General features: G+C 42.7%; 2 protein-coding genes across 3 annotated transcripts; both read left to right on the forward strand.

The window, feature by feature from the left end:
- Window positions 1-11,291: 11,291 nt before the first annotated feature.
- On the forward strand, window positions 11,292-91,851 carry LOC146632973 (voltage-gated potassium channel KCNC1-like). Of its 2 annotated transcripts, XM_085351250.1 has the most exons (6): window positions 11,292-11,834; window positions 45,665-45,796; window positions 57,005-57,866; window positions 60,918-61,130; window positions 76,620-76,640; window positions 91,700-91,851. In XM_085351250.1, the coding sequence occupies exons 1-6, from the start codon at window positions 11,292-11,294 to the stop codon at window positions 91,849-91,851; spliced, it is 1,923 nt and encodes a 640-aa protein (XP_085207376.1). The 2 variants fall into 2 exon arrangements, with proteins under 2 accessions (XP_085207376.1, XP_085207377.1); XM_085351251.1 differs by lacking the exon at window positions 76,620-76,640.
- LOC146632974 (uncharacterized) lies at window positions 25,114-31,960 on the forward strand. The gene is made up of 4 exons (XM_085351253.1): window positions 25,114-25,473; window positions 29,905-29,981; window positions 31,311-31,325; window positions 31,575-31,960. The coding sequence occupies exons 1-4, from the start codon at window positions 25,127-25,129 to the stop codon at window positions 31,958-31,960; spliced, it is 825 nt and encodes a 274-aa protein (XP_085207379.1). The 5' UTR covers window positions 25,114-25,126.
- Window positions 91,852-122,070: the final 30,219 nt, after the last annotated feature.

Genomic DNA, 122,070 nt, shown 5'->3' on the forward strand with positions numbered 1-122,070 from the left:
TTGCAGATGAGGGAACTGATGCCCAGGTCTGTCAGTTTCCTGATGAGTTGTGAGGGGTGGATTGTATTGAATGCTGAACTGAAGTCTATAAACAGCATTCTGGCGTAGGTGTTGTTGTTGTCCAGGTGTGAGAGGACAGAGTGCAGTGCGATGGAGACTGCATCCTCTGTGCTCCTGTTCTGGCGGTATGCGAATTGGTGGGGGTCCAGGGTGGGGGGGAGACAGGATTTGAAGTGTGCTAGGACCAGCTGCTCTAAGCACTTAGTGATGATGGGGGTGAGGGTTACTGGGCGGTAGTCATTGAGGCTAGATGGGTTGGAGTTTTTGGGTATCGGGACGATGGAGGTGGAGTTGAAGCAGGCCGGTACCACAGCGTGGGCCAAGGACAGGTTGAATATGTCTCTGAGCACTCCTGCAAGCTCCCCAGAACACGCTCTGAGAACACACCCGGGGATGCCATCGGGACCTGCAGCCTTGTGGACATTGATCCTGCTCGGCACCGCTCCTACATCGGTGGGGGAGAGAGTCAGAGGTTGGTGGTCTGGCGTCACGTCTGCTTTGGTTGTGGTTGTGGGGTTCCCTCGCTCAAAACGAGCATAAAAGTTGTTGAGCTCGTTGAGGAAGGAGACATCAGAGGATGCGGGGGAGGGTTTGGTGGTCCTGTAGTCTGTAATGGTCTGGAGTCCTTGCCACATGCGTCGGGGGTTGGAGTTGGAGAAGTGTTCTTCTACCTTCTTTTTGTAATGGCGTTTGGCTTTTTTGATGCCCTTCTTTAGATTAGCCCTGGCTGTACTGTAGGCGTGTGCATCTCCTGACCTAAAGGCGGTGTTGCGGGCCTTCAGGAGGAGACGAACATCCCGGTTCATCCAAGGCTTCTGGTTGGGGTACATGGTGATCCGTTTCTGGGTGGTGACACTGTCTGTGGTTTCGGAGATGTAATCCAGTACAGATGAGGCGTACTGGTCCAGGTCTGTGTGGGTGAACATATTCCAGTCTGTGTTTTTAAATCTGTCCTGGAGCACTGCGTCTGTCCCCTCTGGCCACACTTTAATTGTCCTCACAGCAGGTTTCACATGTTGGATGAGTGGTGAATACCGAGGTGTGAGGAACAGAGAGAGATGGTCCGATTGTCCAATGTGGGGGAGGGGTGTGGCTTTGTAGGCTCCAGCCAGGTTGGAATACACATGGTCTAAAGTCTTGTCCCCTGTGGTGTGGCAGGAGACATGTTGGTGGAATCTGGAGAGGACTGTCTTTAAGTTGGTGTGGTTGAAGTCGCCAGCAACAATAAAAGCAGCCTCGGGGTGTTTATTCTGGTGTTTGTTAATGGCTGCAGAAAGTTCTTTCATGGCCAACCTAGCATTAGCGTCGGGGGGATATACACGGCAGTGAGTATGATCGAAGTGAGTTCTCTGGGGAGATAATAAGGTCTGCATTTGACCATTAAAAACTCCGCATTAGGTGAGCAGTGACTCTCAGTAGTAGTGGAGTTCATGCACCAAGCATTGTTAATATAAATGCACAAACCTCCACCTCTGGTCTTGCCGGAGTCATCTGCTAGCCTGTCGGCTCGGTGTGTGTGGCGTCCTGCTAACTCGATAGCATTGTCCGGACAGCTTTTGTTCAGCCATGTTTCGGTGAAAACCATGACATTTGAGTCCATAATCCGTCTGTTGTTAGTGATGGAGAGCTGTATCTCATCCATTTTGTTTGCCAGAGAACGGACATTGGTGAGGAAAATACTGGGTAAAGGCAGCTGGTGTGGTGTTAGCTTTAGCTAAGCCCGTAGCCCTCCACGCCTACCTCGCCTTTGTTTACGATCTCGGTGCTGTCTGCGTGCACTTCCGCCTGGCCGGGGAGAGTGGGCAGCCTCCGGTGTTCTGGAGATCTCTGGGATGAGTCGGAGATCGGCGATAAAACTGTTGGAGTTATGAGTCCAGATGTCCAGAAGCTCTTGTTTGCTGTAGGTCAGCAACGCACAGCAATTCTGGACGAATAATCCGGTTAAAAGTAGATAAAAACCGCTAAATAGCAGATTTTGGAGAGACACTGAGCCTCGCGTTGTTCACGCGCCGCCATCTTGGAAAGGTTGAAGCCTTCTCACTTCGCGCTCATATAGCAACTCAATAGGTGAAAAGCCAGTGAACTCCTGTGGAATATACCTATATGCAAAGACAAAGTCAGCACTTTTTCTGCTTTAGGGTCTGACATGGAGTAGAGGGTTTGGTTGTGGTGTTGGAAGAAAGGTTGGTGTAGCTGGCAGCAATCATCTAATCCTCCTATTTCAGTAGGGCGCTGAGACCTGCAGGGGAAGAACGGACAGTGAAGCTGTGCTGCAGTAACGTGTGTGGAGACGACAGAGAGTGGCTGGAAAGATGCCCTGTCGGAGAAACTGCACTGTAAATAAAGAGAACACATCAAGCAAACCAAGAAAATCCACCAGTCCCAGCTACAAGGAGACCTCCTGACCCCCTCCGATAAGGCCTACTAACCCATTCTTTCCTGTCTTCTTTTCCTGTGACTTTCGTGTTTAAGGTGCAGGTGACCGGGGCAACTCATTTCGCCGGTCCCGTAACACTATCCTGGGAGGGATGTAAGGTGTTCCAGTAAGGTGCCAAGGGGGTATGCACCAGGCTTTGGTGGACTTGGGCTGCAACAAAAACCCTGGTTCAGCCAGGGTCAGTGGTGCAGGCAAAGTGGGTGGAGGTTAGATGTGTGCATGGGGATGTTCATAAATATCTTGTAGTGCCATTAGACATTAAGTAAATGGGCAAAACACGTTGATTAGCTTATGCCTGATACACCCCTTCATTTTGGGAACAGATTGGCCTGGGTTGCGGCCAGGATGCAATGGCCGTCGTTTTCTCTCCCTGTGGGCGCACCTGCCAAGGTAATCCAGATACTCTACCTCCCTCTGTTCAACTGCACACTTTTTTGGGTTGGCTGTGAGTCCTGACAGCCTCAGGGACTGCACGGACCGTGGCCACCTGCTTTGCCCAAGTGTCACCGTGGATGATGACATCATCCAGGTAAGTGGCAGCATGTGCAGCATGTGGCTGCAGCACCCGGTCCATGAGGCACTGGAAAGTGGTGGGGACCCCTGTGGAACCTTACCAATATGCTGTATGTCTCTCTAAGAACAGGAGAGAGCATCATAGGGCCAACCACACACAACAGCTGTTCCGCTTTCGGCGAAGGTGCCCTAGCCACTTGCACCTCCAGCACTCCTGCCCCAACACTCATGCAGCTCCTGGTGAGTGGGATGCAGGACCTGTAGCCGCCGGGACCTGCAGAGAGATCGCAGTGGAAAATGAAATCAATGCCAATATGCCCTGCTCCTCCGCCACTGACCAGGATGGAGACATGCCACAGAGCGTCCTCCTCTGGGCCATGACTGGTTGGCTCCCCACCGCCAGTTGCAAGCGTTCTCATGGAGTTCCTGGCCCCACTGCCAGCTGATCCTCTGCCAGGATCAACAAAACCCCTCCAGGACCACCATGTTCACCAACCATTCTGTGTGGCAGCAGACTGCAACATCCTGGCTGCCATGTCACTCCCATCCATCATGAAAGAACCACAAAGTGTTCATGCCACTTGGCGAGTGACTTTGAGCTTGAAGAAGGGAGTAATACAGGCACTTTGGCCCCTGGTGAAAATTGCCCGAGTCTAGTCCCTCTGTTGTATAGGCACTGTTGACGTTCCCGGGCCTAGAGTTAATTTTCCTGTGACAATCTGTGTGCAGCTTTGGGCTCAGGTCCAGGACATACCGAATCTTGTTTTTAGCTGGGCCTGGACGGTCCTCTCAGTGTTCTTTAATCAGGTCCAACAACCCCGCGACTTCCTGCCGAACAGCAAGTGAAAGGGGGAAAACTGTTGTAAGTGCGGAGTGCCTCCCGCACTGCAAACAACAGAGGGTCTAACCAGTGATCCCAATTGCATTTATCCCCGTGAATGAAATTATGAATCATGGAGTTTAAAGTCTTATTGAGCTGCTCCATCAACCCTTCAGTTTGGGGTGGTAGATGCTTGTCTGGTCCCCATCTGTGCTGGCGCTTGCTCTCTGCCATCTCTGCAAGCATTTGGGGGAGCAGTTGGAGCGGCTGTGTGTGTTGCAAGTCTGATATGGCGAGCCTGGGTTTCGGCACCAATGTAAACCTCAGTCACAGGTTCAGATGTTGCGCAAATGGAAGAAAGCAGTCTTACATATTTGTTTAATATGTGCGTTGAAGGACATGTCCTGGTAAAAAATGACTCCAACAGTGTTACTGGAGGCCAAGGTAATGCCATCCAGAGTAAGAATCTGCTTAGATACCATATTTCTAAGATTTTCAGGGCCGAGTACAATAACCTCAGTTTGATCTGAATTAAGAAGCAGAAAGTTAGCGGCCATCCATGTCATGAACTGGCTGTGTGGAGGCAGATGAGGACCCAAATGCAAAACTCACGGACACAAAAAGCTGAACTCAAAATCATTGCTTTATTGCAGGCTTCACACAGAAACAGAACTAAACTGGGAATGCTAACTGGGGACCGAGGGAACACAGAAAAGCACACAAGTTCGGGGAGGAGACATTGACAACGCGACACCGAACTGAGGGAGACATGCACATAAATACACAGAGGGTTAACGAGGGAAGTGGGAGCACACGGGAAACACAGTGTCACGGGCCACCGGGGCAGACCGTGTGGAGTGAGTGGAGGACCCAAGAGCAAACAGAGGTGAGGACACAAAAACCGGACTTAACAGAAGGCAAGCCTTTATTTAGGGCCGAAAACTTAAGGAACAAGGCAGCAAAGCAACTGAGGGAAAACCTGAACATAGACTGGGAAAACTATGGCTAAACAAAGTACAAACTAGGACTAGTTAAGGCTGGGGAACTATGACAAGGGGTAGGGGAGATAACACAGACGACGCGACACAGACTGTAAGAAACACAGAGACTAAATACACATGAGGGATGATCAGGGGAAGTGGCCACACATGGGAACGCAGCTGACACACATGAACTTAACGACAGGACAGGAGGAGTGAAACTGAATACACAGACAGTGAATGCAGGCCTTCAAAGTAAAACAAGAAACATGAGACATGAACCGGGGAGACGTAGTACAGGGGGAGGTGACATAACTGACAGCATGAACTTGACAGTACAAGACACACAGACATAAACACACGAAGGGCAAGGGAGACGTAATGCAAGGGTAACATAATTACAAAAAGGGCTGGACTACCTTAAAGAACCTAAGCAAACAATAAACATCAAAATAGGTTAAGCATAACACACTGGGTCACACGACCCAGGACCATGACACCCAGCTGACACAGATAATCATAACAACAGGGCAGGAGTAACACAACACTGACGGGAGACTGTCAAAGTAAAACAGGAAGTACACAGAGGTGCAGACAGGAGGAGAGAGAGAGACAGGAGAGCACAGGCATAGCGGGCTGGGGAAACATGGAATAAAACACAAGGAGGGGAGACGAGGGCTCACAGATACAGAGGGGCACACAGGGGGTAAAAGTCACAAGAGGAAATCAAATAAGAAACAACTTAACAGAGCAACCCAGGAACCATGGCCTAAATAAAGAACAAAATACAAAAATACATGAAAACTAAGAATACAGGGCCAACATGGCCCAGGATCATGACAATCCAGGTCTTTATGTCTTTAAGACATTCCTGCAGTTTAACTCATTGGTGTGTGTTATCTGGCTTCATGGACAGATAGAGCTGGGTGTCATCTGCATAGCAGTGTAAATGTATGCTATGTCTTCTAATGATGCTGCCTAAGGGAAGCATGTATAATGTAAACAGAATTGGTCCTAGCACTGAACCCTGTGGAACTCCATAATTAACCTCAGTGTGTGAAGAGGACTCTCCATTTACATGCACAAACTGGAGTCTATTAGATAGATATGATACAAACCACTGCAGCACAGTACCTGTAATACCTACAGCATGTTCTAATCGCTCTAATAGGATGTTATGGTCGACAGTATCGAACGCTGCACTGAGGTCTAGCAGGACAAGCACAGAGATGAGTCCACTGTCAGAGGCCATAAGAAGATCATTTGTAACCTTCACTAAAGCTGTTTCTGTGCTGTGATGAGCTCTGAAACCTGACTGAAACTCTTCAAATAAACCTCTGCAGATGATCTGTTAGCTGTTTGACAACTACTCTTTCAAGGATGTTTGATATGAAAGGAAGGTTGGAGATTGGCCTATAATTAGCTAAGACTGCTGGGTCTAGAGATGCTTTTTGAGTAAAGGTTTAACTACAGCCAGCTTGAAGGCCTGTGGTACATAGCTGATTATTAGAGATAGGTTGATCATATTTAAGATCGAAGAATTAATTAATGGCAGGACTTCTTTGAGCAGTTTTGTAGGAATGGGGTCTAAAAGACAGGTTGATGGTTTGGAGGAAGTAATTATTGAAGTTAACTCAGAAAGATCAATTAGAGAAAAAGAGTCTAACTTAACATCAATGGTACTAAGAGTAGCTGTAGATAATATTACATCTGTGGGATGATTATTGGTAATTTTTTCTCTAATGATTAAAATTTTATTTGTGAAGAAGTTCATGAAGTCATTACTAGTTAACGTTAAAGGGATGGTTGGCTCAACAGAGCTCTGACTGTTTGTCAGCCTGGCTACAGAGCTGAAGAGAAACCTGGGGTTGTTCTTATTTTCTTCAATCAGTGATGAATAGTAAGATGTTCTGGCTTTGCGGAGGGCTTTCTTATAAAGCAGCAAACTATTTCTCCAGGCTAAATGATGATCCTCTAAATTTGTGACACTCCAGATTACGAGTCATCTGCTTTAGGCTACGTGTTTGAGAATTATACCACGGAGTCAGGTACTTCTGATTAGAGACCTTAGTTTTCACAGGAGCTACAGTATCCAGAGTCGTACGTAGTGAGGAGGTGAAATTATTAACAAGATAATCGACCTCTGTTGGAGCAGCGTTCAGATAGCTGCTCTGCTCTGTGTTGGTACAGGGCATTGAAGATGATAACAGTGGGTGGATTATATTCTTAAACTTAGTTACAGCGCTTTCAGAAAGACATCTACTGTGATAAAGTCTACTCTCCACTGCTGTGTAATCAATTATTGTAAATTTAATGTTATCAGGAAATGATCAGACAGGAGACGTTAAATGTTCAGTTGCAGAATGCTTGCAGCATTTTTAGCATCTACATGAATGTTAAAATCACCCACAATAATTATTTAATCTGAGCTGAGCACTAAACCAGATAAAAAATCTAAGAAATTAGACAGAAACTCAGAGTAAGGCCTACGTGAATGATAGAGAACTACAAATAAAACTGTTTTTTGGTTTTCCAGCTGGGGTGAACAAGGCTAAGAATCAGGCTTTCAAATGAATTAAAAGTCTGTCTGGATCTTTGGTTGATTAATAAGCTGGATCGGAAGATTGCTCCTTCACCCCCTCCTCAGCCTGTGCTTAGAGGATTCTGACAGTTAGTCTGACTCAGGGATGGTGAACGTTTAAAACGAACACAATCATCCTGCTGTACCCAGGTTTCTGTAAGGCAAAGGAAACCCATTTGTTTAGTTTGCACGACCAATCAAATATCAGTCCATGTACTAAAACCTTAACACATCCTGTGTAGAGGTGGTCAGATTGTGATAAGAGCTTGAACCTTAGGTCTGGTGTATTTGGGTGGTTTACTGTATTTCATATTTTGAGGGCATAGCTCTGTAGACGCGTGTGTTTCCATGACGTATTAGTGGAAAATGAAGCACAGTGCTGCAGACTGTTCTCAACAGGCCAACGCAGCACATTAGCTCTGCACTGAGGGAGAGAGGAGGGAGGGCCGACAGGCAGTGGAGATGATAAGGAAAGGTGGAGAGAGGAATGGAAAGAATACTCGGTGTGAGAGAAAGAGAGAGAGAGAAAATGGGAGAGCACTAATGATCTGATGGTCTGCAGTCTTTTCCCTCCACATTCTGTGGATCTCAGCAAATACTTGTTCTGCTTCTGGCCTGTCTCTCTCCCTCTCCCTCTCGTTGGTGGTGGGGGGACAGTCTTGGAGAGTAACAGCGATAGAGAGAGAGAGGGAAGTGGGCGTGAGGCAGCACCATGTCCCTCCTGCTCTTCCTAATTGAGCCAAGTGTTTTAGTAGATTAAAAAAGTGTGGATGAAGCTGAGACAGAGAAAGACGATGAGAGCTTTATCACTTGCAACCTTAATAAAACTGCAACAAATAATTCAGAATTTTACATTGAACAGATTTAATGTTAATATGTTAGTTACAGCATCGCTAAAGTATTTAAAAACTATCGTGACCATAAAACTCCCTGGAACGTAAAAGCGCTAGAACGATCGTTCACAGAGTCTTCAGCAAACATACTCGGTGCCTCAAACGTCCACAGCATGGCCCCACCTATAGGACGCGATGTAACATCACACTGAGTTCTACAACCCAGTCAAAAACTATGGAATCACCACATTTGGAGAATGTTCATTCAACTTATTTATTTTGTATCAAACATTTTTGTAGCAACTATTTTTGTTTATTAATTGAACACGAAACATCCCTCAAAAATATTACTTTTATTAATTATACAGATTTTTTAGATCAAATAGAGGGAAACCAGTATGGAGTCACTCAATGCTGAGAAATAGTTATAGAATTACTGTAAAGATTTTCCAAATCTGCCATCAATATATTCAGACATGCACAGGCTTAGATTTTAAGAGGGACACGCCCATCGCAGTATGTAGAAAACACCATTTCAGGGTCGCTGGAGCCTTTCCCAACAGGTCGCCAGTCTGTCACAGGGCTAACACATAGAGACAAACAACCATTCACACTCAGAATTACCCCTATGGGCAATTTAGAATGACCAGTTAACCTAATTCCACTAACTGCATTTCTGTGGACTGTGGGAGGAAGCCAGAGAACCGAGGAAACCCACGCAAACACGAGGAGAACATGCAAACTCCACACAGAAAGGACCCAGCCGGGTGGTGGAATAAAACTCTGGACCTGCTTGCTGTGAGGCAACAGTGCTAATCGCTGCACCACTGCCCGTGTAGAAAACGTGCATTTCTCAAAGCCAGACGACATGAAAAAAGGCCAAAATATATACTGAAATAAACAACTGTTGCCTTCCTTCAGAAATATTTAATTTTATTCCCAAAATGTGAATTATGACTTAACTGGATATGGTCAGTTACAAGTTATTAGTAAAGTTTTTATGTGAAGAGGAATACCCATTTTACCCCCACAAAATCCTCAGCAAAGTGTTTACTAAGGTCGACCGTGGCTCAGGGGGTTGGGAAGCGTATCTGTAACCGGAAGGTCGCCGGTTCGATCCCTGGGCTCTCTGTCCTGGTCGTTGTGTCCTTGGGCAAGACACTTTACCTTACTTGCCTACTGGTGTTGGCCAGAGGGGCCGATGGCGCGATATGGCAGCCTCGCTTCTGTCAGTCTGCCCCAGGGCAGCTGTGGCTACAACCGTAGCTGCCTCCACCAGTGTGTGAATGTGAGAGTGAATGAATAGTGAGTGGCATTGTAAAGCGCTTTGGGTGCCTTGAAAAGCGCTATATAAATCCAATCCATTATTATTATTATAGATCAAGGGAACAAACGGATTTCTACTCAACCACACGTCTTTGACACCAGAATAGTCACCTCCTGCTGGCAGAAAGAACTCAGTGTTAGGGCACGTTAGCATTGGCTTTACTTTTCACAGTTGGAAGTTATGTCCATTGGAATGGTGAGCATGGTGGTGCAGTGGTCAGCACTGTTGCCTCACCCTGCTTGGGCCTTTCTGTGTGGCGCTTGCATGTTCTCTCCAGGTAATCCGGCTTCCTCCCACAGTCCAAAGACATGCAGTGGGGTTAGGGCAACCAGCGATTCCAAATTGCCCATAGCTGTAAATGTGAGAGTGAATGATTGTCTGTGTGTAAGCTCTGTGATGGATTGGTGATCTACCCCAATACTGAAACCTGAAACGAGGAACAGAAGGCTCCGTTTTATATGCAGTCTATGGATATTCATGCATCACACCAAAGAAAGAAACTGCTAACATGTGAATATTCAGAATGTGCAAAGTTCTAAACATTACAAACCTTTGCTGAAACCCACGTGGGTGATTAAACTGACATGAACAAGTGACTGGTACAAATTTAATTAGGTTACTTCACAAACAAAGGAGACAAAAGCAGCCTGAATTCATATCATCTTGTTCCACTCTTCATGTGTGACTTGGCAGGGACAATACTGAATTAAATCTACTGAGAATAATTATTTCAAAGTGGGAAAGAATGGCATCGATCCTAACTGGGTTATATTCCAACACATGTTTTCATTTACTGTACATGAATACATACTTTTACTGTAAATGGATGCAGAAAACATATAACCTACTGCATAGAAATGCAACAGAATTTCAGGTATGGAAGAGGCTGATGCTCAGATTTTCCTGGCTGAGAATTCCAAATAAGGAAAACCCCAAAACAAGAGAAACACACAAGTTTTTTTTAAAAAAATATATGGTTTGTGATCCATCAGCCAGAGTGAGGTTTACCACCTCCTCTCAAAGTCAGAACTGTAAATTAGAGAGAAAACAAGAGCCATGCAACAATAATTCAGTGCCACTAATGTTACTGAGTGCATTCTCCTGCAGCCAGTTTTAAGGATGTGGTAGAAAGTTGGACACCAGGAAAGCGAAACCTACTAAATAAATGAAATTCCTGAATAAGGTTTGTTTCAGCAGGCATAGAGATGCTAATGTCTAGATGCGCATCAGTATTTCAGCATTTCCAGAAGGAAAAAAAGAAGAAGCAAATGATCACGTGCATGCTCTCGCTCTCTACTGCTTAGTTCAACACATCTGATTTCTCTGCACAAGTACGGGCTGCAGAGACCCACGGGATGAGAATAAGAGCAAATGTATTCATGTTCAGGTATTCATGTGGAGGTCGCGAATTCAACATCGTCAAAGGATTTGAATCACACGAACTCAGTAAATCAATCGCGCGGGCAGGCAGTCAATCAGCGGGGAAACCTATTGATTCATAAAATCCGCATCCCACACATTCTCTCTTTCGTACATATACACGCGCCTGCAGATCCCCCCTCTCTCTCTTAGAGAGGCAGAGAGGCTGACTCCTCCTTCCTTTCCTTCTCTCACTTGTGTCTCCTTGTTGGCGGTACAGTATAACACAAGCATACAGATCGGGGACCGACGGTGGATGGGGAAAGGCAGTAGCCGCAGCAGCAGCAGTCGGACGTACCGACCGAAGGATGCTCCAGCACCATGACTTGCTCGGCGTCAGATAGCGAGAAGATCGTCATCAACTGCGGTGGAATTCGACACGAGACCTACCGGAGCACCCTAAAGACGTTGCCGGGGACGCGTTTGTCTTGGCTGACAGAGCCCGACGCCTACAGCAACTTCGACTACGATCCCAAGTCCGACGAGTTCTTCTTTGACCGCCACCCGGCCACCTTCGCCTTCATCCTCAACTACTACCGTACCGGCAAGCTCCACTGCCCCAACGATGTCTGCGGGCCGCTCTTCGAGGAAGAGCTTGCCTTCTGGGGCATCGATGAGACGGACGTGGAGGCGTGCTGCTGGATGAATTACCGACAGCACCGTGATGCAGAAGAAGCCCTGGACAGCTTTGAGACCCCCGAACCGGATCCACCCGAGGACGACCCTGCACTCACCGGCGGAGCGGATGGCGACCTGAAACGTCTGTGCATGCAGGAGGACGGCCGCAGGGCGACACGGTGGGAGGTGTGGCAGCCCTGGATGTGGGCACTGTTTGAGGATCCCTACTCCTCCAAATATGCCCGGGTGAGTGGCAAGTGTAACGTTCAATCTGTGTTCCCTTTTTCTCGTGCGCGCTCTGCAACTCATGCGTTTGGCACTGTTTTGGCCACTGCGCATTGTTGCGCGTAAATGTTCTCCGGATACTGTTGGAGGATGAAAGGACGTTCAGTTCTCTGCGGGTTAAAAAAAGCCACAGTGGTGTACGTTTGATCTTTCTCATGAATCATTTTGCAGGAGGATTGTGGCTCCTGCTGATGGCATTTTTTTCAGTGCGCATCAGCCCATCCATCTCACAAATGTTTCACAAGTGTGCATCCATCCTGAATGTCTATCGTACACCAGACATGTTTTTTCCATATCTATTTCTTGTCAATCCATACTTTGTGAAAATTATTCAACAGTCTAGAGGTCACCTCTATGAGTAAAGTGATCAAAATGTAATAAAGGAACGTCAGCTGTGCATCCTCACACTTCATCCTAGAGGTTTGTCTCAGTACATGTGTACATGTAGTTTACATAGACTTTAGTTAGGTACTGCTCTTGCTCCAATGTTGTTCACAACTGCTTTGTCTGTTTCTAAATGTTGTTGCCTCCCAGGAACTCACTTCAAAATGATTCAACTGTTCTGTCCTGACTATAATGAGTCAGAAGATCAGCTTTGTAGCTTATTTATACTATATAACACCAATGACCTACAACAGTAATCTCAGCATGCTGTGTATATGTAGGAGTTTTATCACAATCAGAAGTCAAAGGCCCTAGAAAATAGGAAAGTATGCCCTTACAATCAAGCAAGAACCGAGCTGTCTTTTAATAGAAAGATAAATATCAGAATGCAAAAATAGAATAGAATAGAATAGAATAGAATAGCCCTTTTTGGTCATTGTACATGTACAACAAAACCAGCGGTGCCAGAATAAAATGTACACAGCAGACAGCAGGAATAAATAACAAACATGAGAAGTATTTACAATGAAGAGGGACATACACAAAAAGACGAGAAAGGCACACATTTAGAACAACATAGCTGTAAAGTGCTTGAAGAAGTCCGGAGAAAGGACTTGGTCTAAATAGAGTCCATGTGTGAGTAGCCTGAGTGATGAAGGTTTCTGAGACCATGGCTCAGGTGAGGTGGGTGGGCAGGGGTGGGCTGTGGGGGGATAGTGCTTGTTAACAGTCTGAATGGTCCAGGGGAAGAGGCTGTTAGTGAGCTTGGTGGTGTGGGACCCGATTGGCCTGAGCTGCTGACCTGCTGGTCAAACAGGTGGTAGGGGGAGTGCAATGGGTCACCTGGGATGGCCCTGGGCCCTGAAGCAGCAGGATGTGGCGATGGCCTCGGGGGGTGGCAGAGGACAGCCAATGAGTCTTTTTGGGCAGTTCCTGTTCCAAGTTGCGGCTGGGAGTAAGTGGAAGGAGAAGAGAGGAAAGAGGAGCGCAAAGAGACCACTAACAACAAATGGCCTTCTAACCTGAACTTGCAGCTGGTGTTTGTGTGGACATAGAGTCCACGGGGCTCCACGAGAGAACAGGAGCTCACCTTCATTTTCAGTTTTCACTATTCTTGAATTAAATTCCATCTAAACTGCCTCCTGTTGAATCTGGTGCAGTTCTTAGATCCAGTGATTGAAAAAAGTGATTTGTTTGACAGTACAGCATCACAACATCATGGTGACAAGAACTGGCTTTGATATGTAACGAGCTTCTTGGTTGCATGAGAATATTTTGTGGAAGGTGAGACTATGTTAAACCTTTTCGCTGGCACCAAAGCAGTTTGAAGATGTTTATGTGCAGCTGGTCTGCAGTCTGCTTTTCAACACAGAGGAGAAACTGTACTAGCTCAGGACTAGATTAGGTCACATGCTAATTGGAAGGTTAAGCGTGTGATCCCTGGCTGCTCCAGTCGGCATGCCAAAGTATTCTTGGGCAAGATACTGAAGCCCAGTCTGCTCTGTGGTGTATTTATCAGAGGCAGAAAGCACTTACATGTAGACAGTGTTTGGGTAAATGATGCGTTTTGTACAGAGTGGTGACTAGAAGGATGCTGAATAAGAACCAGGCTATTTACCATAAAGTGGGCTTTACTATCTAGAGTATGGTATTTTAAATATGCTGCTTTTTTACCCACTTTAAGTTTACTGAAAGTTCTGCTGATTAGAGAAAACTATAAGATGTCAGCAAAGCTATCTGATGGAATTCTCTTGGTTTTTATAGTGTCAATGCAACAACAGTCATTTCGAGGAGAGCTGCGTTGTGATGATTGATACTCTGAACTTTTAGTAGAATTAAGGCAAATCAGCTTCTGACAAATGCTGCAATGCACCAGTGCACAAACCAAAGTGGGTGAGATTTAATTTGTAAAAACCACAGGTGTTGTTTTTGTGAAAAACTCAAGTAAACTTGTTAGATTACTACAGTAAATAAATAATTTTCAGACGTTATTTTCTCAAGCTGAAGACAAGGCTGCTGGATTAATTTAATCAAACTGTAACCAAGCTGTGGCCCAGCACCTCATCCACATGTGAAACAGCAATCAGACGTCAACAGTGATATAGGTGAACATTTCTATCAGCATGTCTGCTGTATCGGTCAAAGAGGATCTCACTCAGTTTATGCAAGTGTTGCAGTTCAGAGAGGCTTGTTCCAACCCAGTGTCCTCACAAAATACAGTCAAATAGAATGATGCTGCAACTTTCAGTGTAAGTGCAGGACACAGAATGCCCTTTATGCAGAAAAGCAGGCAGTCTGGCTGTAGATGGTCCTCGTGTCTATACAGGGGACCCCAGTTTGTGCAGACAAAAACCTCATACGAACCAAGATCTTTTCTTAACCATAGTGTTGCGTCCATATGTACATATCACAGGAATGAGGACCTGTGGAAGCATGAAGTACCATAAAAATGGACAGGTCTGCAATGTAAATGGCAGCAAACGAGTGACTGAATAATGAGGGGTGATAGTACAAAAAAAGACAAGCTGATGTCATGGTTGAGGGGGTTAGGACAGCATCAGTGTGACAGTGGAAGTGACTTTGAAAGTGTTGCAGTCAATAGTTTTGGTGCCAGCACTGGGACAAAAAGGTTGGGTTGAAAGGTAGATGGTCAGCGCAGCAGCAACACTCAGGTAAGCTAAAGTCCAGCTTCTGTTAGCCGATTAGCTTGTTTCAGGATGAAGGTTTAAATGTTTTTTCACAAAGATATTTGACAAAGAAAAGCAGGACGGCATGAGTTGTTGTCCTGTGGCGTCTGTCCTTAAGTATGTGTATTATATTTGCAAAGGTGCCAGGTTTGCCCATTTCTGTCTGTCTTCTGCTTCACAATCTACATGGTCCATCTCCGATCTCGTTCTCTCGTGTCATCGCACCGACAGCTCACTGTGGTTTATTACTGTGCTACATAATCAGAGATGAGTGCTATATTGCTTATTATTGCTATTCAGTCCCTTCTCACCAACCCTCCACCCAATATGCTCTCACTCCCCCACCTCGTTCAACCCCCCACCCCCAGCTCTCTGCTTGTGCTATAGCGTAAGACTGCAGTCCCCATAGTAGCTGACTGTGCTGTAGTCTGCTGCAGAGTAGGAGAGAGAGAGAGAGGCACAAACAGGGGGAGGGAATTACAGAATGTGAGGTGTTTTTGGTTGAGGGTGAATTCAGCAGCAGAATAAAAAGAAGCAAAAGAGAATGGAGCCACTGCAATCCCCCCCTATTTCTTTCATTCTTTACTTTTTTCTTCCCCCAATCTCTCAACAAGACAAGCAAATGCACACACGAGCTTCACTTTCACACACTTGCTAGGCTGCTACACACAGAGTTCATTGTAGCAGTGTGTCATTTTGGTCCTAGTACTTATAGCTCTTTCCTACTGTATTTAAGCCCCAAAGCACTTTCTATTATGAGGCTCATTCAGCTTATTCACACACATCACACAAGCACTTTTTTCTGTCCCTAAGTGCTTTTGTCTAACATTCACACTCGGATAAATGCTTCAGTGGTTCAGTATTCTGTTTCATGGATAGATCCAGACCGCAGGAGCCGGGGATCAAACCACCAACCTTCCGACAATCTCCTGAGCCACAGCTGCTCGTTTTGTTCTTCCATGTTATTGTTATGTCAGCGGAAAGGAAAAAATAGTCTCTTTATGATGTCGTTCCATTTACAGTTAACACTGAAGATCTTCAATAAAAAGTAATTAGTAATAGATTTTATTAACCTCCTATTTAAAAGTGAACAAACTTGACACTCTGATGTGTCCCTCCATACTCTGCCACCCACTGGTCATTTAATGTTACTACAGATGTATGACGTGTCATTTAACCCTGTCATGCATGAATTCTGATGACCTCAATCAGTATTTTTTTTTCATCTTTTCATGACTGAAGATGAATAAAAATTCTTTAGAAAAAAAGCTGAATGTTTTTGGAAGTAGTTTTTAGTTTGTTTTTAGTTTCAGCTATTTTAGGGGGATATCTGTGTGTGCAGGTGACTATTACTGTGCATAATTATTAGGCAACTTAACAAAAAACAAATATATACCCATTTCAATTATTTATTTTTACCAGTGACACCAATATAACATCTCCACATTCACAAATATACATTTCTGACATTCAAAAACAAAACAAAAACAAATCAGCGACCAATATAGCCACCTTTCTTTGCAAGGACACTCAAAAGCCTGCCATCCATGGATTCTGTCAGTGTTTTGATCTGTTCACCATCAACATTGCGTGCAGCAGCAACCACAGCCTCCCAGACACTGTTCAGAGAGGTGTACTGTTTTCCCTCCTTGTAAATCTCACATTTGATGATGGACCACAGGTTCTCAATGGGGTTCAGATCAGGTGAACAAGGAGGCCATGTCATTAGTTTTTCTTCTTTTATACCCTTTCTTGCAGCCACGCTGTGGAGTACTTGGACGCGTGTGATGGAGCATTGTCCTGCATGAAAATCATGTTTTTCTTGAAGGATGCAGACTTCTTCCTGTACCACTGCTTGAAGAAGGTGTCTTCCAGAAACTGGCAGTAGGACTGGGAGTTGAGCTTGACTCCATCCTCAACCCGAAAAGGCCCCACAAGCTCATCTTTGATGATACCAGCCCAAACCAGTACTCCACCTCCACCTTGCTGGCGTCTGAGTGGGACTGGAGCTCTCTGCCCTTTACCAATCCAGCCACGGGCCCATCCATCTGGCCCATCAAGACTCACTCTCATTTCATCAGTCCATAAAACCTTAGAAAAACCAGTCTTGAGATATTTCTTGGCCCAGTCTTGACGTTTCAGCTTGTGTGTCTTGTTCAGTGGTGGTCGTCTTTCAGCCTTTCTTACCTTGGCCATGTCTCTGAGTATTGCACACCTTGTGCTTTTGGGCACTCCAGTGATGTTGCAGCTCTGAAATATGGCCAAACTGGTGGCAAGTGGCATCTTGGCAGCTGCACGCTTGACTTTTCTCAGTTCATGGGCAGTTATTTTGCACCTTGGTTTTTCCACACGCTTCTTGCGACCCTGTTGACTATTTTGAATGAAACGCTTGATTGTTCGATGATCACGCTTCAGAAGCTTTGCAGTTTTGAGACTGCTGCATCCCTCTGCAAGATATCTCACTATTTTTGACTTTTCTGAGCCTGTCAAGTCCTTCTTTTGACCCATTTTGCCAAAGGAAAGGACGTTGCCTAATAATTATGCACACCTGATATAGGGTGTTGATGTCATTAGACCACACCCCTTCTCATTACAGAGATGCACATCACCTAATATGCTTAATTGGTAGTAGGCTTTCGAGCCTATACAGCTTGGAGTAAGACAACATGCATGAAGAGGATGATGTGGACAAAATACTCATTTGCCTAATAACTCTGCACTCCCTGTACATTTTGGTGTATTTCAGGGGACCTTGTTTGATAGTATTCATTTTCTAATTCCTTTATTTTTGTCTCTAACTCTTTTGCCTTTTGGAAAGTCAATCTTGCTTTAGAGCTAGTGATGCTAATTATTTGGCCCTCAATAAAAGCCTTAAAACCTTCCATCTTATGGTTGCAGAAGTTTCTGTTTTATTCATTTCAAAATAGAGGCTAATTTGTTCATCCAGAAGCGAGACCAAACCAGGGTCCGCCGACCATTTTTGTTTGCAACGCCTAATTCTAGCATCTTTCACAAGCTTTGCGTCCTGATATACCAATGAGTTGGGAGCATGATCTGAGATTAGGATCGCCTCAAAGGAGCATTCCTTGATTTTATGTCTCAACTCTGCAGATATCAAAAAGAAGTCAATTCTTGAATTCTTTTCTTCCCTCCAGATATCTATTAAGTTTAATTTCTTCATAAAGTGCCGTATAGTTACTCTACTACGGGTGTGAGACTCTTCGGTTCCCGAGCTCCTATCTTTCACCGGATCTAGTACACAGTTAAAATCACCTGCCACCACACATTTACCAGGAAAAGAGGACAACATGAGGAATAAGTTTTGAAAAAAGATAGGGTCGTCTGTATTAGGTGCATAGATGTTCGCCAAGATAATTTATTCATTTAGTAAGTTCCCTTGAATGACAAGGTAACGTCCAAATTTGTCTTTGGTGACTTTACCTGGAGTGGTATGGATTCGTGCACCAAAATGGTGACCCCTCTCGCTTGAGAGTTAAACGATGCAGACAAGACCTTGCCTCTCCACCTCCTCTTAATTTTCAAGTCCTCGTTATGCATCAGATGTGTTTCCTGAAGAAACACAATGTTAGACTGCAAAAATTTTATTTTGTTCATGACTTGTTTAACTTTCTTCAGACTTCGTAACCCTCTGCAGTTCCATGATGTGATTTAGATTTTTATCTCACTAGACATTTCTTGTAGATTGTGCAGTTATATTCCCCAAACAAGTGAAAATATATGTCAAAAAAATAACAAAAAGAAAAAGACGGAAAGCTAACATAAATACTATTAGTAACATCAGAAACTGCCCGAATACCCTCACCGTCACTCATATCCAGGCCTTCCCCAGATGTTTAAAGCTTTCAGGTAGCAATTAACAGTCCCACCCAAGGATGACACCGTATAGCTGAACTAGTAGAACCGAACTATCCAACTGTTAACTATAACACTAACCATACCCTCCTGTGCCACCAAGGTTAGATATTACATTCTTATCTATTCATAAACACCCCTCTTTGCCATAAGTGAAATCCAATTTCACATTTCAAATCAGATTTCTAAGCAAAACTAATCAGAAGTGGTCTGCTGGTTTGATTGAGCCCCACTTACTTGAAGTTGACCAATTTACATTTGTTGCAGAAATACGTTCGGCCTATTAATCTTTTTTTATTTGATTTATTTATTTATTTTAAATTAGAAGACAGATATCGGTATCTTAAGAGCGTTAATCCTGCACTGAGCCCCTGATAGAAAATGCATTGAAATATGCGCTATTAGACACAAGCATACATTTAACGTTATAGTTTGATCTGCCCGAGCCGGCTCGGCTCGATCCTGCTCCTCTTCTTCTCAGGTCAGATGTTACCTTCTGCTTTGTAAACTTAGACCGTATCCTAACCATCAGTCCGATCCCTCTTTTGACTTGATCCGTTTGATGAAGCCCTCCGCCTCAACATGGTTGTTAAAGATGAGGGACCGTTCCTTATATGTCACTATCAGCCGGGCCGGGGGAATGATGCCATAGCGGAGCCCCATTGTGCGGAGTTGGCGCCTCGCCTCGTCGAACTCCTTCTGTTTCTTGTGGACACCTGCCGCCACGTCCTGGTAAAACCTCACCGTCTTGTTCTTGTATCGTACTTCTGTTTTAGTCTTAGCTGCTCTCATCAACAATTCTTTATCTTTGAAGCTGAGAAATTTCATTATCAGCGTACGGGGTGCAGGATTGTTGTGGGTTCTCGGCCCAGCTCCAGCGTTAGTTATGTACGCCCCAGCATCAACTCCAGTGCATCCGGCAGCCAACTCTCCAGAAAGGCACAGGCGTCCTCGCCCTCCGCTCCCTCCGGTAGGTTGACCATCCTCAAATTGGAGCGCCTTGATCTTGTCTCCAGGTCCAGCAGTTTGTCCTCCAAATCTTTATTTTTATTTTCTAGGACTAGTACTTTTGTCTGGAGGGAGGCGACGTTATCCTCAATTGTCAAAATCCTAGTTTCTGCTTCTGTGACGCGCTCTACACAGTCAGTAATGTCTTTCCTCGCACTCTCAATAGCGGACCTATGCCGTCAAACCTGGAGGAAAACTCTGTTTTCATGTTGTTGATAGCGGTCAGGATGATGGCCAATGTGGGGCAGGACTCTCCTGCCGCCATATCCTTGCTTCTGTCCGGCGCATTAACCTTTGGAGTCCCGCTAGCGTTAGCCTCGCCGGAGTCCATGGCCTCACTGCTAGCTGATGAATCCTTGCTAGGCCTCGACTTCGTAAAGTCTGACAATTAAGCTTGGAGAGTTTTGTTCCGCCCTTGACTGACTTTCTTCTGTGACACCGGCATAACCCTAAGTTTATTTGTTGAAATAGCGGTGATTCACCTACTCAAGTACAATATATTAGCAGGATTTTGCCAACAGGGTAGCAGAGCAGGTTAACGCATGTCCGCTCAGCTCGCCGCCATACTGGAAGTCCCATTTGAAATCATTTGGTAAAAAAAGTATGGTAGCCAAAATACTTTCATGAATGTTTGACATATGACATGACACTTTTCTAAGTTAGTTTATAAATAAGCATAAATAAACAGAAAAGTTTACTAAAACCAAATACTTGAAATGCCAACGTAGAACAGTAAAAATATCACCTGAAGTGAAAAAGTACTGAAAAGGTGTAATGCTTTGATGAACGAAGAAGGATAAAGTAGAAGTTCTACCATTTAAATTGGCTTACATATAAGAAGAAAAAAGAATACTGATCATCATTAGTTTACATCATTCTCAGTGTTAAAAATGTTGACTTCTTCAAATGAACATGATCTGTGAGATGGGTGGTCAGTGGATGGAAACTGGCCCAGTCGATTCTCCTAGTAACAATAACTGAGCCAGTTTTATTCACAGGTGAGCTCCATGTGGAGTACAACAGTTAATGCCTACAGGGTCTCAGTACATCTGCAGAAAAACAGTGACAACCAGGTGATGATATTTAATCACAAGCACATGCTTCAGCATTTTTCCAGTTCTCATTTTTCCCTTTTCTGTCATTGCAGTGTCTTTCATCTTTTTATAAACCACCCATGTCTCTCTTTCTACATGTCTCCCTGGAGGTTTGCTGTGGTAAAGGCAATATATCCTGCAGGGTCCCTCTCCCCCCTCGGTGCTTTTCAGGATAATGCTGTGAAAGAGACTTTTTTTTTGTCTGTGCCACCTATCTGTGAGGGAGAGAGAGAGAGAGGGGGAGGGGGACCAAACTATATTTCATGTCACGTCAAGAAACAAAACATTTAACCACAGAGGGATCTCCGCTGTGATCTTGCCTCGTAGGGAGTTAATAAAACAGCCAACGAACAAACACACAGACACACACATGCAAAAATAGCTAACTGAGCATGGGAACGGTGAGCCCATAGGCTCATTTAATACAGTACATCCATACATGCAGCAGATTCCTGCAGAATGATCTGTTGTGACGTGTTGTGCATGGTGTGTGTGTGTGTGTGTGTGTGAACTGCAGTATCTAACATCTACTGTGGATGAGTTCCTTTCACCTTCAGTCCGAGACAGACAAACTAACACACACAAATCTACCTGTATACACACACAGCCTCACACATGCACACAGAACACAGCACACACACGAGACAAGCACAACTGCCAGCTTTGAGGTACACTTGTAAGCTTAACATATGGTTGTGATTTTCAGTAATGATATAGAATTCCTAAGGTACGCTCGTCACTGTGACACGTGAGCATACGTGACATACGAGTACTCTGTGACTTGAAATGTTTAAATGTACATGGGAGAGATAAATATCTTAAACCATATCTTCTTCATTGTGTCTTTCCTCAACTCAACCATCACCATGACAGTCATCCTTTCCTCACTGTTTAAATGGTTGTGTTTACATTCTTGAGAGAAGATGGAACTTCAGAAAAACCCAAAGGTTCTCAGACTGTATTCTCCATCTCTGTCTGAAGACAACAAAAAAGGCTTTTTGTGCAAACTGTGTGAGTAAGTATATGCAAACACATAGTGGGGAATACAGTTTTCCGGCAGGGCTTTATATTGTTGAAGCATTATCAAACCATCAATATAATTTTTCTGTTGGAGGACAAAGACATGTATGATTATATTTCTGTAGTTTTTGAACATCTAATTCTGTCTTGTTTACTGTTTGCTGCTTTATATGTAATTCAAAACAAATGTTGCTCTTGTGTGTACACAAGCTATGTTCTTACAGTCCTATTACCAATAACAGCACCCTATAATCTGCATACATGTACATAGTAAGGTACAGACACAGCTCATAGACACTTATATTTGTCATGTGTTCAATGCTCTGTAGAATAATGGACTTGCCAACATCAGCACCATTAGCTTGACCTCTTCCCAGCTTGACGCTGTCACCTGCTACTGCCCCTTTCTGTGATACTGTACACTGTCACCCATCTCTTCAGAGGAGCCAGTGGTCAGCTGACTCAATCCGACAATCAGCCACCCAGCAGTAGATGAGCTAGTGAACAGCTGCTCAATCAGTGACTGGACCAGTCTTGGGTTGTTAGCTTTTGTGGTGTATTCTGCTCGTGTTAACTAAGCTTGGTGTTTTCTTTGAGGAACTAGTGAATGTTACTCCCCTCAACCCCTTGCCCTTATTCTTGGGGACGTAACAAAATTATTGCAAATTTATTAAAACTAGAAAAATAAAAAATATAGCATTTACAAATGTATTCACAGCCTTTGCCATAACACTCAAAAGGTTTCCACTGATCTGTTCGATGTTTCTATATCATGTTTTGAGTTTACCTGTGATAAATGCAGTTGATTGGACATACCTGTCCAATATATAAGGTTCTATAGCTTACTCTCTATGTCAGAGCACAAACCAAGACATAAAGTTCAAGGAATTGTCTGTAGACCTCCAAGACAGGATTGTATCAAAGCACAGCTCTGAGGAAGGGTACAGAATAATTTCTACAGTTTTGAAAGTCCCAATGAGCACAATGTCCTCCATCATCTGTAAGTGGAAGAAGTTTGAAACCACCAGGACCTAAAGCTGGCTGCCAGGCCAATATGAGCAACCGCTTGTGACCAAGAACCTGACAGTCACTCTGACAGAGCTCCAGTGTTGTTCTATAATAATGATGGATTGGATTTATATAGCGCTTTTCAAGGCACCCAAAGCGCTTTACAATTCCACTATTCATTCACTCTTGCATTCACACACTGGTGGAGGCAGCTACGGTTGTAGCCACAGCTGCCCTGGGGCAGACTGACAGAAGCGAGGCTGCCATATCGCGCCATCGGCCCCTCTGGCCAACACCAGTAGGCGGTAGGGTAAAGTGTCTTGCCCAAGGACACAACGACCAGGACAGAGAGACCGGGGATCGAACCGGCGACCTTCCGGTTACAGATGCGCTTCTCAACCCCATGACTCACGGTCGCCTATGAAGGCAGGAGAACCTTTTCTGCAGCACTCCACCAGCCAGGCCTGCATGCACTGGCGTGCACAGATAGAGACGAGGTGGTGCTGAAGCACTTGCCCTTTTGCCCTCAGTCCAAAAAAGTGCCCTTTTGAAAGACGTGATTTTTATTTTTTTTTTTAAAGCTGCGCGATTTAAAAAGGTGTGAAAATAATGGCTTGATTTGTGCCCCTTCTTCAAAGACACCCGAACCCTGTCGCTTTTTCACTGTCACCGTGTCACGTGAACACGCTTGCAGTTCATTTGTTGTGAGGCGTGTAGCAGCGGCATGACATAGGACTACTTGGAGTAGGCATAGTAGGCTAACTATAGCGACTGGGAGCCACGGCGGACAACACGGCAGCTCTTTCCCTTCCCAACCAGTCAGGTAACCCATGAATCGAGTGAAATTATTCTGTTTGCCCTCTAAGACCAACCTGCAATTGTTTTGTTGTGAAGTAGCCTGTCAGAAACTGCACATGACAAACTTTGCCAGCTTGCCCCCTCCATCCATCCATATGGAAAAACAAAAAAACGACACATTTAAAATGTAACCTAAATCATTTAGGCAACCCCACTCTCCATCAATTCCGACCTTTTTGCATACACTATTGAAAATATCACGTTATGCTATAGGCTACATGCTGTTAGGCAGAGGGCTCTTTTGAGCCCATTTTTCGTTACAAATTTTAGGATGATCTCACGGAAATCTGTGAATAAATACAAAGTTTTCAAACTGAAGTCAGTGACGGGAAGACATCACACTTTTTAGAGATGGAACTGCAGAAAAACCTAAAACCTTGCCATGATTATGAATAATAGAATTATGGACGTTTCTCCGTTTTTGTGGATTAGCCTTTCCATAACTAACGTCAACTACTGTCCTACTTTGGTAAGATTGAAATTAATGTCTTTGACTGTCTTTAGTAGGTGTCTCCTGTGAGAAAGTTAGAACACCGTCCAACTGTCTAAAGATGCAGTCTTTAGCCTAACTGGTTGTTACTGACTCAGTGATGCTTGCAGACATCTACGCACTGTGTTGTGATCTGATTGTGACAGAACAGTGACGTTGTTATTGGTAGTTTGAAGGGTACGGTGTTGGGGGTGGTGCATGTTAAAAGTTTTGAGAAGCACTGGTTAGACATGTTAATTTTTTTTGGTGTAACATATTGGCAACATTAACACATTAATTTGCTAAAGGAAAAATAGGCAGTTCCCAATTGCCTGTGAAAACGACCATTCTGCCCTGTTCTTGTAATGACCACAGTCAGTCTTATTCGTTCTCATACATTTTGGTCTATTTATTTACTAATTTCAGCAAGCATAATGCCTAGGAAAGAGAGGCTGAGAAAGGGGAAAGAAAGGGATCTACAACAGGCAGCCCAGGGAAGCAGTTCTCTGCTCTCCTGGATGAAAGCAAAGGAAAATGAAGATGAAAGGTCAGAGTCAAGGGCAGAGTCAGGTTCTATTTTAATGTTTTAATGTAACCTGCTCCTTGCAGTTAATTCTATTGAAAAATCTTAAAAGCTGTTCACACTTAGTTTTTAATGAACTTAATCAGCAGGCATTGAGCTAACTATTATTTTGTACCTACGAAAGTTATTTCTATGTTACAAGACTTGCAGTATGGGTTATTATTAAAACTATCTGTTTAAGCTTATTATTATGATAAATAATAATACTATTATTATTATTATTATTATTATTGTTCCATTGTAGTCAGTCACAGCAGGGAAGCAGCTCTATGCCATCTACCAGCATAGCAGAAGAGGGAGATATAGAAACAGATGAAGCCGCGACCAATGCAGCAACAGGTTCAGTTAGGCCTACAGACACTGATGTAGTGCTCTCTGAAGACCACAATGAGGAAGAACAGATCGATCACATAATGTCAAAGTTAGCAGCTTTACAATACCCAACAGATCCAACACACATCCATACATTTAAAATAAAGCGCAATGACAGATACGTTTCAATGTGCTGCAATGTGGGCCCATGTCAGCCTGATATACCTTACCCAAAAACTGAGGGGAGATCATTCCAGAAACAGTGGTTTTCTGCTAATGTGTGGCTGGAATACTCACCCACTGTCACAGTACGGCTGTGTGCAGGCAAAAGTAGGACCCAAACGCAAACTCACAGAGACAAAAGGTAAACTCAAAAAACACAGCTTTATTGCTGGCGTGGAGTGGGACACGAAAAACAATACAAAATAAACTAAACTGGGAAAACTAAAGCACAAGGAGCCACAGGGAAAAAAAAAAAAAAAAAATCACACAGCTATGATGGAGACTACGACACTGACAAAGAGAAACACAGGGCTTAAATACACAGAGGGATAACGAGGGAATGAGACACAGAAGGAGGGCACAGCTGGGAGAAATCAGGACTGGACGAGACAGACGCAAAACTAGAAACACTCACATGAGGCATGGAGCTTCAAAGTAAAACAGGAAGTATCACACAGACGCGAACTAGACACAGTGGAGACAGCAACTAAGAAACAGAGACAAACCATAAGGCAGAGGTCTAAGAACCAAAATACACAGAGGGAAATACTCAGCTTTGAACACAAGAGACTAGACTAGAGGGAGTAACAAAAGACCAACCATGAGAACATAATGCACAATGCAGGGTGACAGAAAACAAGAAACTCAAACATGCAAAGACACACCATAAACAGAACAGAGGGGGCACAGAGAGACATGAAGGGCAGGGGAGACTTAACATGGGTTGAAACACAAGGGGGAACTAATAAGCAAATCAACATAGGAGGCCTAATGAGCTAAACATACTATAAACATCAAAATGAACTAAAACTCAAAACACTGGGTCCTAAGACCCAGGATCGTGACAGAGCCCCCCCTTCAAGGGCGGATTCCAGACGCCCAAAACCAGGAAAAACAAAACCAAAAACAACCCACCCAGGGCGGGCGGCGGGGGTCCAGGACGGAGGGCCAGAAACAAAGCCACAAAAACACAATGTCCATCAAAAACACAGGAGCGCAGGGAACAGTTCACAACTCCTCAGGGGGCCGACCCGGAGGGTGACGGTCCAGAAGTCCATAGTTCATTTGATCAGGGGGCTGTCCGTGCGGACGGCAACGGCGGCGACACGGAAACGGTTCAGGGGGCCGGCCGTGCGGAAGGCGACGGGGTGGAAACAGTTCAGGGGGCCGGCTGTGCGGAAGGCGACGGCGTGGAAACAGTTCAGGGGGCCGGCCGTGCGGAAGGCGACGGCGGCAACTCAGGCGATGGCGATCAGGGGGCTGGCCGCGCGGAAGGCAGCGGCGGCGCCCAAGTGTCAGGCGTACCGGCCGAGGCTTGGAGGGCACATGACCAGGCGACGCTGAAGCAGAGGCAGGACCAGGCGATGCAGAAGCAGAGGCAGAGGCTGGCCCAGGCGTAGCAGAGGCAGAGGCTGGCCCAGGCGTAGCAGAAGCACAGGCAGAGGCTGGACCAGGCGTAACAGAAGCACAGGCAGAGGCTGGACCAGGCGTAACAGAAGCACAGGCAGAGGCTGGACCAGGCGTAACAGAAGCACAGGCAGAGGCTGGACCAGGCGTAACAGAAGCACAGGCAGAGGCTGGACCAGGCGTAGCAGAAGCACAGGCGGATGCAGCCGGACCAGGCGATGACGAAGACTCGGATGCAGCCGGACCAGGCGATGACGAAGACTCGGATGCAGCCGGACCAGGCGACGACGAGGCGGTCGCAGGTGGCGGCTGGACAGGCTCCTCGGGCCCTCCAGCTGATGCGGCGTGAGGCTGAACGGGCCCCTCGGACCCTCCAGCGGAGACAGGAGGCTGAACGGGCTCCTCGGACCCTCCAGCGGAGACAGGAGGCTGAACGGGCTCCTCGGACCCTCCAGCGGAGACAGGAGGCTGAACGGGCCCCTCGGACCCTCCAGCTGACGAGGCGTGAGGCTGGACGGGCCCCTCGGACCCTCCAGCGGAGACAGGAGGCTGAACGGGCCCCTCGGACCCTCCAGCTGACGAGGCGTGAGGCTGGACGGGCTCCTCGGACCCTCCAGCGAAGACAGGAGGCTGAACGGGCCCCTCGGACCCTCCAGCTGACGAGGCGTGAGGCTGGACAGGCCCCTCGGACCCTCCAGCGGAGACAGGAGGCTGAACGGGCCCCTCGGACCCTCCAGCGGAGACAGGAGGCTGAACGGGCCCCTCGGACCCTCCAGCTGACGAGGCGTGAGGCTGAACGGGCTCCTCGGACCCTCCAGCGGAGACAGGTGGCTGAACGGGCCCCTCGGACCCTCCAGCGGACGAGGCATGAGGCTGGACGGGCTCCTCGGGCCCTCCAGCGGACGAGGCATGAGGCTGGTGTGGTTCTCCGGAACCACCAGCTGACGTGGCATGACCAGTAGGTGCAGAGACCACCGGCTGAACAGAAGGCTGAGTGGGTGACGGAACAGATGACTGAGCTGAACAATGGGGAGCTGGCTGAGCTGCACAGTGGGCTAAGGGCTGAGCTAACGGAAGCACGGGAAAGTGTACTATGGACTGGGTGGCTAACAGCGCTAATGACTGAGCTAAAGACTGAAAGGCATGCAGTAGTGATGGCGGTGTGGATTGCAGACCGAATTCTCCTGAGCCCTTAGTAGAAACAGGGACGGGCGCAGGCACATGCCGGACACTAGCCACTCCCACCCGAGGAGTAGGTACGGGTGCGGAGACGGGCTGTATCCTGGCTGACCTCACCCTGGGGACCGGAACAGGCACCGGCAACGGCTGGGCAACTGCCCTTCCCACCCGAGGAGCTGGTACGGGTGCAGAAAGGGACAGAGCCTCAGCCGGCCTGGAAACCAGAGCGGGGACCAACTGGGCCTCAGCCTCCCCCACCCGAGGAACTGGTACGGGTGCAGAGGTACGCTGGGCCCGAGCTGCCCCGGGAGGAGAAACACGAGCAGGAAAAGGAGCAGGCTCAGAAAAAACAGTCTTAGAAACAGCAGGCTCAGGGTCGACAAAAACAGATCTATCAAAAATGAACCCGCCGTCCACTTCATGTTTTGCAGTCTTAGTATTAGCAGTCCTTGTTTTAATAGTTTTTGAAATCCTTGGGTTGACAGTTGTAGAGTGAGCTGACTTGGGGATGACTGAACCGGACCTGACAAAACCCGAACAGACGGAACCGGAACTGAGTGTGTTTGACCTGGTAGAATGGTTCACAGTTTTCCCTTTAACAGCATTTACAGCCTTTGGCGAGTGCTTATTGTCTGTGATTTCTCCCTGTTCAGAGGGAGCAAAATGAAAAAACTTCTCCCAGTCTATGTCATCGTCCATCAGGGACACATCGACAGGATCAGGAGTGTGTCTATTGTTCTTAATGTCCAGAGAAGCGGAAGAAGGATAATCAGTGTTACTCACCACCGGGAGTTGCTTAACATGGTCCATCTTATTGCGGCGTGTGCGCCGCTTCCTACGGGGAGGGGAAGCGGGCGGAGAGAATAGCCGAGCCTCCGGCGTGCAGAACGGCGACACGGAGGCTGGAGCGTGGGCAATTGAAGGGACGCGGAGAATTCCCACCTGAAGCGGCCGCGGCTTGGGTGCAGGTGAAGCGGCAGGTGGGGGCTTTCGGCAGCTCCGGGGACCACCGAGAGCCAGCCGCGTTCCTCGGAAAATCCGCCCGTAGTCAGGAGTGCGCCACGGCCTCAAGCGGAGCTCCTCCTCTAGCTCAGCAAAGGCAGCATCCTGACGCTCACGCAGCTGAGAGCGGTTTGCTGGGTCCATGTAATGGTCGTAGTCTTCTGTCACAGTACGGCTGTGTGCAGGCAAAAGTAGGACCCAAACGCAAACCCACAGAGACAAAAGGTAAACTCAAAAAACACAGCTTTATTGCTGGCGTGGAGTGGGACACGAAAAACAATACAAAATAAACTAAACTGGGAAAACTAAAGCACAAGAAGCCACAGGGAAAAATCACACAGCTATGATGGAGACTACGACACTGACAAAGAGAAACACAGGGCTTAAATACACAGAGGGATAACGAGGGAATGAGACACAGAAGGAGGGCACAGCTGGGAGAAATCAGGACTGGACGAGACAGACGCAAAACTAGAAACACTCACATGAGGCATGGAGCTTCAAAGTAAAACAGGAAGTATCACACAGAGACGCGAACTAGACACAGTGGAGACAGCAACTAAGAAACAGAGACAAACCATAAGGCAGAGGTCTAAGAACCAAAATACACAGAGGGAAATACTCAGCTTTGAACACAAGAGACTAGACTAGAGGGAGTAACAAAAGACCAACCATGAGAACATAATGCACAATGCAGGGTGACAGAAAACAAGAAACTCAAACATGCAAAGACACACCATAAACAGAACAGAGGGGGCACAGAGAGACATGAAGGGCAGGGGAGACTTAACATGGGTTGAAACACAAGGGGGAACTAATAAGCAAATCAACATAGGAGGCCTAATGAGCTAAACATACTATAAACATCAAAATGAACTAAAACTCAAAACTGGGTCCTAAGACCCAGGATCGTGACACCCACTGCTAATTCAATGCATTGTTTTAGTTGTCGGCTTTTCCTCTCGGATGAAAAATATAAAAGCAGAACAGCCTGGACAACTGATGGCATCAGAAAGTGGAGTACTGCTCTTGAAAAAATCAAACAACACTCCAGCGCAGAGATGCACATGACAAGCATGGTTAGATGGATCAATTTCCAGAAAAAGGCCCTTCAGTCTGCATTTGATGTTTCAGACGTAAAAGGGGTGGAAGTTAGAGAGCGAGAGAGGCAGACAAACAAAGAAATCCTGACAAGATTAATTGACCTAACAGTGTATCTTGCACGTCAGGGACAAGCATTCCGAGGTCATGATGAGAGTGAGTCCAGTGATAACCGTGGCAATTTTCGTGAATTAGTCAATGTATTTTCCCGCTACGATAGTGTGCTAAAAATGCATTTGGAAAAAATTGCCACAGTTAAAGCCACCAAGACAAGGCCCCAGGTGTCACTGCTTTCCATCAGAAGTCAAAATGACATCATTGCAGCACTAGGAACTTACATCAGGAAGGAGATACAACGTGAAATAAAAGAGGCTGAAATGTATTCCATTCTACTTGATGAAACCTCTGATGTTTCACACAAAGAGCAAGTGTCATTTGTTGTGCGATATTTTTATCATATGCAAATAAAGGAGAGATTCATCGAAGTGTGCAATGTTGATACAACTACAGGCCAGGAGCTGGAGAATACAGTGTTCTTGCTTCTGCAAAAGAATGGCCTAGAGATGAAGAACATGTATGGTCAAGGCTATGATGGAGCAGCCAACATGAGTGGCACGTATAAAGGTCTCCAAGCTAGAATCCGTGCACACAATGAGAAGGCCCTCTATGTGCACTGCAAAGCCCATTGCCTCAATTTGGTACTAGTGGAGGCATCAAAGTCCAGCAAGCATTTTGTGACATTTTTCAACTTGGTGGAGAAATTGTATGCCTTTTGCTCAGGCTCCCCAAAGCGTCATGCTGCCTTGGTCAAATTTCAGGAGTCTCTCTTTCCTGGACAACGTGTTATGGAGCTCCAGCAGCTGTCAGATACTCGATGGGCTTGCAGGGAAAAAGCACTGAAGGCACTTCAGAGAAATTTGAAAGCCATTTTGATGCTCCTTGATGACATCAGTGACAGTGACCCACCTGACCTGGCCCAAGGTGATGCTCAGATGTACAGAAATGCCATTAATTTTATGTTCATTCTCTGCATGGAAATCACCACACCAGTATTCGAAGTCACTGCTTTGGCATCAGATTCTCTGCAGGAAGAAGGGTTGGACCATTCCACTGCCTACAAGGTAATTGATGGTGTGCTTCACACATTGCAAACCATGAGGTCTGAGGAGAAATTTGGAGAGATATTTAGATGTGCATCAGAGAAGGCAGAGAGTTTCAACATTCCAGTACCTACCGTGGTGCCTGGTCAGGAGAGAAAGCGGAAAGTTCCAGTGCGTTTCCAACACAGCACCACAGTGTCTCAAGTAGGTGCTCAGTTTGAGTCAGTGGAGGCATATTTCAGGAGTGGTGTATATTTCACCTTTCTGGACATCATGACTGGGGAACTGAACAGGAGGTTCAAAGGGGACAATACTGGAAGCCCAACGGCCAGAATCATTCAGTCCTTCCAGCCCTTAACTGTGCATGCTAACTGGGTAGGCCCACCAAACCCAGAAGCCATTGAAGCTGTCCACATCCTCTGTGAATTCTATGGAGAAGATGAGGACCAGCTCAAAACAGAATTAAAGGTCTTCCACTCCAGCTTTAGTTCAAAAGACCTCAGAGAAATATTTCTGATACTGAGGGAAAACAATGGCCAGCTGATCTTTCCTGCCTTTGTCAAAATGATTCAGATCTACGCAACACTACCAGTGACAACTGCGACAGTTGAAAGATCCTTTTCAAAGCTAAAAATAATCAAAAATAAACTAAGAAGTTTGTGTGGAGAAGAAAGGTTGTCTGATCTCCTCTTGTTGGCCATTGAGAAAGATGTGGAGATCAATTACAACGAGGTCATCAACATCTACAAAGACATGGCACCAAGAAGGATGCTTCTTTAGAGCAGTACACTCCATTTAATGGACACTTGAGAATATGTATGTATATAGTTTAGAGTTGGATACAGATTTTATCTTTTTGTGGTGTGATTTTTGATTTTTAGAGAATGTTTTGAAATAAAAGTCAAATTGCATTTAACCTGTGCGATTTTTTTATTATAAAAAGAAAAGGTTTTCCACATATGCAAAAAGTGCCCTTTTTCCCCCCTGGAGCACTTGCCCCCCAAAATGTCTGTGCACGCCACTGCCTGCATGGTAAAGTAGCAAGATGGACACCACTCCTCAATAAGCTGATGTTTGCAAAAGATGCCTGAAGAACTCTCAGATTAGGGACAAAATTCTCTGGTCACCAAATGAACTCAAAGATTGAACTCTTTGGCCTGAATCCCAAGCATCATGGCTGGTGGAAACAGGCACTCCCCATCACCCGGCCAATACCATAACTTAAGTGAAGCATGGTGGTAGCAGAATAATGATGTGGTGATGTGTTTAAGCAGTAGGAACTAGGAGACTAGTCAGATGAATGCAGCAATGTACAGAGTATCCTGGATATCTCTGTACATTGCTGGAGCACTCTGTCCAGAGCACTCTGGATCTGGCAATAACCATCTCCGGAGTGATCTGGACTTCAGACTGGGGGTAAAGTTTGTCTTCCAACTAGACAACAATCCTAAGCACACAGCCAAAAATAAGAAAGAAATTTATTTGAAACCACTTTGTGAATGTTCTTCAGTAGAGCCCAGACTTGAACCATATTGAACATCTCTGGAGAGATCTGAAAATGGCTTTCCACCATAGCTCCTCATTCAACCTTGAGCTTGAGAGGTTCTGCAAAGAAGAATGTGCAAAAAGTTGTAATTGCTGTCAAAGGTGCTTCAACATTCGCCCTGAGTTCCTGAAGGCTCTTGATGTTGTAGGGCTGTCTTGGTTGACACGCCTCTACAATGTTGCGTGGAGATCCGGGGAGGTACTGGATTAGCAGACCAGAGTGGTGGTTCCCATCTTTAACAAGGGGGAACGAGAGGGTGTGTTTCACTCTTCAGTCTCCCTGTGAAAGTCTCTGCCAGGGTGCTGAAAAGGACAGCCCATCTGTTAGTTGAACCTCGGAGGACCAATGTGTTTTTTGTCCTGGTCGTGGAACACTGGACCAGCTCTTTATCCTCTCGAGGATACTTGAGGATGCATGGGAGTTTGCCCAACCAGTCTAGATGTGCTTTGTGGACTTTGAGAAGGTATCTGACCATGTCCCTTGGAGTGTCCTTTGGGAGGTGTTTTGGGAGTATGGGGTGTCTGGCCAATTGCTACAGGCTATTCGATCCCTAAACAAGCATTGCAAGAGCTTGGTCCACATAGCCAGCAGCATGTCGGACTCATTTCCAGTGGGTTATGGACACTGCCAAGGCTGCCCTTTGTCAACGATTCTGTTCGTAATTTTTATGGACATAATTTCTAGGTGTAGACAAGTGGCAAAAATCTTTCACTTCGGTGGCCTCAGAATCTCATCTCTGCTTTTTGCATATGATGTGGTTCCATTGGCTTCATTCTGTGATGGCCTCCAGCCCACACTGGAACACTTCACAGCCGAGTGTGAAGCGGTGGGAATGAGAATCAGCACCTGCAAATCTGAGGCCATGGTTCTCAGTCGGAAAAGGATGGAGTGCCCACCCTGGGTCAGGGACAAGTTCCTGCCCCAAGTGAAAGAGTTTATCTTATCTTGAGTGATAGGAGAAGGGAGATCGACAGACAGATTGGTACATTGATGCGGATAATGTACCGGTTCGTCTTTGTGAAGAGAGAGCTGAGTGTAAAAGCAAAGCTCTCAATTTACCGGTCGATCTACATCCCTACCCCAACCTAAGATCACGAGGTGTGAGTAGTGAGCAAAAGAATGACATCGCGGATACAAGTGGCAGAAATGAGCTTCCTCTGAAGGGTGGGTGGCTTCTCCCTTAGAGATTAGGTGAGGAGTTCGGCCATCCGGGAGGGGCTCAGAATAAAGCCTTTGCTTCTCCACATCAAAAGAAGCCAGTTGAGGAGGTTCTGGCATCTGACAAGGATCCCTCCTGGGCGTCTCCTGGGTGAGGTTGTCTGGGCATGTACTTAATGGGAGGAGGCCCCAGGGCAGACCATGGACATGTTGGAGGGATTATATCTCCCAGGTGGCCTGGGAACGCCTTGGTGTTCCCAGGTATAACAAAGTTTTTATCTGACGTAAAATGTATAGAAATTATACATATACCAACAAGACAGTGTACATATGGAAAAGATATATATATAAACCATATAAAGTTTGTATCTGTCTTGTGTGAAACTTGTATGAAAAGCATACAAGAGTAAAAACAGATATAAGATCCCTTGAAAGATTATATAATGAATCTTGTATGTTTTGGATACTTACTAAAACAATATATGAAAGTAATGAGAAAGTGGCCACTTTCATGAGTTAAGTCATATAAGTTTTTACTATTTCTTTTCCATATGGGCCCTGTCACAACAGCATTTGTTTTCATTCAAAGTCTTTATGGCTTTAATACCTGGGGGGCCGGTCTGTAGTCAAAATGCCCAATTTTCTGTCCCAGTCCAGCCCTGCAGGTTAATACTGGCAGTGTCACCATGCCAGCTGACTGGATTTCATCATCAGCCAGTGTTGCTCTCTGCCAGCCCGTGGGGATGAGGGAAAGGAGGACCCAAATGCAGGACTCTGGTAATGATGACAGTGCGTTTTATTTACAGTGCAGAAAATATAGACAACCAATAAATCCCTGTGTGTTCCTGACTCCTGTTCCGTGTCTCCACTCCCTGCGTACCATCCACCCGCTGCTTCCTCGTTCCTCCTTGGAAACACATACAAAAGCAGCCTTCAGAAAACTCCACAATCGCGGCAGACTAACACTTACTGGCTTGCTGAAAAACTAACAGGTAGTCACGCATAACGATCCCTTGTTGTGGAGCTCTCAGCCACACTGCTGTGTAGCTCCCCGACGATGTTAGATCAGCTCCAGGTGTGTGTGATGATCCAGATGGCAGGGCCACACCCCCACACATGCACACACACACACGCCTATATATAGAAACAAATGACAGCAGCACAATACAAGGACACGGTAACTATGGCGTTATTTTTGTGCCACTATTCTGAGTGCACATAAAAAAAAATGTGAGCGCAGGTAAAAAAAAGTTTGCAGGTGCAAGTGTTGCATTTTGAGGAGAAATTTATTTTGAGCGAAGAAAAGCTAAATTTGAGTGAACAAAATTCACTCCTGCGTGCAAAACATGTATTTCAGTGTTTGCTATTATCCACACACACACACACACACACACACACACACAACAGCAGCCCCTCTCGCTCGCTATGTGTTGCTCGCGCTCTCAACATTTCTGTCCGTGCGCGCTCAACTCTTTCTCTACACCGTTATATTTGTGCCACAAAACCAGCCAATCACAGACTTGGATGCAAAAAAATCTGATTGGCTGTTTTGGTCTCCAATCAGCTCGAAATGACGAAATGCAATATCCCCGAATGCATTTCGTCCAAAACTTTTAAGATATTTTCAAATATCTGCTCGATTTATAGGTGTGTCTTTAATGTCCTGTGGCAATCTGCTTTTCAAAGAAATCCAGCATGTCCTTAAAAGCAGCTCCCGACTCGTAGTTTCCCTGAAAACCACAGAACACAGTTTTCTGTTTATCTGTCAGCTGCTTTTTGGTGACTGAGAATAAACTGCTCTGAAAAATCTAAAACTGCCTCGGTAGGAGTCCTGGAAAGCCCAAGTGAATGCTTTTTCTGCCCAAAACTATCTCAAATTTTCTGTTATTTTAAGGAAATGTGTCCTGATCTTGTTTTCAGTCAGTCTACGAAACAAAGTTGAGATGTATGAACATTTTCAATGTACAGAAAGTTTTGTATATGGGCAGAAGAGTCTGTAAATGACTTAATGAATAGGTGACACATGAACATTTTAAGTTGTTTACAGTCATAACGTAATCTGACAATAGCCAGTCACATCTTAATAAAGGCAAACAAAAAAGACAGACCAAATCTCCAACATTAACGTTTAAGGTTAGGTTAAGCTAAAGTTACAGCTCAGCTACAGTTAATTGTGATTCACTTACATTTGCTCCTGTAGGCTTACACTGATGGACTGGGGGACTGACAAATTTCTTCTTGTTTTTCGCTGCATTCCCAAGCAAGTTGACACATAGCTGCTACTCCCTTATCCTGGTTCTGCCTGTTAAAAAGGGTCTTTTCCTCCCCACCATCCCCAAGAGTTTGCTCTGATTGTAAGGGTTTTGTCCTGTATTGTTGAGCCTTACCCCAACAATCAGACGAACCAAGCAACAGTGGGAAGAAAAATCTCCTTTTAAACAAGAATGAATCTAGTTTGATAATTACTAATGATTCAATGTAATAGTAGTATATAATTACATAAAAGGTGAAAGAGGTAAGTGGAACCCCCACCCCCCACCCCCTAGGAGCCCAAGGCTATTTCATCATGGCACTGTTGACCATTGCAGAAATCAGGATAAATAGGAAAACTAAGCAAAAATAGTGCATTGACTTCTGCTTACCTGCCTCACCTGAGTGAATGTGTGTGTGTGTGTGTGTGTGTGTGTGTGTGTGTGTGTGTGTGTGTGTGTGTGTGTGTAACAGAGACTATATGGAAATGTGAAGAAGTCCTATGTCAGACATCAGTTATATGAAGCGCTTCAGTAATGGCAGTGCACACTGTTGCAGTCATGCACATAATGCAATGACAATAAAGTGAACACAACATTGAGATGTGTTCCGTAATCATAGTGTAAAAGAATTATATCTGTATTTATATTTGACTCAGTAGTGTCTTCCCCCCCCCCCCCCCCCCCCCATAGTACTATATTCCATTATGATGATCTCATTTTGGTTGTCCCTAAGGTGCTGTTCCTAAATCAGTCAGTGGAGCTATAACTTATATCTCAGGCCCATAGCTCTGGACACACCCAGAGACATAAATGCATGTATTTTAAGAGTCCACCATTCTTTCTAGAATCTATGAACTTTTTGGTTACAATGAATAGAAGACCAAAATCACACTTAAATCCATGATCCCAATCAATGTCTTTCTTCAAGTCAAAACTTTGGAAAATTGTAGTCATGTTTTAGACCCCATCGCAGCACTGACACTGTGCTTGTTAGGGCTGCGAATGAGATCTTAAGAGCTGCTGATATGGGTGAAAGTTCTGTGGTACACCACTGTGAACAAGAGACCCGACAACTCTACGGATCATGCTGTTATTTCTGCTTTCTCTGTCTCCATCCCACCCACACACACACACACACACACACACACACACACACACACACACACACACACACACACACACACACACACACACACACCTTAGTGTTTTTTGTAGTTCCAGCTTTTCAGCACACATCCAGCTGTTTCTACTGTCTGATTATCCACATTCTCAGAGTCCCAGCATGCTCCTTGAATAGGAGTGGCATGATTAAATAATGGTTACAAGCTGTCGACCATTCAACCCAGGCACTGCCCCCTGAACCTGCAGCCCCATCCTTCCTCTGCAGCTGAGCCACCCCCACATGCCCCCGTTGCCCAACTTAACCAGGGTGAATCCTTTATCCTAAGATTTTACGCAGGCAGGATGCGATGGCTGCTGTCTTGTCCATCTGAGAGCACACCTGCCCACCTCCCCAGTGGTACTCCAGGTACTGTACCGCCCTCCATCCAACTCCTTCGGGTTAACCGTGAGCCCTGCCGACCTTAAACATTGTAAGACCGCGGCAACCTGCTGCACATGCTTCGTCCAGGTGTCAGTATGGATGATGACATCATCCAAGTAGGTGGCAGCATACAGTATGTAGTGTGTGGATGCAGCACTTGGTCCATGAGTCCAAAACTGATGAGTGTTGTGAAAACGAGCGGTGGCAATCTGTTCCACGAGCATGGGGTAGGCCCTGCGACCACTCACTCACTCTGCGGTAGTCAACACAGAGCCGCATAGATCCATCTTTCTTCACCACAAGAACTATGGGGCTACACCACATGCAAGTGACTCTTCTATTACTCCCATTTGTATTATCTCAGCCAACTCCTGAACAAATGCAGAGAGGTGAATGTTGAGGTAACATGTCAGGCTGTGAATGCTCCATCAAGACAGAGGTCAGATCTGTCTGCTGAAGGATCTCTTTCCTTAGAGGAACGCTGGGCGATTCTAGACCGCCTGGGTCTATCCTCAAAGGAAGTCTGGTTGCAGGTTTCACTGTGACAAAGGACCCAGCAACTCAACTACTTTTTTTCTCACTGGGCTTTTATTTAGACTTCAAAATTCCAAATACTGATAATACTTTGTGTTTGCTGGATATATAAAAGTGTTTATGGTCACATGAACTATAAAAGGTGACGATGTGCCATTTAACCTCATTTCAGCTGAAATTCACTCAAAGGTGACACTTTGTCCCAACTGCATAGAGAAACTCCTCATCAAAGCTTTCCAGTGTAATGAAACCTGAATAACATTTTTGGCATTGCGTAATAGAAACAAGACAAGATGTTATGTTGGTGAATAATTCATACAGGAATATAGACCACTGGTCTGTTCTATCCTTCATGTGTGTGCTGTGTTCACTTTCTGCCTGCAGTCATTTTGTCCCGCTCTGTGATTTGGCAGCCTGGGGCACTATTTGGCAGACCTCCGTCATTTCTACTTAGTATATCGGAGTTGCTTCTGCATTGAGTGAGGCACTGCAGCAGTCTGCAGCTTGTAGCAGTAACACTTCAGCAGAGCAGCAGGGGACAGAGGAAGGAGAACAAGCATACCGACGTTTCAATCTTATTGTTTTTTACTTTGTTTTTGGCTTAACTTTTAACTCGACTGAGATTGTTTGATTACTAACGAATCTTCTTGGTAAAATCTACTCAGACAAGTCCCGTTTTGGATTATGTAACTGACCAGTTCAGAGTGGAAACCATCACACATTTAGCTGGTTTGTGATATGACTCTATGCTGTTTTAGTACTGCAGCCAGTGTACAGATGGGCGGCGGAGCCACATGACATTGTACCTACCCTTCCTCCTACTGCTTTCCTGTTTCACTGTACCTTGGATAATCATTGGAGCATGTCATTATAGCACAGTATGCAGCTCTAGGCTCTGCAATAGATTTGAACTACCTATCCTGCTCTCTATGTTTCGTCTGGACAAGGACAGAAATTACAGGAACATAATCAAATGTATATTTTAAACCTGTGATCTTGCAGATGACACTGCGTAGTCAGTCAAAGACAACTGACAAATGATGATTTGTTACCAACCAATTAATATGCCAGGAAACGCTTTGTCGGTTATTGTACTCTGGTGGTAGTTTTTACATGAGTGTACACCACCTGTGCACATCCCAACTGAATGGATCTTTTCTTGGGAATCTATCTTCTGAGGGGATTTAATCCATTGCTTTATAATGGAAATATGTCAAGTCTGCTTTGTTTCCCCTCTAAAAGAATCTGATTGATGGTGTTCCCGGCATCATCGCCCCCTTCTCACTGAGTCAGTGGTGCAGTGTAGCTTTGCTTACATATGCGTCTGCTGCTGACTGGAGAGCAATTAGTATCAGGAGTGATTTGAGAGGTTTGCGCAAAGATCAGCTGGTTGGCTGCAGTTGTTGTAAGATGTGCTGTTTGTCTCCGACAGGGGAGGAAAGGCGAGAGGGTGAAATCTGAAGGGAGGGAGACAAAGTAGAGGGTCCTTCATTCAGGAACCTGTGTGACGCCGTGCACTGAGGAACAGTGTTTAATATGTACTGCAAATTCAATACGACCAACTTAACCTTTTAAAAACACCAACAGGTGAAGTGCAGCCTGGTGTGGATTAAAGTTAAGTTCACTTTTAGGTTTACCCTTTCAGACAGAATTTACATTTTTGGGCATCGCTGGAAGGAAATCATGAAATAGAAGAACTACAAGGTGCGAGTGGAGTCAGATCCCAGACGTGGACAATAAGGGAAAAAACCTACAAACTTACTAGTCTAGTACAAACCTGCTTAATGATTGGTTGGCAGTAACAGTCATCTTTTACAAAAACACAAGCTACGTTTCTCGTTTCTTGGTTGACTACGGTTTATCGATCCGCCCAGTACTCATTAACAAGATCTCAGGTTTTGAACAGAGATGAAACATTTCTCTAAAATATAAATGTGATATTGTTCCTGTAGTTTCTGTCCAGATGAAACGCATCATAAATCACAATTTAACTGCAGAGTGAACCAGAGATCCAGGCTAGCTGGTTGTTCCTGTGTCGAGTCAAAGGTATAAAGATAAATGCATTACAGACATTCGCTTATTTAAAGCATTGCGTTCAGCTTTGTGCTCAAATTACAGGATCAAGTTTGAAGAATAAAAATTAAACTTGAGAAAATCCTAAACGGTGGTCATAAAAAATGACCCCTACCAGACTTAAAACTCCTTTTTGTCACTCCCTGCATGTCATCACTTGTCAACAGCAGGGAAACAGGTTGAGGGCTTCAGAAAACAAAAACATAAATGAGCACGAATGGGAAAACTGACAAGAGAGTAAGAAAGGGATTTGAGAGAGGGAGGTGTGCTCAGACATTCTACCTTCTGTAGTATGCTGAGAAGCAGTACACTGCAGCACTGATATCAAAGCACATGCATCCTGCCTCTCACCTAACCCTCTACTATGATGTCCTTCTATTCGTTTTGTCGCATACATGAGCACACATATCCACACGGCCTCGCCACACACGTCGGAAAAACTTCAAATGTGTGTGTGTGTGTGCATGCAGAGGGATCTCAGCCAACAGACTGCTGTATTCTCCTCCTGCTGGGGAGCAAACAGTATGCAAATCTTCAGCCAGGCTATTTGTACTGAAGTCACCTTACAGGGGACACTGTTTGTGTCTTTTGTGCAGTGTAGGGGAGGACATCCCTCTTGCTGCATCACTGCTGCAGTTATGGCAATCATCGGCTATCAGTTTGGAAAGTCTGTAAAATGCAGTCCCAGGTTTAACCACAATGACTGGTTTCATTTGGCCATCACAGAGTTACAATTTCAGGATTAGTGTTCACTTTCACTGTAGCTGCAAGAATTTCTCTCTCAAAAATGTCCTTTCCCAAAGACAGCCTGCCAAGTTAGACTGAATGACAAGTGAGCTTCATGATGTAGTCACCTGAGATGGTTTCACCTCACAGGTGAGCCTGTCAGGGTTCATTGGTGGAATTTCTTGCGTTCTTAATGGTGTTGGGAGCATCAGCTGTGCAGAAGTCAGGCTGGTACACAGCTGACAGCCCTGTTTGACAACTGTTAGAATTCATATTATAGCAAGAACCAATCAGCTAAGTAAAGAGAAACGACAGCCCATCATTACTTTAAGAACTGAAGGTCAGTCAGTTGGAAAATTGATAAAACTTCTGATGTGTCTGAACTAAACGTGTCCAAGTGCAGTCACAAAAACCATCAAGCACTACGATGAAACTGTCTCACATGAGGACGCCCCAGGAAAGGAAGACCAGGAGTCCCCTCTGCTGCTGAGGATACATTCATCCGAGTCACCAGCCTCAGAAATCACAAGTCAACAGTTCAGAGGAGACTGTGTGAATCAGACCTTTATCTCAAATAGCTGCTAAGAAGCCACGACTAAGGAAGAGCAACAAGCAGAAGAGATTTGTTTAGACCAAGAAACACAAGGAATGGACATTGGACCAGAGGAAATCTGTGCTTTGGTCTGATGAGTTCACGTTTGAGATCTTTGGTTCCACTCGCCGTGTCTTTGTGTGTTGCAGAAAAGGTGAACATATGGTCCATGGATGGTTCCCATTGTGAAGCATGGAGGAAGAGGAGGTGTGATGGTGTGGGGGACATGCAGCGACATGCCATCCCATCATTTAGTTTTCAACAATGACCCCAAACACACCTCCAGGCTGTGCAAGGGCTATTTGACCAAAGAGAGTGATGGAGTGCTGACCAGACAGCCTGGCCTCCACAGTCACCTGACCTAAAGCCAGTGGAGATGGTTTGGGATGAGATGGACCGCAGAGTGAAGGCAAAAGGACCAAAAAGTGCTCAGCATCTCTGGGAACTCCTTCAAGACTGTTGGAAAGCTGTGGGTCTTAAGCAGGTCAATTATTCGTTTCATGATGCAGCATGTTTTCCTTCAGTGAAAGGACTTGAGTATACTGTAGGTGTAACCAGGCTCGATTACACTTTGGTGTAAGTGGCCCAGCCAAATCATTTCCTTTTTCCATTTGGGTCGCTCGAAGGAGCTCACTCACCAGCCTGAGTGATAGGATGCCTCCTGTGCAAACAGTCGTGAAATTTCCCAGGATTTCACAGTGATATTATATCAAAGAGGACGTGGTTGGGTATGGGAGCCATAAAGTGGTAGGCCACAGAGGGGCACAGAGTGAGATCAGCGTATGCTGAGCTATAGAGGTCAGAGGCCACCAACTTTCTGCAGAAGCAATCAGTAAAGACCTGTGCTGAGTCTGCGCTTCCACAGGCCCCGCTGGTTTAGAGACTTATTACCCTTAACGAAGCAAGACGAACAGCGATCGATTGATTTTACTTGCTAGCAAGGGAAGGACCTCAGAGCAGCCCTTCTGCCCTCGGTGTCAGACCACCTCGAAGAACCATCACCCCACAGTAGCCTTTCATTTCTGTGACACAGAGTTTACACAAACACCCATTGTAACCCCCCCTATGGTGCGTCATAAACCCTAAGGCATTGAGTGTGCATGTGTATGTATGCTCGTGTGTGTGTATGTGCATGCATGTGCACGTGAGTGTGTGCGTGTGTGTGTGTGTGTGTGTGTGTGTGTGTGTGTGTGTGTGTGTGTGTGTGTGTGTGTGTGTGTAAATGCGGGTGTGTTTGTGTGACTTCCTGCTCACAAAAGGGTCATAAAGGCAGGAAGTTTACTAAACAAGAAAACAGAACCTTCACACAGGACGTGTCCCTATAATAAAACGCTACAGTCTCCCCCACCATTCAACTTCATGTGGTGTGCAGATTAGCTCAAAAACAGTGCATTACAAGCTTGATGCAATTGTTTTTTCATGGCAAGTGCATCCAAACCTCACATCACCAAGTGCAATGCAAGAGTAAAGCACTGGTGTAAAGCCCACTGAAACTGGACTCTGAAACAGTGGAGACGGCAATTCGATGGATGAGTTTGGTGGCTGCAGAAAAACTGTACTTAGTGGAGGTGGAATAATGGTGTGGGGTATCTTTTTCAGGAGTTGGGCTCAGTCTCTTTGTTCCAGTGAAACTTAATCCTTCAGGTTACCAAGACATCTTGGACAATTTCACGCTCAGTTGAACAGTTTGGGGATGACCCCTTTCTGTTCCAACATGACGGTGCACCAGTGTGCAAGGCAACGTCTATAAAGACATGGATGACCAAGCTTGATGTGTACACACGTGGACAGGCAAATTAATTTATAGCTTAAGTTCTACTGGCAGCAGGACTTAAATGATCTTATAATGTGCTTTCTTCCTGTACGTTGGTGGCTGAGTGAGTCTGCTCTCCAAGTAAAATGGTTTTGTTGACAATGACAATACAGGGTGACTGACACAGGCTGATCCAGCATCCATGTTACTGAACACTGGAAAGTGTGAATCCTTTTGAAGGTGGTTTACGGTTAGCGTAAGTTTTAGAGCTGAGAAAATGGTTAAGGGAGAAAATGAATGCAAGTCAGTGTGATTTCCTCTGAAGGGATGGAAGCGCTCTTCTATGTGTGTGTGTCTGTGTGTGTGTGTGTGTATATATCCAGGGCAGCTGTAGATAGCAGTGTTAAATTAGTCCGGGATAATAAGCTGTGGGACTTGATTTGCTCCCTGCGGATTAGAAGTAAACTTCATCTGTCCATCTTCATCACTGACCTGAAAGGCAAAGGCACAGACTTGAGAAAAAGCAAGCAGATGAAAATGCTCACATACGTAGTGATTCGTTGTGAGCACACACAAACAAATGACATACATGTGTGTGTTTGAAAAAGCACAACTGCATGACATTACTGACTTTCATCATTGACCTACAGAGAGCTGCTGTTTGACATGTGAACACATGTAGACGTGGTTTTCATGTGCTTTGATTCTAAAACGACTAAAATGTAACAAAAATGTTACAATGGCTCAGTACCATCATTGAGCTTATTACTTTTCCCACTCATTCACACTGTGACATATATACATAAATGTGTGTGTGTGTGTGTTTTAAAACCAAATATCCAATTGAGGGCTGTAAGGAGTATTTGTGACTATGCTCTGTGCACAGTGTATAAGCTGGCAATTGATCACCACCAAATGCAGCAAGCTGAGTACAGCCACAATGCTTACCATGGATCCTTTACAGGAATGGTATGCAGTGTGTCTTTCAGAAATTTGCAAACACTGAAAAACTGAGGACTGAGGAGGCAGGTTTTAAAAATGATGTACAGCACACGAACAGTGTGTCATGTCCTTCATCAAGAAAAGAAATGAAGCTGTGACACAGGACCTGACTAACTAACTGAAGCCTCATCAGAAATGATCTCAGCGGAATGAATCAAGAATCTATTCTTAAGGGGTGTCCAAATTCATGGGCTGCATCCTCCTGAGGAGCATTTGTAGACAGATTACGTCACAGCGACGCGCCGAAGGCTGTGCAAATTCGTAGACTCCTCCGAATGCAGCCGAAAAATGCGTCCTCCTTTTCCCCGAATTTGAAGGATGGGCCAGGTATGTCCATCGTGGCCTACCACATCCCAGAATTCATAGCGCGGCCCAACCAAACTCCAGTTTCCAGCAACTTTTAACATATTTTCAGGCGAGAAAGTAGCCGTGGAAACTTCAAATATCTGCTCGGTTTATCAAGATATCGCATACTTGCAAAAGTGCTCCGACGTTTTCGGAGACATCTGCTACCCACCAGCTCGATAGCGAGCCGGGAGGTCGAGGGTCACTAGAGCCGCCGAGAACGGCACAACTCCCGGCACATCATTTTCAGATCACCGCGGTCTTTTGCTACTCAGGTTAAACGTGATATATAAGTCACTTAGTCAACCTAAAAATGTTATTGTTGGGCTTTTTTCAGTGTTTTATTTGTTCGTGAGTAAATCGGTTTGGCTGAGATTAAAGTTATTAGATTAGATAAAATAAAACTTTATTAATCCCCCAGGTGGTTTTCAGACAGCTGAATAAACGTCAAACAGAAAACTGATTAAACAGAAGTATGAGACGGTCGAGCGTTTACTCCAGTGTCCTGTTATATTTTAGACAGCAAGGAGCAGACAGCCGAGTTTATTAAACTCCACCGAGACCGCGGTGACGCTGATCTGAAGGCTAGACCGTCCAATTTCACAGGGGTTTACTTTGGGTCTACCCGACCTTCTGAGGACCCGGCCCACGTAGACCGCGAAGGCCGGGTCCTCAGGAGGATGCAGCCCATGAATTTGGACACGACTTTAATGAAGGGGCACTTTCTGCATCCTTTGTTTCTTCCTTACTGTGTTCTCAAATATGTTGAACCACTCAGGACCTTTGCACTGAATCGACAGGATTACTCCACACTGGCTTCAGTGTGTTGTTGGCACCCCCTCCTGTGGTAGAAGTGCACTAAAGTGAGTTGGTGATAATGTCCTGATGTTTTGTTTGAGAAAACAGAGTAAACTGTAACACCTTTCTTGTTCTCTTTCTACTGTCACTGTTTCTCTACAGTATGTGGCTTTTGCCTCGCTCTTCTTCATCCTGCTCTCCATCTCCACATTCTGCCTGGAGACCCATGAAGTCTTCAACACCATCTACAACAAAACAGAGAATGTCACCGTCGGCAACGTGACACGTGAAGAGGTACGGTAAAGTTTTAGTGACACGCTTTGCCTAACCACAGTAGGTACCGCCTTGGGAAATATATGTCTCTTTAAGTACCAGTCATGTGACAGATATTAAAATACAGTAGCATCGGCCTAAAACTTCACTACATACATAGTTGGGACAATGTTATGTCTTATATAAATGCTATTACTGACTGCCATCAGCAGCCACAGCTGTATTTGACTCAAACAGTATTAACTGCATGGCATTGAAACACTCACATAGTCAGGGTGTGACAAGTGACAATAGTAACTGCATTGAAACACTCGCAGCAAAGGGGGCTAACAGCTCTGATACTGCATTCACACACGCAGCAGGTGGGAATATTAATAATAACAGCTCCATGCCATGCAAAACATTAGCATTTAGTCATTGGCAACATAGCCTACACTCCTCGTGTGTGAATGGCTCTGTAACACTGCTCTGTGATGTTTGGATCAAGGAAGGTCAGCTTCAGCCTCACACAACCTGCTTCTGTATTCTAGCATATGAAGAGAAACCTTTCTTGCATGAATATGTGGTCACCAATGGAAGTGCATGGCCTTGTCTAAGAGTCAAAAATGTCAAAAACGTCTGATTTCTGAAAGCAAACTTCAGTGTCTCATCACAAGATAGTTCTCTTAAACCCTCCTGCTCTTTGGGCATGCTTCGAGGCTGAATGGGTTTCTCACTTCTGCTGTCACTGGGAAATATTCACTGAACTGTCTGAGAGAGACAAGGTGCACAATGATGCTGTCTCTGACAGTGAGGATCAGGTTGTTGTCAGACAGGAAGCTCCAAACTGGGGAAACCTGAAACATCGCCTGTCTTGACCTTTAGCAAGCAAGCAAGCAATTTATTTATATAGCGCTTTCAGATCAGCCACCAGCTGAACACAAAGTGCTGTACACTTGACATGCCAAACATGATACATTGAGCAGAGGTGTGGACTCGAGTCACATGACTTGGACTTGAGTCAGACTCGAGTCATTAATTTTATGACTTTAGACTTGACTTGAAAAAATGTTCTCAGACTTGTGACTTGACTTGGACTTTTACACCAATGACCTGGGACTTGAATTGGACTTGAACCGGTTTACTTGAAAAGACTTGATATTTTACCCCAAATATAAAATTTAACATGCATATTATATAGAGATTGAAAATGTGACGTCATTCTCGGGTAGAACCGCAAAGGATTCTGGGAACTCGTGGCAAGAGGTACTAGCGCACGCAGGCTTTCAATTAAAATCAGTTATACAGCGATAAAAAGAAACACAAAAATGTCAAGAAGCTGTTGTATTATTAACTGCAATAGCCAGTCGCATGACAGCCACGGGAAGCCGACGGGTAAAGAGATCGGTTGTTATCGGATTACGTCGTTGAAGAGAAATTGTTCGAGCCATGTTTCCAAAGTAACAAAGACGCGACGGGTGGCCTGGATTGCAGCCATTCAAAGACCAAATATAACGTCCCAGAACACTCCAGCTCACAGGTTAGTCTGCTCCAAGCATTTACACGAAGGTCAGTGTTTTTTAGTAGTTAATACCTCATTTTCATAACATAATTGGTGATATAGGTTACAAGCAAGTCTGGCGCTGAACAGAAATTGTCGCGCTATGCTCCTTTGTTTATTGTGCATAAATAGTGAATTGTCCTGACACAATATTGCGTTTCGCTTCTGTTACCATGGTACATTGACAAAAACATATACTTTTATTCACAGGATAAAACAGGTTTTTTGTATCACTAATTGCCCAGTACGATTACAGCATACAGTATTATTGTCACTGCTACATTTCTGTGATGCTACCAGAAATTATTTCCACTACTAATTAATTACCGTTGAGCTCAAAGGTCCTATTAATAAACGGTTAACGAATGTGTATTTATGATGACGATTTGTGAGACTGGTAAACTTATGATACGTACGATGGTCTTTCGTTCTACACGGTGCATTTCAAGGTCCTGCACCCATCCGTCGGTAAACTGTACCTGGGCTTGTTGCAGTGACCTGAAGTTACTAAACTTCACGAGTGTATGCACTCACTCCAAGAACCGTATGATTATAAATATGCATATAAATATGCTACGATGAGATAGCTGACTTCATCTAACTAGCAAATGTTGTCCAGGCTACGTTGGTGATACAGTTTTTTTAATGTGTATGATATTTTTGTCATGCGATTTTAAAGCCGGTCCTACAAACGCATCCAAGAATAACATGCAGCTTATCTCAGAACTGTCGGTGAAAATTATTCTTGGAGCTAGGTTTAATTGAGCTGCATTTTAAAGAGGTGCAATTTCACAATTTGTGTATATTTTCTAAGTTCACTATTTTGTCATGTGTTGAGAAAAACACAGATTTAAAAATTACATGGTCTAATATTTACATTTAGCATAACTGCAACATTATTTTTTCGTTTTGTTTTTTTTAAAGACTCGAAAGGACTTGAAATTCAAAGTTTCAGACTTGTGACTTTACTCGGACTTTTACACCAGTGACTTGAGACTCGACTCTGACTTGCCTGACATTACTTGAGACTTGACTTGAGACTTGAGGATAAAGACTTGAGACTTACTTGAGACTTGCAAAACAATGACTTGGTCCCACCTCTGACATTGAGCATGTTAAAAAAAAATGAGAAAAATAGTAATAATAATATAAGATAAGTAAAAAAAAAAAAAAAAAAAATATATATATATAAAAAACACATTTAAAACAATAAAATCAGCACATTAGATTAAAACAATAAAATCAGGGTCAGACTGTGTCATAAGCCAAAGAGTAAAAATGGGTTTTAAGACGTGTTTTAAAAGTGAAGGGGCCTCTCTAATGTGCTGGGAAAGATTGTTCCACAGATTAGGAGCAACAATAGAGAAAGCCCCGCCCCCTCTGAGCTTCCTCTTGGACCTGGGTACCTCCAGGAGCAGCTTGTGAGCTGACCTGAGAGACCTGGGGGGTGAGTAAGGATGCAGAAGCTCAGAGAGGTAAGTTGGGGCAAGACCATTTAAACATTTAAACACAAACATGAGAATTTTAAAGTGAACTCTAAGATATACAGGCAGCCAATGGAGTGAAGCCAGGACGGGAGTTATGTGCTCTCTTTTACGAGTTCTGGTTAAAAGTCGTGCAGCAGAATTTTGGACCAGCTGCAGACGAGAGAGAAGATGCTGACTAACTCCACAATATAGTGCATTACAGTAATCTAAACGAGATGAAATAAAAGCATGGATTACCGTTTCAAGATGCGGCCTGGATAAAATAGGTCTTATCTTTGCCAAGCGCCTTAGATGATAAAAACTGGACTTGACAGTAGCCCTAATTTGACTATCTAATTTAAAATCACTGTCCATCTTAAAACCCAGGTTTGTAACAACAGATTTAAAATACTCTGCCAGGGGTCCCAAATCAATAGCGGAGGGTTCACAAGGTCCGCTAGGACCAAACAGAATGACCTCAGTTTTGCTGGAATTGCATCTTAGAAAGTTTAGGGACATCCAAGATTTAATGTCTTCTAGAGATGCTAAAAGTGGCTTAATAGAGAAGGTATCGTTCTGCTTCAGAGGCAGATAGATCTGACAGTCGTCAGCATAGCAGTGGAAGGATATTCCATGCCTTCTGAGGATGGTTCCCAGGGGCTGTAAATATAATGAAAAAAGCAGAGGCCCTAAAATTGAGCCCTGCGGGACCCCAGACTGAAAAGTGGCAGAGGAAGACTCATACCCTAAAAAGTTAACACTAAAAGTTCTGTCACAAAGATAAGACCTAAACCATTTCAAAGCAGTACCATGAATGTCTGCAAGATGGTGCAAGCGAGACAGTAAAATGTTGTGGTCTACAGTGTCAAAGGCAGCTGTTAGGTCAAGAACATCATGATTGCCAGAGTCACAGGAAAGGAGGATATCATTAAAAACCTTTAAGAGTGCTGACTCCGTGCTATGCAAGTTTTTAAAACGTGATTGGAAGACCTCCAGGACACCATTCTCATTTAAAAAATCCATCAATTGGCAATGTACAATTTTCTCTAAGATTTTAGACATAAAAGACAACTTGGAGAGAGGCCTGTAGTTAGCCAATACAGTGTGGTCCAGGGCAGGTTTCTTAAGCAAGGGTTGTACTACTGCATGCTTAAAATGAGCAGGGGCTACACCAGATATTAAACTGCTGTTTATAACACTAAGAACAGCCTGGCCTATGCTAGGAAAAATCTCCTTAAAAAATTGTGGTGGGACAGGATCATTTGGGGAACCAGAGGGCCTCAGGTGGCCGACCACATCCTCTAAATAAGAAAGAGTCACAGGCTCAAACTGGTTAAAAACAGCAGAGCAAGGGATCGAGACAGAGGGGTCAGACTCAGGGGAAGAAATGAGAGCCCGCGTGGTTGCAACCTTCTCAATGAAAAAACACATAAAATCATTAGACAGTTTATGAGAGGCCTCCAAGCAGCCACTTTGTGGAGCATTTAAGACTAAGTCAGTAGAGTTAAATAACACGTGGATTGTGACTGTTGGAGGAAATGATCTTAGAGAAGTATTTTCTTTTAGCCTCTTTGACCGTATCCTGATAGAGGCGCCAGCAGTCCTTTAGGATTTGCAGAGACACCTGCAGTTTGTCCCTCTTCCATCTGCGTTCAGCTCTACGACACTCCCTCCTCACAGCCCGAGTGGCGTCATTAAACCAAGGGTCCGTTTTAGCCTTGGGCTGCCTGGTTATTAATGGTGCCACAGAGTCCAGAATGGTTAGGCAAGAAGATTGAAACCAGGAGCTGTGGTCCTCTGTGTCCAAGGGAGTACGATCGGCAGGGATAGACAGCTGGTTAAAAGCAGAGGAGAACTGGGCAGCAGTGGAAGGGTTAATAATCCGACAGCGGTGAACAGGAGCACCGGTTTGAGCTGTAGTACGTGAAAACACAACATCAAATAATACAGCCATATGGAAAGCAGTGTCAGTCACTTCCACATTAGACACAGGTAGACTGTGTGACAAGACCAGGTCTAGTGTGTGTCCGTGTTCATGTGTGGGACCAGGTACGGGCTGGACCAGATTAAAAGAGTCAATGAGGCTTAAAAACTCCTTCACCAGAGGTTTATCAGGACAGCGGACATGGATATTAAAATCTCCCACAATAAGAACATGATCATAGTTGGGCATAATCCCAGCTAGAAATTCTGAAAAGTCATTAATGAAATTCTTATTGTATTTAGGGGGACGATAAATAACAGCAAAGAGCACAGAGTTAGAGCGACTGACTTCAAAACACATGAGCTCAAAGCTGGAAAACGAGGGCTGTAAAACACACTGTTTACATTTAAAATCCTTTTTAAAAACAACCGCCGTACCTCCTCCTCTCCCTGATGTCCTTGGTGTGTTAAAATAGGAACAATCCGCTGGTAAAAGTTCGGATAAAATACTGGACTCACCAGTGTTAAGCCAAGTCTCCGTGACACACATGAAGTCTAGTTTCCAGGAGGTGAATAACTCATTCAGAATAAAAGATTTGTTCACCAGCGATCTGGCATTTACCAGCCGAATCCTGACAGGAGCCGGGGATGAGGTAAAAGCCCAGCGGCACAGGGAGTCCGACACAGCGGCCTCAGATTGCGGACGTTCGCCCGGCGCACGTTGAGCCGAGGGGGACAGGGGTCACGGAGGAGCGGCGCATCATCCTGGCAGACCACGGGGATGAGGCAGGAACCCACGGGGTCCAGGAAACGTCGGTGCACAAAAACTCCAGGAAATAATCTCTGTATTCCTTTGACGGTAGTGGGATGGTGTGCTAAAGAGATCTTGAGTTTAACCAGCCGACCACTGCGCCTACCCCGACGTCTTCGCCGGGGAGGTAGCATGACTGCACGGCATGGGCAAGTTGGGATATGTGACAGCAACGGACACCATGAATTCTGACCTCCGTTAGAAAATGGAGCTGTATTTTGTCCAGAACTTCGGAGGTTCCGAAGCGATTGGCGATCGTACACCAGTAATGACCCGATTTCTTGAGTGACACACGACAGGAGCAATATAAAAACAAACAAAACTGACAGCGACAGACGAGCAGCCACGTACACCGGCGCCATCTTTGAAGCATCAGCATCTTTATTTGGAATAAAAGGCGTGTTTGTTGTTGTTCTGCACATCAAAAGCAGTGAGGGACACTCCCTGTAGCCCCAAGTTCGGTTCTTTTAAATGAGAAAAAATGTCCGACTGGTATGTTAGCTGGCCGAGTCACAGAAAGTCTTCAAAAACATCGAATAAAGGGAAGTTTTTGCCCTGTAAGAACATCTGCACATCTCTGTCCTATTTAAAAAGACTTGAACGGATCATCCCCTTGAAAGCCATCTTACTTCTGTATGGACCAAAAGGTCCTCTGAGCTGCGCTTTGATCTTCATATCCATTTTTGCAATATCTGTAGTCTTATTGAGCTGAATAGGAAAATAACAAATGCGCTTAATGTTCTCAGTCGGTATGTTCTTAAGTTCATTTGGTCTGACTGCTGTTTGCAGCAACAGTAAGTTGTTGCAAAGAGGCATCAAGTTAATCTGTTAGGCAGCCTGCAGTACATGATGTCTGTTAACTCTGGCTGGTGGCAGACACAGCTGTTTCCCAGTGACGTGTGGCGTACCAGCTTTAGCTGTGTGGAGAAAGACACAATATGAAGCTCATTGTGCTTTGGCATTGGGTGTAGCATATATCTATATGGCTGACTTTGCTGGTTTGCCTTTCAGCACTGTGTGCTCGGTCGTAGGACGTGATGGTTTCATGCATTTATTACTAAGAATAATAATTCAACCCAAGAAAAGAAAAGAATATTCTAAGAATCTTCATCAATGCACATCATCCTCTGTCCCCTTCCAGAAGAATCCAAACCTGATGTAACTCACCGTTGTGTGCCGTTTGCTGGCATCAGGTATGACTGCTAAGTCGTCACCGTCACTGGTGCTGGTAGCTTCTGCTTACCATCCCAGCTTAGTTTGTCAACCCTTTTACCTTACACCTGGTAAGCTTGTAATCTCATGGCTGATTTAAGTTTTTGTCCTTCTTTATCAAGAAGAACAAAAACATAGTTCAAACTCAATTTCAGTGATCTTGTGGTTAAGAATTAAATATATGTAGGAGACTTCCTGCGTACCACAGTTTGAGAGATCTTGCCACCAGGCGTTTCAGTCCAGTCCAGAGAGCATATATGGGTAATGTTCACGCCTTCATCTCGTTGTCCAATAAGAACTTTGAGTTTTGATGAATGCTCAAAGTTTTCAGTTTTTCTGCTGAAACAATGCTGTCCTCTGGATTTGATGGGCTACATACTTATTTATTATACAGGCTGTACAGTACATAACATCAAGCTTTACATGTTTTATGTAACTGAAATGTTCAATTATGTGGGCTACAGAAAATAACAGTAATAGACTATATTTATCTGAAATGTGTAAACTTAATGCATTGAGATGATTTTAACCACATGTAACACCTGCGTATGTGCCAGTGTGATAATGATCTAATCACTGAATGAAGTCTGAACTAGTTCAAGCAGTCAGCTCATAACATGGCTCCCTCTCTTCACATCATATGACTAACACACACACTCTTGGATTCTATTTAAAGGACAGCTTCCCCTCTCTCTCGCTCTAACATGTTAGTGCCATTGCTCCTCTTCATCACCGTTTACTACTAAGAAGTGTGAGCAGTGGTCTCCTCTCAATAAAGCCCAAAATGGCTCCCGATGGTCCTGAAACCCCTTAAAAAGCTGAAGCAGATATTTATACTATTATAGCAGTATCTGAAAATGCATGAAGTTACACACTGGCATGTTGCTCAGTACTAATTTGTGGGATCCATCCCTTTAAGGAGATCCAGAGACTGGACCCACACCATATGAGGAAAATGCCCTGAATGGATTCAGCCTCTAGTCATCACACTAGTACCTGCTATCAAACACACAGAAATCTACTGTTCATTTGTGATTATATCAACTGTATATGTGCAGTCGTACTATATATGTAATAATATTACATCTTAATAATAAAAGATGAGGAACAGAGGTATTGACTGCATTTTATTGTGTAACAGTATATACATTTGTGATTTGTCATGAAGTGTGGAATGAGAGGCATGAACATGCAGCACTTAGACACCAGCAGGTGAAGCTGAAAACAAACCTTTAGTTCGGATGCAGAAGATCCACAGAGGGAAAAATTAAACAGCAAAATCCAAACTTTGTGAAGAACAGGGAGCACATGAGAGGATGTTAAAGAATGACCTGAAATAGAACAAAGGAAGCAAAATTAAATGCAAGACACAGAAGACTAGCAAAAAGTAAGGATAATAATAAACACCGAAGGTCCACATGAAGGGAACACTGGGTCTATCATCCAGACTACATTAACTGCAGTACTTTTCATATCTATCCCTTTAAAGTCTTACATTGTAACACAGAAAATAGAAACTGATGCTGACAGTAAACAAGACATTTCAACATGCTGCAAGTTTTTAAGTGAGACTTGGAACCTGTTAGTTTCAAGTCTCCCCTTTCCACTACCCCACGACACCAACAGCTTTAAAATGAATCCGCTGATAGAAGGAACAACAGGTGACACCTGAATGGATCAATCTATTGAGTGCTGAACGCTAACTATTATGTGCAGGTAGCTGAAAAGCTAAAACGGCTAGCATCACCTCAGCCCTTACCTTTGCTAGAAACTCTATTCTTGTCTTAATATCAAGAGAGGGACGTTTCAAAATTTTAATAATGCCTGGAAGACTAGTCATGAAGATTTAGTGCCAAGGTGGAATATAGACAGTTTTTTTTATATTAGTAAGCTATTACCAGTTAGCTTGAGTATACTGGCCGATACTGGCCTTGCAGATGCAGCGTATCCAGTTGTGCTGCAGACTGTGACTGTTCGTTTTTCCTGCCTCAAAGTTATTATTGATGTTTTTACAACAATGTTAGAATTTCCCGGTCTCCACAGTACCTACCTGAATGTAAACACTAGATGCTTTTTTAAGGTCCATTTGCTGTCCTTCGGACGAAGCTATAAATGGTCCATTTTACTCTGCTGAATTTTCTCTTGTGCTGGCTGTTTAACAAAAGTCTTCACCTTCTTATTCCACACAGTACCCTTGTAAAATTGCCCATAATCCACAATTTTTATTTATACTTTAATTTGTTTGCATCATTTTACACTCTGCACATCAAATTTTAGAGCTATATTTGCTGCATAAACCTAGAATTAAACAGTTTTATCTTTTAAATAAAATTATGTTAAATTTGCGGCTGCATTTTTACATATGTTTTGTGTGTAAAAATAAATACATTTTGTGTAGGAAAATATAGAAATAATGATTATTATTCATGTTATTTTACAAAAAGACATTTTAGTTTACAGACTATTTATTTTGTAATTTTATTGAGTTTTGATGTATTAACAGGAAAATTCTGTAACAGTGTTAAATTATGAAATTACAATTCTTTTACAGTGTGTGACATATGAGCTTGATTAAAGTAATGTGTGTGCTCATTTACATTTTGTAAAGCCACGGGTCAAATAACGGATTAAACACTGTTGTTTTCAGCAAAAAGCACTATAACTGCTTCATCTGAACTGGCCACTAAATCAGATTAAAACTCTAAGAAATCAGACGGTGAGTGTCAGTAATACCAGGTGAACGATAGGTAACAAGAAAAAACGAAGCTCTTTGGGTTCTCAGGTTAGGGTGAAGTAAAACTCTGTCTGGATCTTTGCTTGATTAAAAAGCTGGTGTAAAAAACTGCTTCCACTCTGCAGCTGCTGCTTCAAGGCAGAGAAAAATCAATATGTTGATCTGTTATTAAATCATTTACTAAGAAAGAGACCTAATGTTTCAAAATCCACATTTAATCATTTCACCCTTTGTTGCAGCTGATGATGCTACGTTGTTCTTTCTTTATTTTTATGCTATGATGTTTTGTTTATCTTGTTTTGGTTTGATGAGAGTAGAGAAGCTTCTGAGAGGCGTGTAAGACTAAAACTCTGCTTCCTGCTCTCAGCTCTACGGGGTTTTTCAAGAAAGTTTCCCAATCATCTATAAAGCCCACTTTGGCACCACTCAGGCCACCAGCAATTTAAAAATAACGTGCAGCTATATATTCCTGGTCTGAATGGGAGAGGGCCAGGGAAAGCTACAGCATCTGACATTATTTTGGCAAGATACACAACGATGCAACATTTTGCTGAATCTATGTTTATTTTTAGCCAGCGGTTTTAGGGTACCACCAGTGTCACATGTTCTGGCCCTTGGAAGATAATCAGCAATGCTTGCTGCAGTCTTTAGCTTAATGTTTACCAGAACAATCTGCAGGAGGGACAGATGAAGAAGACATGCTGCTTGTGATTTGGCTAACATTTGTATAACCATGTGGCAGCAACTGCCTTAAGCAGATATCTGTAGCTGAGGAGTTACAACAAGTGATCTACCGATTGGAAAATCGATCCCTGGCTGCCCCAGTGTCCAGTCTCCATGCCTAAGTGTCTTTGGGCAAGATGTGTTCACTGAAGTATGATTGTGTGTAAATGTTAGACATGAAGTGTGTAGAAAATAGCTTTTGGGTGAATGAGTGAGTGTGGCACATTGTGTAAAGTACTTTGAGCACAATGTAAGACAGTGTTCATCAGTCTGTCACAAAAGAGCGCCCTACTGCCCATACAGGCAAAATGTAAACAAAAGAAACGATGACAAAGATGTCATCAATACTGACCGCGATATATCATCTGAAACCCCAACAGTGATTTGGAGTGTTTCACCTGCATTTGGATTTTGCTAGCGTGTTCATTTTCACTAATTACCAATTTTTTAAAATTACTTTTAGATTGTTGGCAATATGCATGTGTGCTCACACTCGTCAGTTTTGGTTTTGCTTTTTTTTCTAACCCTTAGCCGTAAAAAGCCAGTGGGGTATTATTACTGAAGTCAATAGGATAACTTGAGCACAAGGCGACGGAGGATTATTGAAAGTTCAGAGGTCCCATTTTCTGAAAATGGTGTGAATACGATACCGAGAAGGAAGCCATCCAGGATTTATACCACAGGTGCATCTGCTAAGAGATGTCACACAGAAATGTTGTTCTTGGGTCAACAACCACTTGTCAGAAGTCAGACATGTGTCTGTTGTAATGAATAAATAATAAGATCAACTAAAATTCTCTTCTTCTTTTCTTCTCTGCAGATTGTGTATGAGGTGGTCACAGACAGCTGGCTCACATATGTCGAGGGCGTCTGCGTCATCTGGTTCACCATTGAAGTCATGGCACGCGTTATCTTCTGTCCTGACAAGGCAGAGTTCTTCCGCAGTGCCCTGAACATAATAGACTTTGTGGCAATTGTGCCCTTTTACCTGGAGGTGGCGCTGAGTGGCCTATCCTCCAAAACAGCCAAAGACGTTCTGAGCTTCCTGCGTGTTGTGCGCTTTGTCCGTATCCTACGTATATTCAAGCTGACCCGCCACTTTGTTGGTTTACGTGTGCTGGGCCACACTCTGCGTGCCAGCACTAATGAATTCCTGCTGCTCATAATCTTCCTGGCACTAGGTGTCCTCATCTTTGCTACCATGATCTACTATGCTGAACGTATCGGTGCTGACCCAGATGATCCAACAGCTGCAGCCCACACCAACTTTAAGAACATCCCCATCGGCTTCTGGTGGGCTGTGGTGACCATGACCACGTTGGGATATGGGGATATGTATCCTGAAACATGGTCAGGAATGCTCGTGGGTGCCCTCTGCGCCTTGGCTGGGGTGCTGACAATTGCCATGCCAGTGCCTGTCATCGTCAATAACTTTGGCATGTACTACTCCCTGGCCATGGCTAAGCAGAAACTCCCCAAGAAGAGGAACAAGCACATCCCCAGGGCGCCACAGCCAGGCAGCCCAAACTATTGCAAGCCAGATGCCCTGGCAATGGCGACAGCATCTCCTCACAGGTTGATGGGAAATGTGCTCGGGCCTGGCATGGTGGGATCTGGCAGCATGATGGGTACTGGAGACTGCCCATTAGCACAGGAGGAGATCATTGAGATCAACAGGGCAGGTGAGTAACTGGACAGAGGTGAGCCAAGTCTCTTATGGAGTTTGAAGGGATGTGAGGGGGAAAGTTTCTTTAGGTGAAGCTGCTTTAAAGATGATGGATTCTTCCAAACAAAGAGGGAATTATTGTCCCCCTATGAAAGATGAAGTGTTGTTAAACAGAGCAAGCTTTTTTAAGGTGTTTTTTAAACATAGTTTTATTTTAGCTGCTTACATTGAACAATATCACTTGACAAAAAACACAAACTACCAGGGTCAGCATTATTATTGATAGTAATAATCAGCCTGTTGTTATTACTCTTCTTTGCAAATCTTCCAAGCTCCTTCAGATTCGATGGTCCTGGGGGACGTTAGTCTTCGGTTCAGTAACATTCACGTTTGTCTTCCGTACTTATTCATCAGGAGCGATGTATGACAAAGTGATGACCGAGGCACAGTTTTACAGCTTGAGGTTTTCCTTTAAAATTCTGTCCTTTCTTCATGATTCCTTCCACCTTAACGAGAGTTCCACAATCACTGAGCCGTCCCCAGAGCATAATATTCCATAATACTCCCACCGCCATGTTTCACTGTGGGGTCGATGTGTTGCACACTCTTATTTCTCCAAACGTAAGCAGCACTTAGATGAGCTCTAGTTTCATCTCATCTGATTACAAGATTACAATTCCCAGCTTCCAACTTCTGTCGGGCTTGTTCTGTACGACATGAGGGTTAGGGTTATCCCCTAACCTTTTTAATTTGTGCAAATTGGAAGATAACTCTCAGTTTTTGCGCATTTTGAGCACGACAAACCTATCGCACATCATTACACATCAGTGTGCTGTCAATAAAACTAATAATAATAATATTGACCCTGGTGAAAAAGGTTAGAGTTAGGAAGTTTCAGCTATTAGGAAATTCTTAAGTCTCGAAGGGCAAGTTTGAATCTGGGCCGTTTCTCACAGACTGATTCTCATTACTACTGGTAATCTGCAGGTGGCACTGATTTTTATTATTGTACAATCTACTGTACAATATGAAGCGCCTTGAGGCGACTGCTGTTGTGATTTGGCGCTATATAAATAAATTTAATTTAAATTGAATTTAACTCATAAATTGCATTGTGTAACTATAGCAACATTACAAACACATCCACGATTGTGATGTTGTGCAACTGCAAAGGAAACCAGTGATGTCCTCACTTTGATTTCTTTTCTGTCCATTACTCAGTTATTTTGTGAAAGTGCACTGTTGACCTGACGATGACATCTATTGTGGCTGTTAGAATATCTTTAACAAATTGATGTGACAGAGCATACAGACAGGTCCTGAGGCTGTCTGTATGCTCTGTCACAACATGTTGCCACAGAGTTGAAGAGCTTCAGACGCCACCTCACCACATAAAGGTGTTGGAGCTTATTTGTTGATAGTAGTGGGAGACCAAACAAGCTCAGCGTATTGACTCATTCTACTTAAAAATGCATTTGGAAATATGAATAACACACAAGTTACACTCTTAAAAAAATCAATTATAAAACAAAAAGGGAAAAGGGTGTTTTGAAAGATATTACAATAGAGAATGATGAGATTGATGAGATGACCAGTTGCTCAATATAATAAAAAGCATTTCACTTCATGTGATACTGTCTCTGCTTGTGTGCTGTGGTTAAAGTAAGCTGGAAGAATCCAGAACAGTTTTCCAGCTACTTCAGTCGTCATCCATCCTTCCTTTTCCACTTACCCAGCTCAAGGTCATGTAGTGCTCAAAGATTCTATAGGTTGAGAGGCAGAGTGTAGACACATAGCCAGTTTGTTGGCACCCTAATGCAGAGAGAGTCATTCACACCTATGGGCTGTAGACACACCAATTAACATAAGATCAGTAACTACATGGCAGAGCACTTGGAGAGAACCCTCACAGACATGAGGAGAACAGGACAACAATGTTAACCACCATAGTGCATATTTGGTTAATAAGCAATTAAAGCTGATTGATCATGTTTTGTGTGCTACATTGTGGCATTCTAGTGACACCATGGAGATGAGTAAAAAGAAAAGAAAGATGTAAGACAGGACACGTTCAGCACGTCATCTATGCCTATATATACATACATCTTTGTTTCAGGCATTGAGATATTCTAATTTTGTGTTATAAGTAAGTAACGTTTATTTGTTCAGCACTTTTCACAGACAGTCACAAAGGGCTGTACACAAAAAAGAGAAATAAATTAGAACATGAAGTGTCACAATAGAGAATAAAAAGGTACAAAGTAACAAAATAAAATGAACAGGTTAAAAATAAATAAATAACAATTCTATAAAATTCTCAACAGAAAGCCTGATTTAAAAAACAACAACAACCTACAATTGAATTCAATTCGTTTTTTAAAATGTATTCATACACTAAATCACAACAATAGTTGCCTCAAGGCAATTTATATTGTAAGGTAAAGACCCTACAATAATATAGGAAAAACCATCAGGTGACCACCAACGAGCAAGCACTTTGGCAACAGCAGGAAGAAAAAACTCCCGTTTAACAGGAAGAAGCCTCCAGCAGAGGGAGGGGCTAAACTACACCAAGATTTCAAATACTGGACTAAGCAGCTGAAGCAGAAGGAGACAGAGCTTGATTCACAGCACGTGACCCCCATAGAAGAGATAAGAAATGTTAAAAGATTAAATGTTTTGATTCATCCTGGCACACAGCTATAACAATCGTGGCTCAAGAGTTGGGAGTTCGCCTTGTAATCGGAAGGTTGCCGGTTCGAGCCCCGGCTTGGACAGTCTCGGTCGTTGTGTCCTTGGGCAAGACACTTCACCCGTTGCCTACTGGTGGTGGTCAGAGGGCCCGGTGGCGCCAGTGTCCGGCAGCCTCGCCTCTGTCAGTGCGCCCCAGGGTGTCTGTGGCTACAGTGTAGCTGCCATCACCAGTGTGTGAATGGGTGGATGACTGGATGTGTAAAGCGCTTTGGGGTCCTTAGGGACTAGAAAAGCGCTATATAAATGCAGGCCATTTACCATAATGGTCACTCCTATAATCTTTTAACTGCCTTCTCCTTCCCTCTTTTACCAGACTCCAAGCAGAACGGTGATGCAGCAGCTAACGCTGCGGCTCTGGCCAATGAGGACTGCCCTACCATCGACCAGGTCCTGGGAGATGAGCGTAGCCCGGCTACCGGTGGGCTAGGCTCCACCACCAGCCGTGAGCGCTACCCGCACGACCGGGCGTGCTTCCTGCTGAGCGCAGGGGAGTTCCAGCGCACAACAGACGGAAACGTTCGAAAAGGTAAGGGGGTGGAGGGGGATACTGAGGGGAAAAGATGCAGAGAGGGGAGGGGGGTACTTGAGTGACAGCAGTACATGATCCTGATTGATTAAAGCAACAATATGCATAGTGTGTGAAAATATCACGTTTGATCTCAGACTTACATACATATATACACACGTACACTGAGTTAACTACAACACTGAGAGAAGATTACTCCAACATAAGCAATAATAAAAAAGCCATGGTGTTGTCATTTAAAATAAAATGAGTTAAATCATCCTAAAGCACACAATTGATCACATTCCCATTCCATCCATTCTTTTTAATGCAAGCTTAGTTTTGCAGTCTCACTGCCTTGAGACTGTTCATAATCACAAACGCTGTCCGTGGCACATGTAACACATGACTCTCCTTTCTGCTTTCCAAGTATGTGATTGTAGAGGAAGTTCCCTAAATTTGTATGTCCTCCATCTGTACTGCAGAGGTCGCTGCGGCGCTAGTGTCTGGTGCCCTGAGATTGAGTGACTAGATTTACTGTGCTGAACCACAAAAGTAATCACTGATTCATTGAACTGAATTCAATGAATTGAAAAATCATTGTATTAATATTCTGCACTGAGGTGACTGAAGAGTCCCTTAGTAGTACTACACTGTCCTTCAGTGTATGCTTCACACTGTTTATGGCAGCTGATAGAGCTCTTTGTGTCAATCTCTTTTCACACAGCTAAACTGCTTCATTATGAAACACTACTCTTTTTGAGGGATTATAATGTCAACTGTAATTCTTTCTCCAGGTAGGTATTACACAGCAGATACTGGTGCTACTTTATGTTTTTATACTGTCAACAAATCCCATGAAAACTAAAATAACACTAGCAAATATGTTTTCCTGTCATGGACCTCTGCTGGCAGCATACGTCAGGGTTTCTGTCCGACTTTGATCAAACTGTCAAATACTTGTTTTCCAAATTGTAATTATGCCGTCTGTACTTATATACAGTGATCACAAGCAAGATATAATGTGACAGACTCTCAGAGAAAAGGGCTATTTCCCCCAGGTTGACCAATTTGGTGGTGGTGGGTGGCACTGGTAGATGTTATGTGCACCATGTCCTCCCTGCTGACTGATAGCAGAGTTGACTCAGAGTCATTTGGGATCATGTTGGGATATATTCCATAGTAGGAAATAGTCCCTTCAGACGTCTTTCCACTGCTAGATGTGCAGAGACAGCACACATAATGCTTATTCACAAGGTATGAATGCATCATTGGAATAACTGGGCTATCTATGCCCGAGGAGCTGGCAGGTTGAAAAACAGCTAATGTGGAGATTTGTGTGCTTACATGGTCCTCCAGCTAAAGGGCTCCAGACTAGTGTGGATACTCGTTTCCTTCTGGGCTTTGTTCACAGTAAGAAACATATCGAACGTCATGTATATTTAGATCATTTTTTGTAAGTGTGCTATTTTTCATATTTTATCTTGCTGAGCAGATGGATCAAATACGTTTCAGTGTGTTCACCATATCACCCTGCTTCATTGTTCTGCTCTCTCTCTCACTGTCACTCTTATCTATTCACTGCATAGTTTATTTTTCTTACTTTGTTACACTGAAGTTCATTAACTGTTCATTCTTTGTTTCTTTCTCTCTTCCTCATACTCTCTTCTTTCCCATCTCCACTGTCTTGTCTATTATTCATCCATCCGATGATTCTTACTTTGCCCCCTTCTGCTGCTGCTTATTGTCCGCCAACTGTGTCTGCTGATTGTCCTCATCCATTCATTTTCCTATTATATTCCTGTTCCCAACGTAACGTTTGCCAACATGACCTGCCACACAATTTTCCTTGACCTTCCTTTTTTTAAACTCTCTCACAATCGTCCTGTACCCCCCACACTGTATTTCCCTGATTCACACACACACACACACACACACACACACACACACACACACACACACACACACACACACACACACACACACACACACAATTAGCCACAAGCTGGAGGGGGCTCTGTTACAGCTCGGTAGGATTCCACCTTCTCCTGGATCAAACCACAGAGACACAGAGGTAACCCAGAGCACCCTTAATAACCTGAACTACTAAACTGCATAAGTGAACCAAAGATTACCTTTAAAGCTAATTAAACCACATTAGATCATTAAATATTGCAATAGATATCATTTGACTGAATATGGCTCAAATACAAATACAATTAGAAGAAAAACAATACAGTTCACTACACCAGACTAACTATGCTAACATACTGTCACTGAAATGAACCCCTTGAGTCACCTTCAGTGCTGAGTCGTAACCTTATGATATCAGAAGTTGGGTTTTCTTCTTCTTCTTCTTAGAAACAACAACAACAAAAAGTAAGAATCATTCTGATGCACATAAAATGATTCACAGCTTCCAATATTAAACTAGACTACATGTACTACATCAGAGTGCATATAATGTAGTGCACTTAATGCAGTACATTAGAGCTCTGGTCATTAGGTTAGATTAGGCTCAAAATCAGAATCAGAATACTTCATCAGTCGGGGAGAAAATTATGTGGTCACAGTTGATCCAAGACAGCAAGAACAGGAACTAACTAAACTCAATTCAATAATATTACAAAATATAGTAAAAAGAGTCTAATAAATACAAATAGATCTTATAAATATCCCAGTATATTAGACAAATGAAAAAGAAATATGTGACATTTTGCTGCCCTTCTTATCATATTGACTTGATGTTTAGGGTGTGTACTTGTGACTTTGATGGAGGGATCGTACAGCGAGCTAGCCAGTTTCCTGTGTAGTTAGTGGTGTATTTGGGTAATCTTAGTATCCCGTTGTACTGGCCTGTGACCTGTCATGGAGTAGGTGAGAGGTATTGTCCAGTATTCTCCTCATCTTGGACTTCTTCTCCTACACTACCTTTAGGGAGCTCCAACCTCACCATCTTACTGGCCTTGCACATCATTTTATTGAGTCTCTTGGCATCCATGACCCTCAACCTCCTGCCCCAACATGCAACTGCATAGAAGATAGCACTGGCCACAACGGACTCGACAATCCTGAGTATTGTCCTACAGATGTTAAATCATCTCAGCTGTCTCAGAAAATACAGACGCCTCTGGCACTTCGTGTAGATTGCAGCTGGTTTTCTGGTCCTCTTAAAGTCCCCAATCAATTCCTTGGTCTCTGTCACATGGAGCTGCAGATGATTCTGCTCGCACCACGTAACAAAGGAGTCCACCACTACTGGGTACTCCATTTCATTCCCCCCACTGATGAATCCAACCAGAGCAGAGTCATCAGAAAATTTCTAAACGTGGCAGGAAGGTCCATTAAGTGACTGATGTCTGTGGTGTAGAGGGTCAATAGGAAAGGAAAGAGGATGGATGCTTGTGGGGTAGCAGGTATATGATGGCATCCTCAGCTCTGAGGCAGGGCTGGTAAGCAAACTGAAGGGGTGCAGATGTGGCCTAACAGTCTTTCCAGGGTCTTCATGATGTGGGAAGTCAGTGCCATAGGCCTGTAATGCTGGGGGCCTCTGGGACGTGGCTTCTTTGGTACAGGAATGAGGCAGGACGTCTTCCACAGCAGCGGGAACCAACTCACGTTCAGCATGAACGTTTTAATAAAGACTCCACAAAACTGGGGGGTACGAGCCTTGAGGACATGGGGAACTCACCCCGTCTGGTCCTGCAGACCTGCCTGAGCGGAGTCTTCACATTTTACTCTGAACCTGGTCGAGACTGATAGTGACAGGTGGGGGAGGGGTTTCTGGTCTTTCTCGGGAGGCTATAGACCCTTTGACATAGGACGCTGCACACAGAGCACTGTGCTCTAAAGCCCATCTATTTCTATTGCTTGTGCTGTACAATGGTGGTTTCCTGTTGCACAACGCCAAGCACAAGCATGTCAGTGCAAGCATGCCAGCACTTGCCCTGGCATACAAATGCAATGCAAGCGCTTTCCTTTTTGCTAAAGCATATAGTTAGGGCTGGGTCAGGTGACCCTGACTCCTCCCTTAGTTATGCTGCAATAGTTGTAGGCTGCTGGGGGACTCCCATGATGCATTGGGTGTTTCTTCTTCACTCACTATGTGTTAACAGACCTCTCTGCATTGAATCATACTTGTTATTAATCTCTGGCTCTCTTCCACAGCATGTCTTTATCCTAAGGCCCCCTCCTCGATTTAGAGATGGTCTTTCCCTTTTCGCGTAAAGCAGCGTTCCTCCATTTCCAGAATGTGGACATCCTCATCATTGAAAGAGTGTCCACTGGCCCGTAGGTCTAAATGGCCTGATGAATTAAGTCTTCTGTGTTGTCCACTTAGCCAGAGATTGTTTGGATTCCCCGATGGATGAATCATGGCGGTCGTTCTCTCTCCCCAACCGGTCGCAGCAGATTTAGATTTAGGTTAATTTAGATTTACCAGTTATTCTAACCACATTAGCTTCATGTCTTTGGACTGTGAGAGGAAGCTGGAGTACCTGGTCAGAAACCAAAAGAAACACAAGTAGCCATGTTAACGCCACTCAAAATTGATTCCAGCCTGGTTCCTGAAACTTATGGCCTGTTTCTACGCTGACTGATATGCTGCAGGGTCCTCCCTCCTTATAAATTGCCTTTATTACTTTTAAATGAGATCAGTCACTCTGAGGGTAAACACTATCTCCAGAAGCTCTGTGGTGACAGAACAAGGTACATCTGCTTATTCTGTGCAGAATATTGTGACATTTCGTGACATCGAGCCTGAGTTGCCCATGTTAAACTGTGACCATTGTTGGTGTATTTCTTTAATCAGCAACCGGAGTTTAACAGCTGACAGAGTGAACAGGATATATAGAGGTAAAGTCTGATAAGATCAGTGATGTCGTAGGGAAATGTTGGCTCCTTATTTATGTTACAGAAACACAGAGCTTTGAGGTCAGGTGGATGGCGTGTTTTTGTTTTGTTTTTCTAATGAAAGTAGAGCCATTGTTCCCTGATGATAATATTGATACGAATATGCATTTGTACAAGATAGAGACCTTTTTTTCCCCCCGAGGTCCACAATCTTATCAGACCGCATGATACGCTGGCAAACAGAGATAACCATTTGTTGAAAATGACGAATCTGCTGATGCAACATCTGCAAGCTGGTCTCGCAGAAAGTGGACTATATAAAAGAATCTGAGCAGTTAATGTAAAACAGTGTCACCAGGGCGATCAGCTGATCCCTGGAGTAAATAAAGCATGAGGTGTGTAGCTGCTTCACCCCGATCCCATTCTTCACTGAAAATAACAGAAGGAAGAAAACTCTCTCAACCCACACGTATGAGACAGAGCTATTTAAAACAAACACTCTACAATAATAATAAAGAGAAGTAAGTAAGAAAAAAAACAGGAGCAACTGAAACAGGCACCTTGAGGTTCAGATAGAATAAAACTGAAAATAGTAGAATAGCTAACCTGGATTATGGCAGGTTAGACCCATGATGACATTAGAAAAAATTACCATATTACCATAGTAGATTTAAATAGATTAAAGTGGATTAAACAAAACAATTTATCGTATTTCATGAAACCTTTACAGTCAGTTCAGTTTTATTCCACACATATTAAAATCCCACTAATGTGAAGTACAATGCTGTGAAAAAGCCCCCGTACGGATTTTTAATAGACAAAGAAACTGGAATAAATGCACAGTTTTTAAATGATGATTGTATATCTTACAGCAGAAAAGCTATTCAAATGTATGTAATTCCCCCTTTGCAAATTATGTCATTAACTACATGTTTTTGGAAAGCTGAGCTCAGTTGAATTAGCCACATCAAATCTAAAGAAACAGCTGAGAAACAAAGTTATTGAAATCTATCAGACGGGAAAGGGTTGTGCTCTGGGACTCCAACAAACCAACAAAGACTCTAATAAACCATGGTGAGAGCCACTATCCACAATTGGAGAAAACTCGGAACAGTGGTGAACCTTCCCAGGAATAGCTAACCTACCAAAATTAGGGCAGAACTTGTAATTTGGCTTAAAATTTTTGGCATAAAAGTGAAAAATTAATGCAGCAAAATGTGTCAAATTAAGGACACATTACCTTTTGAGGTTGCTGTTGCTGCACCATCAACAGTAGTACCAGCTCCCATCCCAGGAGGGTGCTGTTGCTAGGACAAACCATCGACAGGTACAGGAGGAGGGACAGCATTCCCAACGAGCACGAGGAAGATACAGAGGAAGGTGAAATTATACAATATTGAAATTTGTTTGCAAAAAAAAAGATACCAGAGTCAACATTAACATCAGATCACACGACATAAAACCTTGCAATACACACGCACACACACACACACACACGCGCGCACACACACACACACACACACACACACACACACACACACACACACACGCCCGTTCAGCTATCTTAGTGAAGACCTTCATTGACATAATGCTTTCCCTAGCCCCTTACCCTAACCCTAACCATTAAAGATGAATGCCTAACCATAACCTAATTGTAACTCTGACCCTGAAACCACATTTTGAGCCTCGAAAATGCCTTTAAATGCTTCAAATTTGTGAGGATTGGTTTGTGTGTCCTCACAAGTGACTGTTGGTTCTCACAAGTATAGTAGAATGCAGATTTCGGTCCTCACAAAGATAGCTAGACAGGAACACACACACTGTGTTTTTGTTACTGTAAAGCTTTTAAGTGTGATTCAGCATCACATAGTAAATATGTTGGGGCATATGCATGGTTGCTGTATGTGTTTGTGTGTTTTCGTATAAATTACACTGGAAATTCAATCTGTGTGTGTAAATAAATTATATGCACATGGAAAGAATGCACATATAATTTATACATATTACAAATATGTGATTTAATATATTTTCACTGCTAACTATTATCAGCTGTGTTTATCAAGCCATTATTGGCCCACTACATCTCGTTACAGCTAATTACAGCCAGGATAGCTCCCCCAGAATCTGGGGAGCTATCCTGCATTGCCTCTTGACACAAATTACTTGCCTTTCCTTACACATAAAATGTACGTAATTACATTTCTTCCATCCATCCTTCCATTTTCTGCCGCTTACATGGGTTTAAGTCTCAGGGGCAGATGTCTAAGGAGAGACGCCCAGACCTCCCTCTCCCCAGTCACCTCTTCCTCTTTTTTGATCTTTAATCTGACCCCCTTCTTAATGACCAAGCTCTCCTCTCTATAAAGGCCCCAGTATTCCCTCTGCAATGTCCGCTTTGCTTGTTTCACTTGTATTTACATCCACCATTAAGGTGCAGAAAGCTGCAGTGTTCTTCTGAACAACAGGTGTCACCACAATATCACTATGTAAGCGCTAATACAAGAGGAGAATAAATCAAAACAGAAGCCAAGACTTTGTCAAGTGTTTTTTTTGCTTAGTCTTAGTAAGGTTTCGGAAACTCTGCAGTTAATAAATTGTTCTAACTTCTCCCTCTGAATACAGTGGCTTGCAAAATTATTCGGCCCCCTTGAACTTTCCCACATTTTGTCACATTACAGCCACAAACATGAATCAATTTTATTGGAATTCCAGGTGAAAGACCAACACAAAGTGGTGCACACGTGAGAAGTGGAACGAAAATCATACATGATTCCAAACATTTTTTACAAATAAATAACTGCAAAGTGGGGTGTGCGTAATTATTCAGCCCCCTGAGTCAATACTTTGTAGAACCAGCTTTTGCTGCAGTTCCAGCTGCCAGTCTTCTAGGGTCTGTCTCTACCAGCTTTGCACATCTACAGACTGAAATCTTTGCCCATTCTTCTTTGCAAAACAGCTCCAGCTCAGTCAGATTAGATGGGCAGCGTTTGTGAACAGCAGTTTTCAGATCCTCGTTCGGCCTGTGAGTTTAGGTGGACGGCCTTGTCTTGGTAGGTTTACAGTTGTGCCAGACTCCTTCCATTTCTGGATGATGGCTTGAACAGTGCTCTGTGGATGTTCAAGGCTTGGGAAATCTTTTTGTAGCCTAAGCCTGCTTTAAATTTCTCAATAACTTTATCCCTGACCTGTCTGGTGTGGTCTTTGGACTTCATGGTGTTGTTGCTCCCAATATTCTCTTAGACAACCTCTGAGGCCGTCACAGAGCAGCTGTATTTGTACTGACATTAGGTTACACACAGGTGACTCTATTTAGTCATTAGCACTCATCAGGCAACGTCTATGGGCAACTGACTGCACTCAGACCAAAGGGGGCTGAATAATTACACGCACCCCACTTTGCAGTTATTTGTAAAAAATGTTTGGAATCATGTCTGATTTTCGTTCCACTTCTCACGTGTGCACCACTTTGTGTTGGTCTTTCACCTGGAATTACAATTAAATTGATTCATGTTTGTGGCTGTAATGTGACAAAATGTGGGAAAGTTACTTTTGCAAGCCACTGTATCTGCATGTCTCTGAGCTTCTGTAGTGGAATATAATTAAAATGGCAGTACAAACCGTCACAATCGTACATTTGTGTATAGGATAGGATAAGATAATAAGAAAAAGATACTATATACAACAGAATAAAATACAATGTTGTCAGAAAAGAAATTGCACTTAGTGTTTTTGGTATTGCACATATATGGATTTGTGTGTTTGGTGAGTTGTGAAGTTTTTGTTGTGGAGTCTGACAGCAGTTGGAAGGAAAGACCTGCGAAATCTCTCCGTCCCACACCGTGGGTGCCGCAGTCTCCCACTGAAGGAGCTGCTCAGTGCTGTCAGAGTCTCCTGCATGGGGTGGGAGATGTTGTCCAACAGGGATGACAGCTTAGCCACCATTCTCCTGTCACTCACCACCTCCACTGGGTCCAGAGGGCATCCTAGAACAGAGCTGGCCCTTCGGATCACCCTGTTCAGTCTCTTCCTGTCCCCAGCAGAGATGCTACCGCCCCAGCAGACCACACCATAAAAGATAGCAGAAGCCACCACAGAGTCATAGAAGGTCTTCAGGAGTGGGCCCTCCACTCCAAACGACCTGAGTCTCCGCAGCAGGTACAGCCTGCTCTGCCCTTTCCTGTAGAGGGCGTCTGAGTTATGAGTCCAGTCCAGTCTGTTGTTCAGATGAACACCAAGGTACCTGTAGCTGTCCACAGCCTCAATGTCCATACCCTGGATGTTCAGTGGTTGCAGTGGAGAATGCTTGTGCCTGCGGAAGTCTACCACCAGCTCCTTGGTTTTACTGGCGTTGATCTGGAGGTAGTTCAGCTGGCACCAGTCCACAAAGTCTTGAGTCAGTCCTCTGTACTCCTTGTCGTCCCCATCAGTGATGAGGCCGACTATTGCAGAGTTATCAGAGAACTTCTGCAGGAAGCACTGGGTGAAGTTGTGGGAGAAGTCTGCAGTGTAGATGGTGAAGAGGAACGGAGCCAGAACCGTTCCCTGTGGGGCCCCCGTACTGTAGACGACCCCGTCCGACACACAGCCCTGAGTCCTCACATACTGTGGTCGGTCGGTGAGGTAGTCCAGGATCCAGGTAGTGAGGTGATGGTCTATTCCTGAGTTCTCCAGCTCGTCCTTCAGGACTGTGGGAATAATGGTGTTAAAGGCACTGGAGAAATCAAAGAACATGATTCTCACAGTGCTCCCAGCGGTCTCCATCATCCGCTCCAATGCCAGGCTGGTAGGCAAACTGAAGTGGGTCCAGTGATGAGCTCACCAGGGGCCAAAGCTGTGCCAGGACCAACCGTTCCAGGGTCTTCATCAGGTGGGATGTCAGAGCCACCGTCCTATAGCTGTTGAGGTCCTTGGAATTCATGTCTTCAGCCCAGCTGCAGCAGCCATGGCACAAAGTCCCAGGTTACAAAAACCAAGAGGTGCACAACCGGCAGAAGTGCCACAAAGAAAATCACTTTTACACTCACCTCCCTCTTCATCGCACAGGCCGATGTGACACCAATCCATCTGTCAGTCAACCTGTTAAAGCTTGATGAGACCAAGAGAAAGCAAAGAGCTGAGACGTAATCCCAAGGCCACCAAAGTGGAGACCCTCCGTTACGTGGTTACACCTGCAAATTCTATCCATAAAAGTTATGAGCAGAAGTTGAGTCCAACTTATTGCTGGTGATGCGAACCAAGACCTTGCTACAGTTGTTGAGGGTTGTAAGGAGTCAGTGAGTTCAATTCAATTTTATTTTATTTACATACCATAACAGCTGTCTCAAGTAACCTGGTGCTAACGGAGCACCAGCTCAGAAGCTCAGCCTCTCTGAGAACTGAGATAGTAAGATACTAGTAAAAGGCTATAAAATAGAAAGAATTAAATAACACTGTATGAGTACGCTCAGCTCCCATGTTCCTTTAAATTTCAAAAGAGTCACTTTCTGTTTTTTCACCAGCAAAACAAATAAAAATGAAAATTGTTAAACACGTGAAATACATATTAGTAATATTAGTAGTATTATGACCAATATTATTATTATTACTAGCCAAAACCCACCACATGGACAATTGTTAACAGGCCTTGGTTGAAGTGTCTCATCACGACATACTTAGCTGTGACTTGAACACAATTCCAAATACAAAGTCTGGTGACTGTTGTCTACGGGTGATGTATGTTGACAACGAGAGGAACAAATGCAAACGGAGAATGTAACATCACATTTGTAGATGTGAAAAATTTCTATATGTGGGACAGTGTTTGTGTGCTGTTTACTTCAGATTGGACACTGTAATGGTGGAGATGTACACAGAGCATACATACAGACATAAACTCAGCACAGAAAGTAATACAATTTGTGTTTGGTTGATTCTTTCTTGTTGTAACAATGCTTCCTGGCAATAAATCATATACAGCTGTTTGTTTCGCCTGAAACGGTGCCACATGTGTAAGGAAAATGTATCTGTGAGATGAGCAGCAGGATTAAGTGTGGGGGTAACTTCTCTACCAATGGCAGGCAACCTGTTCTGCTGTTGACTCTTGTTTGATGTCGTTTATTGGTTTGGATAATTGATGACTGAAGAAATAAGACATGCTGACAATTTAATCATTTAATAAATTGGTCATGCACTTTATTGGGATGGCGTCCCATTCTTCAACCAGCTCTTATTGCAAGTGTCTAGTTAGTCACTTTGGCACAAACAACATGCCCAAACTGATCCCACAAGTGTTCAACAAGTTTGAGGACTGCAGGTAGGTCATTTCATTCTCTCCATTCTGGAAGAAGAGCTCTGCTCTGTTGGAGTGACCGTTGTCATTTGAACAGAGTTTGGCAGTGTAGCAGTAGGACCCAGGTTATAGAATCTCATCTCTGCATTCAGATTGCCTCCAGTTATGACAAGCCTTTTCTTACCAATGAGGTAGTGTTGTCTTCTTGACTAGCCCACTTCATCTCCTGTGTCTGGCATTCTCTATAGTAAGTAATTTGTTCTTTAATTTGGAGATGTTTCTAGGAGTCACTTAGAGATAATGTTGTAACTTGATTAGAGAGTAAATACCAGAATAAAGTGTTTGGATTTGGCAGACAAGATATGGAAAACTTTTCATGGATGCAACCTACAAATTCAGCTGTGTTATTCAACCCAAAAATCCCTACAAATGTGGCACCATCTAAGGGGACGTAAACAGCTTTACTAACTATATAACATCTATGGTCAAGAAGCATAATTACAACAAAGAAATGATTGGCCAAAGACAAATGTCCTTACTTTTTGGCATAACTTAAATACATACACTACAATCCTTATAGAAGATTATTATCCGGTAAACAATACCGGAGCAAGTTTTATTGACTCTCATAAATGGCATGCAGCCTTTCAGTAGAGAATTTGAGAGTGGCTGATGCCTATGTTAGGGAAGCGAGACCTGTGACCCAAGCTTATGAGTTCTTCGATGTATTGGTACTAGCTGTGCCTCAAGTTAGCACTAGTAGGTTTAAATATCCCTATCTGTTGTGCAGACTGACAACAGTATCAGTCCTTCCCATGCCCTGACATGACTTGTCTTCCGGCAACAAGTTTTTTGTTTTTTCGTAATTCCTAGGGCTGCAAGGATTCATCAAGTAACTCAAATAACTCAGTTATAAAAAACTGTCTACATAATCTTTATTTTTTTACTCTAATTCCGATACAAACATTTACAGGGAAAAAGCTGGTGGGACTTTTTAGTCTTAAAAATCTGGCACAATGTTTGAATTAGGCAGCATGCTGAAGGCTCACGGCAGCTGTCATACTGTCTACCACAGTGATACCTGAAGCAGTGGTTAGTCTAAAAAAGGGCATTTAAAACACCTTGAGGCATCTATTGTTGTGATTTGGCGTTGTATAAAAAATAAATTGAATTAAATGTACAAGAATAAATTTATTTCAAAGCTCTGGTAACATTATTTTAGATAGATTAACATAAAATATTACATACACAAAAAACCCACACAAACTCTACCTCATCCAAGAGATACAGTAGCCCTACGGTCAAAACTCTTAATTGCCTCCTAGTTATGTAATAAAGCTTTCCAGGAAGAGGGCTTTTATATTTGGTGCCTTAGTTTAGTTTGTATGTATGCCTTATTTTATTTGATGTTACTGTACTTGTGATTATGTATTTATTTTTGCATTAAAGAAAATAGAAAGAGATCTCCGATGTTGTTCCTGGGATCTGCTGGAGCCACTCGCTTAGCTTGGGAGTCACCACACCGAGTGCTCCGATTACCACGGGGACCACCGCTACCTTCACTCTCCACATCTTCTTGACCTCTTCTCTGAGCCTTTAGTACTTCTTCAGCTTCTCGTGTTCCTTCTTCCTAATGTTGCTGTCATTCAGTACCGCTACTTCTATTACTACGGCCGTCTTCTTGTGCTTATCTACCACCACTATGTCCGGTTGGTTATTCACCACTTTTTTGTCTGTCTGTATCTGGAAGTCCCACAGGATCTTAGCTCGGTCATTCTCAATTACCCTTGGGGGCGTCTCCCATTTTGACCTTGAGAGTCTATGGATCTTGTGCTCAGAGCTTGTTCCTGTGCTGCCATGATTAGTGCCTCTGTGCTGTCTTTCAGTCCAGATTTGTCCAGCCAATGGGGGGATATCTGGATGTCAGCCCTTTCCTCTATCTGCCAGTGATACATACCATGCAAGGGCCTGTCCTTCAATGATGGTTCAACTACTTCCTCCTCTTCTTTTTTGGGTTTCTGCTGCCTGAGGTATTCACTACACACATGGTGAGTTGTGGCCATCTTCCTGATGTACCTGTTCGTTGTCTCATCCTAGACAGTGGTTCTGACACTAAGCAGTCCCCGGCCTCCTTCCTTCCACTTAGCATACAGCCTCAGGGTGCTGGACTTGGTGATATCGGTGGCTTCTATCTCCTGCTTTGGCCAGCTTATTTTTTTTTCAGCAGGGTACCTGAGCCCAGATCTTGTTTTTCCCATCCAGCTGACTCTTCAGGACCTGTCTGACCCTCTGCAGGTACTTGGTGGTTGCAGCTTTACTAGCGGCCTCTTCAAGCCTCCCATTTAACTGTGGGATTCCCAGGTACTTTCAACGGTCCTTGATGTCTGCAATGTTGCCTTCTAATAGTTTGATCCCCTCAGTTCTGACTACCTTCCCTCTCTTTGTTACCATCCAATTACACTTATCCAATCCGAACGACATTTCAACATTAAACCTGTATATCCTGGTGGTGTGGATCAGTGAATTAATGTCTCATTCACTATTGGCATACGGCTTGATGTCATCCATATAGAGGAGATGGGTTGACGAATGCGCCGTTCTGTAGTCGGTATCCGTAGCCAGTCTTGTAAGAGATCTCACTTAGGGGGTTCAGGCCTATGCAGAACAGCAGTGGGGACAGAGCATCTCCCTGGTAGATCCCTCATTTGATGGTGACTTGTGCCTCTAGTGTTGTACGCCACATCTCCATTGAGTTCCTGATGAAGGCTCTTAGGGTCCTGTTGATCTTGCACATTTCCAGGCATTTCAGGATCCGGGTGTGGGGCATTGAGTCATAGGCCTTCTTGTAGTCAATCCAGGAGGTGCACAGGTGGTCAGTCTGGTCTTGCAATCTTGGGCGACTGCTCTGTCGACCAGGAGCTGGTGTTTTGTCCCTCTGGTATTTCTGCCAAGCCCTTTCTGTGCCTCGCTCATGTATTGACCAATGTGCCTTTTTATCTTAGCCGCTATGATGCCTGACAGGAGCATCCATGTGGTACTGAGGCAGGTTATTGCCTAGTTGGATGGTACCGAACACTTCTGGAGGTTCTCTGGGTTCAGGACTGTCTGGCCTTCAGTTAGGCATTCTGGGTGTGTCTCATCTACTATCAGCTGGTTCATTTGTGCTGCCATGTGTTCATGAAGTGCCGTCAGCTTCTATAGCCAGTAGACGTGAATTATGTCGGGGCCTGGTGCTGTCCTTCATACTGGAGACCCTTTCTTTTTATATCTGTCACTGTGATGGTCACTGGACCCTGTTCTGGGAGGTGCAGTTGATTTGCTCTTAGACCCACAGGCCTCTGACCACTGTTATTATGGGTTGCGTCCTTCCCCCATATGCTCTTCCAGTACTGCATGGACAACTTGCTGTACTTTTTAGGCATCTTCTTTGGTGCACCTGTCTTTTACTCCAATAGTTGGCTAACTTCCCTCTGTGCTACCTTGATCTTAGCCTGTAGTTTCCTTCTCCGTGGAGGGTACTGCTCCTTGTGGCTTTTCAACTTGTAGCCAAGCATCTCACTGATCCCTGCTGCCATAGTGTAGATCAGCTGATTAGTCTCAGTGATGGTACAGCGCTGCATCCACATCTTCTAGTAGACCTTCACATACTTCACCTAATCTTGGTAACCTACTACGGAGGATGCAGGTTGCCAGCTTTGCCATGATCCTGTCTTTCAAGTCAGTTCGTTTTGCACTCAATGCTTCTTCTTCCATTGTACTTGGGGCTTGGTACCCAGTCGGGTGGGGTCAGGGGGTGAAATCTCCCCCTGACCTGTTGTCCTGGCTCCACTATTGCTGTAGCATTGTGTATGTATACTGTATGCAGTTAAACTGTTAAAACTAATGCAATTTCTAAAATGGAAACCAATGAGCAGATCATTTTAGAAGGCGTGTCATTGTTTCTTTTGAATATTTAAGATTGTTCATAAGACAAATTAATTTTGATCTGATCTGATTAATAGAATAATCAGTAGAACACTTGATTTTTAAAATGATCAAAATCTGCAGGCCTAAAGCTTCCTCTACAGACTGCAATATGTGTTTGTGCAAAATTTCCCCATGTGACACTCAAAAAGACAGCATTTAATCTAAATTCATGTCAGGAGCAGCTCACACAATTTCAGCACAGTTTAACATAGTAAACATACTGCATAAGAATCAGAGCATGACTGCGGGAGTAAACGCATGTCCTGTGTACTATTTATTGTGTTTTGTGTGAGAGAGCTACACTTTCCATTTTTACACCTGCAGTGTGTTGATTGATACCAAAACAGGTAATTAGTGGGCCTGAAAGGTAGAAGTATGCTGCTGTTGTTATTTTGTTGTTGTGATGTTACTGTCTCCTTCCCCAGGTTGTATAAAGTCATGTACTTGTTTGTGGGCTCATAGTGATCTGTGTCACACTATCATCTGTCTGTTTGTCTTTTTCTCTATTTGTTTCTGTTTTTTCTATTTTACATCCATCCTTTTTTCTCCGTCTGCCTGTATTCTGTGTGTAGCTGTCTTCCCCTCCTCCTACTCCTCTTCTTCCTCCTTCTCCTCTCACTCTGGTACTTACAGATAAGGGGAGGGTGCCACAAGTCCCATTTGTTCTGCTTTATGTTTTTACCAAACTTTATGATTTGATTTGCAGACTCTACAGCGTAGCCACGATCAATAAAATATGTCTTCGGTGACAATAAGCCATAATTCTGCACAAAAGTACTCAATATGTAAAGACATTAATTTAAAGAAATCATTTTCTTGGAAAAGTACCAGAGTGAAAATAGCTGCTGTGTACTGGTTGCCTCATTATTCTACCAGGCTAGTGACACATGGATGCCAACCGGGTGGTTGGTTGGTTGGTTTCCCTTGTCCTGTCCTGTGAAGCTAAGCTCAGATTAGTATGACAGCACAGCCTGCAGAGACTACAGTGGGAGATGCTTGTTTGATAATTTACTTGTTTGCAGATTATTGGATCCCTCAGAAAACACCTTTGGACATAGATTACACAAACAGGTTCGAAAAAGTTTGTGCTGTTGTTTTACAGTTGCTGAGCCACTCGAACTCTCTAACAGGCTGAGCTGAAACACTGACTGCTGGCGTGCTTCGAAGGGCCACATTACCTAACGAGACCGTGAACTGATTAACACCAAGACACAAATTTGTAGCTTCTAGAGAAATGAGCAGGCAGGCAGTTAAGAAAGACAGACAAAACTCGAATCCTAAAAATAATGCATGCTCCAATATTCAGGTAAGTATAAGAACAACTTCGAAGGGCTTTGGAAAAAATTTGCCTCTGTGCTTTGTCCTTTCTAGCCTTTTTACAATGCAGCTTATTAAGATCCTTGGCAAGAGAAACACAGTTGCACACATTTCAAAATATGTGCAACTGTGTTGCTCAGCTTTTGTCCTTAAAGTGCCTCCAGAAGTCTCTTTTAATGCCTTTACAACAGTCCTTCCTTTTTTCCCTGCCTCTTTCCTGCTGACATTATTGGGATTTATTGCCATCCTTAATATTAAAAAAGTCATTTAATCCAAAACAATTGGCTCTGTGGTTGTGATGTGTGGGAAGAACGGAAGACATTCTGAAATGGCAGCAAAGCCCCCCCCCCCCCAAACCCTCGTCATGAATGACTATTTATCTGTATCACCCCACTTTTTTCTTGTTGGCCAAATAGACCAAAGGAAACAATGTTCAGAGGAACTGCGGGACTTGGTGCAGCAAAGCAATTTGGGTTAAGGCTCCATGATTGACTCTTGGTAATCTGAACTACAAAATGCAAGTTTGGCAATTTCAGTGACCCCATGCAAATTGTAGTCTTAGTTTCTGGTTCTCAGCTGAAAGGAGTGGCACCTGGTTTGTTGCTGCTTGGAAGCATGCCTTATTGTGCATTCAGAGGTGCTTTTCTGCATATATTAGTTGTGATGAGAGGTTATTTAAGTTCCAGCTGCCGTCCTTTCAGTTCAAAGCAGTCTGGCAATTCTCTGACCTTGAGCATCAACAAAGCAGAGAGCTCAGACAACTGCCCTTTTATTTCAGCTTTTCACACTCTGTAAACCCTAGAGATGTTGTGGTGCGTTGTGCGATGCCATTACATTAGCAGGAATGGTCAGATCAACCCATTTAAGACACTCTAATCACCTTTCTTCCCTGTTCTGATGTTTGGTTTGAACTTCAGCAGATCAGTTTGACTTGTCTATTTGCCTAAATGCATGGTGTTGCTACCATGTGCTAATGAGATATTTACATTAATGAGAAATCAACATTTGTGCCTAATAAACTGGATGATCGTCATATTCTTGCAAATAGGTAGGTAGGTATGCCGGCAAATAAACACATTGGAAAGAGTCACCAAAGTGACCAAATCTTAATTTTACCATAAGTAACACAACAACACAACGTGTTCAAAATAAGGACTCATGAACAATTTTAAAAGCATTTTAATTTAAAACACCATAACACTGTCTCTCTATCACTATTCAGCGTCGTAAACTTTCTCAGTTTCAGTTCAAACCAGGAAACGAAATTATAAAAAAGAAACAAGGTGCAAAAGAGAAAAAAATGAAACAAAAAAACGATGCAATGATTACACCAGTCAAAATATTTTGCTGTGGAAACCCATCATATGTAGCAGACATCGTTAGCATGCCTTGCTTTAGCAGATATAATGTCTTAATGTCTAAAACGAATATTGAATCAATGAGCCATGATTAGATTGATCATTACTAAGAACAGCTTTGGTCCAGTATGCAAACTAATGGGTAAATAAACTGATGGCTTTCTTTGGTTTTTTTTACACTTCCTTTCATTTTTGTGCTTCCTCACTTCTTCCCAGTGATTTTATTTCAGTGAAATATTGTCAGCTGCATTTGGGTCGCATTAACTGTTGTGTGTTCTGTTATTTTACTGATTACTGTCTGTTATTGTTCTGCATGTTCTTTATATCTTTGTGTTTTTCATCTCTATTGTCTTAAAGTATGCCTCTGTGCTCACACGGCTTTTGTCTCACTGCTAAGGTCATCTTCTCTGTCATCGCCTCTCAGTCAGCTAGTCACAAGGCATATACATCAGTACATACATGTTACATGTATGCAGCATGTTCTATCTTTGTATTTAATACAAATATAGTTTCCTAAGAATCACACATCCACATGTGCTCGTGCTCTTCAAACATGTATGTTAATCAATATTTATTTTTTCATTTGGAACCTTTTTTATACAATGAAATACATGTTGACATGTTTGTTTGTTTTGGTTTATTTGTTTGATTTTTTTTTTTTTGGGGGGGGGGGGGCACTTATATATTTTACTTGGTTGTTTCCCAATGTGTACTCTTCCTCAACCCCAAAGTCTTTCCTTTTCCTGTTCCTCAAACCTTCCGCCCCCTTTCCACCATCACATGCTTTTCCCCTCATTTTCATGTTCATGCTCTGTTCTTTGCCTTATTCAAGCCTCATTAATCCAGTTCAACAATCATAGATAAGACTCTGCTATCCTCACAGTTGAAAATAAAACATGTATGTATGTTGTATATATATATTTTAGGAGTCTCATGGGATGGCTGTCAGTTTGAAAACACAATGGCTAGCTCAGTAAGCAAAAACAGACACACTGTCAAACTGGTTTATCTACTGACTGGGAACTTTTAGGTGAACGTCTAATATTAGTATGCACATTACAGACCAGGAATATGTAACAGGGCTCAAAAAATAAACTCTTTAACATCCACATGACTCTTAAAAAATAGATTAAAGCTTGGAAGTAATTTGATTTTTTCACTCTTACAGGGGAAATAGTAGAATGTATTGTAGGATGTGTTGTACTCAAGTGGCAGAGTTGCCTTCAAAATGTAAGTGAGATGCATGTTTAATTACCAGTTCAGAGTAATCTGTCAGTTGTAAAATGTGAAACTGGTTAGGTAAAGTAAAGCTAGGGACGATCCTAAAAATCCGAATATATTCATTTTCCTTTTAGGGTTTGCCGTTTAGTTAACACAGAGCACTTACAGCGACCAACAGTTCCCATTATTACACCCACTTCAAAGTGTCATAATGGATCATTTTAAAATTTAATATAATGTGAGTGTATAAAACACTAAATCCTTGTACAGTTGTAACCAAAACGAGAAACTAAGTTTTGAGACCAAAACTGTTTTTTCAGGTGTAAGTAAACATGAAAAGTAATCTAATAATAAGATGGCTATGAAAACGTATTTAGCTTGTTCCATTCCTTTCACTGCACTCAATCACCCCTTCCTCCTTTTCTTGCCATCCCAAGTACCTCCCCTCTTTCCGCTTCCCTCCCCTCCTCCTTTATATCTTGTCATCTCATTCTAACACTGGTGTATCATCCCATTCTCAGGCTATCCTCCTCAGTCTCTCCCCCTCCGTTGTGTTTCTAAAGTCTGATTGAATTGAGGTATGTACAGCAAGTCACCATGACAGCACTGCTAACATTGCTAATGTAAGCCCATGTTTATTTGCTTGCTTAGTATTTAAAGAGAAATAATACTAATAATACTGCTTGGTGGGCCAGACATATAGCAGAATAACCATAGTTTTTATTATTATATTATTATTATTATTATTACTAATATTATTATTGTTATTATTATTACTATTATTACTATTATTACTATATTATTACTATTATTATTATTATTGTTATTGGTCCTCAATAGCCTCAAAGTTTCAAGCTAGCTTACTTTAACAGCTATATACCTGTAGGCCCAGTTTAGACTTGGTTTAACTGGTAAACAATCAGCTAAACTTAGTCAAATGTGATCATGGCATGATTTCACATTATTTAACCCAGGTAGTTCCTGCCTGTGGACCAGTGGCTAGTTAGCCAGGGAAGATGGCAGGCCGTAATACGAAACAAGTTCACCATACCCAGGATAGCCTTCCAATATGCTTCGCTGTACATAGTCAGGCTAACACGTCACACAAGCATGGATATCAGCTCAGAAATGATTTTGCACCAGTTATCACAGAGAACTGCCTTTAATACTGAAAACCCAGGGTTAACACTGAAGTTAATAAAACCAGTAATTCCATCGTGTCTGTATAAACAACCCAATGTCACGGCAAAGCAATATCCATGCAACTATCACGATTTCAAAACAAATTTCCCACGTGTGGGACTAATAAAGGTTATCTTATCTTATCTTATCTTTGCCTCCAATAAGAGTAAATAGACATGCAGGCTTAAGTTGCAATAAGGTGAATGCCTGCAAAGGGAGATGTTTTTTATATGCTTATAAATATATATTGGAGTTACATACAATATACATACATACATAAAATGCTTATCAATTAGAAGCCACGTCTGTCCGTGCGCTCCACATGTTGGGGAGAATGGGGTAGCCAGTTTTTAATTGATGATTAAGTCTTTTTATTTTAAACAATAATTATATAAACACTAGATTGTTGTGTCCCCATGGAAATGAAAATTATGCTGTCAACAAGCTGATTTTCATGGTTTTCAAGAGAGAACAGAAAGATGAGCTGGTTTTCCCATCTGGCTATTCCACCAGCTGTGGTTGGTATTGGAAACTTTCACAACATCTCTCTCTGAGAGATTTCTTCATTCATTGGTTACTCCAGCTAGGCTCTCTTCAAGAATCTTGCCTCAAGTTCATCTTCTGAAACCTCAAAAAGTAATCAGTAAATTGATATATTTTAGATTACACTCTACCAGCAATTTGACCACTTGATTCTTCTGGACTTTTATCATACATGCAGTTGTCTTGGCCAACATTTGTGTCACTGTCGGCTGAGCGACTTTCCTCCTTGGTTGTTTGCTATCTACATTTTCTCCCCCTTTCACAGTTTGTTTTCAAGAGGCTTTTTTGTACACTAAAAGTCGAGTCAAGTTTCAGTCAAGATTTTTGTTTTGACTATCTTTTGACATCTTATCTTCCCACTTTTGGGAGTGGAATTATGTGCTTTTATGACACATGACATGTTGTGCTTGAAGAATTTCCAGGTGCCTCACAGGCTGGCTCTCCTGCACTGTGGACATTTCACTGTGAATGTTACAGATGATTGCATTACATTGTTCTACTTTATCATGCCAGAGACATTTTTAATTACTTTCCACATATTTTCACATATTTAGCAATAGGAACACCAAGCACATTTTCTGATGCCATTGCTAAATTACATTGCCAATGACATCTCTTATTATAAAAGACAGCAAGGTGTGATTACTCAGTGATTTTTCTTTTTTATATATATATATATTTTACTTATCTTATATTATTATTACTATTTTTCTCTTTTTCTTAACATGCTCAATGTATCATTTTTGGCATGTCAAGTGTACAGCACTTTGTGTTCAGCTGGTGGCTGATCTGAAAGTGCTATATAAATAAATTGCTTGCTTGCAGGTAAAAAAATTAAGGTCATTTGATAACCGGCACTATATTATATATTATAAAACAAGATGGGCTAGCTTCAAAGGCTTTGAAAAACACCACAACGACAAATAGTGGAAGATCTGCAGTGCAAACTGCAGTTAGACTCTCATTATGGAGGCTCAGCATCTTTCAGCTAGCCTGTGCTATATGAGTGCTATGGTAGAAGCTGGCACTGAATTTTGATTGTCTTAAAATTCTTTGTCTTAAAAACTACTCACATAAGCAATACAGAACAATAGATTTTGCCTTTCTTCTTCTATTAATAGAGGGAGCGCAGAATTATTAGGCAAGTTGTATTTTTGAGGAATAATTTTATTATTGAACAACAACCATGTTCTCAATGAACCCAAAAAAATCATTAATATCAAAGCTGAATGTTTTTGGAAGTAGTTCTTAGTTTGTTTTTAGTTTTAGCTATTTTAGGGGGATATCTGTGTGTGCAGGTGACTATTACTGTGCATAATTATTAGGCAACCTAACAAAAAACAAATATATACCCATTTCAATTATTTATTTTTACCAGTGAAACCAATATAACATCTCCACATTCACAAATATACATTTCTGACATTCAAAAACAAAAACAAATCAGCGACCAATATAGCCACCTTTCTTTGCAAGGACACTCAAAAGCCTGCCATCCATGGATTCTGTCAGTGTTTTGATCTGTTCACCATCAACATTGCGTGCAGCAGCAACCACAGCCTCCCAGACACTGTTCAGAGAGGTGTACTGTTTTCCCTCCTTGTAAATCTCACATTTGATGATGGACCACAGGTTCTCAATGGGGTTCAGATCAGGTGAACAAGGAGGCCATGTCATTAGTTTTTCTTCTTTTATACCCTTTCTTACCAGCCATGCTGTGGAGTACTTGGACGCGTGTGATGGAGCATTGTCCTGCATGAAAATCATGTTTTTCTTGAAGGATGCAGACTTCTTCCTGTACCACTGCTTGAAGAAGGTGTCTTCCAGAAACTGGCAGTAGGACTGGGAGTTGAGCTTGACTCCATCCTCAACCCGAAAAGGCCCCACAAGCTCATCTTTGATGATACCAGCCCAAACCAGTACTCCACCTCCACCTTGCTGGCGTCTGAGTCGGACTGGAGCTCTCTGCCCTTTACCAATCCAGCCACGGGCCCATCCATCTGGCCCATCAAGACTCACTCTCATTTCATCAGTCCATAAAACCTTAGAAAAACCAGTCTTGAGATATTTCTTGGCCCAGTCTTGACGTTTCAGCTTGTGTGTCTTGTTCAGTGGTGGTCGTCTTTCAGCCTTTCTTACCTTGGCCATGTCTCTGAGTATTGCACACCTTGTGCTTTTGGGCACTCCAGTGATGTTGCAGCTCTGAAATATGGCCAAACTGGTGGCAAGTGGCATCTTGGCAGCTGCACGCTTGACTTTTCTCAGTTCATGGGCAGTTATTTTGGGCCTTGGTTTTTCCACACGCTTCTTGCGACCCTGTTGACTATTTTGAATGAAACGCTTGATTGTTCGATGATCACGCTGCAGAAGCTTTGCAATTTTGAGACTGCTGCATCCCTCTGCAAGATATCTCACTATTTTTGACTTTTCTGAGCCTGTCAAGTCCTTCTTTTGACCCATTTTGCCAAAGGAAAGGACGTTGCCTAATAATTATGCACACCTGATATAGGGTGTTGATGTCATTAGACCACACCCCTTCTCATTACAGAGATGCACATCACCTAATATGCTTAATTGGTAGTAGGCTTTCGAGCCTATACAGCTTGGAGTCAGACAACATGCATGGAGAGGATGATGTGGACAAAATACTCATTTGCCTAATAATTCTGCACTCCCTGTAGGTCAGATTTTGGTCATACACACTGCTGCTCATGATCAGAATCATTTGTAAAACAGAAGACAAAAAAGAACAATCTTATGATAGCTATCTTTATCAGAAAGCCATTTAAATCAATTATATAGCACCAAATCACAACAAGAGTCGCCTTGAGGCAATTACAGGTCGCTTTAGGTTATTGATTCCAGTTATTCAGTTCTCTGTTGCTCCTTTGTGTATGAGAGGAGCAGTGCTGCTGTTTTAGAGGGAGGTGAAATAATTATTTGATCTCTTGTTGAATATTGAATTTTGGTCACTTAGACATGAATAGTCTCATTTTAATGGACAGAATGTCAACCAAAAATCCAGCACAAAACTCATTATATAAAAGTTAGAAATTAATTTGCATACCACTAAGTGAAATAGATATTTAATCCCCAAGCAAAACATAACTATGTACTTGATGATTTAGTACCTTCGTTGGCAGTGGTAAGGCATTTCTTTTAGTTTGAAAGCAACTCTCTATATCCTTTAGATTTCTTGACTGCCACTTGAACCTGAAGTGTCAGCCATCTCTCTAGAATTGAGTTCTAGAGACTGACTAGGCCACTTAATGACCTGAATATGCTTCTTCTCTAGTCCTTTACTTTTTTCTTCATCTTCGAAGTATGTCTTGGGTCATTGTCATTCTACAAGGCCAATCCAAACCTATTTTCAGTGTTCTGGCAGCAAGATTTCAGTCCATCAGAGCTTAGTGTGTTACTAGTGGTGTTCATGGTGACTGTGGTCCCAGTTGCCTTCAGATTCAATTCAATTCAATTCAATTTTATTTATATAGCGCCAAATCACAACAGAAGTCGCCTCAAGGCGCTTCATAGATACAGAGAAAAACCCAACAATCATATGACCCCCTATGAGCAGCACTTTGGCAACAGTGGGAAGGAAAAACTCCCTTTTAACAGGAAGAAACCTCCGGCAGAACCAGGCTCAGGGAGGGGCGGGGCCATCTGCTGCGATTGGTTGGGGTGAGAGAAGGAAGACAGGATAAAGACATGCTGTGGAAGAGAGACAGAGATTAATAACAGATATGATTCAATGCAGAGAGGTCTGTTAACACATAGTGAGTGAGAAAGGTGACTGGAAAGGAAAAACTCAATGCATCATGGGAATCCCCGGCAGCCTACGTCTATTGCAGCATAACTAAGGGAGGATTCAGGGTCACCTGGTCCAGCCCTAACTATATGCTTTAGCAAAAAGGAAAGTTTGAAGCCTAATCTTGAAAGTAGAGATAGTGTCTGTCTCCTGAATCCAAACTGGAAGCTGGTTCATTAACATGAAACCTCCACCTTTCTTATGATCATCCTAACCCCCTGAAGCAAGATTTTCCATGGAGCTTGAGACTAAGGGTGATCGATTCACTTTATATTTTATCCACTTCTGAATTTCTGAATGCACTAACAGTTGTCATCATTGCACTAAGCTTCTTGCTGATGGTCTTGTAAGCCATCCCAGCCTTGTGCATGTCCCACATACATGTTGTCGCTGACGTCCTTTGATAGGTCTTTGGCCTTGCACATAGCGTGGAGAAACTGGAATGGAAGGAATTCATTCTCTGGATCAAGGCTGGACTGGGACAAAAAATCGGCCCGGGCATTTTGACTAGAGACCGGCCCACCAGGATAAAGATTGAAAATGTGACGTCATTCAGGGGTAAAACCGCAAAGGATTTGGGGAACTTGTGGCAAGAGGTACTAGCGCACGCAGGCTTTCAATTGAACTCAGTTACACAGCGATAAAAAGAAACACAAAAATGTCAAGAAGCTGTTGTATTATTAACTGCAATAGCCGGTCGCATGACAGCCACGGGAAGCCGACGGGTAAAGACATTGTTTTTTTTTTTATTGGATTACGTCGTTGAAGAGAAATTTTTTAAGCCATGTTTCCGAAGTAAGAGCCGACGGATGGTCTGGATATACCAAATATAACATTTCAGAACACTCCAGCTCACAGGTTAGTCTGCTCCAAGCATTCCCACAAAGGTCAGAGTTTTGTAGTAGTTAATACCTCATTTTTCTTAACATAATTGGTGATATAGGTTACAAGCAAGTCTGGCGCTGAACAGAAATTGTCGCGCTATGCTCCTTTGTTTATTGTGCATAAATAGTGAATTGTCCTGACACAATATTGTGTTTCGCTTCTGTTATTATGGTACACTGACAAAAACATATACTTTTATTCACAGGATAAAACAGTTGTTTTGTATCACTAATTGTCCAGTGCGATTACAGCATACAGTCTTATTGTCACTGCTACATTTCTGTGATGCTACCAGAAATTATTTCCACTACTAATTAATTACCGTTGAGCTCAAAGGTCCTATTAATAAACGGTTAAGGAATGTGTATTTATGAAGACGATTTGTGAGACTGGTAAACTTACCTTTGTTCGTACGATGGTCTTTCGTTCTACACGGTGCATTTCAAGGTCCTGCACCCATCCGTCGGTAAACTGTACCTGGGCTTGTTGCAGTGACCTGAAGTTACTAAACTTCATGAGTGTATGCACTCACTCCAAGAACCGTATGATTATAAATCTGAGCGTGGTGAAAGTTGGGCAGCACGCTAACGTCTTTTGTCCCTCTGTGTGCTCGTGAGGGTCTGACCCTTTCACTCCTTTGATTTTTTCCTCGTATCTTTTCTTTGTCTTTTTGTCGAGTCTGTCTTCGTACGGACCGGCATTGTTCTCCTTTTGTTTTGTACATACCTTTTTTGTGCACCAAAGAAAAAACAAGGCATTGGAACCAGAGAATGAACGTTTTGCGGTGCTGCAAATGCTTGCATTTGATGCGGTACTTGGATTGTTTTGCCACGAGTTCCCGGCATGCAATGCGCGAAAATCACGTGATTGCTAAACAAGGGGGCAGGTGCATCCGGCCTCCTCAGCTGTAATTGGTCCAGCCCAGAGTCGATCATGACCAATTGGCCAATCCAACACCTTTCATTATATATACCCTTCCTAAAAAAAAAAAAAAAAAAAAAAAAAATCCATCGGCCCATAAAAACAAAAAATCGCCATAGCTTGGTCATTCTGGTCTTACAGTTTCAAGCAACTGTTCTGTCTACCAGCAGCTTGTGTTTTGCCCTTCTGGTATACCTATTCCTTTCTGTGGCCCGCTCATGTATTGAGCCATGCGCCTGTTCATCTTAGTCGCTATGATGCCTGACAGGCGCTTCCATGTGGTGCTGAGGCAGATTATTGGCTTGTAGTTGGATGGGACCAGTCCCTTCTGGGGATCCTTGGGGATCAGGACTGTCCGGTCTTCAGTTATCCATTCTGGGTGTCTCATCTACTAGCAGCTGATTCATTTGTTCTACCATGTGTTCATCATGGAGTGCACTCAGCTTCTTTAGCCAGTAGGTGTGAATGATGGTTACTGGAGCCTGTTCAGGGAGGTCGCTGTGATTGCTATAAGCATTGCCTTTATGGGTTGCAGCCTTCTTCCATATACTCTTTCACCATTGCTCTGTCTCATTCCTTGGTGGCGCTGTTCTTTTATTTAAGTAGAGGAAAAGCCACTGTGTTGATTAAGAATGGTTTTGACTATACGCACACAGCCAGCCGGGTTAAAAAATTGGTATGGTGGGATTACATCAGACTATAATCAATTACGTTATAAGTAGGTGAATTGTGTGACCCAACACAAAGCCTACGGTGAGCCTGTGGTGAGTCTGTAGAAATTTAGAAATAGTGCTGCCTTTGCATAGTGTGTCCTGAGATCACAGGTATCTCTTAATACTTAAATGTCACTCTCAATACATATCACAGAGGAGATTGTTTAGAAAACAAAACAACATTGTACAGGACTGAAAGAAATAATGTTTATTTACTTTGTAAAAGCAAAAAAAAGAAGGAAAAAAATTCGTATTAAAAAATTACCTACCACTTGTGTATTGATTACTTGCAGTGTCAGGAATATTTAGAGTTCATCTGCAAATATTGACATGTTAACTCACAATACTACTACTAATAATAATAGTGAACATTGTGAACTATAGAATATGCAAAATGTCATTATTCATGCATCCATCCATTTTTTTCTGCTTATCTTGGGCCTGGTTGCCTAACCCAGGATGCCTAGACCTCCCACTCCCCATCCAGCTTGTTAAGATTGTCCAGTGGAACATTGCATTCCCAGGCCAGCCAAGAGATGTAATCTCTGTGTAGTGTTCCACTTACACAATTAAAATCACCTTTTTCCTCCTGTATCTGACATTCGACTAACGGCCAAACTCTCCTCTCCAGTACCCTAGCATAGATCTTTCCAGAGAGGCTAAGGAGTGTGGTCCCCCTGTATTGGAGCACATCCTCTTGTACCCCTTCTTAAACATGGGACCCCCGCCCCGACCTGCTAGTCCAGAGGCAGCACCACAGATCTCCACACAACGTTGTAGAGGTGTGTCAACTGGGACAGCCCTACAACATCCAGAACCTTTAGGAAGTTGGTGTTTAACTGCCTCAGAGACCTTGCTACCTGTGATGGATGAATCATCCACCTCGTGTCTAGGCTCTGCTTCCTCTACGGAAGATGTGTCAGTAGGACTAAGGAGGTCCTCGGCGTATTCTTCCACAGTCCAACTATGTCCTCAGGTGAAGTCAGCAACATCCCACCCACACTAAAAACCACAAGAATAGCACACTGCTTTCCCCTCCTGAGTCATCTGACGGTTTGCCAGAATCCCTTTGAGGCAGTTTCATGGCCTCACCAAACTCACCAAACTCCTCCCATACCCTAATTTTGGCGTCAGCTACCTCACAGGCCACATTCTGCTTGGTCTGTCGGTACCCATCAGCTGCTTCTGAAGTTCCAGAAGCTAACCAAGTTAAATAGGACTCCTTCTTCAGCTTGATTGTGTCCTTCACCTCCTGTGTCCACCATCTGTTTCCGGGCTTACCACCATGACAGGCACTTTGCAGCTGCAGCTCCTTCCGGCAGCCTCAGCAATGGAGGTGCAGACTCAATGTCCCCAACCTCCCTCAGAATGCTGTTGAAGTTCTGCTGGAAGTGCGAGTTAAAGCTGGGAACACCTAGCAAAAGCTTGCAATACATTTAGGGGTTCTGGGTCTTTCCAGCATCTTTTCCCACAACTTGATCCAACTCAATACCAGAGTTGGATCAAGTTGACAGATCAGCTCCTCTCTTCAACTAATGTGTCCAAAATGCAGACGCAATGATAAGATTACAAAGAGATCATTGACCTGCGCCCTAGGGTTTCTGGTCCCACGTGCCCTTATAGACATCCTTATTTTCAAACATGGTGTTCATTAAAAACTGTTATTTGTACATATGTCTGTGTAAGTTCTCAGTCATCCAAGTCATGGTAGTCTAAGGAGCTTGAAAAGAAAAGCGTCTGGACTTCTTTAAGTTTCTTGAAGACGTTTCACCTCTCATCTGAGAAGCTTCTTCTGTTCTAAGAAAAATGGTGGAGAGAACAAGGTATTTAAGCCCTGGTGGAAGTTATCCCTTAAGAAGGTAATTGACCCACTATTGATCATGTGTCTTGTCACATGAGCCAATGTGTGAAAAAGGGTGTGGGTCATTATCAGCACAGGTTTCGGGTGAAGGCACCTGAAACCTGACTAGGAGGCCATTCCTCCTAGTCATGTCCCTCCAGGTCTCGCTGTCATTGCCAATGTGAGCACTGAAGTCACCCACAAGGACAACAAAGTCACCCGGTACAGCAACTCCACAGCTTCTCACCGATGGCAACTCCAGACTGGAACAAAGTCCAGCCACTCTCCAGGAGACTGTTTTCAGAACCTGAGCTGTGCGTTGAGTTGAGCCCAACTATACCTAGTCATTATACCTCACACACTAGCTCAGACTCGAAGAAGTCCCAGCCTTGATAACCAGCCTCGATAGCTAGCCACCTGACACAATGCACCCGATCCCTATGGCGTCTCCTTTGGGTGGTCAGCCTACCAGAGGGCATGGCCAAGTAGCTTCTTCAGGATGTGCTCAGGTGGGATCACACAAAACCCTCCACCATGGTAAGGCGGTGATTCACAGAGGTGAAAATTCAATGTCTCTCCACATAAATATTAAATTAATTCAAATGAAGTGCGCCTACTCCTTATACACCTCTGAACTCCTTTCAACACAGCTTCTGTTTTAGATTGCTCCAGAGAATTTTGTGCTGATCACTCCAACCTTGATCTGAAACTTCACTACAGACATAAAAGCAAACATCTAGTTCTGTAACCTCATTTTCATGGCCAGAGACATTACTGCTAACTCATACCAATGTGATCTCATGTCATCACCCAACACACTTGCCAGACTGCTTGTGATGTTTTTTTTATTTATTCAAAATTAACTTCAGCTAGAAAGGTTTAGACACACTTGAAAAAGAAACCATCAAACAACATAGATGAGATCAGCTTAAAACTAGCAGTATACTTTGAACCTGAACTCACAAAGGATTTTGCCCTCTGTCTGTCTTTCTCTCTAACTGACGGATTCACTGTTAACAGCAGTTTATCGCCAGTAGACTGGCTAAAACCCCTGGAAACTGAGATCCAGATGTTTTTAAACACAGTGGTGGACTATATATATATATTGATTGTGGTCAGCTTCAGATGATTTACCTAAATGAGCTGCTCCGAATTTCCCAAAATCATCAAACAGCTAAGCCTTGCAGTGATTTTTGTTCCTGAATACAATGTGTTACCACCTGTGTACTGCAAAGCATGCGCACATATACAAATGCTGTGTTTGCATCAAAGAGCCTTGTCTACTTCCACTGGACTGATTCCCTCTGTAGGTATAGATATTTTGGCCAATGACAGTTAATTTTTGTAACACATATTCCTGTTTTGTCTTGTCTGTGTCTGTCTGTGTCTGTCTGTCCATCTGTTTGTCTCTCCATTCATCTGTCTGTTTTTTTGTTTTCCCAAAAATCCTCCTTTGGCCTATAAAATGTTCCCTATTTTCTGATGTTTTCCTTTTATACTATTATTTGTTTCATTTACAAATTCTTGTCACTGTAAAAAATGGTTGATATGTTCTATATATGATGTGCAATGCTCTCATAACATTTATTAATATAAATCTTGGCAATATTTTCTACCATTCCATCTATCTGCCTCATCATAAAAATGCTCATGTTTTCATATCTTATTATGACTGACCCTTCATAACCTTTTACCTGTGCATGCCATTCTCATGTAGCCACAGGTTATGAGAAGTCACGTAGCCTCAATAACATCTCTGGAATGACAGGCGTCCCGCTGCGCCTCACTCCCATCACCAATTCCACCTTTGAACCCTTTGAGCCGCCCGGCCTCAGGCGATGTCATTCACCCATCCCTTCAATCTTGTAGCATAGCCCACAGATAGCCACCAGATTTAACAACAACAGCAGCAACAGTAACATTTAGAAAGATTTTTTTGTCTGATTATTTGTTTTTGCTTGAAAAAAAAGCCTACACACAGGAATTACAGTTTTTCCAGGCCGCTCTGTCATTCTGCATTCATGCCTTGTGTTTTGTTCTTGATCTGAAACAACAATAAATGCAAGTTCATGGAGCCCCTAGAGGCCCCATTTAATAATTTCAAGAAAGATTAGCTGAACCTTACTGAAATAAATGTGGCAAATTTGCCTTACTAACATGAATAGAGTTTAGTTTACAGTAGAATAATAGAAGAGTTAGTTTACCTCTAGTTTTCCTGTGCTACGCCTTGCCTGTACTTCAACTGCACTTGTACATCAACATTTTAACCTTGGCACCTAAGAGGAGTTAGAAATCTTCTAATATGAAGCCTAAGAATGCATACAGTGACACACAGACACCAACATATTACAGCAGCATGTGTGTTTTTACTCCAGAATAAGAATATACACTAGCCTATAAGTGACTTAGAAGCAAACGTATTTTGTATTTAAATGCCCCTTAATGTAGCTCCTCTGCAACTTCAATTTGTTTGCTGTAGAAGGTGATGTGCTAACACATCATCAACCATTTAATATAGCCGAAAAGAGACAGGCTCCCATATATGTCAACTCCAACACCAGCTTCTGAGCCCTTGTGCCCTTTCTCCTGCTTCCTGGTAATTAATATAGAAGGACCTGTTAGTATGGTGGACAAAGTACTGTGGTTTTTCATTTGTCCCTACCAGTAAGGAGTTATAATGTACAGATATAATGTATTTTCCCATAACAGAATTGTACATTATGCTGATTTAACCATGCAAGCACTATTGTGCAGTAAAGCTAGTTACAAACTCATACATAATAAATGTAGGACAAACATTATAGAATGTCAAGTTTTACACAGCTAAAAGTACAAAGCAGCAGGGACAAGGACTAGGGATAAGTGCTCCCTGTGGTCTGAAACTTTACACACACACATATATAGATATAAATATGTCATTGATCATATCATATGATCTTATTACATCTGCTTGAGCCATCAGAGATGATCACTTTCTTGTTTCTTTGTCTTTGTTAACTACTTTCAAAAAGAAAACTACAAAGAAAGCTTCTTTGGGGTTTTTTCACCAGACTGGGGTCAATGAATTGACAGGACTGTAAGCTGATTGTCCCCCTGCATCACCACAAAATGCATGCTCTCATGTTTATGTGTAGATAAAAAGAAACACATTGAAGCAGTGACTTTTAGTTTGTAGGGGTTAACCCTGACTACAGTGAAGACATGAACTTACTGGAAGAAAGGAAAGAAATCAGCAAATCTTCCAACTAGCTGTTTCTTTCCTTTCTCTGTACGTGGAAAAATGTCCTGCAATAGACTAGCCACCTTTCCGGGGTATTCCCTGCCTCTCTCCCTGTGACAGCTGGAAAAGACTGCAGCACCCCTGATGCTTAGGAAAATAGCTGGATGGATTTATCTATAAAAGCTCCAGACATTGCAGCTGCACCTGAGAGTTTGAAGCAGTTTTCTTTAGGCTTATGTTCACCAGACCACCACCATCACTGCTGCTGCACCATCACTACTATCACTGACTCTAATGTGGCCAGTGGCAATATTTTTCGTTTTCTCCCCATTTCGCTTCTTGTTCTTTCCCTGTTTTTGCCTGTCTTTTACTCCTGAACCCCATCCTACCCTTCTTCTCCTGTCCTTCCATCTCTTCTTTGTTTTTGGCTGCGGCTGCTCAGTGGGAGGTACAGTGAACGGCTACTGGAGTGACAGCCCATGGTAGAAGAAGAGCAGATGCCAAAAACCACACAGGAAGAAGACAGCAAACAAAGGACGGACAGAGAAAAACACAATCTAGACAAAGTGTTTTTATGTGCATGCGTGCCCAGACCTGCAGCTACCTCTGTACTAAAGCCAATAAATTCAGCAAGGAAGAACATATCTCCCCTCACATGTTCTTCTTGATTCCTGATGAAGATTTTTGTGGAAAAATTTATTTGAGTGCATTTGGAAAAAGACGGTCCGTTGGTTAAGTTGTATCTTTTTGATTCCCCTGTGCACAACTCTTGCTCTCTCCTTTTTTCTCTCCCAGCAGAAAGTAGAATAGAATGTTTCATTTGTTTACACATCAAAGAAAAATCAAAATGATGCAAATTTGCTTTAAAATTCAGAGAGTATTTAGAAAATTGCACCAAAATAAGTGTACAGTGGGAGGTATGTCCTTCCTCATACTTTTTTACATTCAGACTGTGAGTTACAGAAGGTGAGAGCACTGCTTATAGACATCATTTTTGAATGCTCATGTATGTTTTTGTTTGTTTGTTTGTTTTTTAAACAAATATCTTGTTTATGTTTAAATGTATGTTTACTTTCTTGCCACAGCAGTCTACAGTCTGGCTGCTAAGTTTGGAGCTATGGCTAGAAAGTCTGAGCTTACCTTAGATGGAAAGGAAAATAACAACTCCCAGTTTCATTACCTAATATAGTGTGGGAACATGATGACAGCTTGTTATTATTTTCAGGTTAATTTTCAGGTTTGTTAGAGGTGTTAACTGCATCCCAGTTTTGAATATTTATGCTAAGCTAACTTCATTTATCACCTGCTGGCTGTTTTTCAGGCACAACTGCTCAAGCTGCCGTTGGCAAGAAAGTGATGTACAGATTTGTCCAAAGTGTGTAGCTATTCTATGTGTTTTATGTCAGGCAAGGTTTTCTATTGTTCCCGTTTATCCTGATGCTCAACCCCTCTGTGGTGCAGTAATGAATAACGTGGATATTTCAGTCCACTGGGGGATTCATGAAAACCAGGAACACATTTACACACCTCATTTCATCCTCTCCTTTTCCCAGCATCCATTTGTACAGAGTGCATCTGTCACTTTTCCCCTTTGGTTTCTTTTGTTGTGACAGTGTATATATGTAAAGTTTGTGTTGTAGATAAACCTGCATGGGTTTCTGTCACAATCAATAAGGATGCTAATTTGATAACGTTTTAGTCTCAAGCCTAATGGCACTGTCTAGATTACCACATGTGCGTGGATGTATATGTTGAGGTACTTACATATGCACTAACAAAAGCATGCAACACAAAAAATGGTCACCTCTGAATGCAGGAAGAGGTCGATGGACATTATGCATGACTAGATGCTACGATGATACTGGTCAGACCAGACCAAGTTAGGTACTGTAATAGGGCAGGGCGAGGGTGGGAAAGTTTATTTTTGCAGGATGGGGAGGGGTTACGTCTTCTACTGCTGCTTTCTTATCACTCTTGAGAGACTTACAAGGTAAACATTAACAGTTGTAGCTTTTTCTTCTTTTTTTAGCTTCTCCGTTCACAAAGAGTGTTCTGAAAGCTGTGTACTTATCAGATATATGCAAAAAAGTAACAGTAACTGTGAACTAATGCTAAAAAATCCAGCTTCTTCCATCATTGTTTCATTTCCCCCGTTCATCTTTTCATTCATTTGCACCTTAATTTTGTGTTCACGTCATGTGTCGTTTCCATCTGCCCTTTCCTGTTCTGTAAACTGTAATATGTCCAAAAGACACGTCTCTGTAATGCAATAATTCGCTGCACCTTCTGAACAAAGAGCAATTCCTAATTATCCATCTTTCCGTCAGCAGCATACAAACAATTTCCTTCTTTTGATGTCCCAGTGACCCGATGTCCCTTCTTTCTTTTCCCAGTAAAGAGGAAAAGAAAGTCCATGAAGCCATTCCTGTCATAGAATCCATAAATATATGGATGTGATTGGTCAAAAGGGCCACATCTACAGTCAGTCGTAATCAATCCATGACTAACACATGCAAGAATCCTATCAATATAATTTAGCCAAGATGACAAATTTTTAAAAATGATGGAGATTTATACTGGTCTTAGGAAAGTAGCTCATTGTATCTTGTAATGTATAGAAGCCCTTTGTTTTTCTGGATGAACCACAGACTATTTGATTGCTTCGTTTTAAAAGTCTCAAGATTTGTGAATTCCTAGTGAGAACCATTATTGCTGGAGCAACGCTCAAAAGTTAGAGCTTGAAGAGTGTTTCATGTGAATTGTCGCTGGCTTTTTCTTTGTGTCATGTTTGTGATCTGTGTTTCCTCCATCTACTCAGGTATAGCTCTCTTAACCTGTGCCCATCTGTATCTGGTCGCCCATGCTTTCTCAGATATGACAAACTGAAGGACTAGAAAAAAAACACTGAAAAAGGTTTTCTGTGAATACCATGTGCTCTGTTTTAGGGTTCCTTCTACAAAACTGCTGTCCTTGCTTTGTTTTTCCGAATGTGCTCCCTTGTCTTCTCCTTGTATTTCTCCTCACCTTTCTTCTCTGTCCCAGTAACTGTATCTCACTTTCTATGGGACACCATCCATCCATTCTTCAAGCCAGAAAACTGAAGCCAAAAAGGAAAACGTGTAAATTAGAGCACCTTCGCATTGGAAAAACAAAAACTATTGGCCTGACAGTGGACTTCGCTGAGGATGAAGATAGGAATGGACAATAAAAAGAATAAAAAAGAGGGTAATGATATGTTGTAAACAGATGCAGATGAACAAATGTGTTGAAAACTCGTGTCCTGAGTGGATTGTCAGCTGAGCAGCATCAAAGAGAGGAGATGGAGGAGGAAAAGTTTGGGCAACACAGAAAGTGTTGGAGGAGGAAAGAAAGAAGCACAAATCGCTTCTCCATGTAAGAATGTGTCCCTCACTATTGCTCTCTTGCACTGTTTGCTTCTTCTGTGTACTTCCTCACATACTGTGTTTCGGTGTGACATCGTGTTATCTTCTTTGTTTTTTTATATTGTGTTGTTCTCATCTTTCTTTTTCATAGCCTTTGTGAGCACCACACCTGGGTCAAAGAGTGTTTGTGAACACTAACTATGGCTTATTCTATCCCACACAGGTGCAGGTGACTTATAGTTTGTCATTTGGCCAAACTGCGGCCAAATTAATAAATAAGGCAAACACTGCATGTCTGATGGTTAAAGTGGGATTCATTTTTAAAAATTCCAAAACTACTGTTATTTGGCCAAGGTCTGGTCTGTGCTTTGCGGGACACATCAGCTGAGATGTTCTGCTTTCAGTTCTTAGTCTGAATTCCAATCCAGTCCTGATTGGCTGCAGTCCTCTGCTTTGAGCGCTGAATCTCTTCAATTTCACTTTCAGTCTCCGAGCTCAGTGTCTCTCAGCTCCTTGTCTGTCGTATAAGTATTTGTTCCATCAGAGGTGTAAATAGTCCCCTCGAAGACCTCTGCATATTGTTACATATCTGTGTGTATGTGGGTCACAGAAAGAAAAATGTGTGACATTCATGCTGTGGTATCAGTGTCCTTGCATGTTGGCTGGACTCTGTAAGCTTTGTGATGAAATCTTTTTTTCTCCTTTGCTTTTCAGTGTGTTTGGGCTATTATTTCCTTGCGTTGATGTGTCAGGTTTCAGTTTCCGTAATGTACAAACAACTTTTTACAGCCAACACTGGAGATCAAACATAAACAAATCTTTCTCTATTGTCTAACATAGATATAGGTAATGCTAAAGGAACTCTCACAGCGACTACACTACACTAAAAAATCTGCAGCACAGGGGCAAAAACAATACAGAGCAAAAAGGAATGCAGATCCACAGAGAATGGAGAAATAAATTCCAAGCGAATGTGTGAGGTTGAAAAGGGACACCGAGTCAAGGAAAAGGAGAAAAGCGACTTAAGTGAGAGATATACGATACAGTCATGTGAAAAACTAAGTACACCGATTTCTGCTTAAGTAGTAATTAACAGCCAGGTGCTGCTAATCAAATCCGATTCAGTGTCAACAGCGTGACCACCTTTATAAAATGTTCTCAATTTGCTGGTCTGGAGCATTCAAGTGTTTGTTCATTTCAAAAAGGAAAGACAGTAACTGCAAATACAGACATACATGTCGGACTCCACAGGCTTCTGTTAGATTAAAAGTTAAAGTATGGCGTGTAATGATTGGCAGGAAAAAGCTGTGTGTGGCTTTGCCCAAAAAGTTGATTTCGTCACTCATCCAAGTGACTTCTTCAGTCTCGGCTGACTGTTTCCCCAACCTTATAAACAGCACATTTACACAACGACTGAAACCAGCACCACTGAAGGAACAATGGCTGGAAGGTCAGTTCCTTGATCATTAATATGCACATTGGCATGACCATTGATCAACAACCACTGATCAAAGCTCATTGATCAAAGGCCATCAATCAATGACCACAGAAGAAGTCACTTGGATGAGTGACCAAACGTTTCTCTCACTGAAAACGCTACGTTCAGGTCAACAGAATCAGCCTTTTGGGATTTCCTTACCTGGATGATTGAGCATGCATCAAGACAAGTATGGCTTAGGTTTGCAAAGTTGCATCTGAACAGATCACATAAAGTGATGCACAGACCAAAGTGGAGACTGACCACACCGCATGATTTGTATGTCATTGAATGAAATAAATATTTGATCGCTTACAGTCAAGGCAGAGTTCTTGCTCCCAGAAATTGGTTGTGTTGGTGGTTGTGGCAAACAGATTATAATCAATCAATCAATCAAAACAAATGACAGATACTCCTACTTTCGGTTTATGTGACTAAAGCATAACTATCCACATAATCAGATTATTTCATTCCAACCTTTCCACCACCTGTCAGGGACAAGATTGTCCACGGAAAGTGCTTACCCTATTTCATAGCAGATATATATTTTACAAGGTCCTCCTTTGCAAGAAGGCACACGTACAGACCCATCTTAAGTTTGGGAAATGTTGCAAGGCAACCAAGGCAACAAAGGAGAGGTTAAAGAAGAAGTAAATATAAGTCATGCAGTTTTTCTTGATTTGTGATTTATATTCTGTCTCAATCAATTAAAATGACCATAGAAATTAGAGAATGTCCGTTTCTTTTTAAACAAACTTTTACATTCAGCAGGGGATCAAACAATTGCCCCACCCACTGTATATAGCAAGTATTTTAGAGTCAAGGTTTTATGTCTGATAACTAAATCCTGGCCCAAATAGGGTTGTGCAACAAACCAACATCAGAATGGCTGAAAAGGAAAAGAATCAAGGTTTTGCAAACCTAAGTACACTTAAGCAACACCATAAAGAAACATGGTTCAAAGTTCCCCGAGAACAATGTGACAGACTGATAAAGGCAATTACTTTAAGTTACAGCTGCTTGAAAGTTGTTGTAAAGGTGCTGAACCATGGGGTGTACTTAGTTTTCCACAGGAAAGGCAACTGACAATTTTTGGAGGGTAAAAAGAGTTAAATTCAAAATGTATCAAGAAAAAGCAAAACTCAACCATGTACTTAAAAAAGAGAGAAAACTTTAAGAAAAATCCAAAACATATTGAACCTTAAAGATCCAAATAAATTCCCTTCCCATTGTTGCTGAGCCTTATATTTCTTTGGTAACTGAACTGATATCATATTGAAATATTACTCATCCCATCAACCCCAAGACTATCATAATGTCCCTGATTGTTTCTCCAAGAATGTATAAATCATGATCACTCATGGTTCAGATTGTTTGGATTAGGGTTGAAGTCAAAGTGAAGTTTAGTGAGAAATGAATGCTTAATAATGCCTGAGGTGGGAAATTGTATTTTTGAAATATGTAAGTAATCATCTACTGGACTAAGACATTAGAGAAATAATTATTATAGGTCTTTTTTTTTCCCAAAAAAGGTCCAACAGGAGGCTGTCTGGGAGAATCACCCAGAAGCAGTTTGCTCTTTGTTTTAGTCATCGTAAAACAGGAGTGGTGTAGGAAAGCAAACAAAACAGCAACAGAAGCATGGATATAAATATCAGCTCAAATCCCTGCATCAGAAAACTGCGCGCTAGGCACCAAAAGTAAAAGATTTTACAGAAAAACATATCACGATGTATTCTGTTAACGTGATACTTTTGAAAATGGTCAAAGTGGAACTAATTATGTCATTTAGTCCAGTAATTCTCTGCCCCTCCTATATTTTTGTAAATTTTCTCAAAGACTGGAAAGGATTATTATATGTGCAAGTACAGCAGAATTCAATGAAAAATATTTTAAAATCACAACTTTAGTTTGTAACTTCTGTTCCAATCAGTTTAGGATAAATGCCGTTTTTCTTTTTTTAGCAATCATTGTGTTTTTCCTCTGACACTGATATTTGTCTTTAAATACATTAAATTAATTGTTATTGACAAATACAATAACCCACAATAATTCTTTCATTCTTAACAACAATCATATTAACATAAAACCAGGTTTGCCAGTTACATACTTACTGTTATATCTGGTAGTTGCTGTGTGTGTATATTCAGTTATATAAATTCAATCAAGGATTTATTGTAACCATGGTGATACCATTTTTCAAGGTTTAGGAATAAGTTTGAACTGCTGGTGTCGCCAAAATACCCCAAAAGCAAAGAAAGCATTACTTAGCCATTAGCATCATTACAATGAATGAGTAAATGATATTTGGTCCACATGAAATCTGAAACATAAGAAAGACATTGAAAGAAATGACTAGGAAAGCTCATCCATTTTCATTGTTTTCTTTAACACATTTTGTTGCCTTTAGGCTTTTTGATGCCCCACACTGACTATTCCAAGATCTGGTGTCACATATTTACTTCATCTCCTCACAAAATTCTCTTTTCTTTTTCCCTTTCAGTGCTGAGTTTTTAACAAACTCACCCATTCCTCTACAAGAAGAGGAAAACTATTAACTGTAAACTGCTGCTCGTCTGTCTCTGCTGATGGGATTCACCGTAGAAACTGGGAGGGAGATAGAGAGAAAGAGAAGAACAACAATGGTGTTCACAGTTCCATCATCACATGCAACCTAATGGAGAAAGTGGCTGTTAGTAAATGTAAGCCATATTAACTTGGAAGACCAAACAATTTCACATCCTCTGAACTGATTTCCAGAGCGAATGGCTACATAGATTCTCTCAGCTGAGCTGCCAGAGGGCTTCCTGCCCGATGGTCTTGTATGTGGAAACCTCGTGTCTTCTGGATGTCTTCGGTGTTTTAGTCACAATTTTATGTAATTTAGTTGTCATATTGCTTTACTTACCTTTTTTTTTCAAGAGACTGCATAAACTGCGACTGATTCCCAGGAATCATCCATTATTTTGGCACTCAAAGCACTATGCAAGGTGAGGGAGTCTATCACGATGTCCAGCGACTGCTAGGCTGCCCTGTTAATCTCAGCTGAGAAGCAGCAAGCTGAAGTCAATTCATACATATCAAAAAACAGCAGCTTTCACACTTATATGCACATCACACAGTCATTTATGTTTTATACTAGCTGAATCTCCCAGGAGGCATCGAGACAACATCTGGGGACTTGAAATTCAGCAAGACATCAGCATGTTAGTTCGGATGATGTAACCCAAAGACTACAGACACTTGGATGGATGCATTAGTTGAGATGAACAGAAACACTCAAAGGCACTAAACTGGCCATAAGGTCACATGGCTGTCTTCAGGCATCACTGATGACAGCCATGGGATAGGCCCTCTTTCTCACTTGTTCCTTCTTGAGATTTTATGGTATCTTACCCGAGTACCCCCGCCACCCTTAACTGCATCTCTGCATTGTTATTGCTCCTCCCCTTTAGAAAATCTGCATGGAAATCTGTATTAATGGGGGGAGGGGGGCATAGTTAATTTTTCTTTCAGCATTGTTAGTGTAATGGTAGCATCACTATCATCCAAGATACGTTTTAACTACTTACTGCTAAGGAGCTAAGAAAACATGGTGGAGGAGGATGAGCACCCTCCTCCCAGAGAAAAAGGAGACCATACACACCATATCTGTTTGGAGGTGTGAAACTGAGCAGGCAAACATCTTTTACAAACTATTTGAGGGACAAAAAATGGCAGTGATTGCAAATTAGAAATTCATTTTTCTGACATTGTTTATCAGCATGAATAATGTGCATGACTTTTGCAAGTCACTCTTTTCTCTCATGAATAACAGGGCTAGAAACTGGTTTTTGTGTGTGTGTGTGTGTGAAAATGTAATAATGTTATGTTATATGCAATAGAATGCGTACAGATAAGTGTGTAGGAATAACGATTTCATCCATTTGATTAACATGGTAAAACACCATTAAGAAAAAAAAGGTGAACCCTGTGTAGTTCTCTTTAAGATGTCTTAGGACACCCAATAATATAGCTTTCTTAAATCCAAGAGGAGTCCTCTTCAACTTTTGCAAGTATTTATTCTGCTATTGCTTCAACCTTTCACCTGGCTGCTATTCTGCCTTTTTCTTATTATTACTATCTCTTCTTCTTATTGAAGCCTCTTAGTAGAGTCCCTAGCTGTTAATCTCTACAATCACTGCTGTTTCCGGACTGAAAGTTGTCCATTCAAAGATGTCATTATCCTGTGCAGTCAAACTGAAAAGGTTACGTTGTTCTTTTAGTTACTTTGTCCTTGACCTAAATATTGCTTCCAAGGTCTTGAGGACCTTCCAAAGAACCATCAGAGGTGTGGGGTTCAGGTTACTTCAGGAGAAGGTCTACTGTTGCTTTATTTGTTCGTTTGTACATACTCTCAAAGTAATCCAAGCTGATCAGATGCCTTCATCAGATGAAAAGGTACACAATGCCTCACACTTGATGAGGGGGACAGTCTGACAGACACTGAAAGATGTCATCTGCAGATGTTTGATTTCATGGTGTAGCTTGGACAGATGACTCTTTAAGAGAAATACACAACCCCATCATCACTGTTCGGTATATTTGGTGTATCTTTTTGTCTTGATCTGGAATAACCTCTTTCTTTAATTTTCACAATGGTTCAGGGACAAAAAGAAAAAGAAATACCTTGGTGGAGTTTCTCAAGTTGCATATTTGAATATTTGTTGGCTGAATGAAATATGTAATCACTACATTTATATTACTCTTATCCATGAGCCCATTTCATGAAACTTATACCTGGAGTTTCCATAGTTTTGGAAAAAAACAGCCTGCAAAGGTGCTGGCTACTAATGACCTCGCCTGATGAGTCCATTTATGATATCTTTAGTAGGCTGTCATAGCAAATAGTGTACCAGCTGAAAAATTAGGCTACAAGTTAATAAGTAAAAAGAGGTTGGGAAAACTGTTGTTTGAAATATTTAAAGAGAATTGTGCCAAAATACACTATTTGAGTCAAACAAAGTCTGCTGAAACACTGTAGGAGCAGAGTATGCACAAGTGTAAGACATGCTCCTCTGACAGATAGAAAAAAGATTATTATAAGAAATATGTTTGTTAAATTATCTGGATTTTAATTGTGCCTCTCATTTTTATACTGTTTCATTCATATGAATTGCTCTGTGTTGTCTCTATTATACATTGATTTTTGCTCATGATGCTGGGTAAATGGACTGGTTCATACGTATAGCGCTTTTCTATTCGAGCACTCAGAGCGCTTTATACAGCATGCCTCATTCACCTGATAACAGAAGGTATTTTTCCCATGCCCAAGTGTTTTAATCTAACATTCACTCACATTCACACTCTGATCGATGCAGTGAAGAGCAAGTTGAGGTTATCATCTCACCCAAGTATATCTGAAATGCAGGCTAGAGCAGCCAGGGTTTGAATCTCCCGATTAGTCGATGACCTGCTCCACCTCCTGAGCTGCATTACATTATTATTAGAATCTCTTATTTCATGAACGTCAAAGAAATGACAAAAAAGGCAACTACAAAGCCGTACAAAACAACTAAAGAGAGATTTTAATAACTAAAAAGACAAATAGAACACCCCTTACCCACAAATAGATCCAGAGAGTCTACAGTGATGATGATAATGACTACAATGACAGTTGGAGGCTCATAATAACTGTAAAGAGATTAAAAATCACCTCAAGAGACAAAACAGAACTAAAAACAACTAAAAAAGAGACAATAAATAAAGTTAAAAAATATCAGTGAGAGGCCCAAAACTTTAACAGAAGAAAAAGACGACCATGTTCACCTTCTTATTTTCTTTAAAGTGTCTGACTGCATTCTGACTGGGGTAGATGGAGGGGTAGGAGTGGGCTTTTACATGGCGATGCCTGAGGCCTCAAATTCTGTGAGTAGATTTTTTATTCTATGGCAGACATACAGTAGGACACCAAACGTCAAATCAAAACATAATGAAAAACATGTTTCCTATGAAAAATGTCAAAAATGAAACATTTGAAAAAATCTGTTTATTTGAAGGCAAGCAAGCACTTTCAGCTGAAGTCGCTAAACTCACCTGTCTGCTTATATAAGAGCCACAGAGCTAAAATTAGAGGCCACGTAGAAAAAAAAGATTGATCGTTATCCTGAGAGATTTGAATTTATGTACTATATCTTTAGATTATTGCTCTCCGTGCCTTGCTAATCAATAGCAAGACTCTGCTTTGGAAATACTGCTGTGATATTTAGGATTAATAAAAATGTATGTATATATCCATTTAAACAATACATTTATCATTTATCATTTATTGCTTAGCAGCCATGGTAGCTGAAGCTGAGGTTATGGATGATGATAACAATATGTTTTATAATAAATGTTACTTTTTTCAACATAATTTATGGTGATTCTTAATTTTGGTGGTAACCCAGGGTATCTCAGGTATATAGTATTCTATCAAAACATCAGGATGTTAGGATGCTGCAGTACTAAATCCGAGGAATTCAGTGAGTACATGTGGCTCTGTGGAAGTTAACTTGGAGGCTTGAAGTAGATTTTTCTGACTAAACTCAATGCGCTAGCATCTCTGACTTTAGTGATATTGCATGGGATAAGAAGAATTGGTTCCAGTGTTTTAGATCAGTTGTTTGCTTAACACTGTATATTACTTCAGCTTCAGCCGTGTCAAAATGAACAAGAGGATTTTATGTACTGTATTGTAGCTACACCAAGATAAACATCCATCCATTAGTTTTTAAAACTTATGCCAATTGTACTCACTGGAGACGTGATCTGATGTTTTATTTGAAGTCTTGGAATAGTTTTGATTCTATTCCAAAACTAACACAAGTCCAAAAACTGCATAATGGGTCTTTGACGAGTAAAATTTGTTGTGATATTTGGTTCTCTGACATCTTCAGTTTGTGAATATTTAAAATTTTTGCTTTTCGGTGTTTCCAAAATGATGTCTAATCCATTCCACACGTATGAAAAAATGCTTCGGAAGGTTTTGGGACATGAACACAAACCTGTATCACAGTGAGCTTTACCCCATCACCTCATCACCATCGCCAACCACTCCCATAATTCATCAGCCATGTTGTGTCAACCAGGCCACCACTTGTCCACTAACCCACTTAAAAACATAATGAAGCATTAAAAGCCAGTAAAGACTGTTAGATTGTAGAAACACGTAGGAAGTTCTTAGGATAAAGTAATAATGGAACAGGGCTCCCTGGTTTATGTTATTTTTCAGGATTTCCAGTTATGTACATATGTAGGTGTTAAGGTGTTTGTGTATAAAACATGTACGACAGGAATGCTTTGCAGACTGAACTAGACAATGTCCCTGTGCCCAGATGGACCACTAACTAGCCAATAGTGCTACTTTTGCTTTAAACCCAAACCATAATGAATTTTGTAGCCTATACAAGTATTTTAAGTAGTTAGCTAAGTCAGGTTTTTGGTTAGTTAATCCAGCAGGGCTGAGACATGGGTTAAAATTTCAATGTGTAGTGTACATTTGGCCCCATCCTAGAAGAACACAAAATTAGAAAGTGAGTGGTGTGACAGGGCTCAGGTGTGGTAAAAGGTCCTGTGTGCAAAAGTTTAACCCATGTAGAGCAGAAGTTTACATAAATATTTTTCACATTTTAGGCTGAGCTAGCAGGATTATTAAGACAGTTTAGGTCTGGACTAGATAAACTTTTCTTTTTGCAACACTGTGGTGAAACTCCTTTTGCTTGTCTCACCAAATCTAACCGATATACATGACTTTCATGATCTGAATTCAGATTACGAGTGCCAACACTGAGAAAACATGGATAGCTTTAGATTCTAAATTCTCTTCATTTCAGTATGGTTCATGAGTGTAGCCAGTCTGACATCCAGTCTTGCATGGAAATGAGAATTAACGAGGTTGCTGACATGTTTCTAAAAAGTAGAAAAGTGTTATAACAAATAGACAAAGAAATATCACCCTTATCAGTTTTGGAGGATTAGGTTACTTGAAAGCACCCTTTGGCTAGTTCAAAAAGTATCACGAATTAAGTGTGCAAGAGAAGAAGTACAAAGTCAAATAAAAGTCTATGTTGAGGGAAAAGCAAATAGGTTCTATGTTGGCCTGGTCAGTCAAAAGATCATATGACAAGATGAAGACATGTTCATTCCAAAATCTTCATTGTGGTGGTTTCTCTTTTCTGAAGCATTAAAATATTGGTGTCTGTGACACTCTGAGAACTGGGGGTGTCGTGTACACCATGTAGCTTACAGGCTTGTTATGAATTCATAGGCCTAATAAAAGACAGTATCAGGATACAATAGTGATTTAGGTTTTTTTGCAAACAGATCGACAGCTTACCAGCAAACTGATAAGACACCGGCAGTTCTGACAGTCAGTAAAGTCAATACACCATCACCACTTCCAAAGCTATTTGCTTGATTGCTCACAGGATATTTAGTGAATTTTGGCTAGCTCTCCAAGTCTGGGTAAAGTGATCTGAAATTATATGTGGGTGTTGTAAGGAACAAAATTAGATTTTATATTCAAACGATCTGACTAGCTAGAATTGATGTAGCATTTTTGTACACCGGCTGTATTAACTGGTCTAGCTTTATTAGATTTTTTTTTTTAAATAAACTGGTAAAAACAGACTTACCATGGTTAGTTACTCTGTCCTAGTGCCATTAGGCTATATTATTTGGATAATTAAGTCCACTAGCTTAAAACCATAAACAGTGATAAAAAAGAAATAGGCTTTTATGCTTAGCATGGAGAACTTTTTGTGTCAGTTTTAGCATGTTAAGGTCTAAAACTTCAACCCATATTTTCTGCAGCAACATCTCCATTCCAGGCGCCTTGCCTTTCCTCTATCTTAAACGTCTTCTCCTCTTTGTTCTCTTTCTTTCCTGATGCCTTCCTTCAGTTACTTTAAAGAAGAAGCTTTTTTTTCTTTTTGCATCCCTTGTTCCTGTATTTTTGTATTATATTTTTGGAGGTTAATTCCAAATGCATGCATGAGAAACATCAAAATAATGACGTTAACATAGTGTGAATGACCTGGTGAAGGGAAGCCTCCCCTCCTTTGACAGAAAGCAGTCCTATTTTCTTACTTTTTGTGTCAGATTTTAAAAGAAATTTTATAACCAACAAATAATATAATACTGTAATTTATAAGCCACAGAGGCAGCAGCACTATCTGAAGACAAATGTGGTTTAGATGGTTGATGCACCTAATTCAGATGTCTCTGAACATGAAAGTACAAAAAAATAAAGTCAGTGTCTCTTTTGGTAGGGTGGACTCTGTCACAAAACTCTGTGTTTCTGTCCTCATGATGAGACATCAGCAGCTAAAATACTATTACTATTTAAAGAACTGCATCTGCTTTAGGTCGTTTTAGTTCCACTTTTCTGTTTTTTTGTTTTTTGTTTTTTTGCTTTTTTGTTGATAGTGAAAAGGCAGAGCTAAGAAAGATGACTGCAACAGAAAGATGAGAGGCTTCCCTACATGAATGAATTAGTTACACTCTAAAAAGCTGATCTTGGATCTGATTTTGTTGTCACTGCAATGGAAAGAGAAAAAGAATCAAGAACTGTATAAAATATATCTGAATGGAATGTTAATTATTTACCTTTTTCTAGTTTTGAAACATGTAAAAGAACAAAGGTGAAACTATGAAAATTCAACATTTGTGAAAAAAAAAACTGCTGTCAAACAGTGTGAATGCTGTGAATGCTGATTTGCCTGAGCAGCTCTCCTTCCGAATTGATAGATCATCCTTTAAAAAATAATAATACTAAAAACAAAATAACAATAAAAAAAAATAATTTAAAAAAGTTAATAAAAGAATTAAAAGCAAATGCCAAAATTTTTTACATTTGTCCTGTTTTTTGTTTTTCTTAATGATTATTTGTCATTCCCGCACACATCTTCATGTCACATTTTACAGCATAATGTGTAGATACAAGATTGCCATAGCCACTGTGCTGTCACCCGTTTGCTTTTTGGACACTATATTTTAGAACTTTAGCGTTCTGGCTGCTTTCATGTTCGTTTTTTGGACCCAAAACAAATAACACCAATAACAAAAGTAGTCTAAAGGTCCACTACAAAGATGAGGCCTAGCAGACAGCAGCTGTAGCTGGTTTCGGGACAATTGCCAAGCAAAGACTCACAGCCTTGGCCAGCCACTTGAAGAGGTATATAAATCAGCTGCACTCTAATGAGCCTGCCAAGGTGTACTCTCAGTGGCATGAAAAAAAAGACTGGAGCCGGAGCAATATTTGAAGAGCATATGGGTGAAGTATGCAACCAATAACAGCAATGCTCAGTGGCTTGTGAATCTATGAGCAGACCACAGCAACCTCCCAGTGAGCATCACACTGGCTGACATCCAGGAAAGGGTCTCCAGTATGAAGAGTTGGACAGCACTAGACCCTGATATGATGCACACCTACTTGCAGAAGAAGCTGACTGCACTTCATGAGTGCATGGCTGCACAAATGAACCAGCTGCTAGTAGATTCGATACCCAGAATGGCTAACTGATTGCTGGACAGTCCTGATCCCAGATGATCCCCACAGGTCCCATCCAACTATCAGCCAATAACCTGCCTCAGTACAACATGAAAGCTCCTATCAGGCATTATAGTGGCTGAGGTGAACAGGCATATGGCTCAGTACATGAGCGGGGCACAGAACGAATTAGGCAGGAACACCAGAGGGGCAAAACACCAGCTACTGTTAGATAGAACAGACTCCGAGGCCAGGCTCACCAACCTCTGCACCGCCTGGGTTGCTTACGAGAAAACCTATGCCTCATACCTGGATCCTGGAATGCATAAACTGTACAAGATCAACAGGACCCTAAGAGCTAGTGATGGTAAATTTGATTCTTTTTACTGAATTGAGTTTTAATGAGTCACTCACCAAAGTGAATCGGCTTTTTTGAGTCATTTGATTCACTGAGTCAGTTGACCAGAGAGTGCAAAAAATGTACATTTTCACTCAAACTTAATTTGTTTCTCTTTTCATGTAAATCCTACTGCTAAGATGAGTGATTCTAAAAGAAAACAACTATTTTATATAGAAAAAAAGAGCAAAAACATTTCTAAAATTAAGCTATTTCTTATCAAAATTGCTAAATAAACATTTATTTTGTGTATTTTTATTTTATTAGTATTTTCCTTAAATGTGTTAAATATATATTTTCTCATCTAAATGTCCACTGAGCTGTGAGCCAGGGGGCGGAAATGCGCCTTAACATTGGTTGCCAACCATGAAGAAGAAGAAGCTGTGAGCCAGGAGGGAGGGGGTGAGCGAGTGAGTGATTCGTTCGCTCGCTCTATGATTCAGCACAGGAGGGAGGGGGTTAGTGAGTCCTGAGTGATTCGCTTAGGCTTACGATTCAGCACAGGAAGGGAGGGGGTGAGTAGCTCAAATGTGCTGTTAGCATGTTAGCAGAGCGATGCTACTGTGAACCGAGAAGCTATTGTCTTGATGTGAGCTTCTACTCAGGGTTTTTTTCTTCCAGTTCAGAGCAGAAATTTTTTTGTTAAGATACTGGATGTTGTTTTTCTCCAAAATTTTAATTATAAGCTAGATATATTGCTGCTAACAGCAACAGGGATGAGTCAGTGAGTTAGTTGGGCTTGTGAATCATGATTCATGAGTCAGTAAAGTGATTCTCGAGTATTGAACGATTCGTTCATAATTCGCGCATCACTACTAAGAGCCTTTATCTGTATTTAATGGGCATGTGCCGAACAACAACTAAAGGGCACTCAAGCCAGTTGCTCAAGACATCATTAACTGCAGGATTTACCAAGGAGATGTCCCTTCCTCACTGCTGTTCTGCATAGGCCTGAACCCCCTCAATGAGATCTCTTACAAGACTGGCTATAGATAACAACTATGAAATGGAGCAATTGTCAGCCACCTCCTCTACATGGATGACATCAAGCTGTATGCCAAGAGTGAATAGAGTAAACCTCACTTCACAGATCCACCACTTGAGGATCTACAGCAACGACACTGGGATGTCAATCGAATTGGAGAAGTGTTGCCGAGTGGTAAGAAAGAGAGGGAAAGTAGTCTGGGAATCCCACAGGCAAACGGGAACCATGAAGAAGCCACTAGGAAAGCCGCAACAACCAAATCCCTGCAGAGAGTAATGCAAGTCCTGAGGAGTCAGCTGAATGGAAAGAACAAGATCAAGGCAATCAATACCTACACCATGCTGATGATCAGATACCTAGCTGTGATGGCTCTGGTTTCCCCGGGACAGGGAGAACTGGGATAGCTTCCAGGGGTGACAGAGGGCAGCCAAAGATTTTTTGGGCAGTGTTAATGACCCTCTATGCAGTCTGGAGAAATACCAAGCTAGAGAAATAACAACGTCTGAGAGAGGAACTTGAGAAGATGTGGGGGGTGAAGCACACAGTGGTCCACGTGGCAATTGGAGCACTCAGGGCAGTGACTTCCAGGTGAGTGATGAAAGTGATTATGAATAAGAGCAGAGGATACTGTTAATTGATATATGACCCATAAATTAGAAGATTACCAAGGGAAGCGGAGCCTGGAATATCAACAAGCAAACAGCCATCTCTCAGGGCTGTGAGAGATGGCTGGGCTGGGCTGCCCTCTCAGGCTTCTCTGGACCTGTTGCATCTACTCATTTTGCTGTGTATGTGAGGACTGAAGTCTGTTATTCTCCACCAGTTTGTTGTGGAGATATTATCTGAATTTCAGGAGTGGGACCACTCCTCTTTCACGCCCACTCCAGCCTCAGGCTATAAAAGCCCCCCTTCACCAATACCTGCTGTTCTCATTTTCATGCCCCCCCTTCCCACTCCCCTTTCCCTCTCTTCTCCTCTCTTCCTTTCCTTCATTCACTTCTCGTTAGTACATGGGGATCTGCTCGGCCTGGGAGCCGTTGCCAGTCCCCTTCGAGGCCTTCCCCAAACCGCAGGACCAGTTCATACTCCCTCATTGCCCATTGTTACCTAGGATGTGGTCCCAGCTAGTGAAATGTGGTAGTGATATGTTGGTAACTTGGTTTCTCATGTGCTCATTTGCTTTGTGAAGCGTATGAGCTGACAAGCAGTCCCAAATTGGTTTCTGACAAGCAGGAGTCCAAAGAAACTGTTTCACTGGGCTGACCAAATCAGTGAAGGGAGTTAAAACATTAGAGAAGTTTTTACAGAATCCTCTATAATAGCCACACATCCCCAGAAATCGGCCAGAAACTCAACAATAGCCTGAATTTTTGCCTCCACTGGACGTACCTATCCCTGTCCCACTCGTTTTCCCAGGTATGTGACTGTAGCTTTGCCAAATTCAAATTTAGTGAGGTTTAAAGTAAGTGATGCTTCATGGAAACGGTTGAACTTAATGGTCAGACCTCATCCAGATAGGCATCGCAGTTATTCATTCCAGCAAGTACCCTGACCATGTCATGCTAAAATATAGCAGGTGCAATACGCAACCCAAACGGCATAACTATATACTGCGCAGGACCCTCAAGCTCCCAGGCTTCATGTAGAGGACCCAAGCTTGGAGGATAAACTGCCCGCAGGGGCGAGAGGGTATTTATTTTAAAATATATATTTTTTAAAAATTCCCCACTGGTCGGTTAAGGCCATCTTCCAGGGTTCGGGACTTGGGGTGAAACCCTCCATACATGGTCAGGGGCTTCCTTGTCTTGATGTCAGTGGTTTCTATCTCCTCCTTTGGCCAGCTTATTACCCCAGCAGGGTACCTGATCACGAGCAGGGCGTAGGTGTTGATAACCCGGATCTTCTTCATACCATTCAGCTCACTCCTTGGGACTTGCCTGACCCTTTGCAGGTACTTGGTGGTTGCAGCTTTCCTAGCGGCCTCTTCATAATTCCCATTTGCCTGTGGGATCCCCAGGTACTTGTAGCTGTCCTCAGTGTCTGCAATGTTGCTTTTTGGTAGTTTGATCCCCTCAGTTCTGACTACCTTCCCTCTCTTTGTTACCATCTGACTACACTTCTCCAGTCTAAACGACATTCCATTGTCATTTTTGTATAGCCTGGTAGTGTGGATCAGTGAATCGATGTCTTGTTCACTCTTGGCATACAGCTTGATGTCATCCATGTACAGGAGGTGACTGACAACTGCTCCACTCTGTAGTTGGAATCCATAGCCAGTCTTGTAAGAGATCTCACTGAGGGTGTTCAGGCCTATGCAGAACGGCAGAGAGGACAGGACATCTTCTTGGTAGATCCTGCACTTGAAGGTGACTTGGGCTATGGGCTTGAAGTTGGCCTCCAGTGTTGTACGCCACATCCCCATTGAGTTCCTGATGAAGGCCCTTAGGGTCCTGTTGATCTCGTATAGTTCTAGGCATTCCAGGATCCAGGTGTGGGGCATCGAGTCATAGGTCTTCTTGTACTCAATCCAGGCATGGGTTGATCAGCCTAGTCTTGCAGTCTCGGCTCACTGCTCGGTCTACCAGTAGGTGGTGTTTTGCGCCTCTGGTATTCTTGCCAATTTCTTCCTGTGGCCCACTCATGTATTGAGCCATGTGCCTGTTCATCTTAGGCGCTAGGATGCCTGATAGGACCTTCCCTGTGATACTGAGGCAGGTTATTGGCTGGTCGTTCAATGGGACTGGTCCCTTCTAGGGGTCCTTGAGGTTAGCCATTCCAGATGCCACTCGTCAGTGTGCAGCTGCTTCATTTGTGCTGCCAGATGCTCATGGAGTGCAGTCAGCTTCTTCAGCCAGTAGGCGTGAACCACGTCGGTGCCCCTTCCTTGGATGTGCGCCACTGTGATGGTTACTGGACCGTGTTCAGGGAGGCTGATTTGGTCTGTTCTTAGATCCACTAGCCCCTGAGCATTGTTGTTATTTGTTCCATCCTTCTCCCATGTGCTCTTCCAGTATTGCTCCGTCTCCAGCCTTGGTGGTGCTGTTCTCATATTGTTCCCCTGCCCCTGAGAGTACACCTGGCTGGCTCCATGGAGAACAGCTGGTTTATTCTCCTGCCTTCGATCTCTCTGGTGTATCTCTTTACACGGCTGGCAAATGCTGTGAGTCTTTGCTTGGCAGTTTCCAAGGACTCAGGTATAAGATAAGATAACCTTTATTAGTCCCACACGTGGGAAATTTGTTAATTATTTGCAGAGTCTAATTACTAATACGTTAGTTATAAAAAAATTACGAGAAAAAAGATAAGAAAGAAAGAAACTCAGAATGAGCAGAGCTGCTGTAACAGGCTGGACAGCTTGCTGTAATTCTAAGGCACTGTCTTTGTCGCACCTTTCTCCAGCTCTGATAGTTGGCTAACCTCCCTCCATGCTACTTTGATCTTAGCCTCTAGTGTCCTTCTCAATGGAGGGTACTGCTCCTTGTGGCTGTTTAGCTTGTAGCCAAGCATCTCACTGATCACTGCTGCCGTAGTATAGATCAGCTAGTTAGTATTGGTAATGGTATCGTAGCGGTAGTGCTGCATTCACACCATCTAGTAGATCTTCCGATCTTCTGAAGGTACTTCATGCAGTCTTTCAGGTCCGTTTCTCTCGCACTAAGCGATCCTACTTCCATCACACTTGGGGCTTGGTACCCAATCTCGGGTGAGGGTGATGATATATCCCCCTGACCTGCCATCCTGCCGCCCCCTTGCTGTAGCATGTGTGTTGTACCTGATCAATCTCTAGCTGTGAGAGCAGTCCCTTCTTCCGCTCCCGCTGGGGCTACTTGTGTAGTAGCATGTGTAACCCACATAAAATGGGGGTACCACTTTAAGGACTGATATGAGGAGAGATGGACAGCCTGCCCAACCAATCGAAATGCACAGGTCCCAGTATGTTTTGACCAATGGGAGAGCAGTCTGCCGCTGTATGTCCCACCTACGTGCTCTGTGTTTGCTGCTATGTGTGGAGGTAGTCGCGTGCTGGCAGGTGAAAAGAGAGACTGAAGCTTTTGAGCTGGAAAAAAGTATTAGATATAAGTTGCAACCAACTGTGTTGCACATAAGTTCACTGGTTATCAGCTACCTTTCATGTTAAAAGTAGCCACAGTGAGTAAACAGGCAAATGCTGCATTTTTCTGGTGACTTTAGAAAGTACCGCGTGGAGCTAAACTGTTAGCCTTTGTTAGCTCTGGTTGCTATCAACTGCCTGAAAGTTCATCTCAATCTGCTTCCAGAAGTAAGGTAACACTTGAAGCGCAACTTATGTTTATTTTTTCTTCATGTCGTATTACGGTTATTAAAGAGAAAACAACATGTCCTGTTACGTTATTTAGAGCCCTGCATTTTCCGACCGAGAGACACCATGCCATTGTCTTCGGCCGTGATGCACTGAGATCGGTGAGCACATGTTGTATGTCTCAGTTAGTTCACGTCTGTTTCACATTTTATCGTTGAGAAACTGAATTAATCTCAATTGTTTGATTAATAATTGTCGCCTATGCGACATATATGCATATGCACTGACTTTACTTGGGTTAATGCATAGTTTGTGTAAGAGAAATGTTTTATTTTTGCAAATTTGAGTATTTTTATTGCAAATTTATGTTGAATGTGATTTAAACAAAATCCTAAGTCGTGAATTATAGCTAGAACAGCATAATTAATATTTGAATTGCTCTTCTGACCCTGTCCGTTGACAGGTCAGGGTTTTTTTTGTATGCTGAATTGTTCCTGAGGTGGATTCCTCCGGTGAAATAGATGGCGAGCCTTCCCACCTGGACTTAGAGAGACTGAGATTCGCTTCTTTTCCACTTGATGATCTGCTGCACCTTGCGGTGTGGTAGGACTGTATCACTCACACTTTCACGCACAGCTGGTTATACATAAGACCACTGACTGACATTCTCTCATCCCTATTTTCTTTCACACCCTGGGAATTTTTTGGACTTTACCCCTTGGACATTTTTTATTTGGGACTTTAAATAATGAGCTGTTGTGTAGAGCATTCTCCACATGTGAAAAGAGTGTGAGATTTTCATTTGAATGTACATTGGATTTGTGTAATCTGTTTCTATAAGAGTTAAGGAGTCAGGTTACTAGGGTGCACCCGAGCATTGAAACCCGAACATTGAAAACCAAAAATAACACTTGGCCAAGTCATTGCTTTAGTAGTTTGTGTTTTACTTTTCTTTTAATTTTTGTAAGTTTCCTTTCTACCATTGTAAAGTGTCTTTAACCTGTGCTTGTCAACCTTATGGTTTATGTCACTAAAGTTGGCTGGTTCTTTTGAGTTACATTCTTGTCTCTGTGTCTCATTTGAACACACCCCTGTGCTCCTATAGTCGAGCCTATTGGCCCATTGATATATTCTTTTCAACAATTCCCCTTACTGTGTTACACATGCCATTAGCGCCCTATTTTTTTCTACATATGACAAAACTCTTTCCGCCAAATATGTAAGGTAAGTGTGTGTGTAACCAAATAAACACCCAAAGTCTGTATATGTATTGACTTAATAAAAGGTTTCAAGTTCAAGGTCATGATGCACTGTTCCTTCATTATCAGGCCAGTGCCTACATGAGAACTGAGCTGTAGGGAGTTCAGTTCTTTTAACTTTCTTCTTTCAATAAATCTCAGAAAATTAAAGAGTGATTACCTCAGAGGAAATTATTGAGGTGACGAGTGTTCGACAACTGAGAGCAGACAGAATCACCACTGAAATCTTAGTTGATAAAGAATCCAGAGTGAAGAGCGATTGAGACCGACTTAAATAATTTGTCCTGGAAAAATTAAAATACAATCTGAAATTTGATTTAAAGAATTTGAAATCATCCTGTGTTTGGTAAAACAGTGCTGGTGGACTTGTTTTTAGACAGTACATCTTGGATCTGGAGAATTTTCACTTGTTCAGTTGGCAGATGTTTTCCACTTATTTGAAGCAAAAATATCTTGTGTTAAGTGAAGAAAAAATCTGCCAATAGAACAAGTGAAAATTCTCCAGATCCAAGATGCACTGTCTAAAAACAAGTTCGTATATATCACTGAAACACTGTTACTCTGTAGCTGATTGTGTCTTATTTTAAGTGTGATGAGATACTTTTGATTAGAAATAATATAAGAAATATAATTGTTAAGATTTTGAGTTTTTGCAGTGTATGATTTAATTATGTTTTCTCCTTCTAAGCAGGCCTGTGAGATTGAAACAAAAGCACTACGAAAACTCACTGAGGACAGTCCTAGGGTAAGCCTCTCCAAATTACAATTGCTTCAAAGAAAGTCGCCTATCTGGGACACATGACCATCTCAGATGGTAAGTCCCCCTCCAACAAGGATTGGAGCACTTCACTCCATTCCAAAATCACTTACATTTTCTTGGTGTGATGTCATATTGCTGCCAGTGGATAGTATGCTGCATGAGAGGCTTCACTATATATATATATATATATATATATATATATATATATATATATATATATATATATATATATATATATGTGAAGTTGGACACTTTACACCGGTACAAGACATAAGATTAGCATTGAATTAGCTCCAGAATTTAAATATCTTGGGGTCATTCTAGACCCAACATTATCCTTCAAGAGTCACATAAATGAAGTGTCCCAGGTACTTAGATTTAATAATCGAAATTTTAATCATATACGTAGTCATTTAAATATGAATGTTGCAAAAACTTATTTTTACTCAGTGATCATCTCTCATATACAGGGAGTGCAGAATTATTAGGCAAATGAGTATTTTGTCCACATCATCCTCTTCATGCATGTTGTCTGACTCCAAGCTGTATAGGCTCGAAAGCCTACTACCAATTAAGCATATTAGGTGATGTGCATCGCTGTAATGAGAAGGGGTGTGGTCTAATGACATCAACACCCTATATCAGGTGTGCATAATTATTAGGCAACGTCCTTTCCTTTGGCAAAATGGGTCAAAAGAAGGACTTGACAGGCTCAGAAAAGTCAAAATAGTGAGATATCTTGCAGAGGGATGCAGCAGTCTCAAAATTGCAAAGCTTCTGAAGCGTGATCATCGAACAATCGAGCGTTTCATTCAAAATAGTCAACAGGGTCGCAAGAAGCGTGTGGAAAAACCAAGGCGCCAAATAACTGCCCATGAACTGAGAAAAGTCAAGCGTGCAGCTGCCAAGATGCCACTTGCCACCAGTTTGGCCATATTTCAGAGCTGCAACATCACTGGAGTGCCCAAAAGCACAAGGTGTGCAATACTCAGAGACATGGCCAAGGTAAGAAAGGCTGAAAGACGACCACCACTGAACAAGACACACAAGCTGAAACGTCAAGACTGGGCCAAGAAATATCTCAAGACTGGTTTTTCTAAGGTTTTATGGACTGATGAAATGAGAGTGAGTCTTGATGGGCCAGATGGATGGGCCCGTGGCTGGATTGGTAAAGGGCAGAGAGCTCCAGTCCCACTCAGACGCCAGCAAGGTGGAGGTGGAGTACTGGTTTGGGCTGGTATCATCAAAGATGAGCTTGTGGGGCCTTTTCGGGTTGAGGATGGAGTCAAGCTCAACTCCCAGTCCTACTGCCAGTTTCTGGAAGACACCTTCTTCAAGCAGTGGTACAGGAAGAAGTCTGCATCCTTCAAGAAAAACATGATTTTCATGCAGGACAATGCTCCATCACACGCGTCCAAGTACTCCACAGCGTGGCTGGTAAGAAAGGATATAAAAGAAGAAAAACTAATGACATGGCCTCCTTGTTCACCTGATCTGAACCCCATTGAGAACCTGTGGTCCATCATCAAATGTGAGATTTACAAGGAGGGAAAACAGTACACCTCTCTGAACAGTGTCTGGGAGGCTGTGGTTGCTGCTGCACGCAATGTTGATGGTGAACAGATCAAAACACTGACAGGATCCATGGATGGCAGGCTTTTGAGTGTCCTTGCAAAGGAAGGTGGCTATATTGGTCGCTGATTTGTTTTTGTTTTGTTTTTGAATGTGTTACACCCCGGCCTAGGCAACCGGCGTGCAACTCAGGAATAATAGAAATAAGGGAAAAAGGGCCCCCAAGCTCACTGCTCTTAAGGAGGGCGAACTCATAAAAAAGACTAATACGGGCTTCCACAAAAATAATCGCAAAACGAAAGTATCTCAAAACGAAAGTATTGACAAATCCATTCACAGCTATTTACAACGAACTATTTATTTACAACACGGGGGGAGATCGCGACCATGACATACTGAAACACAAGGCTTAAATACATAGAAGGAGCAATCAGGGAATGGACCACAGGAGGGAAACACAGCTGGGGCAAATTAGACCTGACGAGACAAGGAAACGTAAACTGAACACACTGAGATAACACAGACTTTCAAAGTAAAGCAGGAAATACATGACAGTCACGCAAAAAACAAAACACTGACAACACCGAAACGTAACATTTCCCCCCACCCAAAAATCAAACATGTAACCCCAAGTGAAAAGTTTGATCCAGACAGACGAAGCCGATGAAGGCTGGAGCGGTCCCACGGACAAACAATCTTTGGCTGCTGATCAGAGATCTCCAGAGAACCATCTGTAAACACAAACAGTGGCAGGGACCAGGTACTGCTGAAAATCCAGACAGCAGTTGAGGTTGAAGGTTGTGTCACTTCGGTTCATGCCAGCTATTGCAAGATGCAGTAATAAGATGCTCAGATAGACAACAAGGGTGTACAATGTGCTCTGGCCTTTCACCCTATAGCTGCGTTAGAATGAAAAGTAAGAGTGAGGGATGCAAAAACGCTCTCCTAAAAAATCAGAATGATCAAACAATCAATAATTTTCAAGTGCATGGAAACACATTAATTAGCTGAAAATGAAGATCCTGACAGGTGTCTGCGCTAAGAAACCTTATCTGCGATTAATCTGTTGAAATGACACTGTTCGTGTAATAAGGGGCACATTTTTTTTAGTATGAGTAGAAATTGAAACTCTTAGTTCAAACTGCTTAAAAAAAGTTTTTGCCCACAAAACCTGTTTTTATGATGTTTATTCCATCATAAACACAGGTTGTAGAGAACACACGGCAGATCCGTCCACACATTCATGCTTTCCAGCATCTTTTATTACTCTCTGGTTCCTGTTCACATGCGGCTGTGGCTTTGCCAGCCAAACATACACACCAACAACAACACAATCTCAGGACCCAGTACAGATTTTAAAGCCGGCGAGGCGTGACTGCAGATGCTGCCCGGTGCGTCCGCCTCCCTCACAGTGACCACGCCCCACCACATACCCCCATTGCCTGACTTATACCGGGGAGCCAATCCTACGCCCTGACCGTCGGTGCCCCCCGGCATCTGGTAGGCTGTGTCTGGGCTGGCCTCACCCTGGGGACCAGCACGGGTGTTGGAGCAGTCTGGATCTCAGCAGCTCCTGCACAGTCGAGGGTCACGGGCACGGGTGGCATTGGTGTCGGCCAGGACCTGATCTGACCAACCAGCCTCTCGATTGTCTGCATGCAATAACAATGGGAACAACTGGCTGTGAGGTCAGTTCCTTGATCCTAAATATGCAAATTGTCATGACCATTGATCAGCCGCCACTGATCAAAGCCCATTGATAAAAACCCACTGATCAAAAACTACTGATCAATGCCCATGAGTACCATTCACAGAGAGATGGGGAATGGCTGCAATCACAGCATTGTAAGATGACAGATGTACCCTTAGGCGCCCTCCTCGATTCAGAGATGGTCTTTCCCTTTTCACGTAAATGGCCTCCTTGACTCCGCCCTCAAATAATAATAATAATGGATTGGATTTATATAGCGCTTTTCAAGGCACCCAAAGCGCTTTACAATACCACTATTCATTCACTCTCACATTCATACACTGGTGGAGGCAAGCTACAGTTGTAGCCACAGCTGCCCTGGGGCAGACTGACAGAAGCAAGGCTGCCATATCACGCCATCGGCCCCTCTGGCCAACACCAGTAGGCGGTAGGGTAAAGTGTCTTGCCCAAGGACACAACGACCAGGACAGAGAGCCCAGGGATCGAACCGGCGATCTTCCGGTTACAGATGCGATTCCCAACCCCCTGAGCCACGGTCACCTCAAACCAGCGTTCCTCCCTGTCCAGGATGTGTACATCCTCATCATTGAAAGAGTGTCCACTGGCCTGTAGGTGTAAATAGACAGCCGAGTCCAGGCGTGACGAGGTGGCTCTTCTGTGTTGTGCCATCCTCTTTGCCAGAGGTTGTTTGGTTTCCCCGATGTATAAATCCTGGCAATCCTCCTGCACTTAACAGCGTACACTATGTTACTCTGTTTGTGTCGGGGGACCCGATCCTTGGGGTGGACCAAGTTTTGGGGTTTGAAAGCCACAGAGACCCGGTGTTTAGAGAAAATGCGACTCAGCTGTTCCAGTATTCCTGACACGTACTGGATCACTACGGGTTTTCGCTTAGGCAGCGGTTGTCCTTCAAAGCTGGGAGCCTTCCCAGCTTTGACAAAAGTCCAGCTGGGATAACCACATTTGCTAAGGGCCTTCTTGATGTGATGTTCTTCTGCCTCCCTGGCTGCTGTGTCTGTGGGGACGATGTTGTAGCGTCCTGATGACACCCAGTTTATGCTCCAGCGGATGATGAGAGTCAAACCTTAAATACTGATTCGTATGTGTAGGTTTACGGTACACATCAGCTTTTAATGTCCCCCATTACTGATGGAAATCTCACAGTCTAAGAAGGCTAACCTGCCACTTTTCATATCCTCCCTGGTGAATTTGATGTGTTGGTCCACCGAGTTAATGTGATCCGTGAATTTTGGTACGTGCTGAAATTTGATTTTCACCCAGGTGTCATACACATACCTGAACCAATGGCTTGGTGGTGTTCCAGGGTAGGATAGAAAAGCCCTCTTTTCCACTTCTTCCATGTACAAATCGGATACAGTGGGGGAGACTGGGAAACCCATAGTGCACCCATGTTTTTGCTTGTAGTACTGACCCAGATGAACAGAATCAACCTTTTGGGATTTACTTACCTGGATTGAGCATGCATCAAGACAACTCTTTGAATAAGTTAACTGACCCTTGGTCTAGAGCAGGGCGATATGGCCAAAAATATTTATCATGATATATATTTGAAAATTTGCAATAACGATATAACTGACGATATAATTGATGCGAGACAAAATACAACTCCACAACTTTACTAGCACAAAGAACCCATCCATTTATTGTCACTTAAACAAGCAGCTGTTTTTATGTGCATTAAAGCTTTATAAAAATGTAACAGTGCAAATGCAAATTCCTTGCTGAAAGTTTAACCAAAAGGCATTTCCAGTAGAAATGGGCTGACATACCCTGAGCATAACCATGTATAATATCCACTGAAGTTAAAAAGAGGAGCTTTGCAACATTAAACTGCAGTGTGCCAAATAAAAAAGTCAAATACGTATTTTTAATCCTGTGCACTTTATATCATAAGGTGCACGGGATTATAAGACACATCAAGCGAAACAAGGCAGTCAGGTAAATCAAACTATTCAACTCATTCTTCTTGCTTCCTCCATTTCTGTACCATCGATTCATTAATGCTGTATTCTATCACAGCTGCTCTATTCCCATGTTGTTGCAGTATATTAATGACTAACCTCGTATGGTGGATGGATTATCTCAGTTGTTCTCCTGACTGAAGTTTGGTCCGTTTACAGCATCCTGCCATGCGACTGCATTTGTCTCTAACCATCAGGAAGCTTCACGTTTAATTTTATCGAGTGGAAAAGTGTTAGCGTTCATCCTCCAGCTTCACTGTTTATGTTATGCTAACATAGCTGTGTCGCTAGCGATCACGTAGCACATCATTAAATACCAGCTAGCCCAACTTCAGTAACCCTACAAACGTCACTGCTGTTTAGTTTCGTGTCTTCATTTATGTTGGAAGTGATAACAGAGCTGTACGTTTGAATGTTTTCTTTTTTTCTTTTTTTTCTTTTTCTTTTTTTTTTTTGCCTGTCCCGTTTGGCTCTTTTGCATCAGAATTGTTGTCTAAAGGCAAAGAAAGATGCCCAACGGATTTACTTTACCAAATTGACCATCCCAGCCTTG

Source organism: Diplotaxodon limnothrissa, linkage group LG4 (assembly GCF_057381915.1).
Source record: "Diplotaxodon limnothrissa isolate DT_005_m linkage group LG4, D_limnothrissa_male_GT1.1, whole genome shotgun sequence".
Lineage (NCBI taxonomy): Eukaryota > Metazoa > Chordata > Actinopteri > Cichliformes > Cichlidae > Diplotaxodon > Diplotaxodon limnothrissa.

Coding starts and splice junctions, on each gene's coding strand:
- LOC146632973 (XM_085351250.1), top strand. CDS start 11,292: ATGACTTGCTCGGCGTCAGATAGCGAGAAGATCGTCATCAACTGCGGT. Junction 45,797..57,004: donor GCAACGTGACACGTGAAGAG/GTACGGTAAAGT, acceptor TCTTCTCTGCAG/ATTGTGTATGAGGTGGTCAC. Junction 61,131..76,619: donor AGACGGAAACGTTCGAAAAG/GTAAGGGGGTGG, acceptor CTCCTTCCCCAG/GTTGTATAAAGTCATGTACT.
- LOC146632974 (XM_085351253.1), top strand. CDS start 25,127: ATGCCATCTACCAGCATAGCAGAAGAGGGAGATATAGAAACAGATGAA. Junction 25,474..29,904: donor CTGGAATACTCACCCACTGT/CACAGTACGGCT, acceptor GACACCCACTGC/TAATTCAATGCATTGTTTTA.